Here is a 128,412-nt window from a genome sequence, read left to right as displayed (position 1 = left end):
CCGGACCTGATGGGATATTTCCGGCGTTACTACAGAAAGAGGCAGACTATCTGGCGCCTCGTCTGGCCAAAATTTTCAAAGCGAGCCTAGGACTTGCATATACTCCGAAAGCCTGATAGGAGTCAAGGGTAATAATTATACCCAAGCTCGACAAGGCATATTATGCGACACCTAATGCCTACAGACCAATAAAAATTACTTCCTTTCTACTCAAAACCATGGAACGTATTGTGGACTCCATGATAAATAGTAGGACATCCAGCGACTGCTCAAATACAAACAGCATGGCTATGTCAAGGGAAGGTCGGTGGAGACTTCATTGCAAGAGGTTGTGCATAAAATAGAAGAATCCTTCGATGCCAAAACGTACACCCTGGCGGTATGCATTGACATCGAGGGGGCTTTTAACAATGTGCTGATCCAATACTTAGACCAGTACCGGGTGGACCCGGTCCTTAGAGTCTGGATAAACCATATGCTAAGGAACAGGTGGATAAATTGTGTGTCCAGTGGCATAAATATAAGGGAGAAAGTGGGAAGAGGGCACGCCACAAGGGGGCATTTTATCTCCACTCCTATAGGTGACCACCATTATTGACCTATTACGGATGCTGACTGAGGAGGAATTTGAACCCGTCTGCTCGGCAGACGATGTTATAATACTCCTAGAAGGTAAGGATCCGAACGAGCTATGCAGAAGGGCCGAAAGGGTCTTGCATATGGCATATGACTGGGCTAGACCCAGAGATGTTAACCCAGAAAAGACTGAAATATGCCTTTTCACGAGGAAGACGAAGGTGGGCGAATTTAACGCACCACGTTTCCTCAATGAGACGATTTCTATATCTGACAAGGTCAAATACTTAGGTGTGATCTTGGACAGGAAACTGAATCGGAAGTGTCACATTCAGGAGTGTACTGAGAAGTCTCACAGATGTTGGGCAGTATGTAGACGAAATCGGACCTGATTCCGAGGATAGTCCACTGGCCCTACAGGAGCTTGACTAGACCAACACTTACTTACGCCTAAGTAGTTTGGTGGACTGCTATGGAGAAAAAGAGCAACATAGGGACAATACAACAGGTTCAGAGAACATGTTGTCTTGCCATATGCGGAGTGATGAGAACCACGCCCACTAGGGCACTGAAGACTATTCTAGATATCCGACCCATTGACATACAGATTAAGTGTGAGGCAGCCACTGCGGCCATGAGACTTAAGGCAATGGGAGAATAGATTGAGGACGGGAGCAGCTCATACCATTGCGTTATAATCGAGGCGACGATAGGAAACCTGGAAGGAAGTGGAGAGTTTTCCGATCGGATACCTGAGATGAACCTTGAAGTCGAGTGGGACGCAATGCTGCCATCGGCACAGTCTTGGATTGACGGAACCCTAATATTGCCATCTGGAAGATCATGTTACACGGATGGATCAAAGCTAGAGGACAGAGTGGGCCTGGGGGTTTACATTGAAAACCCAGGGTCTGGCATCTGTTTTAAACTGCCTGACCATAATACAGTCCTGCAGGCGGAGATCCGGGCGATCACGGAATGCGTGAAATGGTGTGGTGCTAACGCGAGGACGTCGAGTCTGAACATCTTTAACGAAAGTGAAATGGCCATAAGGGCAATAGTAACCAAGACGGTAATGTCACGAACAGTCTTGCAGTGAAAGAAGGAGATTAACGCCTTCTCTGAGGATGGCACAATCGGCATCGTTTTGGTGCCAGAAAGGGCAGACGATTTGGCGGTGAAGACCAGAGAATTGCCGTCAATAAACTTGGTTAACCCGAAGCCTTTCGGGTCGACGCAGTCCGAGTTAGAGGAGTGGGCGACAAATACGCATGCAACATTGTGGAACAGCGAAACAGTCGGTGGGACGGCGAAAATCCCATGAGGGGATCCATATCGTGAGAAGATGAGGCTATTACTGAAAGGAAGTAAGAAAGAGGTCAGTATAGCTATTGGTATCATAACGGGACAAATAGGAATACGAGCTCACTTATGTACAATCGGTGCGGCAAGTGATGGCATGTGCAGGGCATGCGGGAAAGATGATGAGATGTTGGAGCATTTCCTTTGTCATTGCCCGGCTTTCGCGTCCAACAGATACCGGTACTTAGGTGGAGACACAATATCAGACATGAACCAACTTAGGGGAGTGCCATTGAAAATAATTAAGGATTTTGTAAGTAGCATGGAAAAATTCTTCCTGCCAAATTTCGAGAGAATCGGTTAACAAATGACCATTTGATTGCATTATTTCTGCAAATCGGACAAACATATATATGGGAGCTATATCCAAATCTGAACCGATTTCAAGCAAACTTCTCAGATATTGTTGTAGTCGTCGAGGAAGACGTTGTACAAAATTTTGGGAAGATTGGTTAATAAATACGCTTGCAATGGCTCTAGGTGTGAAAAACGGGCTATATATATATATATGAGAGCTATATCTAAATCGGAACCGATTTCCGTGAAATTCACTAACAATGTCGAGAGTCATAAAAAAATCCTTCCTGCCAAATTTTGAGAGAATCGCTTAACAAATGACGATTTTATTGCATTATTTCTGCAAATCGGACGAACATATATATGGAAGCTATATCCGAATCTAAACCGTTTTCAAGCGAACTTCTCAGATATTGTTGTAGTTGTCGAGGAAGACGTTGTACAAAATTTTGGGAAGATTGGTCAATAAATGTGCTTGCAATGCCTCTAGTAGTGAAAATCGGGCTATATATATATATGAGAGCTATATCTAAATCTGAACCGATTTCCATGAAATTCACCAATAATGTCGAGAGTCATAAGAAAATCCCTCCTGCAAAAATTCGAGAGAATCGGTTAACAAATGGCCTTTTTATTGCATTATTACTGCAAATCGGGCGAACATATATATGGGAGCTATATCCAAATCTGATCCGATTTTTTTCAATTTCAATAGGCTTCGTCTATAGGCCGAAAAACATGCAACATCCTGCAGTAGTGGATTGTTGTTGGGAGCTACCTTTAGGTACTTGACCCTGCATTTTTATCTGTTTTGTGTTTTACTTCCTACACCATAGGACGGAGGTTTACTTATTTAGTCATTCCATTCGTTAAAACTCTAAATATTGATTTTTGACCCTTTAAGTTATTTACTTGCTTGATCGTCATGAGATTTTAAGTTAATTGAGTAATTTTAAGTCCGTCTCCAAGTGCCCAGATAGATGCGATGAATGCCATGATCGATCAAAAGCCATTAAAACTGTGTGATTTATGTGTGACTCAAATACCGTCTTTTAATGAGGATGTTAAGAAGCTAGCGCTTCTCAAACTTTTGGCAAACTTTCGTTTTGTTTGCGTGGGAATGTGCTATTATTTAACTGGCGACTATTGCCTCTTCGGTAGAATGGACGTTAATTTCCCAATACAATGCCGGTATAAAATGAGACATATTGAAGAGCGGAGTACGAACTAGATAGAATAATTTGACCTCAAGTGTCTGGGGGAGAGTCCCACTCTCAAAAACCGCCCAAAATGTAAATGTTTTTCTATTGGGGCAATATGGATATGAAATGAAGAGTTATTGAAAGTAGAATACGAAATGTATATAAAAATTTGGGGTCAATTCAAAGCGGTGCTGTCCCCCATTCCAAAAAACACCACCCCCAAACGGACATGAAGGCCCATCTGGACAGTATGGGATTCAAACATATGGAATTTGAGAGTAGAATACGACACTTATATACAAAGTTGGAATTTATTCCCAGGTTGGTCGCCCCAAAATTACGAAATTGACTTCAACAATTAGATTTTTCAATTTCCAAATTTCGGATGGGTACTTGGTGGGCTTACTTGCTCCTAATCAACAGTTGCTTGTACGTCCTCAAATTGCTGAGGTAGTCGTTTCGGCGTAAGACAAGATCATCAGCATTGGAACTTCTGGCTCTTTGGAATCGCTTCCTCAGACGCCTGACGTTCTGCCGCATTGTTTCCCGCTCACGGGTCCACCACTTGACCTTATTTGGTTTCGCCTTTCGACGTTTGCCAAGGAGCGCATCATTCACCGCGCTCATCCACTCGTCTACCTTAGCAATTTAGTCATCTACGGTCAGTGCCCTAAAGTCATCTAAAGACAATGCTGATGCAGTCTCCCTTAAACTTTCCACATACAAGTCCCAGTTCACGTCTCGATCTTTCCAGCACCTGGATCGTTCAGTCGTAACCCGAGTCTGTCGATCCCTGGAAGTCACCATAATCTCAATCGGATTATGGTCACTTGAGCCCCATTCGTCACAAGTCCTCCACCTAAACTGGTAAGCAGTAAATGCCGCCCCATTTGCAGCCATAAAGTCAATGTCACTACCGCCTGAAGGCTCATCAAAGGTATACTTCTCGCTCGGTATGTTCAACACACCGACGTCATCCAAAGTCAACCATTCGCTGAGCAACTGCCCACGATGGCGATTCTCATGACCAAGCAAGTGCTGGGTCATTTTCGAGAACCACATCGGGGAGGTTGCGTTGGCGTCTAAACTTAGAATGAGCGGATTTCTACTCGCGAGTAGTAGCACCGTATTCATATATCCAAGATATGGCTCCAAGTCGGCGCTAAACCTACAATAGATGCTAGCCAAGAACATCTTACCACACCGCCCTTCTGCGCAAATGCAGACTCCCCACTGGCTATAGCTAATCACCGTACAGTCGATGTCGCTGTCATCTACAAATGTCACCCCGCTGTCAGTAAAGACTCGCATCCCCCCACTACATACGGTTCCTTTACCAGCGCAACCGAACAACCAGTGACGCGCATGACATGACCTAACTCCTGCGTCACCGTTCTAAACCACTGGCAATTAAATTAAAAAAATTTAATCCCCATGACGATCCTTAATACCTTGCGTTCGCCATAGCCTCCAAACCAGCATAAATCGGACAGACTGCGGAGATCATCATGCGATCCGCCGGCAACCTCTTAAATGCACAATTCCTACAATGTACGGGGTTCGGAAAGACCGAAGCCACATGTCCGCCCAATCCACAACGGCGACAAACATCACCCTGGACGCGGCAATCCCTCACTCTGTGGTCGAAACCCATGCACCGATGGCATGCGAAGACCACATTCTGCATCCGAGCGGTGAAGCGGAACCACTTCACGTACACCCCTCCTCGCACAACTTATCTGTCACCCTCGGAGTGCACTCCAAGTTGGCATTGCTTGGCACTCCGGCTTCCAAGGCGCGGAAGCCAGAAGCACATACCGACGATAAACCTCCTCACTCATCGGCACCTTCAAGTTGAGGCAGTACAACTCTGTCATGATCAGCCATCATCAGCAGTTATGGCAGCATGCACTCCTCTCACAACCACCTTTGGGCCCAGCTTCTCGCCGACCTCCACCTCCAACCCCACCTCCGCGAACTTGCCGTTCGCCCTAATGCGGTCACTCTCAGCCACCGACGGGGTGCGGATAACCGCCCCACCACCGAGTTGGTCGGACTCCGTGAACCCTCACACCACGTGTGGGGCCCATCTACTCTATCACCTTCTTAACAACCTCCGCGGAAGTTATCACCGCTTTCCCCTTGCCCTTCACCACTACTGACCACGTCTCCACCGGCTTCGCAACCGGCACAGACGGGACGGCAGTGAGAGCGACAGCGGGGGTAACAAACGTGCAGTGCGTGCGTTGACAGCGGGGGGCAACAGGCACCAACTGTGACACAGCCGGACGCCCACCCACGCCATCTACACCCACCAACGCGCCGCGACCAGCCATCGCCTCGTACGCCGACAACCTTCCCTTAATCGCCTCATTCTCCAGCATCAGCGGCATGAGGAGCTCCTCATACTGCCCAGCGTACTGGATCACCCTCTTCGCCATACTCCCACTCACCTCAGCCTCATACACCGTACCCATCAAGGCATCCGTTCACCTCCTTCATCTCCCCTACCGTGACCCCCCGCCCCCCCCCCCCCAACGGTGCCATCACCCGCCTACGAGACCTACTTTCCCGCTACTCTGCCTTCCTCGGAGTCAATGCCCCCCCCCCACCATTACTGGCAGCACCACCACACGATCAGCACCGCCATCAACCACTGCTGCTTTGGCACTACCACCAGCGCCATCAACCAAACCAGCTGACTTCAAATCAGCTGTCGTCTTCCGACTGCCAGATGGCAATTCACCACCTGCCACCACCTTCCCCCGCTTGCCAACCGCCACACCAGGCGAACCTTGTTTCAGGCGCTTCCCATCTTCACCACCACTCCCACTGGACAACAAATCCACCGACTCCTTCCTCATCATTCCATCCCGTCCAGCACGGGCCACCGACGAATCTGTACTAATGCCACCATCCGACGTCCCTCCACCGCCTACACTCCCCCCCTCCCCATCTTCCCCTTCGTCCTCTTAACCATCACTTCACAAATTCTATCCAGACTTCAAACAACTCCTCCGTCTAAGCTGTCTCAAATTGGTCAAAGCAATCGCGGGCCCTGTTTTAGCTAGTCACTAATCAAGATTGATTTTTCTCATAACCATTTAATTGGCAATAATTGACTCCGCCCTGTGAGATAAATAGGCCTTGTAATTTTCGCGCATCCAATTTATTGGTAACTGGTATCACAGCTCATTGAGTGGCCACAACTGTTATGGTCATAAATAGCCATATCAAAGTATATTTTTTGGATTGTGAAAATTTCTATGGAAATATTTTTCCCAAACTAAATGCTTTTCAAATGAATGAATGCCAATATTAAAACAGAAAAAAGGAAAAAATAAAAACTCAAACTCACATAAAGCCAAAGAAGACTTACTAACAGCAACGGCTCGGGCAACAGCAGCAATATGCAGCCAATGGCAACAGCAACAACATTAGGGGCAGCAACTTTAAACGTATGAAAACACTTTCACCACCAATGATGGTCATATGAAACTCCTCGCAAACAAACCAAGCCTGAAAAGAAAACCAAAATGCATTTAAGTAGCCCGACCGACCAACCGACCGACTCAATGTCGTTTGGTCGGTCATAGTTGTGATAAAATTTCTATTAATAAAAATTGTAATGAATCCATATATACATCGACCAACCCGCCAACCATTCATCTAACCAACATCGCTTCTATGGCAAGCCAAACAGCTCACAGCCACACTCACCGTGAGCATGGAACGGGGGCAAATGCAGCAATGAGGCACCGTTCCACCATCATACCCATTATACATCAGAAGTCTATGGCAAAATTAACTTTTCATTTTCATTATTTCATTATACCCTACACTACTACTGTGGCACGGGGTATAATTATTTCATGCATTTGTTTGTAACGCTTAGAAGCAGAAGAGTTAGGCTTATTGTTAAATGTGCCGATTGGCTTAGAAGCACTTCTTGATTCGATTTAGCTATGTTCATTCGTCTATCTATTTAATCACAAATTCTTGAGACCAAGGTACAGTTCGAATTTGTTATCCGATTGTCGCATTTCATCCATATGTGGTATAATGGCTATAGCTATCACAGTTGTTCTCCTATCCTTATCAAATCTTTCCCAAATCTCTTGATAAGGTCAAGTATGGCGGAATGTTTGTAATAGCGCAGACTATAGTTGCCAGACGCTATGATATTCCGCCAAATGAGGAGTCGGATGGGCTGGATGGGCTAGACATCGAACAGGCCTACTCACCAAACTTCTAAATATAGCAGAGGGGATGACCAGTCGAACAAATGTTCCATTCAATGTCCCATCATGAGTGCAAAATTTCATCAAATCTCTCATCAGATGTGTCATACTATGTAACGTAGCAACAATTTTTGCTCCAATCATAACAAAATTTTAAATGCTCTGATATTAGAAGGTAGACTCGGGGATGTGCGGTATTATAAAGTCGGCTTCCTCCGACTTTTGTCTATTTTAATAAGTCTCCTAGCTACTATGAGTTGCAGGTGTTTCTTGCAGTGCGTGAAATTTCTTCTAACGCTTTTTTTAATTTTCTATAATGCGTTGCACAAGGCCACTTTCTCAGTCGCCTGTGCAAGCAAGAATAGCAATATTTTATTAATAATCAAAAGTCTTTTATATGAAATCGAGGCAAAGAATCTGCACATACATACATATTTTTGATTTGTTTAACTGCTACTTATGCGGAAAGTGGAGCAGAAAATAATTAATTTAATAATTTCATCCTTGTGTCTCTAAAGAATTCAGATTTGTGAGAGTCCTATCCACACAACATTTTAAATTTTTCGATAGAGTCATGAATAAAGGCCAATTTCCCTCTAGGACGAATAGTTTACGAGATACAGTCATTTTAAAGTATTCTAAGTCAAGCTTCAATTTTTAAAGGATTTGCGATGACATTTTGGATTTTTCGATGGAGTCACGAATTAAGGCCCATTTCCCTCTAGGTCGCATAGTTTAGGAGATACAGCCATTTTAAAGTTTTCTATGTGAAATCTTGATTTTTGACGGATTGGCGACGAAATTTTAAATTTTTCGATGGAGTCACGAATTAAGGCCCATTTCGCATAGCTTAGGAAATACTGCCATTTTAAAGTTTTTTCAGTGAAATTTCGAATTTTGATGGATTTTCCATGAAATTCTGAATTTTTTGATGGGGTCACGAATTAAGGCCCATTTCCCTCTAAGACGCGTAGTTTAGGAGATACAGCCATTTTAATGTTTTCTAAGTGAAATTTCGATTTTTGACGTATTTGCGATAAAATTTTGAATTTTTCGATGAAGTCACGAATTAAGGCCCATTCCCTTCTAGGACGGATAGTTTAGGAGATACAGCCATTTAAAGTTTTCTAAGTGATATTTCGTTTTTTGATAGATTTTCGATGAGATTTTTAATTTTTCGATGGCGTCACGAATTAATGCCCATTTCCCTCTAGGGCGCATAGTTTAGGAGATCCAACCATTTTAAATTTTTTTTAAATTAAATTTAGATTTTTGATGGATTTTCGATGAAATTTTGAATTTTTCGATTGAGTCAAATATCAAAGCTCATTTCCCTCTAGGACGCATAGTTCTAGAGAGACTTACAGCCATTTTTAAGTTTTCTAAATTTTGATTTTTGACGGATTTTCGATGAGCCATTCGAGCTCATCATTTCCAGTCATTTTAAAGTTTTCTAGGACGCATAGTTTTAAAGATACAGCCATTTTAAAATTTTTAAGTAAAATTTTGATTTTTGATGGATTTTCTATGAAATTTTGAATTTTGCGATGGAGTCACGAATTAAGGCCCATTTTCCTTTAGGACACATAGTTTAATAGATACAGCAATTTTAAAGTTTTAAAAGCGAAATTTCGATTTTTGATGGATTTTCGATGAAATTTTGAATTTTTCGATAGAGTCACGAATTAAGGCCCATTTTCCTTTACGACACATAGTTTAATAGATACAGCAATTTTAAAGTTTTAAAAGCGAAATTTCGATTTTTGATGGATTTTCGATGAAATTTTGAATTTTTCGATGGAGTCACGAATTAAGGCCATTTCCCTTTAGGACGCATAGTTTAGGAGATACAGTAATTTTAAAGTTTTCTTAGTGAAATTTCGATTTTTGATGTATTTTCGATGAGATTTTGAATTTTTGCGATTGAGTCATGAATTAAGGCCCATTTGCCTTTAGGAAGCATAGTTTAGGAGATACAGCCGTTTTAAAGTTTTTTTAAGTGAAAATTAGATTTTTGATGGATTTTCTATGACATTTTGAATTTAGTTTAGGAGATACAGCCATTTTAATGTTTTCTAAGTGAAATTTCGATTTTTAACGGTTTTTCGATGAAATTTTAAATTTTCGATGGAGTGGCGAATTAACGCCCATTTCCCTCTAGGACGCATAGTTAAGGAGATAAAGCCTTTATAAAGTTTTCTAAGTGAAATTTCGATTTTTGATGGATTCTCAATGAAATTTTGAATTTTTCGATGGAGTCACGTCTTAAGGCCAATTTCCCTCTAGGGCGCATAGTTAAAGAGATACAGCCATTTCAAAATTTTCTAAGTGAAATTTCGATTTTTGATGGATTTTCCATGAAATTTTGAATTACAATGGAGTCACGAATTAAGGCCCATTTTCTTCTAGGGCGCAAAGTTTAGGAGATACTGCCATTTTAAAAGTTTTTTAAGTGAAATTTCGAATTTTTGATGGATATTCGATGAAATTTTGAATGTTTTCGTTGAAGTCACGAATTAAGATCCATTTCCCTCTAGGACGCATTAAGGAGATATAGCCATTTTAAAGCTTTCTTAGTAAAATTTTGATTTTTGATGGATTTGCGATGAATTTTTTAATTTTTCGATGGAGTCACGAATTAACGCCATTATCCCTCTAGGACGCACAGTTAAGGAGATATAGCCATTTTAAAGCTTTCTAAGCAAAATTTCGATTTTTGATGGATTTGCGATGAATTTTTAATTTTTCGATGGAGTCACGAATTAAGGCCCATTTCCCTCTAGGAGATACAGCCATTCTAAAGTTTTCTGAATAAAATTTCGATTTTGACGGATTTTCGAGGAAATTTAAAATTTTCGATGGAGTCACGAATTAAGGCCCATTTGCCTCTAGGACGCATGGTTTATGAGATACAGCCATTTTAAAGTTTTCTAAGTAAAATTTCGATTTTTGACGGATTTTCGATGAAATTGGGAATTTTTCGATGGAATCACGAATTAAGGACCAATTCCCTCTAGGATGCATAGTTAAGGAGATACAGCCATTTTAATGTTTTTTAAGTGAAATTTCGATTTTGATGGATTTTCGATGAAATTTTGAATTTTTGCAAGAGTCTTGAATTAAAGCCCATTTCCCTCTAGGACGCATAGTTAAGGAGATACAGCCATTTCATAATTTTCTAGGTGAAATTTCGATTTTTGATGGATTTTCGAGGAAATTTAAAATTTTTCGATGGAGTCACGAATTAAGGCCCATTTCCCTCTAGGACGCATAGTTAAGGAGATATAGCCATTTTAAAGTTTGTTAAGTGAAATTTTGATTTTTGATGGATTTTCGATGAAATTTAAAATTTTTCGATGGAGTCACGAATTAAGGCCCATTTGCCTCTAGGACGCATGGTTTATGAGATACAGCCATTTTAAAGTTTTCTAAGTAAAATTTCGATTTTTGACGGATTTTCGATGAAATTGGGAATTTTTCGATGGAATCACGAATTAAGGACCAATTCCCTCTAGGATGCATAGTTAAGGAGATACAGCCATTTTAATGTTTTTTAAGTGAAATTTCGATTTTGATGGATTTTCGATGAAATTTTGAATTTTTGCAAGAGTCTTGAATTAAAGCCCATTTCCCTCTAGGACGCATAGTTAAGGAGATACAGCCATTTCATAATTTTCTAGGTGAAATTTCGATTTTTGATGGATTTTCGAGGAAATTTAAAATTTTTCGATGGAGTCACGAATTAAGGCCCATTTCCCTCTAGGACGCATAGTTAAGGAGATATAGCCATTTTAAAGTTTGTTAAGTGAAATTTCGATTTTTGATGGATTTTCGATGAAATTTTGAATTTTTCGATGGAGTTATAAATTAAGACTCTTCTCCTCCAGGACGCATAGTTTGGAAGATACAGGCATTTTAAAGTTTTTTAAGGCCCATTTCCCTCTAGGACGCATAGTTTAGGAGATACAGCCTTTTAAAGGTTTCTAAGTGAAATTTTGATTTTTGATGGATTTTCGATGAAATTTTAAATTTTTCGATGGAGTCACGAATTAAGGCCATTTCCCTCTAGGACGCATAGTTTAGGAGATACAGCCTTTTAAAGGTTTCTAAGTGAAATTTTGATTTTTGATGTATTTTCGATGAAATTTTGAATTTTTCGATTGAGTCACGAATTAAGGCCCTTTTTGCAGTTTTATAGTTTTCTAAGTGAAGTTTAGACTTTTGATCAATCGATCTCCTCAAAACTTTGCACCTGTATTTCCGTTCCACTTTCGAATTCTCTCAGAGCGATAATTTGGTTGCGACCTTCAGCTATACTCTTACCAATTTAAAAACATCAAAAGAACTTAAAGCTTAAATTTTCTTTCTTTATCGGAATTCACATTGCAGATTCCACATCTTCGAACATGTTTCCTCTCGAATGAACATGAATTTTTTCAACACATTTTTGTTAGACCATTGTCCATGATAACTCATATCAAACTGACGACAGACGACTATGCATGCATTCACAAGTTTGGGACCACCCAACATTCCTTTTTTTAGATGCTTTGTGTGCATACTTTTTTGTATGCCATTGCAAACGTGCTAAAAACTACCGGCCAAAAAACAGGGTTACTGTCATTGCATTCAAAATGCTGCACTAAGGTAAATGTCGATTTGTCTGTTTTTCATGGGTTTTTGCTGACACTAAATATTTTATGATCTTTAAAAGTTGCTGCGGTTTTGCAGATGAAAAACTAAAAACCTGCTTGCAGGAGGATTCGTTTCAATGACGTTGGTTGCCATAGAGACAATGCGCGCGACATGAATGAGCACTTGAGTGTGGGGGGCACAGCCAATGTCATGAACAAGATGTCGTTCACTTGGAAAAGTTGATAATTTAAGGTGAATTATGGATGTAAGTACATAAAAGTTAAGTGCATAGTTTAGTCCATGCATTTGACATCCATAAAGGGAAAGTACATTCTACGCAGTGAACCATTTAATTCGAGGAGAAAGAGAGTGACAACAAGTTTTCTTTATATTCTTTTCACACTTTTGGTAGGTAGTATCGAGGACGTTCACCTGTTCCTCCAAAACTGAGCTCCTAGCGCAAAAACTAGTAAAAACATGCTTAAATCTACCATTCTGAACCTAGGATACCCACCACCATGAATTCTGCCTTAAATGTGTATATATTGCACGTAAATCAGTTTATATCTCCATTAGCTTAAAGAAATCAAATCTTAGAATTATTGACCTTCTACCGTCTCAAGAATTTAAAGTTTGCTTCACATATTTAATTTCAGTCAAATTCTACCTCTAAGGTGTTGGAGTTCGAATCAGTTATGCAGAAAGGCCGAAAGGGTTGAGATGGTATACGACTGTGATAGACCTAGGCGTCTTAATGTTACCCCGTGGAAACTGAAATTTGTCTGTTTAAGAGGAAGACGGAGGTGAGTCCATTCGACGCACCACATTTCCTCAACAAAACGATTTTGATATCTGACAAGGTCAAATACTTAGGAGTAATCTTGGACAAGAAACTGAACTGGAATTGTCACATTCGGGAAGGCTCACAGATGTTGGGCATTTTGTAGACGGGCCTTATGCTCGAAATAGGGCCAGAATCCGGGGATAATTCCCTGGCTCTACTGGAGCTTGATAAGACCAATACTTACTTACGCCTCAGTAGTTTGTCGGACTGCAATGGAGATGAAGTGCAACATAAGGACCATACAACAGGTTCAGTGAACATGTCGTCCACTGGAATGTGCCCACTGGAACACTAGAGACTTTTCTAAATATGCGATTATAGACAGATTAAGTGTGAGGTAGCGGCAGGTTCTATCTGGCGTTGGCAGAATGGATAGAGGGTAGAGGATAGGATCAGGTCAAACTGTCGTGGTATAATAGCTACGACGATTGCAAAACTGTATGGAGTGGAAAAGGTTTTGGATCAGATAACTGAGACGACATTTGAGGTTGAGTGTGAGGCACTGCTGCCATCGCTACAGTCTTGGATTGACGGAAGTCTGGTATTGCTATCTGGAAGTTCATACTACACGGATGGATTGAAGCTAGAAGACAGAGTGGACCTGGGAGTCTACATTGAGATTCCAGGGAACGATATCGTTTTAGGCTGCCTGACCATAATACGGTTCTGCATTCGGAGATCCGGGCGATCACGGAAGGCGTGAGGTGGTATGGTGTGAACGTCTATACGGACAGTAAATTGGCCATCAGGTCTTGAAATGGAAGATATAGATTAAGGATTTCTCTGAGGATGGCACGATTCGCATTGTTTGGGTTCAAGGACAAAACAGAGAAAGCGTGAATGAAAGAGCAGACGATTTGGCAGTGATGGTTAAAGGACTGCCGTCAATAAACATGGTTAATCCGAAGCCTTTTGGGGAGACGCAGTCTGAGTTTAGGACTACGAACAGACATGTAACACTGTGGAACAGTAAGGCTGTCGACAGGACAGCGCAAATTTCATAGAGAGATCCTGATCATGAGAAGATGAGGCTATAACTGCAAGGAAGTAATTTGAGGACAGTATAGCTTTTGGTATCATAAGGGGTACATAGGATTACGAGCGAACTTGCATAGGTGCATAGGTGCGGCAAATGATAGCATGTGTAAGGAAAGTGGGGATGATGCTGAGATGTTGGATTATTTCCTATGACATTGCCCGGCTTTCGCTGCAAACAGACTCCAGCGCTTAGTTGGGTAAACAATAGCAGACTTTTAGCGATTTAGAGCGAGGTATAGAGAAACATTTTTATACCCACCACCGAAGGATGGGAGTATATTCATTTTGTCATTCCGTTTGCAACACATCGAAATATCCATTTCCGACCCTATAAAGTATATATATTCTTGATCAGAGTAAAAATCTAAGACGATCTAGAAATGTCCGTCCGTCTGTCTGTTCAAATCACGCTACAGTCTTCAAAAATAGAGATATTGAGCTGAAATTTTGCACAGAGTATTTTTTGTCCATAAGCAGGCTAAGTTCGAAGATGGGCTATAACGGACTATATCTTAATATAGCCCCCATATAGCCCGATCCGCCGATTTAGGGTCTAGGGCCCATAAAAGCCACATTTATTATCCGATTTTGCTGAAATTTGGGACAGTGAGTTGTGTTAGGCCCTTCGACATCCTTCCTTCGAATTTGGCCCAGATCGGTCGAGATTTGGATATAGCTGCCATATAGACCGATCCTCCGATTTAGGGTCTAAGGCCCATAAAAGGCGCAATTATTATTTGATTTTACTGAAATTTAAGACAGTGAATCGATTTTGCTGAAATTTAAGACAGTGAGTTATGTTGGGCCCCTCGACATTCTTCGTCTTTTTGGTCCAGATCGGTCCAGATTTGGATATAGCTGCCATATAGACCGATCCTCCGATTTAGGGTTTTAGGCGCATGAAAGGCACATTTATTATCCGATGTCGCCGACATTTGGGACAGTGAGTTATGTTTGGCCCTTCGACATCCTTCGTCATTTTGGCTCAGATCGGTCCAGATTTGAATATAGCTGTCATATAGTCCGATTCTCCGATTTAGGGTCTTAGGCACATGAAAGGCACATTTATTGTCCGATGTCGCCGAAATTTGGGACATTGAGTAAGGTTTAACCCCTTGACATAGTTCTGCAGTATAGCACAGATCGGTCAAGATTTGGATATAGCTGCCATATAGACCGATATCTCGATTTAAAGTCTTGGACCCAAAAAAGACGCATTAATAATCCGATTTAACTGGAATTTGACACATTGACTTATATAAGGCTCTTCGACATCTATGTTGTATATGGTTCAGATCGGTTTTTTTTTAGATATAGCTACTAAAAAGACCAATATTTTCTTATACAATGACTTGTACTTATTAGTATTTGGTCCAAATCGGATCATATGGGACATAAGGTAGAGATTTTGATGAAAGGTGGTTTACATGTATACCCGAGGTGGTGGGTATCCAAAGTTCGGCCCGATCAAACTAAACGCCTTTTTACTTGTTTTTTTTTCAAGGTTTTCATTTGAGAGAGCACAACGAGCCGATTACTGGCTTTGATGTATATCCACAGTGGCATGTGGCTGATTTTTATACGCACCCTCCTTTTATCCTAACCTAGCCTAGGTTTAGGTTAAAATGGTAATCTACCATCAGACTCACATAGACGTTTGCGTCCATTGTGATACCAGAGGAACAGATGAAGTTAGATACCTTCTAGTTCCTACCGTTGAACCATCCAGATACCTTTGAAAAGCCCAAAAACTTGCGAATGTTCACATTCGCTAAATCACACAGGTTCTCAAAGATATGAGAACCTAAGTGCAACTCCTTCTCACCGCCATGGCGGGACACATACACAACTCATGTTTTATAGTCTCTTCTTTCTCGACGTCCTCACAGCTTCTGCAATAGTTGGGAACCTTCAGCCTATCAGCATGTTTTCCGATCAGACAGTGACCCATCATGACGGACGCAATGACTGAGAAGTCTGTTCTAGCCAGTGTCAGCAAAGTCTAGATAAGGCCACATAATTTTAGAATGCTCACGGGCCCGTATCAGCTACATGAAAAAACTGAAACTTTTGAGATATCTTTGCGACAAAGAAATCTGTTTTATTGGGGCAGTACGGATTTTATAGAAACAATGTAACATTTCTCTCCGCTGTTGAATGTTAGTCACGAATTTGCAACTTTTTGATATAAAAGACACTTCGTTTATAACTTTTAGGTACTGTGGTAAAGCATTGCTCTTTTATGGGAAATCTTAAAAAATCGTTTAAGCAAAATGTGCTTTGTAGCACATTGCTTTGTTTACTTCTTGCCTCTTCTTCATTTGACAGAGAGTGTGGTTATGGTTTTTTCATTAAACTATGTTCAGTCAACCAGTAGTCAGAGTTTAGAGGAAATGATGTAAATGTGGCAGTTTTTCAAGATGCAATTAAGGTAAGATAATAAATGCCACAAAAAATTCCTAAAACACGTAAAAGGATGCCAAGTCCGGCCTTGTCTTGAGAACCCACCACAATGGATTCTGCAAAAAGTTGTCACAAAATGAACTTAGATGAAGGACATAGGAGACGTACCAAATGTCTACCAACCCAGGCAAAAATTAAAGCTTCTAGGCGCCGTAGAATGGTAATCGGGAGATGGGGTGTTATGTTTTTCAACCGCTTTGGAAGAAATAACAAAACACTTCGTGCAACATTTCAGTCAATTCGAATATCAATTGCGATTTCTAGGGAGTCAAATGTCAACGCTTATATGGGAATTTTATGAGGTTACACACCGATTTGTACCTGCTCGATCTTTGGAAATTTTAACAGAGCACTAGCAATGTCCTAATCTCAACCTATATTTGCCCATTTGCTATCTGTAGAAAATTTAAAGCGGTTATCTTCATTCGTTCAAGCGCTTTCATGATTTCGATAGACGGTCAGACGGATGGACGGATGGAAGTGCGCACATGGCTAGACCCACTCTTTACTTTATGCGGTATAATAAAAATCGTGAAACGGTGAGTTCCTTTACCCTCTAAAATGCCTTTTTGAAAATTGAGCTTCTTTAAACATTTTTAAGTTGCTGATAAATACATTCAAGGCCAGACCAATTGATTTTTATACCCTCCACCATAGGATGGGGGGTATACTAATTTCGTCATTCTGTTTGTAACTTTGAAATTTTATGACGATCTAGCCATGTCCGTCCGTCTGTCCGTCCGTCCGTCTGTCTGTCGAAAGCACGCTAACTTCCGAAGGAGTAAAGCTAGCCGCTTGAAATTTTGCACAAATACTTCTTATTAGTGTAGGTCGGTTGGTATTGTAAATGGGTTATATCGGTCCATGTTTTGATATAGCTGCCATATAAACCGATCTTGGGTCTTGACTTCTTGAGCCTCTAGAGTGCGCAATTCTTATCCGATTGGAATGAAATTTTGCACGACGTGTTCTGTTATGATATCCAACAACTGTGCCAAGTATGGTTCAAATCGGTCCATAACCTGATATAGCTGCCATATAAACCGATCTTGGGTCTTGACTTCTTGAGCCTCTAGAGTGCGCAATTCTTATCCGATTGGAATGAAATTTTGCACGTGGTATTTTGTCATGATATCCAACAACTGTGCCAAGTATGGTTGCAATCGGTTCATAACCTGATATAGCTGTCATATAAACAGATCTTGGGACTTTACTTCTTGAGCTTCTAGAGGGCGCAATTCCTATCCGATTTGGCTGAAATTTTGCAAGACGTTTTTTATTGTTACTTTCAACAACTATGTCAAATAAGGTTCAAATCGGTTCATAACCTGATATAGCTGCCATATAAACCCATCTGAGATCTTGACTTCTTGAGCCTCTAGAGATCGCAATTATTATCCGATTTGACTGAAATTTTGTACGACGGATTCTCTCATGACCATCAACATACGTGTTTATTAAGGTCTGAATCGGCCTATAGCCCGATACAGCTCCCATATAAATCGATCTCTCTATTTTACTTCTTGAGCCCCCAAAGGGCGCAATTCTTATGCAAATTGGCTGACATTTTGCACAGGTCTCCAACATATAATTTAATTGTGGTCCAAACCGGACCATATCTTGATATCGCTCTAATAGCAGAGCAAATCTTTTCTTATATCCTTTTTTTGCCTAAAAAGAGATGCCGGGAAGAGAACTCGACAAATGCGATCCATGGTGGAGGGTATATAAGATTCGGCCCGGCCGAACTAAGCACGCTTATACTTGTTTTTATTGTATTGGCTATCTCAATTCAAAATAAGCCACTTTTTCCTTTCATTTGAGTGGTATGTAGTCCTGGTGGGCCTATTCAGATTGCTGTTTCTATTGGGGGACTGGGTTGGTCCCCCCTACACTTAGACCCAAATCAAAATATCTGATGATATCTCTACTGTCAAAGATAATTTATTCGAGTTCCTTATTGTCGCGATATACATGTCCTGCTGAGTGGCTCAAACTACCCATTTCGGGCAAAGATGATTTCAAAATCAAAATTTTTTAGTAAATTTGCCGTGGAGGCAAATGTGTGGTGCGAAAATTTGTTGCATGTGTTTATGGAACATAATAAGTAAAAAACGAGGAAAGCGTTTTGCAAAATTTTGGCAAGATTGGTCAAACAATGCGCTTGCAGTGACTTTTGGGATGAAAATATGGCGATATACATAAATGACAGCTATATCTAAATCTGGGCAGATTTCACCAGTAATATCTAAAGTGCAAAATTTCGAGAGAATCGTATAAAAAATGAGGACTTTCTTGCAATATATCTCACAATCGGACGAGTATATGTGTGGGAGCTATACCTAAATCTGAACCGATTTCGAGCAAACTCCTCAGATACTATGGCAGTCGTCGAGGAAAGCGTTTTGCAAAATTTTGGCAAGATGGGTCAATAAATGCGATTGATGTGACTGTAGAAGTTAAAATCGGGCGATATACATATATGACAACTATATCTAAATCTGGGCCGATTTCCATGAAATTCACCTTTCAAGAGTCAAGAGGAAATCCTTCCTGCCAAATTTCGAGAGAATCGGTAAACAAATGACCATTTGATTGCATTATTACTGAAAATCGGATGAACATATATATGGGAGCTATATTCAAATCTGAACCGATTTTTTCCATTTTCAATAAGCTTCGTCTCTAGACCGAAAAACATGCCTGTACCAAATTTGAAGACGATCGGATGAAAACTGCGACCTGTACATTGCACACAAATTAGCATGGACAGACAGACGGACGGACGGACAGACAGACAAACAGATGGAAAAGCTTAATTGAATCAGAAAGTGATTTTGAGACGATCGGTATACTTATCAATGGGTCTATCTCTTTTCCTTCTGGGTGTTACAAACAAGGGTAAAAAATTATATTGCCTAATTTACTTCAAGACCAACCTACATAATTTGCAAAAATTTCAAGCATAAGGCCAGTCTACTGAACTCCGTTCAAGTGAATATCTTTATTCGTTCAAGCGCTATCGTGACTTCGGCAGACGGATGGGCGGACGGACATAGGTAGATCGACTCAGAATGTAAAAAGGATCAAGAATATAAATATTTAATGGGGTGGCAGATCGATATTTCGATGTGTTGCTAACGGAATGACTAAATTAGTATACCATCCATCCTATGGTGGTGGCTATACAGAATGAAGTACTCTGTTTGTACTGGGGGGCAAAACTCTACCAGCTGTGAAAATTTCATGAAAATCGATTCAGACAACGTACAAAAATAAGCAAAAAGGCATATAGTTAGGCCGGGCTGAACTACGGATACCCACCACCTCGGGTATATATGTAAATCCAATTTCGTCACAATCCGGTGAAAAATGTATAACTTAAGCACCCCAAATCGGCACGGATATTGAGTGGTCTAATATATATGTCACTTTTCAATTTAGTAGAACAAAATATTGGTCTCTTTGGCAGATATATCCAATTATAAACCGATCTGAACCATATTAAGGTCGGATATCGTGAGGCTCAGAAAAACACACTGTTTCAAATTTCAGCGAAATCTGGTAAAAAATAAAGCTTTTACGCCCTTCAGACCCTCTAGCGGGAGATCGGTCTATATGGCAGCTATATCTTAATATAGTCCGATCTGCACCATTTTTGGATCGGATGTTGGGAGGTCCTAACCTACTCACTGTTTCAAATTTCTGAGAAATCGGATAATAAATAAAGTTTTTATGGGCTTCAGACGCCTTATCTGCAGATCGGTCTATATAGCAGCTATATCTAAATATAGTCCGATCTGAACCATATTTAGGTCAGATGTTGGGAGGTCTTAACCTACTCACTGTTTCAAATTTTAGCGAAATCGGTTAAAAAAATAAAGCTTTTATGGGATCCAGACCCTTTATCGGCAGATCGGTCTATATGATAACTGTGTCTAAATATAGTCCGATCTGTACCATATGTAGGTCGGATGTAGGGAGTCTTAAAACTGCATACCAAATTTCAGCGAAATCGGATAATAAATAAAGCTTTTATGGGCGTAAGACCCTTTGTCGGGAGATAGGTCTATATGATAGCTGTGTCTAACTAGTCCGATCTGTACCATATTTTGGCTGAACGTTGTGAGGCTTAAAACTGCGCCCTATTCCAAATTTCAGCGAAATCGGATAAAAAAATAAAACTTTTATGGCCTTCAGACCCTCTATCGAGAGATCGGTCTATATGGCAGCTATATCTAGCTATAACCTACTGTTTTACATTTTAGCGAAATCGGTTAATAAATAAAGCTTTTATGGTCTTCAGACCTTTTATCGGCAGATCGGTCTATATGGTAGTTATATCTAAATATAGTCCGATCTGAACCATACTTGGGTCAGTTGGCGGGACGCCTAAAACTACTTACTGTTTCAAATTTCAGCAAAATCGGATGAAACATAAAGTTTTAATGGGCATTAGACCCTTTATCAGAAAATCGGTCTATATAGCAGCTATATCCAAATATGGTCCGATTTGGGCCGTTCAAGAACTTAACCTGTGCCAAATTTCAGCTCAATATCTCAATTTTGAAGGCTCTAGAGTGATAACAACAGACGGACGGACGGATAGACGGACAGACACCGTTAAATCGTCTAAGAAATTTAGGACGATCCGAAATATATATACTTTGTAGGGTCGGAAATTGCTATTTCCATGTGTTGCAAAAGGAATGACTAAATTAATATACCCCCTATCGTACGATGGTGGGTATAAAAAAGCAACAATTTAATTTATATACCTTCCACCATAGGATGGGGGTATACTTGAATAAAACGAGTTTAATCCCGGAGTACTTTTTTGATACTCATTTATTTCTTCAAAATCTCATCCTTATATATAAACTTAAAACTAACTACAAACTAAATATCCTAAGAAAGGCAGGCAAATCTAAAAATAATCACTTTGGGAAAATAAGATCATAAACAAAGACGATAAACATCCTATGCAGATACTAAATAAATTTGTCCAGCTGCAAGCCATATGCTTGCCATTCAGACCGCTGTGTTTTCTGATAATCCCTAACTATTTCCTTATCTACGCACATTAAAAACTATCTTCCACTTATCCCTGTGCGATGCGTTGGCTAGGTAAAAATATAAACTCTTATCACATTTATGCCGGCCCTTAAAACTATCCTTTAAAATAAACAAAAAATGGAAAGTATCTTATCTATTCGTTCTCAAGGCTAAAACATTTCCATGACACACATCAACTAATATCCCATGTTTAGAAATCTAAACATTCTGCGGGCGGCCAAAAATAATTATGAAATAGCTCTACTTATAAACTGTAAAAATTCAGCAAAATGGACTGTAATTCAAATATATATGTTAAAATCTAAACATCCCGAGGACGAACAACAACTATGTTACTTTCTCTTGTTAAATACTTATAGATTACATAACTTAAAAATAATATTATTAAAATAGAGGTAGAGATTAGTGAAATATGACCACTGATGTGATGCCATGATAGCTCCTTAAGGTGGATCGGATTCGCCTTCATCATTTTAATTTCTTCCTCCAATCCTTGAATCGTTGACGAATGATCGATTTTATTGTAGTTTAGCTCGTCCACCATCGCTATGTCCTTCACCTCTCTCAAGATATATGATGTGGAATTATAGGACATCTCAGTTTTTGCTTCTTGTGACGCAGTTAATACGGTTCGTCCAATCCTAGCAGTACACCCAGGCTGGAGAGTGATGATACCTAGGCCTGGTAATTCAAATACTCCTTTAGTGCGCTCAGCACATAGAATATGGGCCGAAACTTGATCTTTAGTTTTAAACAACCATGATCCTCTTGTCTTCAGCTCAATCCAAAAATTCCTGTTCTGAGTCTTCAAAAACTGGCAGCCATATTTACTTGTTGGCTTAAGCGCTGCTAGCTCACATGAATGATCGTTGGCGTCTTCCCAGGCCCAGTTGCCTCTGCAAAGAAATTCATCTTCACCAGTTAGCTGACATTGGTTCATCGATGACTGCGACAGTAGATGATAAGCATCCATTTCATAGTTGTAGGCCAGGAACTGCTGTCTTAAAGCTGCTACCATTGCGGTTCCGTTTCTCACCATCGGCAGTGGTACGACGCGGAATATTTCTGCTGATGATTTTTCTACCAAGGGAATCTGCACGTCAATCACTAATTTTTCTTCCACCAGCAGACCATGCGCCGTCATCACCTTGTATATTGCCTGCAAAACATCGTCCTTCTCACCAGGCAACCTTAGTCCTTTAGGTAGCTGATCCTTTATTTTCATCACCTCTGCCTGCAACTGGTTTGGCCGTACTAAATTTGGATTTACTTTTCCATGGTTGATGTCAATTAATAAGCCAATTACCCTGGCTTGAATATGTTCCACTTCAGTAAACAAGCTGCTAAGTTGATCGGCTACCGCGTAGAAGTCCATCGCCTTTTTGAAGAGGGAATAGTCAGTGTTCAGCATCTGACTTATGTTTTGCACCTTCTCATTCAGCTCTTTAAACTGTCCATTTATTTCATCCGTGGTCTTTTTCAGCACATTAAGCGTTGCTTCCACTACAGACGTTTGCTTCTCAGCCAAATATTTCAAGTTGTGCTGATTTTCAAGTACATTTTTCATATTTGCTTCCATACTCTCTCTGTCGTCCGCATCCATTACTCCGAAAAGAATGTGGAAAAGAGACCCAACAAACTCTAAAGGAGCCCTTTTATTTCGTTGGCGTTTTTTGTGTGAGAGTAACAAGTGGTTCTCATCTATAGTGTTCAGTCTGTTCGTCATAATATCCATCTGCGTGTCGCACTGCTGCTCGAACGATCTCAGCCGAACACATAATGATTTACACGCTTCTAGACCCTTATCCAGATGATTCACCGTGACAAAATACCCGTGCAGATCGAAATATGTCATAAGGTTCCATGACGATGTTACTCGGTTGATTCTGCCAATAAATAAATGATTGTGTCATTTCCCAATTCTTTTATCGCACCGCCGGTAATTGAGGTTGACATCGATTGAACACTTGCCATCATTGCCATGATCATCCATAACATCATTGCTACGTTTATTTTTCTTCTTTGAGGTAATTTGCAAATATATGTCTGCGACACTTCAATGTCGGCTTCCTTTTCACCACCATTAGCTAATATCTCCAGCGGGCATAACTTGTGTATGGGCCGTTTTAACAACCCCTTTTGTTTAGCGACCTTTACTGTAGCGACTCGAACCTTTCCATCTTTGCCTTTATGTACTTCCGCAATACTTCCCAAAGGCCACCTTCCAGGAGCAGTATTTTCATCCTTCACTATCACCATCTGTCCAACCTTGATATTTGGTACTGGAGTTTTCCATTTTACTCTCTGCTGAAGACTACTCAGATAGTCATTGCGCCACTGTTTCCAGAAATCATCCCGCATTCTTTGAATTATTTTCCACCTGTCTAAAGATCCCAGTTTATTCTCCACGCCTCTTTCTGGAATACTTAGCAATGGTCTTCCGACTACAAAATGTCCTGGCGTTAAAATCTCGCAGTTATCCTCACTGAGTGGACACAAGGGACGAGAGTTGAGAACAGCTTCTATCTGCGACAAAAACGTTGCCATTTCCTCATACGTTAATTTCGTTTCACCAACAACCCGTCTCAAATGGTGCTTCACAGACTTCACGGCAGCCTCCCACAATCCTCCGAAGTGAGGAGCTCCGGGCGGAATAAAGTGCCACTGTATTCGCTCAGATGCTAATATATGAGCCACGTCTGAATTTTGCTGCACCGCTTTGACGAACTCTTTATCCAGATGTCTTGCCGCTCCCACGAAATTAGTGCCATTGTCCGAATATATATGGCTACTTTTTCCTCTTCTACTGAAGAATCGCCGTAGCGCAGCCAAAAACGCTTCTGTTGTTAGATCGCTGACTGCCTCCAAATGTAATGCTTTGGTTGCCATACAAACAAATACAGCTATGTATCCTTTGTAAGCTCGCTGTCCTCTTCCTTTAGACACCTTCATTTGAATAGGACCTGCATAATCAATTCCTGTGTGATCAAATGGATGAGACACACAAACTCTGCTTTCTGGTAGGTTACCCATTAATTGAGCCGCAGTTTCTCGCCTATAACGCAAACATTTGACGCATGACCGAACTGCTCTCTTGATGGCATTTTTGGCACCAATCACCCAATATCTGCTGCGTAGTTCATTTTCCATGAGTTTCGCACCTCCATGTAGCGTTTCTGTATGGATGCCATCAATTATTCGATCCACCAGACAACCTTTCCCCAATAGAATTGGATGCTTTCTGTTGAAGCTTAAACCAGAATTCTCCAGCCTGCCTCCAACTCTCAACACTCCAGCTGCATCAATGAACGGTGTTAGTCCACATATCTTGCTTCTCGTCGGTACTTCGCTGCCATTCCTTAGACACGAAATCTCTAACGAAAATTGGTTTGCCTGCACGCTCGTAATTATTAATTGCTCTGCCTCGTTTATTTCTTCCGCAGTTAATTCATTTTTTCCTGGTTTACGCTGAGCACGTTCAATAAATCTTCGCACATATGCTATAATTCTTATGAGTTTTTTGTAGCTAGAAATCCTCGTAATTAACTGCATGATGACATCGTCTTCCTGTTTATTTTCCTTTAGAACTCCAACAAAGGGTTGAACCGTCGATATGGGCCAATTGTTTTTCTCCAGCAGCCAATGTGGACCACTCCACCATAACTCATCTCCTTTTAGCAGCTCTGGCTTCATCCCTCTTGATGCAGCATCCGCTGGATTCTCCTTGGATCGCACATGACCCCATACGGCACCAGGAACAGACTTCTTAATTTCCTCTACTCTAACCCGAACAAATTTGTCTTTAATATTTTCAGCCTTTGCGATCCATGCTAGAGCAATAGTTGAATCGCTCCATAAATATTTCTGTTGTTTTTGGACTATTAACTTTTCCACATTAAGCATCAATTTAGCCAACAGATGCGCTGCACACAATTCAAGTTTTGGCAGTGTTTTCCTATTTTTTACTGGGTTTACCTTAGATTTTGCTGCTACCAACGTAACTTTGTTTGCGGCCCGGATGTATATGACAGCTGCGTACGCCTTTTCCGAAGCATCAGCAAAACCATGCAGTTCTATTTCCATTAGTGATGAGGTAGACAACCAACGCGGTATTCGGATTTCTGCTAAGTCGGGCAATTTCCTCATGATGACATCCCATTCCTTTATCATCTCAGAGCTTAACTGGTCGTCCCATGCCATATCCATTACCCATAGTCGCTGAATGAATAGCTTGGCTAGAATGGTTACAGGAGCCAGCCAACCCAAAGGATCATATATCTTGGCCAGTGTGGAAAGCGCCTTCCGCTTAGTCAACTTGTTATCTTCAATGATCTGAAAATAGAAAGCAAAATTATCTGTATGGGGATCCCATTGAACACCCAACGTTTTCATTGTTTCGCCTTCCTCAATCCTAATGACTTGATTTTCGCCAACATTTGGTATTGCCTCCAATATGTCATTTTCATTAGACATCCATTTACGCAGCTTGAAACCAAACTTATCCAATTGTTGGCTGATGTCATGATGAATTCCAATGCATTCCTGTACTGAATCAGCACCTGTCATCAAATCATCCATGTAAAAATCATTTTCTATGATGGCTTGAATCTTTGGATTCCGTTCGCTGCACTCTTTTCCAATTTCAATTAGAGCTCGTTTTGCCAGAAATGGAGCACATGCTGTTCCGTAGGTAACAGTCGTTAGCGCAAACTCCTCAATTGGCATATGTTTATTCTCGCGCCACAATATGCATTGGTATGACTGATCTTTATCTGCTACTAACACTTGTCGATACATTTTCTCCACATCCGCTACCAAGACAAATCTCCATAATCGCCATTTCAATAGAATTTGAAATATATCTTGTTGTAGTTTTGGACCAATTTCAAGTACGTCGTTTAAGCTTTTACCATTCGATGTCTTGGCTGAAGCATCAAATACCACCCGAACTTTTGTTGTAAGATGGCTTTCTCTTATCACCGCTTGATGTGGTAAATAGTACTTTCCACTATTTCTTCTTGAGACCTTTTTCATATGCCCCATCTCCAAATACTCCTTCATAAAAGCACAATATTGTTTCTGTAACTTTTCATCCTTTTCCAATCTTTTTTCAAGATTTAAAAAACGTGCTAACGCCATTTTCCTTGATGCGCCCAACTCGATATCCTCCTTAAACGGCAATCTCACCACCAATCTCTTATCCTCATTTATTGTTGTTGTTGTTGTAAAGAGCTGCTCGCATCGATCTTCCTTGACGTCGTCATCTTCACATACTTCCTCCATCTCCCAAAATCTTTCCAGCTCTTTCGTAACCGTCATCACGGCATTTCCAGATTCATGTCCGCAAACGCAACCACAGATTATGAGACCAAGTGACGTCTCTTGTCCAGACAAAGAGCCAATTTTGACTACCCCTTCTTGAATGATTTCATGATATAAATCTGCACCAATTAATAAGTCAATTCTATCGGACTTATAGAACAGCGGATCAGCCAAACAGTAATTTCGCCAGCTCTCCACACTGACGTTCAAATTTCTATCAGGTTGCGCTGAAGATAATGTTGACAACACCATAGCATTTATAACATGAACCGCATCGCTCTCAAACCGTGGTTTGATTTCAATTTGCATGATGGCTTTTGATCTGCCGACTGTCGTGTTACCCAGACCCACTAAATCTGTAACTAACTTCTTTCTGGGTAACCTCAGTATTTGGGCTGCCTCTTCCGATATTGAAGTGCGTTGAGAACCTTGATCGATTAAGGCTCTCATTAAAATTTGCTCACCACTTGCAGCCTTTACTCGTATTTGTGCTGTTGCCAACAGAGTGACAGCATTGCCTTCCATAGTTAATTGAGCTTTGGAGTTTGATCTCTGAGTTTCCTGCGTTTTGTTTCCTTCGACGTGAAGCATAGTAATATGTTTTCCGCCGCACTTGTCGCACCTGGTGTTAAATTTGAAGCATTTCTTTTCCGACGGGTGACTCAAACAAATTTTGCACATTTTCATTTTTTGTGCCCACGCACCTTTTTCAGCTGGTTGCAGTTTCAAAAATTTGTAGCACTCTTTTAACCCATGTCCTGATGCTTGACAAAATGCGCACGATCGTTGAGTTGTTTGGTATGACTGTGTTGTTTTTGCTCTTTGATGCGTGTTTCCTTTTTTGCTGTATACCGCTTCCAAAGCCAAGTATTGCTGCTCCAGAAAAGACAGGACATCCTCTAGCCTTTGGACTTCTTTTGATTTCTGGACCCATTGCTCATATTTCAGCAATCCTTCCTTATCTAGCTTTCTAATAAGGATCCGAGCAATGAATGGATCTGCCTCGTCTACCTTCATTCCCATAGCTTTCAATGCATGTAATGATTCCGTAGCCGTATCCAATAGCTGCTTTATACTGTTGCTATACTGAATATTTATTATGCCGTGGTCGATGATCTTGTCAAACAATGTGCAGAATAACAGCCGCCGGTTATCGTATCTCTGCTCCAGTATCTTCCATGCCGCACTGTAGTTCTCCCCTGTCACTTGAAGATGTTGTATTAAGCGAGCAGCATCACCTTTCACCACACTTTTAAGTCGATAAAATTTTTCGACTTCCGATAGCCTTCTGTCCTCCTCTACTAACTTTGTAAATATTTCTTTGAAGGAATTCCAATCGTTGATATACCCACTGAATATGGGCACTTTTAACTCTTCCAATCTAATTAAACTTGTTGATCCTGTATTTTGCATTGTTTCCACACGTTCTTCAATTTCCACACAGACATCCACGTATCTTTCCCTGATACAGTCCCAAGCTTCAATCATGTCTAAATCATCTTCGTCATCATCATCAATAATTATTTCCACTATTGATTCCAGTTGTCCATACTCTGATTGCAACGCCAGCCATTGCATATTTAAATAACTTTTATTCGCAGTTGGCAATCTGCTTTCTATTACTTCCAGCTTTCTTGTAATAGTTCTATACTTCAATTCAAATTTTCTTCTTAGCTTCGACACAGGCTTTTCTTGCTCTCTGCTAATTGCCTGATCTCTCGGCTGGGTGTTACTCTCATTTGCCGTTTGTTCGCTAGGTGCCAATGCAGCTGCACCTTGCGTTACCATTAATTTTTTCTCCGCACTGCCTTGCGTTATCTCTGCGTCCTGATTAGCTGCCACTTTGGCTGAGGCTCCTTTTTCTTGCTGCTCAAACCCTTGCACAATTTTATCCATTTTGCTAATTGCTTCTTCTACTCGTCTTTGCAGCTCCTGGACCTCTTCTTCATGCCCACTGGACGACTTTCCGATATCCTTGTTTAACTTGTTGTAGCCTACAATGATTTCCTGCAGCCACTTTCTATTTTTCTTGACAACTGGCAGTAACATTTCCTCCACATCGAGGTCAACTGCTTTTACTGCCAACAAATGTTCAAGGTTTTTCAATTTCTCCAACAGAGAATCCGATTGACTCCTTGTGAACATTTTTCTTTCAATTTTAAATCACTTACACTGATTCGATACGTGTATTAAATCTTTGTTTATTCTTTACTACTTTGCAAGAATCACCAACTTTTACTTTAAACACACTTAACCGTACCGAAGGTTCGAAGGACCAAATGAATAAAACGAGTTTAATCCCGGAGTACTTTTTTGATACTCATTTATTTCTTCAAAATCTCATCCTTATATATAAACTTAAAACTAACTACAAACTAAATATCCTAAGAAAGGCAGGCAAATCTAAAAATAATCACTTTGGGAAAATAAGATCATAAACAAAGACGATAAACATCCTATGCAGATACTAAATAAATTTGTCCAGCTGCAAGCCATATGCTTGCCATTCAGACCGCTGTGTTTTCTGATAATCCCTAACTATTTCCTTATCTACGCACATTAAAAACTATCTTCCACTTATCCCTGTGCGATGCGTTGGCTAGGTAAAAATATAAACTCTTATCACATTTATGCCGGCCCTTAAAACTATCCTTTAAAATAAACAAAAAATGGAAAGTATCTTATCTATTCGTTCTCAAGGCTAAAACATTTCCATGACACACATCAACTAATATCCCATGTTTAGAAATCTAAACAATACTTATTTCGTCATTCTGTATGTAACTCCTCGAAATATTCGTCTAAGACCCCATAAAGTACATGTATTCTTTATCGTCATGACATTTTATGTCGAACTAGCCATATCCGTCCGTCTGTCTGTCGAAAGCACGCTAACTTTCGAAGGAGTAAAGCTAGCCGCTTGAAATTTTGCGCAAATATTGGGTTGCCCAAAAAGTAATTGCGGATTTTTCATATAGTCGGCGTTGACAAATTTTTTCACAGCTTGTGACTCTGTAATTGCATTCTTTCTTCTGTCAATTATCAGCTGTTACTTTTAGCTTGCTTTAGAAAAAAAAGTGTAAAAAAAGTATATTTGATTAAAGTTCATTCTAAGTTTTATTAAAAATGCATTTACTTTCTTTAAAAAATCCGCAATTACTTTTTGGGCAACCCAATACTTCTTATTGGTGTATGGAGGCCACCGTAGCGCAGAGGTTAGCATGTACGCCTGTGACGCTGAACGCCTGGGTTCGAAACCTGGCGAGACCATCAGAAAAAATTTTCGGCGGTGGTTTTCCCCTCCTAATGCTGGCAACATTTGAGAGGTACTATGACATGTAAAGCTTCTCTCCAAAGAGGTATCGCACTGTGGCACGCCGTTCGGACTCGGCTATAGAAAGGAGGCCTCTTATCATAGAGCTTAAACTTGAATCGGACTGCACTCATTGTTATGTTAGTGGAATGTTTATGGGCAAAATATGCAATTTTACTTCTTATGTAGGTCGGTTGGGATTTTAAATGGACTATATCGGTCCACATTTTGATATAGCTGCCATATAAACCGATCTTGGACCTTGACTTCTTGAGCCGCTGGAGGGCACAATTCTTATCCGATTTGGCTGAAATTAAGCTTGAGGTGTTTCATTATAACTTCCAAAAACTGTGCTGAGTATGGTTCAAATCGGTGCATAACCTGATATTGCTGCCATATAAACCGATCTAAGGTTTTGAATTCTTGAGCCTCTATAGGGAGCAATTCCTATTCGATTTGGCTGAAATATTACATGACGTGTTTTGTTATGACTTTCAACAACTGTGCTAAGAATAGTTCAAATCGGTCCATAACCTGATATAGCTGCCATATTAACCGATCTTGGGTCTTGACTTCTTGAGTCTCTAGAGGATGCAATTCTTATCCCATTGAAATGAAATGTCGCACGACGTGTTTTGTTATGATATCCAACAACTGTATCATGTATGGTTCAAATCGGCCAATAACCTTAAATAGCTGCCATATAAACCGATCTTGAATCTTGACTTCTTGAGTCACTAGAAGGCGCAATTCTTATCTGATTTGAATGAAATTTTGCAGTATTTTATTATGACTTTCAACAACTGTGCCAAATAAAGTTCAAATCGGTTCATAACCTGATATAGCTACCATATAAACCGATCTGGGAACTTGACTTCTTGAGCTTCTAGAGGGCGCAATTATTATCCGATTTAGCTGAACTTTTGTACAACGGCTTCTCTCATGACCTTCAACATACGTGTCGAAAATGAAATGAATCGGTTTACATCCTAATGCTGCTTCCCTATAAACCGATCTCCCTAGTTTCCTTCTTTAGCCCCTAAAGTGCGTAATTCTTAGTTGATTTGGCTGAAATTTTACACAATGACTTTTACTATGGTCTCCAATGTTCAGTTCAATTATGGTCCGATATGAACCATAACATGATATTGTTCCAATAACATCGGAGGGCACCGTAGCGCAGAGGTTAGCATGTCCGCCTTTGACGCTGAACGCCTGGGTTCGAATCCTGGCAAGACCATCAGAACAAATTTTCAGCGGTGGTTTTCCCCTCCTAATGCTGGCAACATTTGTGAGGTACTATGCCATGTAAAACTTCTCTTCAAAGAGGTGTCGCACTGCGGCACGCCGTTCGGACTCGGCTATAAAAAGGAGGCCCCTTATCATTGAGCTTAAACTTGAATCGGACTGCACTCATTGATATGTGAGATGTTTGCCCATGTTCCTTGGTGGAATGTTCATGGGCAAAATTTGCAATTTGCAACATAGCAATTCTTTTCATTTGTCATTTTTTTGCATAAGAAGAGATGCCGGGAAAAGAACTCGACAAATGCGATCCATGGTGGAGGGTATATAAGATTCGGTCCGACCGAACTTAGTACGCGTTTAATTGTTTTTTATAAGAAGATAGATTTTACTTATGAGTTTTAAAGCCAGTTGAAATTCCCAACAACATATTTATCACTTGACATTTTGTGGGTAGTCAAACTTTGATTTGGTGAAACATTCTAGCACGAATTTTTCATTAAGGATATTGCAATTTTATCTTCAACGAAGTCATTACGAATTTCACAAAACAAATTTGTTTATCGAAAATTTCGTTTATGGTTAATGAATTATTTGTCGGTGTGTTGTCGGAAAATAAAACACATTGATTTAACATTCTTTGTAGAATTTTATTTGCCTTTATCTTCTTAAAAATTTAATGAACAAAACAAATTATGCAAACCTAAGAAGTATATGTTTAAGAAATTAAATGCAGAAATTCACTATTTTCATTTGTGTTTAAAAATTAATAATTGCAGCTATTGTCAGATGTTAAAAGGAAGCTAAAACTAAGGAACAGAGTCAAAGATGAAAGAGGAAAGTAAGAAAGAAGAAAAAAGAAGAATGAAGGATACTTGAAATATGAAGGTTTGGTTAGTGTTAGTTAAGTAAGCTAGCATTTCAATAGACGGTCGAAACATTAAACCCCCAATATCTGATAAATAGTTAGTACTGTATAAATACCATAGATGTATAGAAATAAGTTCAACTCGGTACATTGTAATGTGTTGAATTTCTTAATAGCATTCCTATCACCAACGTATGTAGTTACCATTTGTACAGAACTAAGGTTGGCAAACTAATAAAGGAAGATATTTGGTAGTTTATGTTTTCTATTGCCCTATTCCTTTGGTTTAATACAACATGACAGAGAAGAAGAAAAGAAACATAGACATATTGATAGTGATAGTTTTCGTTTAGTTTGGTTTAATTCATTTGAAATCAATTCAAGAGTTTATTATATTTTACATAGAGCTTTTTCATAGAGAGAAGAATTGGCCACAAGTTTTAAGCATTAAGATATAAACTATTTGTAATAAGAAAAAGTATGAACTAGATAGCTAGTGAGCAGCATTTATTCCAGAGGATAAAAGAGGTATTCTGTGAGTGAACATAGTCATAGATAGTTAAAATAGATAAAAAATTAATTGTTTGTGTGTTTTGTGTGTCTGACATAAATAATGCTATTAAACTATTGTCTTTGAATTGTAGTTCATTTGTTTTTGGTAGAAACTTAAAAACTATTGATGATGATACCATACAACAAGCAATAAATAGGTAGAGGTTTTCTTTCTTGCTCTTCTTTTGTCTTCATAACAATTGATGAATTCCTCTAAAAACAGTTTCCCTTTTTGTTAGGGAATTTCTGTTCCGAGAAATAAAACATGGCTTGATTTCCTATAATTTTCTTTAACATAACATTTGAAATAAATAATTTAATAAATTAAAAATAAATACAAAAAACTCTTTAAATAAATAAATTAAATAAATCAGGATGTATTGCACTCCCAGAGGCTCTTATGTGTCATAATAAAAAAGAAAACAAAAAATAAATAAATAAATCAAAAATACTTAAGAAAATACCAATAGAGATATTTTCCATGGATGTCTTTGTCTTCGTTCGTTTGTTCTTTTTTTTCCAAGTTTTCTTCGACATTAACTTTTCTGGATGCCATTATGCTATGTATTGTTGCTATTTATCCCCAGACCCCCTTAACTTATTTCTTGTAGGCATTATAGGCGAGATTTTGAGCATCACGTAACGCACGTCCATAACTATGCTCATCATAGTGAGGATGTGCCACCACTTCGTAGTTATCCTTCTTCTCCAAGAGTTTCTTCAAACCAATGATGGAGGATAAGATGAGGGCAATCTTACCAATGACCAAAGCCTTGAAGGATAATAAGGCCAAGAAACCAATGGCCAAGGGCAATAGGGCGGCCATTTTCAGTTTGAAAAGCAATAACAAGGGCATCAAATACTTCTTCTTTTCTTTCTTCTTGCCACGCGCTGTAAATAGAAAAAAAAATAAATTTTTGATATAGTTAGAACTTTTCCATAGAAATATCTAAATTGATGGGATTGAATCAGAGTCAAAGCATTCAATGTATTTGATTAAATAGTTTCTTCGGAGCCACTATGTCCACTTCGATAGAATTGCAATATGTTGTTGAAAAGGTTAATCATTTTAAAATGACATCATAAAAGGCTATGGGTCAAGGTAATTCGTAACATGTGTGTCGCAAGGAGTGGATAAATAGTGATTGTATTTTTTCAATAAGTATATATATGGCCTAGTAATATATCACTCATATACCAAGAAATTTTTAAAATTTCTCTTTCTATGAAATTGAAAACATTATTATGATCTTTTCAATGGAAAATATTTTAAAACTTGTTATACCTCCAATAGGATAAGGGATTTAATTCATTTATTCATTCCGTTTGCAACACATCTGCCTCAAGAATCTTGTATTACTCTCCACCATGGATCGCATTTGTCAAGTTCGTTGGCCGATATCTTTTTATACACAAACAAAGGATAACGGATAAGAATTGCTATGTTATTGGAGCTATACCAAGTTATAAATCGATTGAGGCCATACTTGGTTCGCTTGTTGAAGATTAATGTGGTAGTCATTGTTGCAGAATTTTAGCCAAATCAGCTAATAATTGCGCCCTCTAGAGGCTCAAGAAGTATAATCGGGAAATCGGCTTATAATTGCGCCCTCTAGAGGCCCGAGAAGTATAATTGGGAGATCGGCTAATAATTGAGCCGTCTAGAGGCGCAAGAAGTATAATCGGGAGATCGGTGTATATGGGAGCTATATCAGGATATTAACCGATTTAGACCATGCTTGGCACAGTTGTTGAAAGTCATAACAAAAAACTTAATGCAAAATTTCAGCCAAATTAGGTTAATAATTGCGCCCTCTAACGTCTCAAGGAGTCAAGATTCGAGATTGGTTTATATGAGAATTATATCAGGTTTTGAACCATTTTGGACCATACTTGGAACAGTTATTGGAGGATATGACAAAACAATTCATGCTAAATTACAGCCAACTCGGGTAATAATTGCGTCCTTTATCAGCTTAAGAAGGGATGTCAAGAGATCGAGAATTTATGAAGTTTGTTGGGTGTCAGATCAATATTTCGATGTGTTACTAACCCAATGCCGAAGTTAGTATACCCCCCATGCTATGGTGGAGATAATGAAAATGAAAGTGTTGCACGTTGTTTGTTCCATATAGACCCAAAAACGGTTGATCCGATTTTCATGACATTTTTATGGATGGTAGGGTTCTGGCCCCCAGTAAATATAGGGTACTTAATTTTTTGACATCATTAACTCAATTTTCAAAAATGCAAGATCTTGAGGATGGATGCATTGATCTAATCGAAATTTTGTATACCCTTTATTGGGTACCCAAAAACACTAAATTGGTATATAACTTTGAGGTTAAACAAGAAAGAGCGTGCTAAGTTCGGTCGGGCCGAATCTTATATACCCTCCACCATGGATCGCATTTGTCGAGGTCTATGCGCGGTATCTCTTTTTAGGCAAACAAAGAATATTGAATAAAAACTGTTATGCTATTAGGGCTATATCAAGTTATAGTCTGATTCGGACCATAACTGAATGCTGAACATTATAGAAGTCATTATGTAATATTTCAGTTTATTCCGATAAGAATTGCGCCTTGTAGGGGCTCAAGAAGCAAAATCTGGAGATCGGTTTATATGGAAACTGTATCAAGCTATTAATCGATTCAGATTAGACACGTATGTTGTACAAAATTTCTGTCAAATCGGATGAGAATTGCGCCCTCTATAGGCTCAAAAAGTCAAGATCCCACATCCGTTTATATGGCAGCTATACCAGGTTATGAACCGATTTGCGCCATACTTAGCATACTTATAGGAAGACATAACACCTCGTGCAAAATTTCAGTCAAATCGGATGAGAATTTCTCGCTCTATTGGCTCATGAAGTCAAGATCCAAGATCGTTTTATATGACAGCTATACCAGATTATGAACCGATTTCAATCAAACTTATCACAGTTATTGGAAGTTATAACAAAACACCTCATGCGAATTTAAGTCAAATTTAATAAGAATTGCGCCCTCTAGAGGCTCAAGAAGTCAAGACCCAAGATCGGTTTATGTGGTAGCTTTATCAAAACATGGACCGATTTGGCTTACAATCCCAACCGACCTACGGTAATAAAAAGTATTTGTGCAAAATTTCAAACGGGTAGCTTTACTTTTTCGAAAGTTGGCGTGCTTTCGACAGACAGACGAAAAGACGGACGGACGGACTTGGCTAGATCGATTTAAAATGACATGACGATCAAGAATATATATACGTTATGGGGTCTCCGATGCATATTTCGAGGTGCTGCAAACAGAATGACGAAATTAGTATACCTACATCCTATGGTGAATGGTATAAAAAACGTGGGGGGTGCCCCTCCCAACAGCAACTCAAACGGACATGTTTACCGATTGGCACAATATGGGTATCAAATGAAAGGTATTTAAGAGTAGATTACGAACTATATATACAATTTTATCCCAAGTATTGGGAGGTCGCCCAAACTACCAAAAATAGCCCCTAACAGATATGTAGGCCGATCACCGGAGCAAAATGGGACTCAAACAAAAGGGATTTAAGAGTAGAGCACAAAACTTATATAAAAGCTTGGAGTCAATTCCCAGGGTGGTCACTCACCCCAATATTATGCCCAAAGTTAATGGTCTCTGAAACGGTCGGAAATTCCAACTTTAGCCACACAACGGTAACACTGATCCACACTGCACTGAACATCGGGAATCGAGTATAACATTGTGTCGTTCTCAGTGTGACTGTGATGCACAAACAAGCCATCCCTTGAATTCGGCTTAGTATTGAACAGAAGGTAGACTTTTGGAGCGCTATCCACCAGACTGGAACACAATAAAGCACTACTGTAGTTCTTTCAGGAATAGTGGATATGTCTCAAAACTGCAGTATACAGTTTACAGACAGTGCAAGACAAGCTGTATTTCCAAAATTTTGTATTTGAAGTTCAACTTCCTACCACCAAAAAGGGCACGTGTTAAGCATTTTTAGTAAATGAAGCATTCTCAAGGAAACAGATGCCACCGTGGGTACCTGGATGTCTTGCTAACAAGAACAACACTACTTCTGATGGCTATAGGCCTAGACCACTCTCGGCCGCCTACTTTGCTGTTGTATACATAGCTTTTCCTTAACCGCATGCAACGTCATCAGCATATGCTACCACTTGCACAGTTTTGTCTTCCAGAGACTTTAACACATATTTCCTTGAAGTGTCACACTGCTGACCTTTGTGTCGTAATGGTATATACGACATGTCAGTCTATCGTTGACAGCATGCAATTGAACCGGTGATACATTATCAGGACCTAGCGATTAAACGTGGTTTCACGACGAACGTGAAACCTCTTCTGACACATCTTGGTTCGGGCTCTTGGAGTTTGTCTAATGTAAATCGCTGTACCAAGTTTCGACGAAATCAGCTTGTAAATGGGCCTCTTATGTCCCAAAGTTCTTCAATCGGGAGAATGGACTTTGGGACAGCTATATCTTAATATTGTTCGAGCTGGACCATACTCGACACAGATGTTATGGGGTCTTAAACAACTCAATATTCTATATTTTCGTGATATCGGTTAATAAACTCACCCTTTATGGGCTTATGACCTATAGTTAGGAAATCGAAAATATGCACCTATCTGTACCATAATCAGCACAGCTGGCGAGAGGTCCAACTCAAATCTTTGTTTCAAATTTTAGGAAAATCAAGCTAGGATCTAGAATCCAAAAATGGCTGTGTGATTTAGGAAGTGCTTGCGGTACATTCAAATACCAGATTCTTACTCCTCCCTCAAATAACGTCAATTTATGATCCATATTGTTGTGATATGTCTAAATGCCAATTCGTTGGCTTTTACGGGTAGAACTCCAATCACTTGGGAAAAAACATTTAGGTCTGATCCATCTCCTTCACCCAAATTGCTTTTGTCTAAGTTCCATACTGTCCCGTTTGGTTGTTATTCACAATCGAAAGGATTTTGAGGCCAAGTGCACTCAGAGAAATTTGGAAGTAAAAGCAGCTAAAATGTTTGCTGTAACAAAACTTTGTTTTGTGTTCTTCAAATGTAACAAATTTTGATTTCATATCAGCTTACAGAGTTTGCTGATATCAACAATTTGTTTTCTGGGTTTGGCCTCCAGAATCATAGACAAAATCCTCCCATTATACCCACAACATAGGATGGCATACAGTGAGTGTTACACCTCTCAATATTGATCAGCAATTCTATAAAGTCTTGTCATTTTCTAAATTGATCTTGCCATGTCCGTCCGTCGCAATCTCAAAAGCTTTGAACAAATGAACCTCCTCGCTTGAAGTTTTGCGCAAAATTTTCACATTGAAGTAGAACATTGGGGATTGTAAATTGGCCATAACGATTCAGATTAAGGTATACCCTCCATATATATCGGTTGTTCGATCTAACTTCTTGAGCACCTAGAAGTCTCATACTTTATCCAATTTGATTGAAATTAGGCAAGTTAGGCAGGTCCAACAGTCACACCAAATGCCACTTAAATAGGTGCAGAAGTAGGTATATCCCCTATATAAACCAATTTTTTGATTGGACTTCTTGAGCCGCTAGAACCATCAATACAGAGCACTAACATAATACGAATATGATAAAAAGTTGGCAAATTGACTTTTGCCCCCCACCGACCTCCAATCAGTTTTTGTACGTCGTTTACAGAACGAGACGAACGCCATCCATAATGTTTGGCATATAAGATTCGATTCGGCCGCAGATAACGCATTAACAAACCACTGGCATTTCTTTACACCTCTCACTCAATGCCCAAAGCCACACACTGCAAATTGTTTGCATTAACACCGCAATTATTTATTAAAGAAATCGCTTTTATTACTCATTCCACATTTTTGAGTTGAGTGTTAATTAAAAATACAAACGTGCTTGCATGTCGACTACTTTTTCTTTCTAGCGTATTTGCACTTACAATTATGGATATCTAACTGCTAAAGTGATTCCGGTTTAAATCGACCCACTTAGATGGATTGAAGACATCCAACACCACCATTGCCACCATCATCACTTTATAGAAAATCAATACTATTTAGAAATCCAAATTTAGTGTTATTTTCCAAATACCAGTAATGGCTGCAAATATTCATAATTGAGTGAAATTAACGGCATTGACGGTTAGTTATAATCATTGGAAATTTTGTGCAAATAACAGTTTTCATTTAAGGAGGTTTGGGGTTGTCTCTACTTTTATATGATAGTGTTTCGAAGAAATGCATCATGGTGTGAAATGCTTTCAGTAGGTAATTACAATAATTGACCCAAAATGGCGCAATTACTTTAAACTGCCAAGAATTTGGAAATGTTTATTAATTTGAAAAATGGTGTTGCATGGAGGGAAATGCAAATATTTTATAAGGTTTGAGGAAAATATTTGTAACATTATGGATATTGGATTAAATATATGGTTATTGGAAAGCTTCTTGATGCAGAATAATTGCATATGGCATGTCAATAAAAATTATAATTTTTTATTGTGAATTGCTGCAGAACATGTGTATAGATGCGCTGAAATTTTGTCATTGGAGAAAATTGAAAAGGAATGTTATTTTAAGAGATAATGTCATTGCAATTCCGGTCGACACGGGATAACTGTGAGCACCACACAGGCGGGCACTTTGCTCACACCACACAGGCTGGCACCTTGACCTTCGACTTGTGTGGTGTTCGTTATCACAGGAAGCTTAGCCGTAAGCTACCGGAGTCATCCACAGGATGAAGATGAAGCTTTGACTTTATATGGCCGCGGGCAGGCCGCTATTTCGTGAGAAGATTCTCAGTGTGGGGGAAGGTAACACTGAGTCTCACTTAAATACTTAGCGCCTATGGTACTTAGAATGACAAGGCGAGTTATTGTTGCTATTATATAACCAATGGTCAACATCAGCGTCTGTTCCCTGGTTAAGGGCGGCTTGAAGCGGCCAACCGATCTTATAGCAAGCGGCTCGAGACATCGAGGGACACATATGCCATCCCACATAATAATCTGAGAAGCGAAAAAATATTAACAATTTAGTTCGCATTAAGTTCGGCCGAGCAGAACTTTGGATAACCAATACCTCGGGTAAACTACCTTTCATCATAGTTCGGTAAAAAATACATAATTTCAGCACCCACATCAGCTACATCGAAATATGGTCCGATTTGGACCAAATTCGGCATGGACATTGAGTGGTTTAATAAATACAAGTCACTGTTCAATGGTAGAACAAAATATTGGTCTTTTTGGCAGCTATATCCAAATAAAGACCGATCTGAACCGAAAAGCCTAACATAATTCACTGTGTGAAATTTCAGCAAAATCGGATAATAAATGCGCCTTTTATAGCGCCAAGTCTTTAAAAGTGATCCAAACCTAAGACGATCTGGGCCAAATAGCAGAAAAATATCGAAGGGCCTAACATAATTCACTGTTCCAAATTTCGGAGAAATCGGACTAAAATGGGTCTTTTATGGGTCAAGGTTCTTAAATCGAAAAATAGGTCTATATGTCAGCTGTATCCAAATCTGGACCGATCCAGGCCAAATTGAAGAAAGATGTCGAGTGGCTTAACACAACTCACTATTCCAAATTTGAAAGAAATGGGACAGTAAATGCGGCTTTTATGGGTCCAAGACCTAAAATCGACAGATCTTTCTCTATGGCAGCTATATCCAAATCTGAACCGATCAGGGCTAAATTGAAGAAGAATGTTCAAGGGTCCAACACAACTCACTGTTCCAAATTTTGGAGAAGTCGGACAATAAATGCGAATTTTATGGGTCTAAGATCTTAAATCGAGAGATCGGTCTATATGGCAGCTATATCCAAATCTAAGCCGATCTTAGCCAAATTGCAGAAAAATATCGAAGGGCCTAACATAATTCACTGTTCTAAATCTTGAAAATAAATAAAATCGGACACGAAATGTGCCTTTTATTGGCCCAAGTTCTTAAATCGAGAGATCGGTCTATATGGCAGCTAGATCCAAATCTGGACCGATCCAGGTCAAATTACAAAAGGATGTCGAAGGGCTTAACGCAACTCACTGTCCCAAATTTAAGTGAAATCGGATTATAAATGCACCATTTATGGCCCAAAACATTAAATCGAGATATCAGTGTATATGGCAGCTGTATCCAAATCTGAACCAATCAGGGCCAAATTGAAGAAGGATGTCGAGTGGTCTAACAAAACTCATTTTTCCAAAGTTCGGCGACATCGGACTATAAATGCGCCTTTTATGGGCCCAAAATTTTAAATCGAGAGATCGGTCTATATGGCAGCTACATCCAAATCTGGAACAAACTGAAGAAGGTTGCCGGGTGGCCCAACACTCACTCACTGTCCCAAATTTCAGCAAAATCGGATGATAAATGTGGCTTTTATAGGCAAAGATATAGTCCATCTTCGGGCAAGATATATTCCATCTTCGAACTTAACCTGCCTATGGACAAAAAAAGAATCTGCGCAAAGTTTCGGCTCAATATATCTATTTTTAAGACTGTAGAGTGATTTCAACGGACGGACATGACTAGATGGTCTTAGATTTTTACGACGACCAAGAATATATATACTTTATAGGGTCGGAATAGGACATTTCGAGGTGTTGCAAACGGAATGACAAAATGAATATACCCCCATCCTTCGGTGGTGGTTATAAAAACGGATGTTTAGAAACCCCTCAAACGAAAAACAGACCATGATCTGAAGATCTCCATCTAGTATATCCGGACTCTTTGTAGAGAAGGTGCACTATACGCACTGCCGGATGTATTGGAAAAGAATGAGATCGCCTTAAAAGAAGTCCGATGGATCGTGAAAGGTGTCACAGCAACACCAAACGGTGATGAATTATACTATAGCTGCTATGACACGAGGTATGCGTTTAGCTGTGGATTTGTGGTTAGTTGGAGACTGAAACACTTTGTCTCTAGGTTGATGAGAGGCTATCCACAATCCTTCATCAACATCAGCTTGACTTGTGCACATGCCCCGACGGAAAACAGGGACGAGCAAATGCAAATTTTTTGCCCATGAACATTCCATTTAAGAACAAGGGCAAACTTCTCACATATCAATGGGGGTTGTCCAATTAAAGTTAAGGCTTAATGATAAGGGGTCTCATTTTTATAGCCGAGTCCGAACTGCGTGCCGCAGTGCGACACCTCATTGTGGAGAAGATTTTACATGACGCCCATACCAAATGGTGCAGTACCTCACAAATATCACCAGTATTACTTGACAACCACCGCTGAGTATTTTTTCTTATGTTCTCGCAGGATTCAAACCCAGGTGTTCAGCCTCATAGGCGGACACGCTAACCTCTGTGTTACGATGGCAGGACGAGCAGACTAAAAACATTGTCTACCAGCACTTAGAGAGGGTATACAACCGCTCATGACATTTAAATCGTTCTGGGAGAATTGAATTCGAAGATAATGAAGGAAAATATCTTTGCCTCAACGAGATAACTTCCGATAAACGATTGATGCAAAAATGCAACACCAAATTTCAAGATAAAAAAATTCACAATGGCTGTCTCTAGATCAAGAAGTAAGGCACTAAATTGAAAACATATTAATAGATGGAAGGAATTCAACCAGCGAGTTAGATGTACGATCGATCCGAGGAGCGAACATAAATTCGGCTCGTTACCTTGTTGCAGCATAGATTCACATCCATTTGAGTGTGTCGAGAAAAGTACTATCTGACACTGCACCGAAGCTAGAGATTGAAAAGATCAAACACAACAGATGGTAGCGCCATATTCTATTTGATTGACCCATTCTTTGTCCCGATGACATAACGAAGCAGTGGTAAACTATTGCCCACTTCATGGAAAATGCCTCGAAAGCAGTACATGGGTAGAAGAAGCGTAGAAGCCTCCCCAAAGAAACCAATCAGTAGCAACGTTGCATATAAAGGAGTGGTATCAGGAGCAAAGAAGAGAGGAGACACGTCTCTTCCGCAAGAAGAAGATGGAAATGGAATGATGTGACTGTGAACGAAGCGTTTTAAAGCAGTCAGAATGATTTTTACCAAATAATCAAACATCAAACCGAAGGCTTTGGTGCAAGCGCACCCCCCATAAACAAGGAAATCTGGTAACTAATACAGATAGTGTGCTGAGGATATGGAAAAAACATTTCACTCAGCAGCAAGTGTTCGACGATGGCGGCGAAGAGGATATCACAGAAACAATCCCTGATGATGGCATACAGGGTGGCTGATGAAAGCCGCTACCAAAAAAAAATGTAATAACTTTTTTTCTATTTAATAATAATAATTTAATAATTAATTTAATTAATTAATTAATTAATTTAATTAATAATAATTTAATAATTAATTTAATAATTTAATTTAACATGAATAAAAGAAAAATGTATTCCATACACCGAAAAAAAAATGTAGCAATATTCATCATTGTAGCAATATTCATCAGCCACCCTATAGTATGTTTTCTTCCTAGTCAGAATGAGGTACAACTAGCTGTGACCCGACTGAAGAATAGCAAGGCAGCAGGATCAGATGGGTTGCACGCTGAACTATGTAAGACCGGAGGCGACTCGATGATCAGGCGAATGCATATGCTAGTCTGCGCGATCTGGCTAGAAAAATCTATACCCAATGATTAGAACCTCAGCATACTATGTCCCGTATAGAAGAAAGGAGACAAGACGGAATTTGGCAATTACAGTGGAGTAAGTCTCCTCCCCATCGCATACAAGATACTCTCAAGCTTACTGTATAAAATATTAAAATCTAAAACCAATAAGATAATTGGGCCCTATCAATGCGGCTTAAGATCTGGTAAATCCACCATAGACCAGATACTCGCAATGCTCCAAATCATGGAAAAGTCCCGAGAAGGTCATGTCAACAGTTACCATCTCTTTGTTAAACACAAAGCCGTTTTCGACAGCCCTATAAAACGTATTTCCAGCCGTGTCCGAGTTTGGTATCTCTGAAAAAGACTCTGCAGGATGACACTTGCTGATACGCGTTCCTCAGTAAGAATAAGAAAGAATCTCTCCGAACCATTTAATACCAAACGAGGTTTCAGACAAGGAGGCAGCCTATCGTGCGATCTCTTTAATATCCTGCTGGAGAAGATTATGCGAGATGCAGATGTGAATAGATATGGCACACTAATCATAAGAGAACTCATGCTACACGCCTATGCCGACGACATAGATATCATAGCTCGGTCACTGGAAGTAATAACTGCAGCGTTTGAAAGAATCGCAAGAGAATCTGGCAGTAAACGGAGATAAGACGAAATGGATGATTTCAACTCCCAAAAAGCCTTGCAGATAAAGAAGTGGAGAAAGTTGGGAACCACAACTTTGAGATAGTCAGTAACTTTATCTACCTCGGAACCACCGTAACCGAAACGAATGACACCAGTTTTGAGATTAAGCGAAGAATAATACTGGCAAACAGATGCTACTTTGGTTTAAGTAAGCAGTTTAGAAACAAGGCCACCTCTCGTCGGACGAAGATTACACTATGCAAGACACTGATACTACCCGTGCTGTAATATGGTTCTGAAGCATGAAAGCAGATGAGGCAGTGCTTGGAGTATTTGAGAGAAAGATTCTTCGTAAAATATATGGACCAGTTTGCGTTAATGGAGAATGTAGGCGACGCATGAACCACGAGCGGTATGAGCTGTAAGACGATGATAGCATAGTTACACGCATCAAAATACAACGGCTACGTTGGCTAGGTCATGTTGTCAGAATGGATGAAGAAGCTCCAGCAAAGAAGTCTTTTGAAGGCAAACACGGTGGTACAGATGGAATGATGGATGGAAAGATCAAGTGGGAGACACCTCGAAACATGGTGTCATAGATTTTAGAATGAGCGCAGAAGATCAAGACGTTTGGAACGCTTTCTACGTTCGGCTATTGGAACAAATATTCTGTCATAGCTAATTGAAGTAAAGTAAAGTATTCAGCAGAAAAGAATTTTGAAAGTCGGAATTTTAGGGGCCTGCAAAGAAGCGCCCGGATCACCTAGAGCACTGTAATACCCGAAATTTAACCTTTTCAAATTTCAAGAGTCATGTCTATCCTTTTTTAAATGGCATATTTTTAACAAGTTTTTTTTTCGATTTTCTCCCACTGTGTAAGATCTTGTACACCTGAGCAGAAAATTTAGAAAATTGGGAAATAAAACTTTGGGATAAACAGCAACTTTATCAACCTCGGAACCGCCGTAACCGAAACGAATGACTCCAGTTTTGAAATAAAGCGAAGAATATTGTTGGAAAACAAATGGTACTTTAGTTTAAACAGACAGTTTAGAAACAAGACCACCTCTTGACAAACGAATTCCACTTTAGAAAACACTGATACTACCCGTGTTGTAATATGGTTGCGAGGCATGGATACTTGTGAAAATTAATTGCTTGGAGTGTTTAAGAGAAAAATTCTTCGTAAAATTGATGTAGCAGTTTGCATTGATGGAGAATATCGTCTTCGTATGACGAACTGTATGCGTTGTGTGACGACCGTCGCGACTGTAGTACACGCAAACCGGAACGTCCTAAACTTAGATGGAAACTTCAGGTGGTAAAGACTTCTCGAACCTTAGTGTCAAAGTGTGGAGAAGGAGCGCAGAAGATCGAAGCGCTTCGAAATTTATTCTCAGTTTGGCTAATGGGTCAAATGTTCTTTCATGGCCAATTAAAACAAAAATTTCATTGCTATTAGATTTTAAGGAAAATTGCATGATATTTATATTTTAAGAGAAAATTTTACCTCAAATCCCACTGAAATGTTTTCCCTAGAGGAAAGAATAATTTCGTCTTTAGAGAAAATTTTACCCAACTAAATATTCCATATTTTATTGATATGGATTGTTGGGGAAGTACAAAAAAGTTCCGTTGTGATTTTTCGAGCTCTTAACTTATACGTCTTCGATTTAATTTTGTTTGAAATAGTCCACATTTTAGGCGAATTAGTTTGAATACATTTTTAGCGGAAGCCATTATTGTGAGTTGTTAGTGTGCGGTTTAGCCATCCGCAAAAGGATGGGCGTGTACTAACTTCGTCATTTCTTTTGTTATACCTCAAAATAATAGTTCCATGTTTTTCCATGCATTTTTATGTCGATCGAGCTTTTTCCATCCGTTTATCTGTCGACATTACGCAAACTTTCTAGTAAAGCTTGTCGCTCGAAATTATGCACAAATGCCCCTATACAAGGGGCAAATCGGTCCATGTTACGATATAGCTCTCATGTTAACCGATCTTTTGATTTGATTTCTTGAGCCTCTAGAAAGTGGTCCAAATTGATAAGAAACTCCCATTCTTACTTCAGAAATCTTCTGATTTGACTTGTTTATAGTAAAGTTTTGGTGTATGCTGATTTTCCTTTTCTTATCTTTTAAAGAACTTGTAAAATGCGTCTCAAGTTGGTGGGTACAAAAGTTTCGTCATCAACGAATTTAGCACGCTTTAACGTAGCTATTTTGCTTTATTACCCCGTTGCAGACTATTGAGGATTGTTTTTTTTTTCATTTCCTTCTTTATCAAAACATCTCGATTATACGTGCTTTCTTTACTATTGCCAACGTTACGCTTCAAATGCTTTTTTTTTTTTTTTTTGATTTTTACAAATTGGCAGCTTATTTTGTTACAAGTAACACGTGTAAAAAATTGTAACATATTACATGATTGGTTGCTTGGATACTGCCAAGGCGCAGACCTATGTTAATATGTTTGATTTTGAGGTGTCTAATTTAAACTTTAACATATGAATTCAGAATTCTTATGCATATGTACGTAATAAATTTTTTTTTCATTTAAAATATATATTAGGTATGACCATAAAGTAGCCGTCTGTGTATGTTAATGTGAAAGCCATCGTAGCGCAGAAGTTGGAATGTCTGCCTATGACGCTGAATGCCTGGTTTCGAATCCTGGCGAGAACATCAGAAAAAATGTTTAGCGGTGGTTATTCCCTCCTAATGCTGGCAACATTTGTGAGGTACTATGTCACGTAAAAACTTCTCTCCAAAGAGGAGTCGCATTGCGGAAAGCCGTTTGGACTCGGCTATAAAAAGGAGGCCCCTTATCATTGAGCTAAAAACTTGAATCGGACTGCACTCATTACTATGTGAGAAGTTTGCCCCTGTTCCTTAATGGAACGTTCATGGGCAAATTTGCATAATGTTGGCATAAATAGTATGCGTGTTTAACACAACAAGTGGATGGTCAAGTGCATAGCCAAAAAGGAAAATAGGTAAGACACTGTTTACAATTCTCTCACAGTGGTTCGGAAATGAAAATTTCTAAAAATCCTTTTGTAACTTTGAAACAAGGAAAACATTTTTTTTTTCTAATTACGGAGGATTTTGGTCGGATTTTGGTTCCAGGAGCTGACGTAAAGACTGCAAAATGTTGTCTTTTAAAATTTTTTATTAAAATGTATCTTAAATTTCATTGAAATTTTATACTTAGAAAAAAATTTATTTGGTTTGGTAAAAACAAAAAAGTAACCTCTAAAAAGAAAATTTTAACAAAACACTTAATTGTTTTCCATACCACTCCCCTAAGTTGGTTTAAGTCTGGTATTGTTACCCCACCTAAGTACCGGTGTCATTTAACAGCGAAAGCCAGGCAATGACAAAGAAAATGCTGCAACGTCTCATCATCCTCCCACCGATTTTGCATAAGTGCACTCGTAGTCCTATGTGTCCCGTTATGATACCCAAAGCTATACTGACCTCCTTCTCACTTTCCTTCAGTAAAAGCCTTGTCCTCTCACGATCCGGATCATCCCAAGGGATTTTTGACGTCCTACCGACTGTTTTGCTGCTCCACAGTGTTACATGCGCATTCAGCGCCTACGCCCTTAACTAGGGCTTCGTCGACCAAAAGGCTTCGGGTTAACCAAGTTTATTGACCACAGTTCTCTGGCCTTCACCGGCAAATAGTCTGCCCTTTTATTCTCCCTTTCTCAGTTATGGTCCGGCACCAAAACGATGCCATTCTCCGAGAAGGTGTTAATCTCCTTCGTGACCTTATCGTCTTGGTTGCCATTGCCCTTATGGCCATTTTACTGTCCGTAAAGATATGAGACTCGACGTCCTCGCATAAGCACCACACCACCTCACGCATTTCGTGATCGCTCGGATCTTCGGTTCTCAATGTAGACCCCCAGGGCCACTCTGTTCTCTAGCTTTGATGTAAAATGATCTAGATGTCAAGACTAGTGTGCCAATAATAATGTCAATAATACGAGTGTGCCGCTTTTAGCAGTGCCTTGCACTCGACCTCAATTGTCGTCTCAGGTATCCGATCGGAAACCTCTTCCTATCCTTCCAGGTTTCCTATAGTCGCCTCGATTATACGGTGATGGTATGAGCTGCTCCCATCCTCAATCCATTCTCCCATCGCCTTAAGTTTCATAGCCCCAGTGGCTGCCTCACACTTAATCTCTATGTCAATGGGTCGGATATCTAAAATAGTCTCCAGTGCCCTAGTGGGGGTGGTCCTCATCGCTCCGCCTATGCCAAGACACCATGTTCTCTGAACCTGTTGTATGGTCCTTTTATTGCACTTTTTCACCAAAGCAGTCCACCAAACTACTGAGGCGTAAGTAAGCATTGGTCTAATCACACTCATGTAGAGCCAGTGGACTATTCTCGGATTATGGACACCTTTCGAGTCTAACGTCCGTCTACATAATGCCCAACATCTGTGAGCCTTCTCAGTACGCTCCTGTATGTGACACCTCCACTTAAGTTTCCTATCCAAGATCTCACCTAAGTACTTGACCTTGTCAGATATCGAAATCGTTGTATTGAGGAAACATGGTGCGTCAAATTGGTCCGCCTTCGTCTTCCTTGTGAACAGGCATATTTCAGTCTTCTCTGAGTTAACATTGAGACACCTGGGTCTAGCCCAGTCATATGCCATATGCAAGAATTTTTTGGTCCTTCTGCTGGCTGGTTTGGATCCTTACCCCTTAGAAGTATTATAACAACGTCTGCATAGCAGACGGGTTCAAATCCCTCCTCAGTCAGCATCCGTAATAGGTTATATATGGTGGTCACCCATAGGAGTGGTGATAAAATGCCCTCCTGTGGCCAGCCCTGTACCACTTTGTCGCTTATTTTATGTCATGGGACCCGCAATTTATCCTCAATATACCTGTTCCTTAGCACATGGTTTATTCAGTCTCTAAGGACCCGGTTCATCCGGTACTGATGGTACTGATCTAAGGATTGGATCAATCAAACCGCCAAAGTGCACGTCTTGGCATCGAAGGATTCTTCTATTTCATGCACAACCTCGTGCAGGACAGTCTCCACCGACCTTACCTTGACATGGACATGCTGTTTGTATCTGAGCAGTTCGCTGGATTTCCTTGTCCAGTACGTTTCATGGTTTTGAGTAGAAAGGAAGTAAGGTTTATGGGTCTGTAGGCTTTTGGTGTCGCATAACTTGCCTTGCTGGGCATGATTATAAATACCACCCTAGCCTCCCGCTAGGCTTACGGAGTATATGCAAGTCTTAGGCACGCTTTGAAAATATTGGCTAAATAGGGGCACCAGATAGTCCGTCTCCTTCTGTAGTAACGCCGAAAATATTCCACCAGGTCCGGGTGACTTACATACTTTGAAGCTCCTCAAGGCTTCATTGATCATAAATTCCATTATGATAAGCCTACGTTCAACCTCATTATTCCAGGATTCCGGTGTCTCCCTTCTTTTCCCGTGGAAAATGGGATTTCATCAAAAGCTTCAACATGTCCTTCGTTGAATCTGCTCTCACTTCCATGTCATCTTCTAACGTTTCAGTTTGGACATGAATATTTGAGATAAACTTTTTCAGCTTGGCGGCGTGATTAATGCTATCGACCTGTTCGCAGAAAATCTTCCAGGTGGCACGTTCTGCCGCTCTGGTAATCTTATTGTATTCTTTGAGCCATATGTAGTACACATCCCAATAAACTTTTTTGCGACGAGCTCTGTTATAAAGTCTGCGGATCTCTTTACAAATGTTGCGCATCTCCCCGGTCATCCAGGGTTTTTCTTGGGCTGATTTTATTTCTCAACTTTCTTCGAAAGACAGTGCAGTCGTATACCTGTTGACATTGTCGTCAATGTCTTCTATGTTTGGACAACCTAAGTTATCTTGTCCAATTCTCCTTCTGAGAAGACTTCAGAATTTTGTCCAGTTGTTTTTCAATTTATTCCGGAAGCTTATCGGATTTGGCGCTGGCCGCGCAATTCAAAACCTAATGCAGCGATGGTCTGAGAAAGAATGCTCTATGGAAACTTCCCATCCCGAACCTCATCGATTAGAATTTCCGAACATATTGTCACATCGAAAACCTCCTCCCTAATCCTATTAACAAAGGTAGCGGTGTTACCAATATTAAGTGTTATTAGGTCGTTAGTATTCAAGAATTCTGCCAGGGCTTGGCCCCGCTTTTTAATGTTGGCACCACCCCACGAGGAGGAGGCCACCGTAGCGCAGAGGTTAGCATGTACGCCTATGACGCTGAACGCCTGGTTTCGAATCCTGGCGAGACCGTCAAAAAATTTTTCGGTGGTGGTTTTCCCCTCCTAATGCTGGCAACATTTGTGAGGTACTATGCCATGTTAAACTTCTCTCCAAAGAGGTGTCGCACTACGGCGCGCCGTTCAGACTCGGCTATAAAATGGAGGCCCCTTATCTTTGAGCTTAAACTTGAATCGGACTGCACTCGTTGATATGTGAGAAGTTTGCCCCTGTTCCCTAGTGGAATATTCATGGCCAAAATTAGCATTTTTACTACCCCACGAAATGTGGTGAAGTTTCGCATCGCACCCTTTTAGTACCTCATTTCCTGTCTGTTTTGCTTTCCTCACCAACAGTTACAGCTTCGACGTAGGTGGCGGTGTTGGAAAGTCAGAAGGCAGATAAAGTGGTACCAGATGTGCTCCACTGTCTCTTCACTGTTGCAGCCGACGTTGACAACTCTGGGGAAAATATTTGGTTGCCCAAAAAGTAATTGCGGATTTTTTAAAAAGAAAGTAAATGCATTTTTAATAAAAATTAGAATGAACTTTAATCAAATATACTTTGTTTACACTTTTTTTCTAAAGCAAGCTAAAAGTAACAGCTGATAACTGACAGAAGAAAGAAAGCAATTACAGAGTCACAAGCTGTGAAAAAATTTGTCAACGCCGACTATATGAAAAATCCGCAATTACTTTTTGGGCAACCCAATACATAATTTTAATTTTTATGACAAATAACGCGGGTCCTCGGCCGAGTACCAGTGTCAGCATAGTATACTTGGTAGTAGATATGGTTCAGTCCAGACATTTTGTTCCGGGTCGTCCATGGCTCCTGAATTAAGGCAATATGAACCTTGCCCTTGCTGATTTTCTCCATCAGAGCGTTAGTAGCTGTCTCGCTCAGATGGAGTTTTATCTGGATGACCTTAATCATTGGTCCTCCATTACCTCTTGGGAGTGGGTAATCGTCTAATCGTCTGCTTCCTTTTCTTGAGGCTGCATTAAGTTACCCGTCACTGCACTGCCTGATGATCCAATATTAGGATCTTTGTTTCTCCTAGTCTTCCATATCTTGAGAAAGTCGGTAATAGTTCCATCATCGGGTACCTGTTAGTTAGAATTTATTGAGTCTACCGTCCCTGCACTGCCTAATGCTCAAATATTAGGAATTGCGCTCTTTACTAGTTTTCCAAATCTCGAGTAAATGTGCTTCTTGGGAGTAAGTTATGGTCTCATCGTCTGCCCCCTTTTTATTTAATTTACGGATGGCATTGCAACGCCATGGTTTATAGCACAACTCAAGTTGCATTTCAGCAATATTTTCCAATCTCAAGTTTTATTGCTGCTCTCAAACTTTCATAATTTGTCATTCCTTTAAGAATTGGCCGACAACATTGTGTTTCTCCTAACAAATGAATTGTAGCAACAAGCAAAAAAAATCTTTAGCAATAAATAACAATTATTTACACGATAAAGTGTCACTTGTTGGGGCCTTGGGCTATTTAACATTGGGCTACGACGGTCTGCTATTGACAAAATCCTGCACTTGTGCTCAATGTGTTGTAAGTGACACATAGTGAATAGGACGATAGAAAAAAAAAAACACAAAAACTTTCTCTCGCAGGATCTGTCACGTTGTGCTTACAACAACAATTTCTATTTGTTATGTCACAAATATTTGTTTTGCCTCTAATCTATGACTTTTGTGTGAAATGATTGATGAATGCTGACTTTCTGTATGCTGTTTCAGCTTTCCCTCACCCAGCTGGTCACTCGACGAAGTCGGCTTTTGTGCCATTTAGCAAGTTTCTCATTCGCCACCAGTTGAGAGAAAAGCATACCAAACAAAAGCCATGATTGCCATTAAAAGTTTTCAATTTCTTTGCTAACAAGAAACATGTCTGCCTTTTGAAGTTTGCTTGTAGGGAAACTTGTAGCAGGAGGCCTTAATGAAAAAACACCCACTGAAACCAAAAGCGGGGGGTGGGGGTTTTGGCATTTTCTTAAGACGCAAAAATGACCAAAGTTTCTTCCTAAGTTCCTTTCAAGTGCCAATAAGTGATTGAGAAAAGAGAGAGATTGAAAATACTTTGAAAGCAAGCCTCTGTCAGCAAAGGACGTCGGATTAGTCCTTGAACATAAAGATAGCCTTTTAAGTGAAAATAAATCAATTTGCTTTGATATCTAATACAGCAACAGTTTAAATTTGTGTATCGTTCGAAAGAAAACTGTTGCTTATCCAACTTTTATATTTTTTAAGGAAAAGTTTTTGTTTCAAATTAGTTAAAACAAATAAAAGTGTGCTAAATTCGGACAGGCCGAATCTTATATTCGCCCCGCCATGGATAGCATTTATGATTTTTTTTGTCCGGTATCTCTTTATAGCCATAACAAAGGATAATTTATTAGAATTGCTATGCTATTGGAGCTATATCAGGTTATGGATCTATTTGGGCCATACTTGGTTTGGATATTGGTAGAAGTTATCGTGCATTGTAGCCCCATAGGGGCCCACGAAGTAAAATCGGGAAATCTGTTTATATGGAAGCTATATGAAATTATGGACCGATTCAGACCATATTTGACACGTAGGTTGAACGTCATTGAAAAAGTCAAGTCATCAGTCAAATCCGATAAAAGTTGCGCCCTCTAGAGGTTTAAGTAGGGTAATTCAAAAAAATTGCAAATTGCAAATTTTGCCTATGAACTTTCCACTAAGGAACAGGGGCAAACTTCTCACATATTAATGAGTGCAGTCCGATTCAAGTTTAAGCTCATTGACAAGGGGCCTCCTTTTTATAGCCGAGTCGGAACGGCGTGCCGCAGTGCGACACCACTTTGGGGAGAAGTTTTACATGGCGTAGTACCTCACAAATGTTGCCAGCATTAGGAGGGGAAAACCACCGCTAAAAATTTTTTCTGATGGTCTCGCTAGGATTCGAACCCAGGCGTTCAGCGTCATAGGCGGACATGCTAACCTCTGCGCTACCTTTTTTGTATAGTTCAAAAAAGGTTTTGAATCGAATCAGACCATACTTAGTGCATATATAGAATGTCATAGAAAACGTTATCGTACAAAATTTCAGCCCAATTGCGCCCTCTAGAGGCTCAAGAAATCAAATCGGGAGGTCGGTTTATATGGGAGCTATATCAGGCCATACTTGGCACGTATTGTGGAGGTCATAAAAAAAAGTCATTGTGTTAAATTCAGCAAAATTGTGTATAGAAATGTTCTCTAGGCTCGAGGCTCGAGAAGTATGTCCCGGAAATTGGTTCTTATGGGTGCTATATCATGTTTTAGATCGATTCGGACCTTACTTGGCCCATCTGTTGAATGTCGTAGAAAACATAATTGTTTCAAATTTTAACCAAATCGGATAATAATTGCGCACACCTGAGGTTCAAGTATCAAATCGAAATATCGGTTTATATGGCAGCTATTTGAAAAGATTGACCAATTTGGCCCATTAACAAATCCAACCCACCTGCACTAATAAGAAGTATTTGTGCAAAATTTCAACCCATTAGCTTTATTCCTTCGAAAGTTATCGTGGTTGTGGCAGACAGACGTACAGACAGAAGGACGGATGGACGGACATGTATAAATAGACTTAGGATGTCAAGACGATCAAGAATGTATTTACTTTGTTGGGTCTCAGATCTTTATTTCGATGTGTTACAAACGGAATGCCGAAGTTAGTATACCTCCATCCTATGGTGATTTAATATAAAAAGTTCAGACTTTCACCAAAGAGTACATATCTTTCTAGTCTTTTTTTGAATAGTGTTCTTAGCCATGTATGACTGTCTGTTGAATTCACAGTCGAGTTTTTAATAAAAGTGTGCAAAGTCGTTTTCGTGTCTCTTTATCATCATCAGGGCCTGGCGACTTAAAGAAATGACTTCGAGAACTTAACCTACGTAAGCAAAAAGACGTATTTTCGCCAAATTTCAGCTCAATATCTTAATTTTTGAAGGCTGTAGAGTGACAGACGGATACACGGACATCGTTAAATTGTCTTAGAATTTTACGACAATCCGAAATATATATACTTTGTAGGGACGGAAATGGATATTTCGATGTGTTGCAAATGGAATGACTATGGGTTTATATTTTTTACTCCATATTTCCCCCAAATCCATGCAAAGATTTTTTGCATTTAAATATATTTGCAGCCTCCACAGCAATTTTACAAAAAAAATGCCGGTTTTTGAATAATTTTTGCCCGAAATAGGTATGTTTGTAAAACAAAAATCGGGCAGTATTTATTTTTGGTTTTTTAAGCACATTTTTGTCTGAAAAAAAGGAATTATGAAGTTGTCTCTATTGCTTTTTTTTCTTTGAATTTTTCAATTTGGAAATCGGACCACAAACGAAAATTTGGCAGCCTCAACAATTTTTCGAAATACCAAGGTGACCAAATTTAGGGGCCTAGCAAAAGGACTACCTAGCGCCTTCATATTTTGCACACAATCTCGCTAACTCCGCTAACCATTCTAAAAAGAGATATTTCTACCCGTGCTCACACAGCGTATTTTTTCGGTTCTATCCCACTGTGTGACGTTTAATTGTGCCGGGAAATGTTATAAAATTACAATGAAAATTATACTTCTTCAATAAAGGATACTTCTATGATAAAAATATCCCAAACGTTTTATATTTTTGGTAAACTTTCCCTTAGCATCAGCCGTGCCTGGTCCCAGTATGGATCTTTCAATAGGATTTTTGCTCTCTTTGTGGCTGCTGTTGCTGTTTGTCAAAACGTGCCACATGTGCGTTCCTCAGATTGGATTGCCACTTGTTCCGCGTTCTTCAAGTTTCTCTTTGGCAAACTTTTGGACTTCAGTGCCAGGATAACTGCTCATTCATCTCCCCTTACCCCACCAAATTATGCAGATTTTTCCATATGTAAGCGATAATCTGCACCTTTCTTTTCAGCAAAGTTTTTGACTTTGCTGCCCTGGTTTCGTCGTTCCAACCACAATCGCAAGTCTTGTATTTGCACTATACCATCACGATCGCTGGAATCATCGCCTGAGCTCCAGCATTTACCTGGCCATACTCATTCTCTCCCCTAATTTTGACCATGAGTGTGACAACCGCTAGCAGTGGGCTTTCCAGGGTTCCTTCTATCTACTCCTTCGTCCTTGGTATTTGCGTTTCACACGACATCATAGACACAAAAAAATAAAACATTTGGAATATTTTTGGGACAAACAAATCTATTCTATTGGGAAAGTAATATTTTTATAAGAACTGTGCATCATTTCCCTCCACCGTTTAACATTGGTCGTGAGTTGCCACATTTTGATGTTAAAGTCATTTCGGTTATGGTAAAACTTTTATGAACTTCGTCTGTGATAATGTATGGATCTTTTACGCAGAATGCAAGAATTTTTTTGAGCCAAAAATGTTTCGTTTACAGCAAAAGACGATTTCTTACATGAAAAGATGGTTCTTTTGGTTTTTTTATGTCTTCCATTTCGCAGAGCGTGTAGCTAAGAAAATCTCATTTGAGGATTTTTTTTCATTGCATAAAGCTCAGCCGGCCAACAGACAGTATAGGGAGGTTCGCGAACCTAAGCGGACGAAAATTCGGAAAGTGAGTTTTCATCCGCTTAGGTGAGAAAAATGTTCGTACTTTATCTGAGAAAAATGCTCGTATTTACAATACCACAAACATAAACACCTCACACCAAACGGCGCCAGGCTAGAGACAAGAAAATTTCTGAAACGCATAAAGTGTTTGACAATATTCTACGCCATAAAGTAATATCCAGCCTTTTACTCTTCATAAATTATTGGATTTTTTTTCGTAAACAGAGACCCAGCGTTTTTCATTAAAGAAGTTAACTTGCATAAAAATTTGTTTAAGGCCAATGAATTATTTTCTTTTGCATGTAGTTCCTTCCAGATTGCACCTGCACCTATGTTCAATCCATTTCCATTCTGTCCTAATTTTCTAAGGAGCCAGTACTGCTTCATATTTCCTCTACATAACACTGTACCTGATGTTCAAAATCATATCTAGCTCCCTAGTTAGCGTGGCTAATATAGACCTACTTATGCAGGGACAACATGTCTGTTGGCCCTGTTGTAATTTTTGTAACCTCCACTAGAGGATATATTGATATGCGACCTTATAAAGTATTTATGCTCTTGACATTCGTAGTCGATTTAGCCATGTCCGTCCATTCGTTTGTCGCACTCACTATTACAGTCGAAAGCTTAACGCTAGCTATTTATGAAATTTTTATATGAAATTTTGCACGTAGTGTTCTGGTAGAACTTCCAACACCCGCGCCGAGTGCAATGCATAACCTAATATATACACCCTATAAGCCTATCTTCCGATATGCCATCTTAAGTCCCTGAAGGTTGCGATTGTTATGTGATTTTGCAAAAATTTTGCTGGGAGTGTTTTGTTAGGACTTTAAACATCCATGGTATGTATTGTCCAATACATACTTATTCCCCAATATGCTTTTTTGGGGCCAATAGAACTATACCTGGCTTGTACGTAAAGTACAACTTCGAACCTCAACTAATTCATTTTGTGTAAATTTTTAGCAGAATCTATGGCGGTGGGTTCCCATGATGCGGCATGACAGAATTTAGCAAGGTTTTCCTTGTTTTGTTCATTTCCTCTCCCCATACTAACCAGGCGAATGTCGGGATCAGCCTGATCAGAGGAGCATCATGGGATTAAATCGCCATTTCGAGCATAAGGGTCTTTTGCATAGTGAGCAACATCTATAGGACTTCTTTAGGCGCTGTGGTACTTCCAATTCAGTTGCATGTCCCAATCAACCCCTGGTAAAAAAAACCGTATCCGATACAAGGATCGTTCTTTCTAGGAAACATAGGTCCTCGTATTGATCTACCGTCGTCTCCTTACACTCACAGAAAAATGACGCTACTTTGCAAATACCGCCTGGTTTTATTTTATAATACCATTTGGTATCAATTCAATACCAGGCAAAGGAGGCTATTAAGGATTGACGTCGCCACTTTTGTATACTTGTCTTCAACATTGCACGCCATTATGAAATATTTTTTATGGTTGGGTTAGGTTGAAGAGAGGGTGTATGTATTCATCCGCTCCATGTCTCTATGGACATACACATAAGCCAGTAATCGGCTTGTTGTGCACTTGTTAAACCAATAAATAAAATGTTTTAATACAGTTCGAAATAGTCAAAAGTGTTGAAAATGGAAATTGTGAAGATTCTAAGGACATTCTACATCAAAAATATGATAGTCTCTTGTGTGAAATACGATGCTGTGTTGTGTATTCATATGAAAACCACTTCTGGGAATTAATGGATTTGGAATCAATTGCTGAATACAAAGAATTGAGGTTGGTCACAGTGTAACATTACTTTTTGTAATTATTAACATAAATAATCGAAATCAAATAAGATTATAATTATTTTCAATGGGTTTTTGGTTCATTATTAACATATTGGTATTCAATTAATAACATATTGGTATTAAAACCAATACCAGTTCGGTAATAAGGCTATTACCAAACGGTACTAAACATTTTATGTTTCATCCATACCATCCGGTGTTGTTTTTGTACCATACGGTGCTGATTTACTATCAATACCGTGTGATACTAAAATGAAGAGTTTGGTATCAACTTTTCTCAGGGTGTAGTTAACTGGCAAATCTTACTTTTCTCAGAGTGGACTTTGAAACCTCTCGCTCTGTTATAGGTTTTAGCTCAATGGTTTCATGTTCTAAAGACTGAACTGTGATTGGAATAGTTATACTGATTGAAAAGGACTTCTCACATCTCCGCCTTTCAACTTGTTATTTTCTACAATCGCGTTATTACAAACCAAAGAACTAAAATAAATGACTCCCAGCCGATAGATTTCCATTTCAGAACACTTTTCTCGCGCTTTTGAATATCAGTTTACATTACACCATTCTTTACTCTCAGTGTACTCTATATTGCCCTTGAAAATCTTCTCCACTCTCTAATTGATTCTTTTATTATAAATTGCTATGTCACCCAATAAAGCCGCTTCATAGAGTTGGACACTCTCCGTCCAATGTTCAAAACAGTTTTCTATTGACAACTAGACACACTTTTTTCTTAACACCGACAACTGTTTAAGTTTTAATTGAACATAACACTAATTAATGAAATGAAACCAGATGAAAGCGTCTCAATACAGCTTCTTTTCTCTTTCCCCCTTCCACCTTGTGGCTAGCAAGTGGGGAAAACACCATACATATTTGCAAGCAACTGTTTCACCTAAACTTGTTGACTTAGATGAAAGCAAGAAAAATTATTTTATCCGTTACACTGACCTCAAATTGAAAACAGCCAGCCATTCGAAGAGGCTAAACTTGCGCCTCGATGGCTGGCCATACATTGCGCAGATAGCTTTTTGAAATCAGGCTTAAAATGTTGTCATTGTGGGGCTTCATTTCGTAGCGAATGAATGCCTGGCAAGCAGGCACAGATAAACGAGAAGAGCCAGTGGTGAGCAAAGGCTTGGAAAAACCGAAACAGGATTTCAAGAGGCTCTAACCTAGCTGATGAAAACGAAGAAGAAGAAGAAAGCTTTATGCTGCCTGCAACTTTGACATTGTAACGTGTTCAGCGTTTCGCCGTTTTTAACCTACTTTTTGAGGAGACGACCAACGATTGATTTATATTAGAGAGTGAGTTGAGGTTAGTAGGAAATGCGTCTGTCCCAGCCTATGGTCATTGGTGCGTCTTTCCATGCTGTATACAACGCTTGGCCGGTCTTTGCATAGTTCTGTCCGCATGTGGCCATGTATTTCCTCAACTGTTGGGTGATGGCTTCCACTGAAGCAACACAACTCTTTTGCCTCTAGTATGCTTATCAGTTATGCGCATCACGCGGCTGTTTTGGTGTGTGATGCGTCAAACATTGTCATTACCCGGTAGCGCAATTTCATTAAGGTTGGTAAGTAATTTCTTTTATTCCAAGTACATGTTCGTCCAACTTTGTGGGAATATAGTTGGTTTTTCTTGGGTTTGGTTTTTCATGCTCTCACTCTCTCTCTCTCTCTCTTACTCTCTTTTCTTCGTTCTCTTTTATCTACTTACATTCTTCCAAAGCACGTTGCATATCCTGTATGGAGTCTTTGGGAACCTTGAACTGCAGAGTATGTGTGCCAAAGAAACGTGCAATACGTTCTACCAACAATGAATCGACCTCATTTTCACGCGCTTCATTTTCCTCAGGCAAGGAAATTTCATTTAACGAACGTCCCACGGGTATGTCATCAGTTTTCACCAGAGCAATGCCTTCCGTCAACTTCACATCACCATTCTCCGTATCGAAGTAGTGCAGGGCACGTTCCTATTGAAAGAGAAATTACATGAGGTACTCTGTTAATATTCAGTGAAAGTAATGGATGTAGGTGATATATATTGCATTTTAATTTTTGTGTTTAAATTACTTTCACTAACATAAACTCTTTTTTCCACACTGTCTTAATTGATGGAACTTGATTTTAATATTAAAGAATGAATAGTGAGGCATGTGGTTTATATTAAAACAGCAAAATTTCTTTGCCAAATTTGGGTTACTAAAAATTAATTTTTTGCTTTATTGCTTTAATAACAAATTTATATTTAAATGTCGGCATAAATAAACTTAAAATTAAATATTCCTTAAAAAATGTTATCGAAATTTAATTTACTTCAATAAATATAAAAGAGAAAGTGGCATAGGGCACCGCACGGTGGGTCTTTTTTTCGCCACTCCTTTGGGTGACCACCTTAAATGACCTATTACGGTGATGGTGACTGAGGAGAGATTTGAAACCGATGTTATAATACTTCTAAGGGGTAAGGATCGGAACCAGCTATGCAAACGGTCTTGACTACGTTAAACCCAGGGGTCTCAATGTTAGCCCAAAGAAGTCTGAAATATGCCTGTTCAGGAGGAAGACGAAGGTGGGTCAATTTGACGCACCACGCTTCCTCAATAAAACGATTTCGATATCTGAGATCAAATACATTGATCCAATCCTTAGACCAGTACCGTGTGGATCGGAACATAAGGGAGATAGTGGCACAAGGCACGCCACAGGAGGACATTTTATCGTCACTCATTTGGGTGACCAACATAATGACCTATTACGGATGATGGCTGAGGAGGGATTTGAAGCCGATGTTATAATACTTCTAAGGGGTAAGGATCGGAACCAGATATGCAAAACGGCCTTGACTAGGCTTAACCCAGGGATCTCAATGTTAGCTCAAAGAAGTATGAAATATGCCTGTTCACGAGGAAGACGAAGGTGGGTCAATTTGACGCACCACGCTTCCTCAATAAAACGATTTCGATATCTGAAAAAGTCAAATACATTGATCCAATCCTTAGACCAGTACCGGGTGGGTCGGAACATAAGGGAGATTGTGACACAAGGCAAGCCACAGGAGGACATTTTATAGCCACTCCCTTGGGTGACCACCATAATGACCTATTACGAATGCTGACTGAGGAGGGATTTGAACCCGTCTGCAATGCAGACGATGTTATAATACTTCTTAGGGGTGAGGATCCGAACCAGCTACAGGGAAGGGTCTTGCATATGGCATATGACTGGGCTAGACCCATGGGTATCAATGTTAACCCAGAGAAGTCTGAAATATGCCTGTTCACGATGAAGACGAAGGTGGGCCAATTTAACCCTCCACGTTTCCTCAATAAAACAAAACGAAGTGATCTTGGGTAGGAAACTTAATTGGAAGTGTGACATTGAGGAGCGTTCTAAGAAGACTCACAGTTGTTGGGTACTGTGTAGAAGGGCCATGGATGCGAAATGGGGCCTGGATGACGAAGGTGGGCCAATTTAACCCTCCACGTTTCCCCAATAAAATGAAACAAAGTGATCTTGGATAGGAAACTTAATTGGAAGTGTCACATTCAGGAGCGTACTGAGAAGGCTCATAGTTGTTGGACACTGTGTATAAGGGCCGTAGGTTCGGTTTGGGGCCTGGATCCGAGGATAAGTTAGGTAGGTTAGGTAAGAGTGGCAGTCGCTACTGTGGTATCACAAGCCCATTGTGATACCACAGTAGCGGCAGACCAAGGCTTCTGGCGGGAATCGAACCCACGACCCCTGCACTGGTAATCTAAGCACGCTACCAACTCGGCTACCGGGGCGCCCCAGAATCCTAGGATAGTCCACTGGCTCTACATAAGCGAGATTAGGCCAATACGAGTACTTACTTACGCCTCAGTAGTTTGCTGGACTGCTATGAAGAAAAAATGCAACGTTAGGTCCAAACAACAAGTTCAGAGAACATGTTGTCTTGGCATAGGAGGAGCGATTAGGACCACGCCTACTAGGGGCAGTGGAGACTATTCAAGATATCCCACCCATAGACATATAGATTAAATGTGGCGATGGGAGAATGGATTGAGAATGGGAGCAGCTCATATCATCGCTGTATAATCTAGGCGACGTTAGGAAACCTGGAAGGAAGGGAAGAGGTTTCCGATCGAATACCTGAGACGACACTTGAGGTTGAGTGCGAGGCATCGGCAAAGTCTTGAACTGACGGAACCCTAGTATTGCCGCCTGGAAGATAATGTTACATGGATGGAGCAAAGCTAGAGTACAGAGTGGGCCTGGGGTCTATATTGAGAATCCAAAGACTGAGATCTGTTTGAGACTGCCCGGCCGTAATACGGTCCTGCAGGCGGAGGTCCGGGCGAACACAGAAAGCATGAGGTGGTGCAGTACTAAGGCGAGGACGTCAGGTGTGAACATCTTTATGGACAGTAAAATGGCCATAAGGGCAATAACAACCAGGACGGTAAGGCATGAGCAGTCTTACACTGTTAGGAGATTATCGGCTTCTCTGATGATGGCACAATCCGCATCGTTTGAGTGCCGGGCCATAACGGAGTAAGGGGGAATGAAAGGGCAGACGATTTGGCGGTGAAGGCCAGAGAGCTGACGTCGATAAACTTGATTAACCCGAAGCCTTTCGGGTAGACGTAATCCGATTTTAAGGCGTTGTTGACGAACGCTGTGGGCAACGAAACAGTCGGTAGGACGTCGAAAAGCCAATGGGGTGATACGGATCGTGAGAGGACGACGCTATTACTAAAAGGAAGTAAGAAGGAGGTTAGTATAGCTTTTGGTGTCAAAATCGGTGCGGCAAGTGATAGCATGTGTAGGGCATGTTGGAAAGATGATGAGACATTGGTTTTAATCAAGAATCGCAGAGATTAGCATGTCAACCTATGACGCTGAACGCCTGGGTACGAATCCTGGCGAGAACACCAGAAAATAAATTTTTCGCGGTGGTTATCCTCTCCTAATGCTGGCTTCATTTGTGAGGTACTATACCATGGAAAAACTTTTCTCCAAAGAGGTGTTGCACTGCGGCACGCATTTTTCCAATTAAAGGTGTAGAGGATCCGTAGAGGATCATCCAAGGCCTACAGGCTGCAAATGCAAATTTTCCCATGGACATTCCATTGCGGAACAGGGGCAAACTTCTCACATATCAATGAGTGCTTTGCTATTCAAGTTTAAGCTTAATGATAAGGGACCCCAATTTTATAGCCGAGTCCGAACAGCGTACCGTAGAGCGACACCTCTTTGAGGAGAAGTTTTAACATGGTGTAGTATCTCACAAATGTAGCCAGCATTTTTGAGTTTTTATACCCACCACCATAGGGTGGGGGTATATTAATCCAGTCATTCCGTTTGAAACATCTCGAAATTTTGATCTAGAACCCTATGAAGTATGTAAATTCTTGATCGTCTCGACATCCTGAGTCGTCCGTCTGTCGAAATCACGATAGCGGTCGAACGCGTAAAGCTACCCGCTTTAAAAATTGCAAATGGGCTATATCGATTCAGATTGAGATATAGCTCCCATATAAACCGATCTCTCGATTTGATTCCTTGAGCCACTCGAAGCCGCAATTTTTATCCGATTTGGCTGAAATTTTGCCCATAATGTTCTAGTATAACTTCCAACAACTGGGCTAATTAGGGTTTAAATCGGTCTATAATCTGATGTGGCTTCCATATAAACCGATCTCACGATTTGACTTCTTGAGCCACTGGAAGTCGAAATTATTGTCCGATTTGGCTGAAATTTTACACTGTTTACCACTGTGCCACTTACGGTCCAAATCGGTCCATAACCAAATATAGTTCGCAAATTTTAGCAAAAATCATGGTGGTGGGTTTTCAAGATTCGGCACGGCCGAAACTAGCACTTTTACTTCTTTGAGTTAGCAACGGTCTAAATTGATCTATAACGGCCCGGCCGAAATTAGCACGCTTTTACATCAGGTTCAGTTTCTGGTGTTTTAAGGTACGTACTTTCAGAATCTTCAAGAAAATTTGAATTATCTCCCCTAGTTTTGGAGATATTGAGATGTAAGTTTGTTCCATACCTAGCATATATAAAAACAAGTAAAACGGATTATGTCCACCTCTGGTATATATGTAAACCATCTTTCGTCATAACCCTTCGACTTTTTGGTCTTTTGGCAGCTATATGCAAATTTTGACCGATTTGAACCATAAAGGACACGGGTGTGGAAGATCCTAACATAAGTCACTGTGTCAAATTTCAGCCCTTTTTATGGGGCCTAGACCTTAAATCCAGAAATCGGCCTATATGGCAGCATATCCAAATCTGGACCGATCAGGGCCATTTTCAAGAACTACAGCTCACTGTCTTAAATTTCAGCTAAATCGGACAAAAAATGAGCCAAACACCTTAAATCGAGAGAACAGACTATATGGCAGATATATCCAAATCAGGACCGATCTAGGCCAAATGGAAGAAAAATTTTGGTGGGCCTAACACAACTCACTGTCTCAAATTTCAGCAAAATCGGATAATAAATGTGGCTTTTATGAGCCTAAGAGCTTAAATCGGCAAATCGGTCTATATGGGGGCTATAGGGTGGGGTGGAAACACTTGGTCCCACAATGGGATATTAGATACGTTTTCTACTCTTAATTTTCATTTATTTGAGTCCCATATTGTCGCGATTGATCAGTATATATATATTTAGTGGGTTTTGGGTGTGGGGCAGGGGCTTCGAGATCTGGCGTTTCTAAAATAATTGGTAAAGGAGAGAGTCCTCCCCCGCCCCCTCCCTTGATATATAAAAAAATAAATACAATATTTTCACCATCCTGCAATACATTTGAAATTTTCAAGAAAATCGGTTCAGCCCTTTTTGAGTCTAAACACAAATTAATTATTATACCATCCACCATAAAATGGGGATTTACTAATTTCGTCACTCTGTTTCTAACACCTCGAAATATTCATCTACGACCCCTTAAAGTATATATATTCTTGATCGTCATGACATTCCAAGTCGATCTAGCGATGTCCGTCTGTCCGCCAGTCCGTCAGAATAAAGCTAATCGCTTTAAATTTTAACATACTCTTCTTATTGGTGTAGGTAGGTTGGGTTCGTAAATGGGCCGTATCGGTCCATGTTTTGATATAACTGCCAAATAAAACGATCTGGGATCTTGACTTCTGGAGCCTCTAAAGGGCGCAATTCCTATCCGGTTTGGATGATATTTTGCATGAGGTGTTTTGTTATTATTTTCAACAACTGTGCTAAGTATGGTTAAAATCGGTCCATAACCTGATATAGCTGCCATATAAACCGACCTTGAATCTTGACTTCTTGAGCCACTAGAGGGCGCAATTTCTATCCGATTAGGTGCATAACGTGTTTTGTTATGATTTCCCATAACTGTACTAAGTATTGTTGAAATTGGTCTATAACCTGATGTAGCTGTCAGATAAACCGAACTGGGGTTTTGACTTCTTGAGCCTCTGCAGGGCGCAACTCCTATCTGATTTGAAATTTAGCTTCACGTGTTTCGTTACGACAACAACTGTGCTAAGTATGGTTCAAAGCGGTCTATGTTTTGATATAGCTGCCAAATAAACCGATCTTGAATCTTAGCTTCTTGAGCCAATACAGAGCGCAATTCTTATCCAATTTGACTAAGATTTTGCATGACGTGTTTTGTTATGACTTTCAATAACTGTGCCGAATATGGTGCAAATCGGTCCATAACCTGATACCGCTGCCATATAAACCGATCTGGGATGTTGACTTCTTGAGCCTCCAGAGGGCGCCATGTCCATGAAGTGGAACTTACTGTACAAAATTTCAGCATAATATAATAATTGCGCCCGCCCTCGACTGTCGCACATCTCTTAACGAGATGGCTGAACAGTTCAAAATGCACCTATTCTGGGAGCCGGGCCACAGAGATATCCCAGGGAATTGTAAAGCAGACGATCTTGCGAGACTAGAAACATTCCAGGGATGCTGAAATCTGTGGGTATGCCTCTAGTGACATGTAAGCTAAGTTTTCAAGACCAGGCCCGAAGGGCAACAAATGATAGATGGTCACAAAGAGGGGGCTGTGAGAATTTCAAAACTATGTGGCCTCATCTAGACTTGAAGTGGTCTACTGCTTTGCTATCAGTGGCTAGAACAGACGTCTCAGTCATTGTTTTCGTCATGACAGGTCACAGTCTAATCGGAAAACATGCTGCCAGACTGAAGGTTGCCAGCAACGACTTTTGCAGAAGCTGTGAGGACATCGAGAAAGAAGAGACTATGGAACACTTTCTGTGTGTGTGTACCGCACTTGCAGTTAGAAGGAGTTCCACTTTAGGTTCTAATTTTTTGAGAAACTGTCTGATTTAGCGGATGTGAACATTCTCAAGTTATTGGGCTTTTTAAAGCAATCTGGATGATTCAACGGTAGGAACAAGAAGGCAAATTCCTTCTTCTGTTCCTGTGGTATCACAATGGACGAAAACGTCTATGTGAGTCTGATGGCAGACTGCCGCTTCAACCTAGCCTAACCTAGAATAAATCACCAGATTTGTCTTAGTCCGCATTCTTTAGAAGCCATTCATTCATAAGATTAGATTAAGCTAGAGTGGCAGTCTATTTTCGAAACTGACTCACTTTGGCCATTATAATCTTTTGTGATACCATTGTCAAGACAGACCAGGTCTGTGGTGGAAATCGAACGAACGATCCCCACACTGGTATTCCGAACACGCTTCCAACTCAGCTACCGGGGCGACCTAAATTCATATGAGCTAATCTAATTTGTGTTAATTCTAACAGGAGGCCACCATAGCGCAGAGATAAGCATGTCCGCCTATATTGTGGAACGCCTGGGTTCGAATCCTGGCGAGACCATCAGAAAAAAATTTTCAACGGTGGTTTTCCCCTCCTAATGCTGGCAACATTTGTGAGGTACTATGCCATGTAAAACTTCTCTCCAAAGAGGCGTCGCACTGAGGCACGCCGTTCGGATTCGGGTATAAAAAGGAGGCCCCTTATCATTGAGCTTAAAACTTGAATCGGACTGCACTCATTGATATATGAGAAGTTTGCCCCTGTTCCTTAGTGGAATGTTCATGGGCAAAATTTGCATTTTGTTAATTCTAACAAGAATTCATCATTAACAGCATTTTTCGCATTGGTTCATCCTCGTTTATTAAAAAAATCACTCAAGCTGCCAACATTACATAACATAGTTGCATTCTAGAAAGCTACAAAATGAAAACTAAATACCACTTATTCCTCACATTGGCATGTTTTTGTTGCATATCCTTTCAAAATTTTTTTATTTTGTAATTTTTTGTTTACATTTCTCCACAATTCATGTTGACAAAATTAAAATTTATTAATATTAATAGCCGACAGATGCCATTATTATCTTGATATAGTGAATGATAACGCTGGTCATTTGACAATTTGCCTGCAGGTATTAAACGATGGCTAAAAAGCGGATTACATTTTTTTCGCATTGAAGTTCGCCAGCATATGGGTTGTATTTTTTTGCGCATTGTTTTTTGTTTTTGTCATTTAAAATGCACATAACATTACAGCTTAGTCCAGATTAAAGTTTTATTTGAATTGTATACTCTTTTTATTAAAAAATATGTATTTTCCACTTATAAAACAATAAAAAACGGTCTTTGCGCAGTAGTATAAAATAATTCAACAGGAATTATTTTAATGCTTAACACAAAGTTAAATATCTAGCTTTTATAATCACTGGCATTACTATTTAAACAAAAAAAAAATAATAATTGACACTGTTTTAATTAAAGTTTGCTTTAATGGTTGTCTTTTTTTTCGACAATTGTTTAAATTTTCCTTTCGTCGGGCCTGCTTACCTTGAGACACAACACAACTGATCGATCGCCACAATCTTTGACCATTTTTAGGGCACTGGTCAATAGACCATCGGCCTCTGAGGCTGAGTGGGTGGCAGCAGCAGATGTTGCCACTAGGGCAAATAAACACATAAACTTCAACATGGTTTTTTGATTTTTGTTTGTTTTTGTTTTTTTGGTTTTTGTTTTGTCTCCCAAACTGCTTGAAAAATAATCCACAAAATATCCTTTGGTTCCGGCAGTCACAATTTGATTTGAGATTTTCTTTTCTTTTTTATTTGAATTTAATCTTCTCAATAATAATCCACTCACAGCGATCGATTGATCGGTCAGAAGGCAACCGGTAAACTGTGGCTAGAAGACGTTCGTTGATCGAGTTTTATTCCCGACATACAACTCAAGTCATACGCACTCTACAAAAACAAAACGAATGAAGCAACCACACAACAAGAAGGCCCACAATACAGCCAGCCAGCGACAACAGCAACCACTGAAGCAACAGAAAAAACAGAGTCAACAACTTGCCTGGCCTGCCCTGGCTTGTAAGCAACTATTTCTGGCTAGCCAGCAGCAAATATTAGTCGTTTGTCACACATTGTGTGTATGATGATGTGCTCATCTGTTTGTCCGTTTTGTTTGCCGCTTTGAATGTTGCTGACTGACATTTATGTTGGTTGTCGAGAAAGCCATAGATACCACTCGTATTTGCACCGACTGCGGCTATAAGCCAGAGCACAAGAAGTATATATTACCTTGGCATTGTCGCTACCATGACAGAGAGTGAGGGAATTTGTTACCAGTTTCAAAGCTGTTGCCGCCAAACAGTAGTTACAAGTGAATAATTTTATTACCCTCCACTTTAACGGAGAGGCACGAAGTTTGTCATTCCGTTTGTTACATCCCAAAATACTGATCTGTCATGGTGTTAAATATCTTTTATATAACAAGTAAAAGCGCTCTAAGTCCGGCCGGGCCGAATTTTATGCACACACTCTCCACCATGGATCGCATTTGTCAAGTACTTCGCCCGATATCGCTTTATAGGAAAAGAAAGGATAATGAATAAGAATTGCTAAGCTATTGGAGCGATACCAACTTGTGAACCGATTGGAGTCATATTTGGTTTGGCTGTTGGAGAATAAAGTGGAAGACATTGTGTAAAATTTCAACTAAATTGGATAATAATTACGCCCTGAAGAGGCTCAAGAACTCTTGGGTTGCCCAATAAGTAATTTTTCATATAGTCGGCGTTGACAAAGTTTTTCACAGCTTGTGACTCTGTAATTGCATTCTTTCTTCTGTCAGTCATCAGCTGTTACTTTTAACTTGCTTTAGAAAAAAAGTGTAAAAAAAGTATATTTGATTAAAGTTCATTCTAAGTTTTATTAAAAATGCATTTACTTTCTTTTAAAAAATCCGCAATTACTTTTTGGGCAACCCAATATAATCGGGAGAACTGTTTATTTAGGAGCAACATCAGATTATGAACGGGTTTAGACCATATTTGGCATAGTTATAGAAAGTCATAATAAAACACTTCATGCAAAATTTTTTAATAATTACGCCCTCTGGCGGCTTAAAAAGTCAGGATCCGAGATCGCTATATATGGCAGCTACATCAGGTTATAAACCATTTTAGACCATACACAGCACAAATGTTGGAAGTTATAAAAAAAAACACTTCACGCAAAATTTCAACCAAATCGGATAATAAATGCGGCTCTAGCGGCTGAAGAAGTCAAGGTCCGAGATCGGTTTATATGGAAGCTATATCACTACAGAGACCGATATAGCCCATTTACAATCCCAACTGACCTTTACTTGTAGGAAATACTCGTGCAAAGTTTTAAGCTCCTAGCTTTACTTCTTCGATAGTTTGAGCACTTTCGACAGACGACCGGACAGGGCTAAATCTTAAATGTCAAGACGTGAATATATATGCTTTGTTGCGTCTCAGATCAATATTTTAGATGTATTACAAACGTAATGACGAAATTTGTATACCCTCCATCTTATGGTGGAGGGTATAAAAATTAAAGTGATGCGCTTTGGTTGTTTTTATTTTTTCGAATAGACTGCAAAGCAGCTGAACCGATTTTTATGAATTTAACCCCCCGGTGAAAATAGGGTACTTTATTTTGTGTTATCCACAAAGGGGGCGGATTTTGATGATTTGATTTTAAACAAGTAAAAGCGTTTTAAGTTTGGCCGTGCTGAATCTTGGGAACCCACCACCATGGATTCTGCTAACAATTTAGACAAAATAAATTTAGTTGAAGGGCATCATTTTATTCTACATACCTAACTTCTGTCAAACTAGCAAAAACAAAAGCTTCTAGGAACCGAACAAAGATGATCGAGAGATCGGTTTATATAGGAGCTATATCAGGTTATAGGCTAATTTGGACCGTATTTGGTACAGTTGTTGAAAGTCGTAACAGAACACCGCATGCAAAATGTCAGACAGATCGGAAAAAAATTGCGGCTTGTAAGGACTCAAGATGTCAAATCGGGAGATCAGTTTATGTGGGAGCTATATCATGTTATAGAACATCGCATACAAAAATGCAGCTAAATCAGGCAACAATTGCGACTTCCAGGGGCTCAAGAAGCTAAATCGTGAGGTCCGTTTATATGGGAGCTATATCGAAATCTGAACTGATATGGCCTGTTTATAATCCCAAATAACCTACGTCAATATTAAGTATCTGCAAAATTTCAAGCGTCTTGCTTTACGCGTTCGACCGCTAACGTGATTTCGACGGAGGACGGAGGGACATGGATAGATCGACTCAGAGCCTAGAGACGATCAGGAATATATATACTTTATGAGGTCTCGGATGAATATTTCGAGGTGTTACCAACGGAACGACTAGATTGATATACTAATCTTTTCTATGGTGGTGGGTGTAAGAAGACTAAATGATGACTATCTAATAGGTAGTCATATAGTCATTTACTGACAACTACCACATGATAATCAATTCTTAGGCGTTAAGCCACTCCAAGCCAGTAGCACTACACTTAAATTAGCGCCATCTATTGGCTGTTTACAATTGGACCAACTAAATAGAGAAGCCAACACGAACAGAGAGAGGCAGTGTAGTCAACATTTACCATATAGCATTTATCTTTGTTATGACAATCTAATTTGTTCATAAACAAATAAAAACAAGTAAAGCGTGCTAAGTTCGGCTGGGACGAATCTTATATACCCTCCACAATTGATCGCATTTGTCGAGTTGTATGCCGAGTATCTCTTTTGAGGCAAACAAAGAATATTGAATAAGAACTGTTATCCTATTGGAGTTATATCAAGTTATAGTCCGATTCGGACCATAAATGAATGCTGAACATTGCAGAAGTCATTGTGAAATATTTCAGTTCATTCGGATGAGAATTGCGCCCTGTAGGTGCACAAGAAACAAAATCGGGAGATCGGTTTTTATGGGAGCGGTATCTATTGATCGATTCAGACCATATTCAGACCATATCAATACCCCAGATCGGTTTATATGGCAGCTATATGAGGTTATGTACCGATTTGCGCCATACTTAGCCCAGTTATTGGAAGTCATAACAAAACACCCCATGCAAATCGGATGAGAATTGCGCGCTCTATTGGATCAAGAAGTCATGATTCAAGATCGGTTTATATCACAGCTATAACAGATTATGAACCTATTTGAATCATACTTAACGCAAAACGCTACGTGCAAAATTTCAATCAAATCGGACGAGAATTGCGCCCTCTAGAGGCTCAAGACGTCAACATCCGAGATCCGTTTATAAGGCAGCTATATCCAAACATGAACAGATTTGAACCATACTTAGCACAGTTGTTGGAAGTGATACCAAAACACCGCGTTCACAATTTCAGTCAAATCGGACGAGAATTGCGCCCTCTAGAGGCTCAAGAAGTCAAAACCCAAGATCTTAATATATGGGGTCTCAGACGCATATTTTGAGGTGTTTAAAACCTATGGTTAAGGGTATAATAATTTCTTTAGAATAAAGAATTTTTGGAGAAAAATTTGAATAATTAAAATGTTGTCCAAATTTTAGAGAAAATATAGGAAACTCATTTTTCGCGTGGTGTTAATGAAGTCGCGGAGGAGCCGGCCGGGCTAAGCTAGTCTGGCATAAAAATTTGAGACAATGAGTTTGGAGACCGCGCCACTCACTAAATACTCCTCAATAGGTCATGTAGGTCGTAAGAACTTTATGAAAGATCTGTAACAGTAAAGTAGGATTCATATATTTATAAAGGGTGATTTTTTTGAGGTTAGGATTTTCATGCATTAGTATTTGACAGATCACGTGGGATTTCAGACATGGTGTCAAAGAGAAAGATGCTCAGTATGCTTTGACATTTCATCATGAATAGACTTACTAACGAGCAACGCTTGCAAAACATTGAATTTTATTACCAAAATCAGTGTTCGGTTCGAAATGTGTTCAAATTTTGACAAATTTTGTTCAGCGATGAGGCTCATTTCTGGTTGAATGGCTACGTAAATAAGCAAAATTGCCGCATTTGGAGTGAAGAGCAACCAGAAGCCGTTCAAGAACTGCCCATGCATCCCGAAAAATGCACTGTTTGGTGTGGTTTGTACGCTGGTGGAATCATTGGACCGTATTTTTTCAAAGATGCTGTTGGACGCAACGTTACGGTGAATGAACACATTTCAAACCGAACACTGATTTTGGTAATAAAATTCAATGATTTGCAAGCGTTGCTCGTTAGTAAGTCTATTCATGATGAAATGTCAAAACATACTGAGCATCTTTCTCTTTGACACCATGTCTGAAATCCCACGTGATCTGTCAAATACTAATGCATGAAAATCCTAACCTCAAAAAAATCACCCTTTACAAGGATTCAAGTATCGAGGAACATGGACAAACAGATAGACGGACACAATTAAATCGAATCAGAAAGTGATTCTGAGTCGATTGGTATACCTTTCAATGGGTCTAGTTCGCTTCTTTCCATCTGGGTGTTACAAACAAATACTCAAAGTTATAATACTCAAACCACAGTAGTGGTTTGAGTACAAAAAAAAGGACATGCAGGCCGTTTGGGACACAATAGGACACCAATGAAATGTCTTTGATAGCAGAGTACAGAGTCCGTCCACATGGGTCCATGAACAGTTATAGGGCATATAAAAATCAATTCACTGATTTGATTTTTAGAGACCCTAGAGCCACAATTTTTTCGCTGGCCTGAATTTGCTATGCGCATACATTCCAACATTGACATAGCATATTTATCGAAATCTCATCATCTTTTCCACATGCCTTTCACAAGCTAGCGCTTGTCAAACCTATTCTGTCTAAGTGCGCTTGGGGTCCTATGTGTCCCATAATGATACCGAAAGCCATAATGACCTAGTCGCGTCTTCTCACGATTCTTATCCCTCCATAGGATTTTCGTCGTCCTTTCGACCGTTTTTTTTTACAGAGCTATATGCGCTCTCGTCGCCAACGGTCTTAACTCGGATTACGTCACCTTCGGAGTACACCCCAAAACCGCACAAAATCGTCCTGTCTGGAACCATCCATGCAGAAGTCTATGTACTTTCTATTACCAAGGTAATACCAATTTACTGTTTCGAATAAAGTGGGACAGCAAAATTTGCAAATTTGTGGGCAAATTTGCAAATTTTGCAAATTTCATTATGGAATAGAAGAAAACTTCTATTCAAGGATAAGGGGCCTCCTTTTTTATAGCCGACTCCAAGGGGCTTGCCGCACCACCTAATTGGTGAGATGTATGTGGGACAGCACTTTTTACTGCTTACACTGAAAAAAAAGTTGGCCCAAAATTTAAGATTTTTCCTTATTCGTAGGATTTTAGCAATGAAGACGAGCCAAAGAACCAAAACTTTAAAATAAAGATGTTATCTTTAAATTAAATTTACACACGGATATGAATGTCCATTTCATATTTTGTTTGAAGAAAAAATTATCATCTTTAAATTAAATAAGTTGATCATTGGCTCGAATCCTTAAAATTAGAAAAAACTATTTTCAGTGCAGCCAAAGAGAAACCTCCCTTAACCTCAGGCCAACGGTCGAAGCCATATATCTGGCCACAATATACAGAAGCATTAACAGAATTATCAATTCAGTGCAGTAGATGGCGTTGTCCTCAGTGCAGCTGTGATCCACAGATAAGCCATACCTAAGACCATAGAAGGACAGCATACACATACTCATAATTGTTGCCACTCAAAAAAATTATTTCCTACTAAAATTTAGGAAAAATCTCACCAAACTCGACCAAAACTTACCCAATGTTCTAAAAACCAAAAATGCGGTATATTTTTTATAGCCATTTGCAGAAGATCAAATTATAAATTTCCAAAATCACAAAGCAGTAGATATACTATATCGTCGTTATATTCTAGACAATCTAGACATTTCCGTCTGTCTGTTTGCTGGAATCACTCTTCAGTCTAAAGTTCATAGATGGCCTATATATTGATATAACACTGATCTCCCGATAAGAAATCTTGACTTTATAAAAGTCGAGTTTTTGCCCCGATTTCAAGGAGCAATCGTGCTGAATTTGGATAATGCTATCCCCCGATTTCAGGGGTTGAGCCCATAAATAAGCTTTACTACCCATTTTCGACGTTTCAGGGAGTTACATGGACCCCTCAACATTTGAGTATGGAACTGGCTATATATGTAAGTAGATGCCATATTTCCCTGTTTTTCGACAGAAGGAATGCAAACAAGTAAAAGCATGCTAAGTTCGAGCGAGCCGAATCTTAGGAACCCACCACCATGGATTCTGCTAAATATTTATGCAAAATAAACTTAGTTGAAGGACATAAAATAATTGTACATACCAAAATTCTATCAAACTAGCAAAAATTTTAACTTCTAGGAACCGAACAAAGATGATCGAGGGACCGGTTTACATGGGAGCTATATCAGGTTGTAGACTTATTTAAACCGTACTTAGCACAGTCGTCGGAAGTCTTAACAGAACACTCTATGCAAAATTTCAGCTAAATCGGACAAAATTTTAGCCAAATCGGACAAAAATTGCGGCTTTCAGGGGCTCAAGAAGTCAAATCGTGAGATCAGTTTATATGGGAGCTTTATCCAAATCTGAACCTATATAGCCCATTTGCTATCCCCAACGACCTATATCAATATTCAGTATCTGTACAAAATATCAAGCGGCTAGCTTTATACGTTCGACCGCTATCGTGATTTAGACAGACGGACATGGCTGGATCGACTCAGAACGTCGAGACTATCAATAATATATATATTGGGTTGCCCAAAAAGTAATTGCGGATTTTTTTAAAAGAAAGTTAATGCATTTTTAGTAAAACTTAGAATGAACTTTAATCAAATATACTTTTTTTACACTTTTTTCGAAAGCAAGCTAAAGTAACAGCTGATAACTGACAGAAGAAAGAATGCAATTACAGAGTCACAAGCTGTGAAAAAATTTGTCAACGCCGACTATATGAAAAATCCGCAATTACTTTTTGGGCAACCCAATACTTTATGGGGTCTTAGAAAAATATTTCGAGGTGTTACAAATGCAATGAATAGATTAGTATGCCCCCATTCTATGGTGGTGTGTATAAAAAATCGCATTTGTTACTGAGTATTTCGAAGAGATTCCTCAACACTAATACCAGTTACAATCAATTGCAATCTTAATTTCAATTTTCAATCCCATGGCAGCCGGTTGTACGTACCGGATTGATCCGATGACATCCTTCATTGGCAAGGGATGCCGCCTCAGTGTACAAAACACTGCCAGCACAACAACAATCAATTTCAGATCTTACGGTCTTTTTCTTGAAATTTGAAGCAGTTAGACTCCTTGTAACAGTAATTTGCCCATCACATCCATGGTTTTATTCTGCACTATTGCACGAATACACAGAAACGACAAGAAGTGAAATAAATAACTTGGCATTTTATGGAAAAACCTACCTAAACTTGAGGTCGGCCTACTCACCTACCAAGAGAATAAAAACTTACCAATTTTGGTAGGAACCCACCAAAGCGGCAACACTGATCCTCGCATTAACGAATTAAAGCAAACGGTCATTGTAAAAAACTTCGTATGGCTTCGTTCGGCTGACGCTATTTCAAAGCTATTTCATTGAGTCGATATTTGATGATACTCACATAAACACAGTTTGGTCTTTTCAACCATCAAAATTCACAGGTATTTGGCGATTTTAGTAAATGGAAAATTCTCCCCTGCCTAGGAAGCAGGTGCCACCATAGGTAACTTGTGTCGCCTGTTGAAAAGAAAATTTTTCGTCTTAGACGGATTAATGCCTAGACCATTTTCGGTCGCCCACTTTGCCATCGAACATAGACCTTCCTGAGGTATGTCTCTAAGAGTCCCTCTATTGACTTATCTGTGTAGATTTAAAGATGCCAAGCTTGCCGTAATAAGACATTTATGAACCAAATTGATTTTCATGGTTTATGGATTTGGAATCATTTTGTTGTGGTAGGTTTCTTACCCCCTCTGCATCACTGTACTTTATTTGCCTTCTTCAGCACAATGTTTCTTGTTACTGTGACGCTATCTATGGTGACATTTGTTGGTGCAACAACATTTTTTCATTGACTTTATTCAAAAACCAAAGCAACATATGGCATCATTGTCATTCACAGAGAGTACGAACAAAAGTATAGAAACACTTTCCTTCCAGCTTGAGTCGGAGTAATCGAGTCATTTGTGTGTTAAAAACTCAGGTTAAGAATTTAAATAAGTTGCAATTCCAATGCGGCTCCGTTATGGTGAGCATACGGAAGGCATATTGTTGTTGTTGTTGTTGTTGCTGCTGCTATTGGGTGCTAAGTGGGTATTTGTCGGCCGGAGAAAGACGCTTTCGGACATTTACTCGTATTTGTGTACAATTTTATTGACTTTAAATCATTTGAGAAACTGTTATTGCTATTGAACTTTATCCAATTACTCTTTCTTTCTTTATTGCCTTTTCACACAATTTCCAATATGTTTGTCTGTGTGTGTGTGTGTTTGCTCTCTTTTGAATTTCTCTGGTTTTGCATGCGTAGAAAATATTGATATGATATCGAGCAATCACTTTTGCATAAGGCATATAGTGCTATATAATGGATATTGGGGTGGGGTGAGTAAAGCGGCCCAAACATGCAGCCGTAAGACCGTTGTCACAGTTTGTATTTTAGAATGCCGTGAAGGTTATTTGTTTACCGAATTTGAGGAACACGAATAGATTTTAGGCAAAGAGATTGATCCAAATAGAGAGTGATTGCAACTGCAAATTTGCCCATGAACATTCCACTAAGGAACAGGGGCAAACTTCTCACAAATCAATGAGTGCTGTCCGATTCAAGTTTTGAGCTCAATGATAAGGGACCTCCATTTTATAGCCGAGTCCGAATGGCGTGTCGCAGAGCGACACCTCTTTTTGGAAAAGTTTTTACATGGCTGCCATACCAAATGGTACAGTACCACCCAAATGACGCCAGCATTAGGAGGGAATAACCACCGCTGAAAATTTTCATGATGTTCTTGCCAGGATTCGAACTCAGGCTTTCAGCGTAATAGACGGACATGCTAACCTCTTCACTACGGTGGTGTAGGGAGTGATTACGATATATATATGAAGACATCATATAAACCAGTCCTCTAATAGTATATGTATTCTTCAGAGAACATGTTGTCTCGGCATAGGTGGAGTGATGAGGGCCACGCCCACTCGGGCACTGGAGACTATTCTATATCCGACCCATTGACATACAGATTAAGTGTGAGGCAGCCACTGCGGCAATGAGACTTAAGTTGATGGAAGAATTGATTGAGGATGGGAACAGCTCATACCATCGCTGTATAATCGAGGCGACGATAGGAAACCTGGAAGGAAGGGAAGAGGTTTCCGATCGGATACCTGAGATGAATCTTGAAGTCTAGTGCGAGGCACTGAACTGCCATCGGCACGGTCTTGGATTGACGGAATCCTTGTGTTGCCAACTGGAAGATCATGTTACACGGATGGATCAAAGCTAGAGGACAGAGTGGGCCTGGGGGTCTACATTGGGAACCCAGGGACTGAGATCTGTTTTCGACCGCCTGACCATAATACAGTCCTGCAGGCGGAGATCCGGCCGATCACGGAATGCGTGAAGTGGTGTAGTGCTAACGCGAGGACGTCCAATGTGAACATCTTTACGGACAGTAAAATAGAAAGAATAGGCAATAACAACCAGTAAGGTAAGGTTGAGAACAGTCTTGGGTTGTAAGAAGGAGATTAACACCTTTTCTGAGAATGGCACAATCCTCATCGTTTGGGTGGCAGACCATAACGAAGTATGTGGGGAATGAAAGGGCAGACGATTTAGCAATGAAGGCCAGAGGACTGCCATAACGCCTTTTCTGAGAATGGCACAATCCTCATCGTTTGGGTGGCGGACCATAACGAAGTAAGGGGGAATGAAAGGGCAGACGATTTGGCAGTGAAGGCCAGAGGACTGCCGTCAATAAACTTCGTTAACCCGAAGCCTTTCGTGTCGACGCAGTCCGGGTAAAGGGAGTGGGCGACGAATGCTCATGCAACACTGTAGAACAGCCAAACGGTCGGAAAAATGGCGAAAATACTATGGAGGGGGATCCAGGTCGTGAGAAGGCGAGGCTATTACTGAAAGGAAGTAAGAAGGAGGTCAGTATAGCTATTGGTATCATAACTGGACACATAGGACTACGAGCTCACTTATGTAAAATCGGTGAAGCAAGTGATGGCATAAGTAGAGCATGCAAGAGAAAATGATGAGAAGTTGGAGCATTTCCTTTGTCATTGCCCGGCTATCGCGTCTTACAGATACCGGCTTTTAGGTGGGGACACAATATCAGACACCAGCCATCTTAGGGGAGTGATATTGAAAACAATTAAGGACATTGTAAGAAGCACGAAATTCCTTACTTAAAATTTCTTTGAGAGGTACTTCAAAGTTTTAAGAGCGCACAGCGAACGCATTACTGGCTTAGGTGTATGTCCATATTAATATTAATATCTGCACCCTCTTTTCAACCGAATCTAACCTAACCATGTGTATTCTTGACCGCCATGATCTGATGGCCTTGTCTTTACGTCTGTCAAAAGCACGTAAACTTCAATTCTTATCCGGTTTGGCGGAAACCGTGCACAACGGCTGCTGTTAGAACTTTCAGCAGATCTGCTATGTTGGGCTGCTAAAGGTCGCGATTCTTATTCGATGTTGCTGAAATGGCTTACACAATGGCTTTGTTATAAGCTTATACAGCTCCGACAAGAATAGTGCAATTAAGTATGTTAAGTGCTATATTGGGTTGCCCAAAAAGTAATTGCGGATTTTTTTAAAAGAAAGTAAATGCATTTTTAATAAAACTTAAAATGAACTTTAATCAAATATACTTTTTTTACACTTTTTTTCTAAAGCAAGCTAAAAGTAGCAGCTGATAACTGACAGATGAAAGAATGCAATTACAGAGTCACAAGCTGTGAAAAAATTTGTCAACGCCGACTATATGAAAAATCCGCAATTACTTTTTGGGCAACCCAATAGTTCTCATATAGCCTTGCATTTGACCTCTGAAGTCGTCTAGAGGGAAATATCCCATTCAGCCCCATTTTTGCTGACCACTTGTATCATGATTTTGAACTTTTAGAAAACCAATCTGCATAGAACACGAAGGATGTGGTCAACTGTGTGTGTGTATATTTTTTTTCAATCCGCTGGGACCGCTCTCGTTCACCGCACCGCTGGGACCGCTCTCGTTCACCTAAAAATATTGAACGAGTTTTTATTTTTCTTCTCCTGCAGAAGCCAATCTACCTTCCCTTGTGTACCTTAAACTACTAAAGATACTGCAAATCGTTATTATCATACTACAATAATACAAATCCGCTTATTTGTCCATCTATATTCGTTTGTGAATCATTGAAAATTACTGTAAAACGGGTAAATAAAAATATAGTTGCTAATGGAAAGAAATGGGAAAACTGATTAAATGAAATGCTTCCAATCTTTATTGATAGAAGCGTTTTCACTTTCAATAAAGTGATGTTAATTGATATATACATATGTATGTTACATAGATTCAATTAGTTTAACTGAAAGGAAGAAATGCGAATCCATCAAGCCTTGGAATTTGTCAACAATATATTAAACATACAAAAAAACTATTATTTGTGGCCTCAAATTCACAATATAATTTCAGAGCACACAGAAAAGACTTACTTTTTAGTTTAGATGCTATGGCTTATTTTTTGACATGCTGCTTGCAATGTTCGACCTAAGATGTCATTATCACTAGCATAAAAGAGTAGCACGCTTTTTTATATACAATTTTTATTTTTCTTACCTAATTTTCTTTTAGAATGTTAAAGAGATCATCCTATATCCTTATCTGAAACGTTGTATAAGTGGCTCAGAGCGGTGTATTACTATATTTTATATATAAAAATCAATTTGTGTTTGTTTGTAGGTTTGTGTGTTCCATATAGACTCAGAAACGGCTAAACCGATTTTCTTGAAATTTTCGTTGATGGTGCATAATGATACCGTGGTGAAACTACATTTTTTGATATCTGATGGGGGAGCGGACCCTCCCCCTTACCCTAATTTTCAGAAACGCCAGATCTCGAAAATGGGTGGTGCGATTTATGCCAAATTTTGTGTGCTCTCTTATAGTAACTTGCAAACAAAAATTTGGTATCCAAATTTCGGATGGGGTACCTAGGATGCCCCACCCCAAAACCTACCAAATATATATATATACGCCAATCACGACAATATGGAACTCAAATGAAAGGCATTTAAGTTTAGAAAACATATCTGATATCCAATTGTCGGACCAAGTGTTTGGGGGACAACCCCAACCCCCAAAACACCCCTAAATCGGACATATTTACCGACCATGGCAATGTGCGACTCAAATGAAAGGTATAAAATAAAAATCTGATATCCAAATTTGGGACAAAGTTTCTGGGGGTTCACCCCTTCCCCAAAACACCCCCCAAACAGGACTTATTTACTGATGGCATATGGCAATATGGAGCTTAAATAAAAGGTACTTGAGTGTAGAACACGAATCTGATATCCAAATGTGGGACCAAGTGTTTGAGGGCCGCCCATACCCGAGAACATCCCCCAAAGAAGACAAATTTACGACCAAAGCAATATGGGACTCAAATGAAAGGTCTTTGGAAGTAAAGCACGAATCCGATATCAATGTTTGGGAAAAGTGTCTGTGTGGCCACCCCACCCCCACAACACCACCCAAATAGGAAGTATTTGCTGACCATTGCAATATGAGACTCAAATGAAAGGTATTTTAGCCAAATCACTCAGTGGCCGCCCCATCTCTCAAAACACCCCCCAAACCGGTCATGTTTGCCGACTATGGAAAAATGGAGCTCAAATTAAGGGTATTTGGGAGTAGATTATGAATCTGACATCAACATTCGGGACCAACTGCCTAGGGGATGTCCCACCACCATAACAACCCCCAAGTAGGACGTATTGGCGCACCAAGACAATTTGGGTCTTCAAGACTGCGAAGCTCGATATTCATAGTTTTTAGGGCCCCTACCCCAACCCGGACATATTTGCTGGATTTTTCAATAAGGGGTTTAAGTGAATGGTATATGAGATTTGAAAATGAATGTGATATCCAATTTAAGGCCAATGGCAATATGGGGTTCAAATATATCAGAATAGAGCACCTTGCTGATATATTTTCAGGGCTTAGTGATTGGGGGACAACCCCATTTCCTAAAACACACCCACATCGGGCATATTCACTGACCATGTCAATGTGGGGCTTGAATGAGAGGTATTGGGGGGCGGAGCAAGAATTGATACCCACTTTCGGGACCAATTTTCTGGGGGTCTACTCCTTTCCCATAATACCCCACAAACAGCTATTTTTTACTGACCATCGCAATATGGGGCTTAAATAATGGTATTTGGGAGTAGAATACGAATTTGATATCCAAATATAGGGCTAGTATTTAGCGCATCACCCCTTCCCCAAAACACCCCCAAAAGGGTAAAAAATCGATGCGGCAAATGATAGCATGTGTAGGGCATGTAGGGAAGATGATGAGACGTTGAAGCATTTCCTTTGTCATCGCCCGGCTTTCGCGTCTAACAAATACCGGATCTACGCAACTCTTTATTTCAAAATTCAGCGAAATCGGATAAAAACTTAGCCATTTGTGGGTGAGGGACCGCAAATCGGGAGATTGGAGTATATGTCAGCGACATCAGGTGATCGGTCTATGGGGGCTATGTCAAGATATTGTCCCATGTGGACTATATTCGATTTAGATGTGGATGGTACTAAAACCACTTATTGTGCCAAATTTTAGCACAATTGGCTTATAAATGCGTCTTTGATCCCAAGATCTTGAATAGGGAAATCGGTATACAACTAAATTCCAAAGAACATTCCGTTAAGAAACAGGGCATTATTTTCTCATAGCAATGATTGTAGTCCGAATAAAGTTTACGTTCAATGAAATGGAGCTTCCTTTTTATGCCGAATCCCAATGGCGCGCTGCATAGCGACACCACTTAGAGAAGTTTTAAAATGGCAGGTTACCTCACAAATATAACCAGCATTAGTAAGGGGATAGTCACCGCTAAAATTTTTCTGATGTTCACGACGGGATTTAAACCAAGGCGTTCAGAGTCATAGGTGGACATGCTAACCTCTGCGCCTCGGTATATATGGCAGCTAAATTCAAATGTTAACCGATCGATTAACAAAACTCTTTGTGACGAATTTCAACAAAATCGTGAAATAGATGCGGCTTTTAAATTCCTAATAACAATTGTCTGGAGATTGGTCTTTCTGGGGGCTATATCAAGATATTGTCCGATGTCGTATCTTCTTAGCTTAACCTTAATGGGGGTATATTCATTTTGTCATTCCGTTTGCAACACATCGAAACATCCATTTCCGACCCTATAAAGTATATATATTCTTGATCACCTAAAAAATCTAAGATGATCTAGCCGTGTCCGTCCGTCTGTCTGTTGAAATCATACCACAGTCTTTAAACATAGATATATTGAGCTGAAACTTTACACTGATTCTTTTTTGTTCATAAGCAGGTTAAGTTCGAAAATGGGCTATATTAGACTATATCTTGATATAGCCCCCATATAGACCGATCTGCCGATTTAGGATCCTAGGCGCATAAAAGCCACATTTATTATACGATTTTGCTGAAATTTGGGACAATGAGTTTTATAGAGCCAGTCGACATTCCTCTTCAATTTGGCTCAGATCGGTTTAGATTTGGATATAGCTACCATATAGACCGATCTCTCGATTTAAGGTTTTGGGCCTATAAGAGGCGCATTTATAGTGCGATTTCGCCAACATTTGGGACAGCGAGTTGTGTTAGGCCCCTTGACATACTTCTTCAATTTGGTTCAGATCGGTCCAGATTTGGATATAGCTGCCATATCGACCGATCTCTCGATTTAATGTTTAAGACCCATAAAAGGCGCAATTATTGTGCGATTACGCCGAAATTTTGAATAGTGAGTTATGTTAGGCCTTTCGACGTCCCTTTTCAATTTGGCCCAGATCGGCTCGGATTTGGATAAATCTGCCATATAGACCGATCTCTCGATTTAACGTCTATGACACATAATAGACGCATTTATTGTCCGATTTCGCCAAAATTTGGGACCGTGAGTTGCGTAAGGCCCTTCGACCTCCCTCTTCAATTTGGCCCAAATCGGCTCAGACTTGAATATAGCTGCCATATAGACCGATCTCTCGATTTATAGTTTTGGGTCCATAAGAGGCTCATTTATTGTCCGATTTTGCCAAAATTTGGGACAGTGAGTTGTGTTACGCTCCTTGACATCCATCTTCAATTTGGTTCAGATTGGCTTTGAATATAGCTGCCATATAGACCGATCTCTCGATTTAATATTAAAGACCCATAAAAGACGCATTTATTAACCGATTTCGCCGAAATTTCGAATAGTGAGTTGTGGTAGGCCTTTTGATTTGGCCCAGATCGGCTCAGACTTGGATATAGCTGCCATATAGACCTATCTCACGGTTTAACGTCTTGGGCACATAAAAGACGGATTTCGCCGAAATTTCGCGTAGTGAGTTTCGTCATACCTTTTCAATTTTGCTCGGATCGGTCCAGATATAGCTTCCATATAGACCGATCTCTCGATTTAAGGTTTTGAACCCATAAAAGGCGCATTTATTGTCCGATATCGCCGAAATTTGGGATAGTGAGTTGTGTTAGGCCCTTCGACCTCCCTCTTCAATTTGGCCTAGATCGGCTCAGACTTGGATATAGCTGCCATATAGACCGATCTCTTGATTTAAAGTCTTGGCTCCATAAAAGGCACATTTATAATTCGATTTCGCTGAAATTTGACACAGTGACTTATATTAGGTTTTTGACATCCGTGTCGTATATGGTTCATATCTGTCTATATTTGAATATGGCTACCAAAAAGACCAATATTTTGTTCTACAAAATTGAAGAATGACTTGAATGACAATGAATATCCGTGTCGAATTTCGATATAGCTGCTATGGGGGCATAAACTATGCATTTTTCACTGGATTATGACTAAAGGTGTTTTTTATACCCTCCACCATAGGATATTCTGTTTGTAACTCCTCGAAATATTCGTCTGAGACCCCATAAAGTACATATTCTTGATCGTCGTGACATTTTATGCCGATCTAGCCATGTCCGTCCGTCTTTCCGTCTGTCTGTCAAAAGAACGCTAACTTTCGAAGGAGTAAAACTATCCGCTTGAAAATTTCACAAATACTTCTTATTAGTGTAGGTCGGTTGGGATTGTAAATGGACTATATCGGTGCATGTTTTGATATAGCTGCCCTATAAACTGATCTTGGGTCTTGACTTCTTGAGCCTTTAGAGGGCGCAATTCTTATCCGATTGGTATGCAATTTTGCACTACGTGTTTTGTTATGCACTACGTATTAAATGGTCTTTGAGATGTTCGGTTTTAGTAGCAATGGAATCATCTATGTTGTCATATCCTGTACAACTGTGGTGCTGAAGGGTAACACATAACTGAACCTACCCTTTATGATAAGTCCAACGGAATCAAATAACTGAAAAACCTATCGCTAGGAGGCCACCGTAGCGCAGAGGTTAGCATATCCGCCTATGATGCTGATCGGCTGGGTTCGAATCCTGGCGAAACCATAAGAAAAAATATTCAGCGGTTTGTTTTCCCCTCCTAATGCTGGCAACATTTCTGAGGTACTACGCCATGTAAAACTTCTCTCCAAAGAGGAGTCGCGCTGCGACGTTCGGACTCGGCTATAAAAAGGAGGCCCCTTATTATTGAGTTTAAACTTGAATCGGACTGCACTCATTGATATGTAAGAAGTTTGCCTCTGTTCCTTGGTGGAATGTTCATGGGCAAAATTTGCAATTTTAGAAGCCCACACTAAGGAGTCCAAGTTGATAAAAGTCCCAGTGGATACGTATTTGTTAAAGTAAAACTTCATGCTTAAATTTAAAATTTACTGATTTCAAGTTTTTATTTTCCTTGTGACACATATAGCCCACATCGCTTACATGAGTTTTTAAGCATGAACTCTTAACTTAGATGCATAAATAATAGATAGTGGGGTTCTTGCTTCTATATGAAAGTGTTTAAATTTTTAAACTATAAATGTTTAGGTCCTTGTTCATAAATATTTTGTTTTACATCACTAATAATATCCTTTTTAACATATGCATATTTTATTCGTTGAAAATGCCAGTTTTTGATGAGGGTGCTGTCTAGCTAACCAAAACAGACAACTCGGAGCAGTTATTGAGGACATGTCATAAAAAAATATTGATGTAGCACTCGCATCGTAACTATGAAGCCTTTTAACAAAACGATGATGAAAATGACAGCCACTAACTAGGAGACATGTTTGTATAATGGTCGGTTGGTTGGTTGGTTTGGTTTGGTTTGGTTGGTGGCCTTCTGTAATGTTGATGTTGTACGGCTATCAATCAATTGTGGCATTCGATCATATCTCTTGTAGGTATGTATGTGCCAAAAGATATGCTGGTTATTTTATGAAATACGTATTTTCTACACCATCAACCGTCATACATCGACCATGTTATAGTCCGCCCCTGGGGTTGGGAGGGTATCAGCCAGCTCTGCGACAGCGTATGGGAGTAGTCCGTCATTTAGATATTTTATGCCATTTTACCGCTAATGCTGTCACAAAGTAATAATGAAACCGTAAAAGCGTAAAAAGAGAAATGGCAACGATGCCAACGATAGACGCGTAAATAGTTGACGCACCTGATTAGGTATTGCAGGCACGTGATGATGATGAATGTACTCATCCGCTCTGAGTTGGGTTCAGTTTTGAAACTTTAAATAGTTTTCTTGCAATATGTTTTGGAACAAAAGTTGTGGTAAACATTTCTTAAATTTTGAATGGAAAATTTGTGGTGTAATTTTGGACTATTTTATGACAATGGCTTACATTTAAGATGTTTGAAATGTGTAATTATGAGTAAATGTTTTTCAATGTACGTTACATATATTTATTTTACACTTATTTACAATATTTAATGTACAATGAATATTACCTCATTTTTTGAGTGAAAATGTTTTCTATTGGTTTAAATGAAGAACATGTGTGAACTTAATCAAATTTCAGAATTCATTAATATTTGGTCAATATGAACACATTATGCCTTAAACATTGCTCTGAGTTGTGGTAAAAAATGAATTGCATTTAATTAAGCCCAATCCCGTACAATGGTTTTCTTCAGCGTATCCATATTGATATATTTTCATAACCACCACATAGGATAAGGGGGAGGACATTTGGTATCAATTAGGCGAAGGAGGCATTAAGAATTGGCGGGTTTACATTTGTATTCTTGTCATCGCCGCAGGTTTAGTTTTTTTTTCTATCAACCAACACGCGGGGGATGTCACCTATGAATGAAGTTCATTGCGCGGGCGAAAGGAAATTAGGAATTGGAGGGGGAAAAAGGATGTAGTGTTTATTGACATTTGTCTTAAATCTGTGGATGTCATAGTGGGTGGGAAAAATATTAGCTGGAAGTCGATTCCACATACGAACGGCTCGGGCGAAATAAGAATTCTCTGTATAATGAATTGTGCGGTCCGCTGGCCAGTTAACTACAAACGGGTGTGAGTTCCTGGAATGTCTAGTATCCCCGACAAACATCCTTACATCAGGAATAAGAAGACGAATATTAGACGAAAACACACCATGGAAGTATCGATGGAACAGCGCTAAACAAGCCACATTGCGACGACGTTCAATGGGGGGCAATAGAGTTGGATACCCTACTGTCCCCATCGCTCTTCTCTGTACACGGACCAGTAGCTCCAGGGATGATTTTGAAGCTCCAGCCCATACATGTGAGTTTTACTCCATTATCGGCCTTATGAAAGTGGTGTAGATGTTAAGATGATCATATGGAGTGAAGTAATTCTTACACCGTTTAGGGAGGCCTAAACACTTGAATGCTTCTTTCGACACTTCAAATAAATGTTTAGTCCAATGGACATTACTTTGTATTTTCATGCCCAGAACATCAAGAGCTTCTGATTGCTCAACCTCTATACTGTTAATAGGCAAAGATGATTGTGATGGGTCAGCGAATCGTTTGTGTGACAACAAACAGCACTGAGTCTTCCATGTATTAAGATCTACTCGATTCGTTCGACCCCACTCAGAAATGGCCAGCAAATCCTGGTAGAGTGTACCATCCATAACCCTCCTCTTGGCCTCAATCTCTCGAAGACTCTGCCTATGGTCGAATGAGTGCGAATGACAGAGATATAGTTCTTATGGCACTTAAATGAGCACTTTTGGTATCAAAATTTCTCCGGGTGTAGCTGCCATCAGGAACGTGGCCAGGATTTTTTTTTTTGGTTGAGGGGGGGCATACTTTAACTAAAAATCATAATATGGACATAATAATCTGGGGGGGTTCGGGCCCCATAGCACATCCCGAAGGGTGGTGTGCAACCAACATTTTTTTAAATAGAAAAAATTTCCAAAATTCTTCTCTCACCGTGAGATTGGTAAAGATACCTACATTTTTTATATTGAAATCAGCGCACAGTGGTGCGCGGATGTCATATCATATGTTTTGAACCGAGAAAGATAACGTAATGATTTAAAGTGCATATCATAGATAAGTGTTGTTATAGGTGCTAATTTATGGCTAATAATCCAAATTTGTGGAAAAATGGTAACTAAGTGAAGTACTTTTTTTTTTGTGTGAAGCGTGTGACTTAAAATAGAAAAGGACAATCTGCTAGTGTAGTAGATAATCTAATAGTCGATTAGTGTAGTGTTGCTCTCTAACCTCTCGAGAAAAATAGACGATTTTGACACGGGAGCGGAGCGGTTTCCAATCTCAAAATCATCCCTGTAATAGTAATATAGCTACTTTTTTATACGTTTATACAAGATCTAATTCCCTTGCTCATTTTTAAAAACTGATTAGATAACAATTTTTTCTTACTTTTTATAGTAATATAGCTGTTTTTCATAAGTTAATACTTACTTTACTTTAATAAGCTATGACAGAATATTTGTTCACTAGCCGAACGTAAAATAGCGTTCCTAGCGCCTCGGTCTTCTACGCTCATTTTTAAATCTCCGACAAGGTGTCTCCCGCCACTTGATCTTTCCATCGAGCTATTGGTCTTCCCGGTTTGCGTGTACCACCGTGTTTGCCATCAAAAGACTTCTTTGCTGGAGCTTCTTCATCCATTCTGACAACATGACTTAGCCAACGCAGCCGATGTATTTTGATGCGTGTAACTATGCTATCATCGTCATACAGCTCATACAGCTCGTGGTTCATACGTCGCCTATATTCTCCATTAACGCAAACTGGTCCATATATTTTACGATGAATCTTTCTCTCAAATACTCCAAGCACTGCCTCATCTGCTTTCACAAGTACCCATGCTTCAGAACCATATAACAGCACGGGTAGTATCAGTGTCTTGTAAAGTGTAGTCTTCGTCTGTCGAGAGGTGGCCTTGTTTCTAAACTGCTTACTTAGTCCAAAGTAGCATCTGTTTGCCAGTATTATTCTTTGCTTTATCTCAAAACTGGTGTCATTTGTTTCGGTTACGGCGGTGCCGAGATTGATAAAGTTACTGACTATCTCAATGTCGTGGTTCCCAACTTTCTCCATGTTCTTTATCTGCTTGGTTGTCCAAGGCTTTTTGGGAGTGGAAACCATCTATTTCGTCTTATCTCCATTTACTGCCAGACCCATTTTCACTGACTCTCTTTCGATTCTCTCAAAGGCTGCAGTTACTACTTCCGGTAACCGACCTATGATATCGATATCGTCGGCATAGGCGAGTAGCATGTGCTCTCTTGTGATTAGTTTGCCATATCTATTCACATCTGCTTCTCGTATAATCTTCTCCAGCAAGATATTAAAGAGATCACACGATAGGCTGTCTCCTTGTCTGAAACCTCGTTTGGTATTAAATGGTTCGGAGAGATTCTTTCCTATTCTTACTGAGGAACGCGTATCAGCAAGTGTCATCCTGCAGAGTCTTATTAATTTTGTAGGGATACCAAACTCAGACATGGCTTGAAATACCTTTCACGTAAAGGAGTATCGAAGGCGGCTTTGTAGTCAACAAATAGATGGTAGGTGTTGATTTGTCCTTCTCGGGTCTTTTCCAGGATTTGGCGCGGTGTGAATATCTGGTCTTGAGTGGATTTACCAGGTCTAAAGCCGCATTGATAGGGTCCAATTATCTCATTGACTTTAGGTTTTAATCTCTCACACAGTACGCTCGAGAGTATCTTATATGCGATGGGGAGGAGACTTATTCCTCTGTAGTTGGCACATTCCGTCTTGTCTCCTTTTTTGTGTACGGGACATAGTATGCTGAGGTTCCAATCATCGGGTATGCGTTCTTCTAGCCAGATTGCGCAGAAAAGCTGATGCATACGCCTTATCAGCGTGTCGCCTCCGGTCTTAAATAGTTCAGCGGGTAACCCGTCGGCTCCTGCTGCCTTGTTGTTCTTTAGACGGGTCACTGCTACTTGCACCTCATTCTGACTAGGAGAATGTTGAAGAATTTGGCTTTTATGCGGATTGTGGCTAGTCTCTCATCCACCGGAGTAAAGCTGAAGACAAGATGTTTCAGACTCCGACTAACCACAAATCCACAGCCAAATTCATGACTCGTGTTATGGCATCTATAGTATAGTTCGTCACCGTTTGTGTTTGCAGTGACGCCATTCCCAGTCCATCGCACTTCCTGTAATGCGGTAATATCTGCCTAGTACTTCTCTAATACATCCGCCAGCGCGTATACTGCACCTTCTCTATAAAGAGTGCGGAGATTCCAGGTGCAGATCCGCAAATCATGGTCCTTTTTTCGTTTGCGTGGGTCGTCAACGTTGGGGGGGTCCGTTTTTACTATTCCTTTGTTTCTTATAGTAGTTCTCAGTTTTCCGGGGGTAGGTTACTGGCCCAGCGCCCCAACTGCATGGGTTTTGTGGGATTGCACACGTATCCCTCGTTGTGGCGAGCCGCTTGCTCCAAGCCGCCCCTAACATCCGGCTGGGGGTGAAGGCGCAATAACTCGCCTTGTCATCTCGAGTATCATTGGCACTCAGTATTAAATTAAGAGCCAGTGCCACCTGACTCCTCACTGAGACTCTCCTCTCGAAAATCGCTGACTGCCCACGGCCGCATTAGCAGCTACTCCGCATAAAACGGAGCTTTCCACCATCCGCTACCTGTGGACGCGCCCGGTAGCTTTCAGCTAAGCTTCCCGCGATAACGATGGGCGCCACACAAGTCGGAGCTCAGAGTTCCAGCATGTGTGGTGCTCACAGTCATCCCGTATCGGCCGGGTTTCATAAGTTAATACAAGATTTAATTTCTATGCTGGTTTTTAAATATCGTGATTTTATTAGAAATTTCTACTTTTTATTCCAAAAACCGAATATTTTAATGATTTTTTCAAGTGGCTTATGGTAATTATAGTTCTTTTAAATTCAATTCGATTGTGATATAGTGAAGCGTACAATATTTGCGGAAATTTAAAATCACGTATCGATGCATTTATGCCTAATAATGCAATCGCGCTACAAGAAGCCGTCTTTAACAATATAATTTTGAAGAATTTTTTTTGCTTTCAAATATAGATTTCATCAATTAAATTTACCTTACATTATTTTTATTTGCTTGCTCCAATTCCAGAATCTGATATGCCAAGTATTTGAATATTATTATTATTTATTATTCTATTTTTATATCTTCACCAAAACCATTATTTTCTTTCAAAGTCTTTGTCGTGATTGCCATTTGAAACAGCTTTTGTTTTCATCTCCATTGTCCCCACTTTCCTATGGCTATCAAATCCTATTACCTAAAATTTTTTACTTCCTGTGTTTTTCTCTGGAACAATTGCAAATTTAAATTGTATTTCAATCCACATGTCATACGACCATGGGGATACATTCGCACGTTTCTTAATTTACCATGGTCACAACTTATTTAAGTCGAATTGGGCGTAGAATTTCTTTTAAAGTGTGTAGAGGGAGTAAATGAAATTAAGTTGGAATTACAAAAGACGTATATTAGGGTGGGTCAACTTTTGGTGGTTGTAAAAATCCAGAAGGAATGGAAATATACCCACTGATTACTACAATATAAGGATTAACTCAGAATCTTTTTATACCCTCCACCATAGGATAGGGGTATACTAAGTTCGTCATTCTGTTTGTAACTCCTCGAAATATTCGTCTAAGACCCCTTAAGTATATATATTCTTAATAGATATGACATTTTAAGTTGATCTAGCTATATCCGTCCGTCTGTCTGACGAAATCACGCTAACTTTCGAACGAATAAAGCTAGCCGCTTGAAATTTTGCACAAATATTTCTTGTTAGTGTAGGTCGGTTGGGATTGTAAATGGGCTATATCGGTCCACGTTTTGATATAGCTGCCATATAAACCGATCTGGGATATTGACTTTTTGAGCCGCTAGCGGGCACAATTCTTATCCGATAACGGTGCTGAGTATGGTTTAAATCTGTCTATATAGCTGTCATATAAACCTGTCCTGATATAGCTGTCATATAAACCTATCTGGGGTCTTGACTTCTTGAGCGTCTAGAGTGCGCAATTCCTATCCGATTTGACTGAAATTTAGCACGAGGTGTTTTGTTATGACTTTCAACAACTGCGCTAAGAAAAGTTAAAATCGGCACATACCCTGATATAGCTGCCATATAAACCGATCTGGGGTCTTGACTTCTTGAGCCACTGGCGGGTCCAATTCCTATCCGATTTGGCTGAAATTTTGCATGACGTGTTTTGTTAGGACTTCCAACAACTGTGCTAAATATGGCTTAAATCGGACCATAACCTGATATACCTGTCATATAAACCGATCTGGGGTCTTGACTTCTTGAGCCACTGGATTTGGCTGATATTTTGCATGACGTGTTTTGTTAGGACTTCCAACAACTATGCTAAATATGGTTTAAATCGGTCCATAATCTGATATAGCTGTCATATAAACCGATCTGGGGTCTTGACATCTTGAGCCACTGGAGGGTCCAATTCTTTTCCGATTTGGCTGAAATTTAGCACGATGTGTTTTGTTAGGACCCCCAACAACTATGCTAACTATGGCTTAAATCGGTCCATAACCTGATATAGCTGTCATATAAACCGATCTGTGGTCTTGACTTCTTGAGCCACTAGAGGGCGCAATTATTATCCGATTTAGCTAAAATTTTGCATGGTGTGCTTTGTTACGACTTTCAACAACTGAGCTAAAATTAGTTCAAATCGGTTCATAAACTGATATAGCTGCCATATAAACCGATATATCAGCTATATAAGGTTATGACCTTTACCTTTAACATACGTGTCGAATATGGTATGAATCGGTATATAGCCTAATACAGCTCTGCTATAAACCGATCTCCCCATTTTATTTCTTCAGCCCCTAAAGTGCGCAATTCTTAGTAGATTTGGCTGAAATTTTACACAATGACTGCTAATATGGTCTCCAATATTGAGTTCAATTATGGACCGAAATGAACCATAACTTGATATTGTTTCAATAACATAGCAATTTTTTTCGTTTATCCTTTGTTTGTATACAAATAGATACCGTGGAAAGAGCTCGACAAATACGATCAATGGTGGAGGGTATATAAGATTCGACCCGGCCGAACTTAGCACGCTTTTACTTGTTCTAATTCGATTTAGCTATGCCCGTCAGTCTGTTTGTCCATGTTAATATTCGTACCACGAACAGATCATAATTTTCAGCCGATCGTCTTCAAAATTGGCACAGATATTTGTTATGACAAAACCTATTGAAATTGATGCAAGTAAAAATGCATAAAGTTCGGCCGGGCTGAACTTTGGATGCCCACCACCTCGGGTATATATGTAAACCACCTTTTGTCGTAACCCGGTGAAAAATGCATTATTTATGCACCCATAGCAGCTATATTCAAATATGGTCCGATTTCGACCAAATGTGGCAGGGACGTTGAGTGGTCTAATAAATACAAGTCATTGTGGTAGCCACATTTTCATGTGGAGGTGGCGATCCTTGTCAAGCTCCTGTATGTGAACAAGCTCGTTCCGGATCAAAAGACCGATTTCCGCGGGAAAAAGGTGGCCATTGGTTATTTAAAGGCCCCAATGACTCGCCTTGTCATATGGAGCATCATAGACACTTAGAATTTGTGCAAGAGCCGGTACCGCCCGTCCTCTCACTAAGACTCTCCGCACGATACCACTGATTGTCAGCGACTGCAATTGCAGCTACACCGTACGGAGCATTCCACCGGTGACATGCTCAATATTGATTTTTTTGGCAGCTATATCCCAATATAGACCGATCTGAACCGTAAAGGACACTCATGTCGAAAAGCCTAACATAAGTCACTGTGTCAAATTTCTGCGAAATCGGATAATAAATGTGCCTTGTATAGAGCCAAGACCTTAAATCGTGAAATTGGTCTATATACAGCTATATCCAAATCTGGACCGACCTGGGCCATCTTTAAAAACGACATCGAGTGGTTCAACACAACTCACTGTCTAAAATTTTAGCCAAATCGGACAAATATAGCGGCTTGTAAGGGCTTAAGAAATCAATCAATCAGCTATATCAGGTTATAGACCGATTTAGACCGTACTAGGCACAGTTGTTTGAAGTCATAACAAAACATTACGTGCTCAATTTCAGCCAAATCGGTCAAAAAATGCTGCTTCCAGGGGCTCAAAAAGTCAAATCAGGAGATCGGTTTATATAGGAGCTATATCTGAACCAATATGGCCCATTTACAATCCCCAATGACCTACACCGATCTGTGCAAAAGTTCTAGCGGCTAGCTTTACGCGTTCGACCACTATTGTGATTTTGGCAGACGTACAGACGGACATGGCTAAATCGATCCAGAGCGTAGAGACGATCAAGTATACATATACTTTATGGGGTCTTAGACGAATATTTCGAGGGGTTACAAACGGAAGGACTAGATTAGTACACCCACATCCTATGGTGGTTCAAATGTCTGCGAAATCTGACAATAAATGCTCCTCTTATTGGCCCAAGACCTTAAATCGGGAGATCTGTCTTTATGGCAGCTATATCCAAATCTGGACCGATCTGTGCCAAACTGAAGAAGATGTCGAGTGGCCTAACACAACGCACTGTCTCAAATTTCAGCAAAATTGGATAATAAATGTGGCCTTTTATGAACCTAAGACCTTAAATCGACAGATCGGTCTATATGGGGGCTATATCAAGATATAGTCCGATTTAGCATATGTTCGAACTTAACTTTCCTTTTGGACAAAAAGAGAATCGATGCAAAGTTTCAGCTCAATATCGCCAGTCTTAAGACTGTAGAGTGATTTCAACAGACAGACGGACGTGGCTAGACCGTCTTAGATTTTTTCGACGATTAAGAATATATATACTTTATAGAGCCGGAAATTGATATTTTGATGTGTTGCCAGCAGAATGACAAAATTTATCTGCCCCCATCCTTCGATGGGTGTAAAAAATCGGTTATGTTCGGTTTGGACTAATAATACGTTCTGCAGGGAGTTGATAACTGCCTGGCTGTATGAGAAGCTATTTATGCAAATCGTCGTTATGACATTATATCTAAGCCCTTCCACCACTTCTGCAAGGATCTATGCTTGATACACACTACAGCGGTCGATATGACCAGTCCTTGTTTTTCATAGTACACCCCTTAGTTCACCTGGTCGTTTTGTTTGGAACCATCCGTATATAAGTTTATGGAACTTCTATTACCAGTGATATTGAAATTCCAATCGTTTCTATCAGGAATAGCATTGGAGTACTTTTCATCAATAGGCGGCTCAGGACATGCGTAATCTACACTGCCTCGTACTTCGGTCATTGTATCAAGGATAATGCAGTGTCCATTGGCACCGCATTACCAAAGAGAAAGCTCCCTTAGCCTCAAAGTAGTGGTGGCAGCAATTTGTTCGCCACTATGTTCAGAGGCACTAGGTGTTTTATTAAATTCAGTACAACAGATGGCGTAGTTCTCAGTGCGGCTGTGATCTGGCTGAGTATTGAACAGTAGCTGGACTTTTGAAGTGTCGTCCACCAAAACACACCACCATATAGCAACTCTGCACATGATAGCTGTGAGCACCACACAGACTGGAACATTGAGGTCCGATCTGTGTGGTGTTTATTGCTGTCATGAGAAGCTTAGCTGCGAGCTACCGGGCTACCTCCACATGCAATGTGGCTAGAACAACAACGTATAGTCTGACAACTGTTGTAGATACCCAGTGAATGACACGCAGTTTAAGCCCCTAACTTTTGTCAATGGCTCTCTTGCAAACTTAATTTTTAATTTTAAATTCGATTTCCTGTCCAGCAAAATATCCAGATATCTTGCGCTATCAGTAAGTAAAATATTCTCTCCTCCCAAGGAGACAGGTGCCATTGTAGGTAACTTATATCTCCTGTTGAAAAGAACTAGCTTGCACGGATTTACGCCTAGACAACTTTCAGTAGCCCACTTCGCTATCGCACGTACAGCTGCTTGAAGTATATCTCTAAGAGTGCTGGGAACCTTTCCCTTAACCGCTGCAACCACGTCATCAGCATACGCGACCACTTTTTTGTTCCAGAGACAATTATTCATTGTTAATGACCATACCGCCGTAGCGCAAAGGTTAGAATTTCCTCCTGGCGAGACCATCAGAAAAAAATGTTCAGCGGTGGCTTTCCCCTCCTAATGCTGGCAACGTTTGTGAGGTACTATTCATTGAGCTTAAACTTGATTCGGACTGCACTCATTGATATGTGAGAAGTTTGCCTCTGTTCCTTAGTGAAATGTTCATGAGCAAAATTTGCAATTTGCAATGACCATATTCCACAGTAGAGGTGACGCATCTTTTTAGATCTACGGCCATCCGTATCGAGTCTTTCAGTAAGTAAGTTATAAATAAATATTGTAACGGTATTATTGATGTCTAGAAACTCCAATCACTCCATGATTGCCGCCAGTTTTAAATTTTTGAAAGGTAGAAATGGTACCAAAATATATTCCTTGACAGCGAGAGAACCCTCGATATAGGCGACTAGGTCATGAAAGTCTGTTTCAGTCGACTTGCCCTTATCATATGCAAGCTGTTGCCGAGACACGTGGTCTCCAGCGATCTTTGCCCGAAGATATACAATATTTCTATAAACCTCTCTAGAATCTTCAGCATACATGATAACAGACTAATGCTTATTTAAATGTTTGTTTTTTTATACCCACAACCACAGGATGGGGTATATAATTTAGTCATTCCGTTTGTAATACCTCGATATATAGATATAGGACCCCAAACAGTATATATATTATTGATCGTCTCCACGTTCTAAGTCGAACTTGCCACTACCGTCTGTCGAAATAATGATAGCGTTCGAACGCATAAAGCTAGCCGCTTGAATTTGTGCACATATATTGGGTTGCCCAAAAAGTAATTGCGGATTTTTCATATAGTGGGCGTTGAAAAATTTTTTCACAGCTTGAGACTCTGTAATTGCATTCTTTCTTCTGTCCGTTATCTGCTGTTACTTTTAGCTTGCTTTAGAAAAAAAGTGTAAAAAAGTATATTTGATTAAAGTTCATTCTAGGTTTTATTAAAAATGCATTTACTTTCTTTTAAAAAATCCGCAATTACTTTTTGGGCAACCCAATACTTAATATTAATGTAGGTCGTTGGAGATTGCAAATGGGCCATATCGGTTCAGATTTGGATATAGCTCTCCAGATTTTTTGTTTTTTTCACGTAATCAACACGTAGGGGATGTCCCCTATATATGCAGTGCATTGCGTTGGCAATTAGGAAAGTTAAGGGTTGGAGGGTTCCCCCCTCCAGTAGTGTTTATTGATATTAGTCTCAAATTTCTGAACGTCAATGTCTGTGGGAAAGACATTGGCTGGTGGGAAAGACATTTCGGTGGGAAATACATTGGCCGGAAGTCGAATCCACATACGAATGGTTCGGGCGAATAATAAATTTTCTCGGTAACGCATGGTTCGGTCGACTGGCCAATCAATTACAAACGGGTGTGAGTTCCTGGCAAGTCTTATAGTCCTGGTGAACATCCTAACGTCAGGAAAAAGAAGACGAATATCCCTGGAACACACGCTATGAAAATAACGATAGAGCAATACAACGCTACCCACATTCCGACGATGTTCAATGGAAACAATAGAGGAAATTGGATACCCTACTGTCCCCAATCAACACCATCGCTTTCCGTTGAACACGGTCAAGTAGCTCCAAGGATGATTTTAGAGCTCCTGCCCATATATGAGAGTTATATTCCATCCTCGGCCTGATGTAAGTAGTATAGATATTGAGAAGATCAGAAGAGGTGAAATATTTCTTGCACCGCTTAAGAAAGCCCAAACACTTGAATGCTTCTTTCGACACTTCGAATACGTGTTTTGACCAACGGACATCGCATTGTATCTTTATGCCCAGAACATCAAGAGCATCTGCCTGCTCAATATCTATACCATCAAGAGATATCGACGATTGCATTGGGTCAGTGAATCGCTTGTGAGACAAGAAACAGCACTACGTCTTCTGTGCGTTGAAGTCTATTCTGTTCATTCTACCCCACTTGGAAATGACCAACAAATCCTGGAAGAGCGTCTCATCCATAATGCGCCTCCTGTCCACAATCTCTTGAGGACTGGGCGTGTGGTCGAATGCATATGAATGACACAAACTACTGTCAACAGCACATCCATAATGCGCCTCTTGTCCACAATCTCTTGAGGACTGGGCGTGTGGTCGAATGCATATGAATGACACAAACTACTGTCAACGGCACATGATTAGACTGAAGTCTGACCCAATAGATCATCAATAAAAATAAGAAAAAGGGAAGGGAAAAAGGAGAGAGAGAGCCTGTGGTCAATGTATACTCATCTGATGAGAACCCGTCTATAACAACTCGTTTAGTGCGATCTCTGAGAAAGCTCGATATAAATCGAACGAAGTTATTACCGACTTCAAAAGCGACAAGCTTTGATAAAAGTGCACCGTGCCAGACCCTATCATATGCCTAGGAGATATCCAGAGCCACGACCTTTCTCTCACCAAACTGGTGGATAGAGCGACTTCATCGTTCTGTTCCATTAGATTTCCCGTAGAGCGATTTTTGCAGAACCCATACTGTCTGTCGCTAAGAAGGCCATTGGACTCTCAGTATGTGACAAGATGATGGTTAAACATACTCTCCATAACCTTGGAGAGCGCGGAGCATATCGCTATTGACCGGTAATTCGCAGGGTTGTTCCCCCCACCTTTCTTGGGGACGGGCTAAACGTTCGCAACCTTCAAACGCGCTGGGAAAACACCCGCACTGTAAGCAAGGTTGAAAAGGTTGCGTAGTGAACGAGCTAGCGTCGAAGAACACTTACAAAGGACAAGTGTTGATATACCGTCCGGCCCGGGAGATTTATTAACGTCGAGATCCGCAAGGACCCTTTTAACTCCCGATTTGACTTCTTGAGCCTCTGGAAACCTCAATTATTATCCGATTTCGCTGATGCGGTGTTCTGTTGTGACTTCCAATAGCTGTGCTAAGTACGGTTTAAATCGGTCAAGAGCCTGATATAGCTCCCATATAAACCGTTCTCCCGATTAAACTTCTTGAGCTCCTGGAAGCCCCAATTTTATGACCCTTAACAACTGTACCAAGTACGGTCCAAATCGGTCTATAACTAGATATAGCTCCCATATATTCGCAGAATCCATGATGGTGGGTTTCCGAGATTCGGAGCGGCCGAACTTAGCACGCTTTTACTTTTTTTATATAAAACTAGCTGACCCGGGCTCACTCCGCTGCGCTTTCTTTTACATTATATGGAACAAAAGTTTCCTTGGAATGTTTATTTTCGACAATTAAAGAGCATTTAGTGAAATACCATTCCACGAAAATATTATATCGCTTGACTAACAGTTTAACAATAAAAGTGCCTTTATCTGAATCCCACATGAACTTTATTGGTCTACGAATTTAAGTTTGGATGTAAGGTGTACTCCGTTCTTAAAATACTTCCTTTCAGCCCGGTATTCTTATGATATCTGATTTAGTGGTGTTTTCGGGGGAGAGGTGGTCCCCCAGATACTTGGCCCTGAAAAAATATCAGCATCGTGCCCTTCTCTCAAATATTATTTATTTAAACCCCATATTGCCATTGGCTTAAGAGGAGTTTACAGGATGAGGCGTACCCCAAACACATGGCCCCAAAATAGGTAATCAAATTCGTTTTCTAATCTCAAATGCCGTTCATTTGAGCCATGGTCGAAAAATTTTTTTCCCTTTGGGGGTGTTTTGGGAAAGCGGTGATGTCCTAGATACATAGTCCTACATTTGGGTATCAAATTCGTATTCTACTCCCAAACACCTTTATTTGAGCCCAATATTATGATTGTCACTAAAAATGTTGTGGGGTATTTTGGGAAAGGAGTAGACCCCCCAAAATATTGGTCCCGAAAATGGGTATCAATTCTTTTTCTACCCCCAATAACTTTCATTTAAGCTCCACATTTATATGGTCGGTAAATATGCCCAATTTTTTGGTGTTTTGGGGATTGGAGTGGTCCCTCAAACACTAAGCCCGGAAAATATATCAGCAACGTGCTCTATTCTCATATATCTATATATCATTTATTGTAACCCCATATTGTCATTGGTCTCAAAATTGGATATCAAATTTGTTTTCTAATCTCATTTAAAGTCCTTATTGCAAAAGTCAGCAAATATGTCCGGTTTGGGGTATTGGCCCTAAAAACTATAAATATTTAGTTCCACTCTCTTTACGACCCCAATTGTCTTGGTGAGCAAATACGTTCTATTTGGGGGTTGTTATGGTGGTGGAACGTCCGCTAGACAGTTGGTCCCTAATGTTGATATCAGATACGTGGTCTACTCCCACAAACCTTTAATTTGAGCCCCATATTTCCATATTTGGCAAACATGACCGGCTTGGAGGGTGTTTTGGGTGATGGGCGGCCACTCAGTGAGTTGGCCTTGAAAATATATATCGGATTCGTGTTCCACTTAAAAACTCCTCTTATTTGAGCCTCATATTGCAATAATCAGAAAATATTTACTATTTGGGTGGTGTTGTGGGGGTGGGGTGGCCCCATAGACTTTTTTCCCGAATATTGATATCAAATTCTTGCTTTACTCCCAAATAGCTTTTATTTGAGCCCCATATTGCTGTGGTCGTAAATTTGTACGCTTTGGGAGATGTTTTTGGTGAGAGGTGGCCCTCCAAGCACTTGGTGCCACATTTGGATATCAGATTCTAATTCTACACTCAAATACCTTTTAATTAAGCCCCATATTCCCATGCTCCTGTTTGGGGGGTGTTTTTGGGGAAGGGGTCCATCCCCCAGAAACGTGGTCCCACATTTAGATATCAGATTCGTATTCTACTCGCAAATACCTTTCATTTGAGTCCCATATTGCCATGATCGGTGTATGTCCGATGTAGGGGTGTTTTGGGGGGTTAGGTGGTCTTGTGGGGGTGGGGCGGCCCCATAAACAGTTTTCCCGAATATTGACATCAGATTCCTGCTTTACTCCCAACGACCTTTCATTTGAGCCCCATGTGGCTATGGTCGTAAATTTGTACGTTTTGGGAGATGTTTTTGGTGATAGGCGGCCCCCCAAACACCCATATCTGGATATCAGATTCGTATTCTACACTCAAATACCTTTTAATTAAGCCCCATATTCCCATGGTCAGTATACAAGTCCTGTTTGCGGGGTGTTTTGGGGAAGGGGTCCATCCCCCAGAAACGTGGTCCCACATTTGCATATCAGATTCGTATTGTACTCGCATATACCTTTCATTTGATTCCCATATTGCCATCGCCTGTAAATATGTCCGATTTAGGGGTGTTTTGGGGCTTGGGGTGGTCCCTAACACTTGGTCTGACAATTGGATATCAGATACGTTTTCTTATCCTAAATATCTTTCATTTGATTCCCATATTGTCGTGATTGGTCTAAATATATGTTTGGTAGGTTTTAGGGTGGGGCAGCCCCCCTAGGTACCCCATCCGAAATTTGGATACCAAATTTTTAGGTTTAGGGTACTATATGAGGGCACACAAAATTTCGCTTAAATCGCAGCACCCATCTCCGAGATTTGGCGTTTCTGAAATTGAGGGTAAAGGGGAGGGTCCGCCCCCCCTTGAGATATCAAAAAATTTACTCTATTTTCACCACGGGATCATTATGCACCATTTGTGAAAATTTCAAGAAAATCGGTTCAGCCGTTTCTGAGTCTATAAGGAACACACAAACATACAAACAAACCTACAAACAAACACAAATTGATTTTTATATATAAGATTCTACTTTTAATTGCTGATTTAATCTTTAAACTTTTCAACACAAACTTTTCACTTTGTTTCATAATGTTTTCCATGTTTTATATTTTGTTTCAGAATAAAACTACTATTTGAAGAAAAACAATGTCTACGGAGAAGGAGAGAAGTTTATACACACAAGTAAGTACTCGAACATACAAATGATATTGCATCTTGAATTGAAAAATTCCTTTGTACACTCGCATTCATATTTTCATAAATCAGTTGAACTGGTCTTAATCTTTGTTTTCTGAGCAAACTTATATGTTGACATGCATAAAGTCCTGTTAGTTCCTTTGCCAATTGCCCTGCTTTTTAATGTTCACTGTTACAACAGCATATTTTATATGATGTTGTTACATGTCATGATTTGAACCTTGAGCAATATATGATTTGTACATTTCCTTTATTAACATTCACATTTCTTAGTATAGCCATTCGCTTGTACAATATGTCCGCTTATATGAACATTCTGTGCTAAAGGGAATAACAGATAGCTGGAGCTTCTTCATACATTCTGACAACATGACCTAGCCAACGCAACTTCTTTGCTGGAGCTTCTTCATTCATTCTGACAACATGACCTAGCCAACGCAGACGTTGTCCATATATATATGACAGCTATATACAAATCTGGGCCGATTTCTATGAAATTCACCAGATATCAAAAGTCATAAGAAAATCCTTCCTGCAAAATTTTGAGAGAATCGGTTAAAAAATGGGGACATTCTTGCAATATTTCTCAAAATCGGACGAACATATATATGGGAGCTATACCAAAATCTGAACCGATTTCAAACAAACTTTTCAGATGCTGTGGCAGTCGTTGAGGAAAATTTTGACAAAATGGGTCAATAAATGCGCTTTCTGTGACTCTAGGAGTGAAAATCAGGCGATATATATATGAGAGCCACATCGAAATCCGAACCGATATCCGATGAAAATCACTAGTAATGTCGAGAGACATTAGAAAATCCTTCCCGCTAAATTTCGAGAGAATCGGATAACAAATGACAATTTTATTGCAGTATTACTGCAAATCAGACGAACATATATATGGGAGCTATATCCAAATCTGAACGGATTTTAATAAAGTTCACCTGTAATGTCGGGAGTCATAAGAAAATCCTTTCTGCCAAATTTCGAAAAAATCGGTTAACAAATGACCATTGTATTGCAATATTACTGCAAATCGGACGAACATATATATGGGAACTATATCCAAATCTGAACCGATTTTTTCCAATTTCAATAGGCTTCGTCTCTAGGCCGAAAAACACTCCCATACCAAATTTGAAGACGATCGGATAAAAAATGGTGACCTGTGGTTTGTACACCAATTAACATGGACAAATTAACATAACAAAGACGGACAGACAGGCAGACGGACAGTCAGACAGACCGACAGACAGACGGGCAAAGCTAAATCGAATCAGAAAGTGATTCTGAGTCGATCGGTATACTTATCAATGGATCTATCTCTCTTCCTTTTGGGTGTTACAAACCAATTCACTAAGAGTATCTTGTATGCGATGGTTGTCACTCTGTAGTTGGCACATTCTGTCTTGTCTCCTTTCTTGTGTACGGAACATAGTATGCTGAGGTTCCAATCATTGGGCATGCTTTCTTCTAGCCAGATTGCGCAGATAAGCTGATGCATACGCCTTATCAGCGTGTCGCCTCCGGTCTTAAATAGTTCAACGGGGTAACCAATCGGCTCCTTCTGTCTTGTTGTTCTTCAGTCGGGTCACTGCTACCTGGACCTCATTCTGACTAGGAGGTAAACATTCTATATCATTATCAGGGATTGGTTCTACGGTATCCTTTTTCGTTGTCAACGTCGGACACTAGCTGTTTGGTAAAATGTTCTTTCCATATCCTCATCATGATATTTGTGTCAGTTACCAGATTTCCTTCTTGGTCTCTGCAGGAGAATGTGCCTGCACCAAAGCCATCGGTTTGATGTTTAATTCTTTGGTAGAATTTCCAGACTTCATTCTGACTTTTGTACCGTCTCAATTCGCTTACACTCACGTCTTTCTATTTCCTTTTTCTTTCTGCGTAATAAACGTTTCTCCTTCCTCCCGATACCTCTCTCCTTTCACCCGATACCTCTCCTTGCTACTGATTGCAGGGTTGCTCTATATGCCGCATTCTTGGCTCCAGTAGCATCTCGACACTCTTGGTCATTCCATGGGTTTCTTGGAGGAGACTTCCGGCACCCAAGTACGGACTTCGCGGCATATTTCGTGAAGGTAAACACTCCATACCATCATTAGGGATTGGTTCTGCGGTATCAACTTCGCCGCCAACGTCGGACGCCACCAGTTGGGTAAAATCTTCTTTCCATATCCTCAGCATGATATCTGGTGTTTCTGTCAAACTTTATGCCTCGTGTTATGGCCGCTATAGTATAGTTCGTCACCGTTTGGTGTTGTAGTGACGCCATTCCCAGAACATCGCACTCCCCGTAAGGCGGTAGTATCTGCTTTGTACTTCTCTAATACATACGCCAGCGAGTATACTGCACCTTCTCTACAGAGAGTGCGAACATTCCAGGTGCACATCCACAAATCATGGTCCTTTTTTCATTTGCGTGGGTCTTCAACGTTGGGGGTCGCACCTAACAAGCCTTACATAGCTCACTGTATCAAATTTCAGCGAAATCGGGTGTTAAATGCACCTTTTAAGAACCCAAGATCTACAATCGGGAGATCGGCATAAATGGCAGCTATATCAACATGTAAACCGATCAGAACCATATAAGACACGGATGTCGAGAAGCCTAATATAGCTCTTTGTGTCAAATTTCAGCGAAGTCGGATGATAAATGGACCTTTTATGGGACTAAGACATTAGATGGGGAGATCGGTATATATGACATCTATGTCAAAATTTGGCTCGACCTCAACCATATAGAGCTTGGATGCCGAAAAACCTAACATAGGTCATTGTACGATAATTTAGCGAAATCGGATAACAAATGCGCCTTTTATGGGTCCAAGACTTTCATCGGGAGATCATTATAGATAGATCGAGGCGATATTGGACACGGATATCGAAGAGTCTAACACAGCTCATTGTGCCATATTTCAGTAACATCGGGTAATCAATAAGCATTTATGGGCCCAAGACCTTTAATCGGGAGGTCGGTATATATATCATCTATAACTTGACCATAACCTGTACGAATGTCGAGGAACCTTACGCAACACATTGTACCAAGTTTCTGCGACATCAGTTCATAAATATGGCTTTAATGGGTCCAAGACCTTATATAGCCAGATCGTTCTATATGGGTGCTATATCAAGTTATAGTCCGATATAGCCCATATTCGAAGTTAACATGCCTATAGACAAAAAAAAAATGTTGCAAAATTTCATCTAATTATTTCCATTTTTAAACCTTGTAGCGTGTTTGAACAGACAGATGGACAGACGTCTTAGATTTTTACGACGATCAGGATCATGTGTTGCAAACTAAATATACACCCATCCTTCGGTCATGGATATAAAAACCGCCGAAAGCTGTCAATTATAAATTTACTAGCTGACCCGGGCCCGCTCCACTGCGAATTCTTTTACTTTATATGGAACAAAAGTTTCCTTGGAATAGTTATTTTTGACAATTAAAGATTTTTTAGTTAAATACCATGCTACGAAAATAGTATATCGCTTGACTAACAGTTTAACAATATTGGTCTACGAATTTAAGTTTGGATATAAGGTGTACTCCCAGATACTTGGCCCTGAAAAAATATCAGCATCGTGCTCTTCTCTCAAATACCATTTATTTAAACCCCATATTGCCATTGGCTTAAGAGGAGTTTACAGGATGAGGCGTCCTCCAAATACATGGCCCGAAAATAGGTTATCATTTGGATATCAAATTCGTATTCTACTCCCAAATACCTTTAGTTGAGCCCCATATTGCGATGGTCACTAAAAAATTGCTGTGTGTTGGCTATTTTAGGAAAGGGGTAGACCCCCAGAAAATTGGTTCCGAAAATGGGTATCAATTCTTACTCTACCCCCCAATACTTTTCATTAAGCCCCACATTGTCATGGTCGGTAAATATGCCCGATTTAGAGGTGTTTTGGGGATTGGGATGGTCGCCCAAACACTAAGCCCGGAAAATATATCAGCAACGTGCTCTATTCTCATATATCTATATATCATTTATTTAAACCCCATATTGCCATTGGCCTCAAAATTGGATATCAAATTCGGTTTCAAATCTCATTTAAACTCCTTATTGCAAAAGACAGCAAATATGTCCGGTTTGGGGTATTGGCCCTAAAAACTATGAATATCGAGCTCCACTCTCTTTACGTCCCAAATTGTCTTGGTGAGCAAATACGTCCTATTTGGTGGGACGTCCCCTAGACAGTTGGTCCCTTATGTTGATAACAGATACGTGGTCTACTCGCACATACCTTTAATTTGAGCCCCATATTTCCATAGTCGGCAAACATTACCGGCTTTGGGGGTGTTTTGGGGGATGGGCGGCCACTCAGTGAGTTGGCCTTGAAAGTATATATCGGATTCGTGTTCCACTTTAAAAACCCTCTTATTTGAGTCTCATATTGCAAAAGTCAGCAAATACTTCCTATTTGGGTGGTGTTGTGGGGGTGGTGTGGCCCCATTGACACTTTTCCCAAATATTGATATCAGATTCGTGCTTTGCTCCCAAAGACCTTTCATTTGAGCCCCATATGGCTATGGTCGTAAATTTGTCCCCTTTGGGGGAGGTTTTTGGGAGAGGCTGCCCCACAAAACTTGGTCCCATATTTGGATATCAGATTCTAATTCTACACTCAAATACCTTTTATTTAAGACCCATATTCCTATGGTCACTAAATAAGTCCAGTTGGGGGGGTGTTTTGGGGAAGGGGTCCACCCCCCCCCCAGAAACGTGATCCCACATTTGGATATCATATTCGTATTCTACTCGCAAATACCTTTCATTTGATTCCCATATTGCCATGGTCGGTATATATCCGATTTAGGGGTGTTTTGGCGCTTGGTCTGACAATTGGATATCAGATACGTTTTCTTATCCTAAATTCCTTTCATTTGAGTCCCTATGTCGTGATTGGTCTAAATATATGTTTGGTAGGTTTTAGGGTGGGGCAGCCCTCCTAAGTACCCCATCCGAAATTTGTATACTAAATTTTTATTTTGAGGGTACTATATGAGAGCGCTCAAAATTTCGCTTCAATCGCACCACCCATCTCCGAGATCTGGCGTTTCTGAGAATTAGGGTAAGGGGGAGGGTCCGCCCCCCCTTCAGATATCAAAAAATTTAGTACCCTATTTTCACCACGGGAACATTATGCACCATCTGTGAAAATTTCAAGAAAATCGGTTCAACCGTTTCTGAGTCTATAAGGAACACACAAACATACAAACAAACACAGAATGATTTTTATATATAAGATGTGGAAATCTCAAATGTTCCCACAGCAACAATTAAAAACGTGTTAAGTTCGGCCGGATCAAATCTTGGGAACCCACCACCATGGATTCTGCTAAAAATGTACACAAACTGAACTTATGTGAAGGCCATTAATATACTTGACGTACCATATTTCTGCCAAACCAGGCAAAAATTTAGACTTTTAGAAGTAATTGAAGGCTAATCAGAAGATGGAGTTATATGAGATTTTGACAATACTAAATAACCATGGATGTTAGAAGTCATAACAAAACACTATGTGTAAAATTTCAGCCAACAGTTGCTACTTCTTGAGGATCAAGAACTCAAATCGGGAGTTCGGTTTATACGGTTAGGTTATACACCCATTTGTACCATATTTGGCACGACCGCTGGAAATCATAACAGAACACCATGTGCAAAATCAGTCCAATCAGATAATAAGAAGTATGTGGGCAACCTTCAAACGGATTCTTTATTCGATTGGCCGCTACCGTGATTTCCACAGACAGTTGGACAAGGGGACGGACGGACGGACATGGCTAGATCGACTTAGAAGATCAAGAATATATACACTTTATAAGGTCCCAGATCAATATGTGTTGCCTATGGTGGTGGGTATAATAATCTTTTGATTACCTCATAAGTTAAATATTTTATTATTTTGACAGCTTGGAAAGCCACATCTAAATTCTCTCTTAATACAGCTCATAATTTTCTATTAATTCAATCACATGTGTATGGCACATAAATCTCTCTTCCCCCATTACTTGCATCCATCAGCAGTAGCAAGTCCGTGCGGTAAGAAAACTTAAAAAAAAAACACATTTAAAATTTTTCTTCACTCCTCGATAATGGTAAAGGCAATTATTTAGTTATGCATTTAGGAATTTGGCAATTTCACTTTAAATGCCTTGTCGCCATCGTCGTTGTCATCATCATCTTCAAGCAAATCAATTAACACGTGTTACTTTCGTTTGCTACTGTCAATAAACCAAAAAAAGCAAATTAAATGACAACTGTTTACGAACGAAAAGATCTCTAAAGTTCATATGCCACACTTTGCATGCCATCAAGTGAGGATTCTTTATAGCCATTTGCGATGAACAAAAAAAAAACGTACGCATTTATTTGCACTTTTATTTTCGCATTTCATAATCTTCGACATTATGTTTATGCGGTATAATGAAAGTGGCTAAATACATCATTGTATACAGCCAGTATGGAGTGTAGATGCGTGATTTTATCGCCTCTGTGCTTATTCATCTTTATTACATGATCATTAAATGTAAAATGCATGACTACCGGCGAACCCATAAATTTATGTTGGACAAGTGTTTATAACGCCATAACATCCAAAAAATGCTTTTAATCCCAAAAATGCTACGATATTCATTCAAAAGCAATATTTGTGAACAATTATGGTTTGCCACAAATGTGTAAGAAATTGAAGGGATATTATAAAATGCCTATTAGAAAAAGGAACATTAAAGAGGCACAGTGGTATGTGATTGATAATGTAGCGGAAATTTGATTTTTATAGAAAAACTAGCTGAACCGGGCCCGCTTTGCGGCGCCTTATTGTACTTTATATGGACAAAACTGCAAATGCAAATTTTGCCCATGAGCATTCCACTAAGGAACAGGGGCGAACTTCTCACATATCAATGAGTGCAGTCCGATTCAATTTTAAGCTCAATGATAAGGGGCCTCCTTTTTATAGCCGAGTCCGAACGGCGTGCCGCAGTGCGACACCTCATTGGAGAGAAGTTTTACATGGCATAGTACCTCACAAATGTTGCCAGCATTAGGAGGAGAAAACCACCGCTGAACATTTTTTTGATGGTCTCGCCAGGATTCGAACCCAGGCGTTCAGCGTCATAGGGGGACATTCTAACCTTTGCGCTACTGTGGCCTCCACACAAAACTATCCTTTGCAATTTTTTTTTCGACAATTAAAGAGCTTTTAGTAAAAACAAGTAAAAAGGCATTAAGTTTGGTCGGGCCGAACTTTGGATACCCACCACCTCGGGTATATATGTAAACGCCCTTTCGTCACAATCCGATGAAAATTGGATAACTTACACACCCAAATTCGGCACGGACTTTGAGTGGTTCAATATATATGTCACTATTCAATTTTGTAGAACAAAATATTGGTCTCTTTGGCAGCTATATGCAAATATAAATCGATGTGAACCATAATAAGGTCGAATATCGTGAGGCTCAGAAAAATTCACAGTTTCAAATTTCAGCAAAATCTGGTAATAACTAAGGCTTTTATGGCCTTCAGACCCTTTATCGGCAGATCGGTCTATAAGACAACTATATCTAAATATAGTTCGTTCTTAACCATATTTAGGTGGGATGTTGGAACGTCTTAACCTACTCACTGTTTCAAATTTCAGCGAAATCGGGTAATAAATAAAGCTTTTATGGACTTCAGTCTACTTATCGGCAGATCGGTCTATATGACAGCTATATCTAAATATAGTCCGATCTGAACCACATTTAGGTCGGATGTTGGGAGGTCTTAAACTACTCACTGTTTCAAATTTCAGCGAAATCGGGTAATACATAAAGCTTTTATTGGCTTCAGACCCCTTATCGGCAGATCGGTCTATATGACAACTGTGTCTAAATATAGTCCGATCTGTACCATATTTGGGTCGGATGTTGGAAGGCTTAAAACTGCGCACTCTTTCAAATTTCAGCGAAATAAGTGAAGCTTTTATGGCCTTCAGACCCTCTATCGGGAGATCGGTCTATATGGCAGCTATATCTAACAATAGTCCGATCCGAACCATATTTAGGTCCAATGTCGAAAGGCTTAAATAAATTCACTGTTTAAAATTTCAGCGAAATCGAATAATATGAAAAGCTTTTATTGGCTTTAGACCCCTTATTGGCAGATCGTTCTATTTATATGACAGCTATATCTAAATATGGTCCGATCTGAACCATATTTAGGTCGAGTATCAGGAGGCTAAAAATAACTGACTGTTTCAAATTTTAGCGAAATCGGATAAAAAGCAAAGGTTTTATGGCCTTCAGACCCTTTATCGGGATATCGGTCTATATGGGAGCTATATCTAACTATAGTCCGATCAGAACCGTATTTGGGTCAGTTGTCGGGAAGCCTTAAACTACTCACTGTTTCAAATTTCAGCACAATCGGGTAAAAATAAAGCTTTATGGTCTTCAGATCCTTTATTGGGAGATCGGTCTATATGGCAGCTATATCTAAATATAGTCCGATCTGAACCATATTTAGGTCGGATGTTGGAAAATCTTAACCTACTTACTGTTTAAAATTTCAGCGAAATCGGGTAATAAGTAAAGCTTCAGGTACCCTTTATCAGGTTTTCAGACCCTTTATCGGGAGATCTGTCTATATGGTAGCTATATCTTAATATAGTCCTATCTGAACCGTATTTGGGTCAGTTGTCAAATTGCAAATTTTGCCCATGAACATTCCACTAAGGAACAGGGGCAAACTTCTCACGTATCAATGAGTGCAGTCCGATTCAAGTTAAAGCTCAATGACAAGGGGCCTTCTTTTTATAGCCGAGTACGAACGGCGTGCCGCAGTGCGACACCTCTTTGGAGAGAAATCTTACATATCATAGTACCTCACAAATGTTGCCAGCATTAGGAGGGGAAAACCACCGCTGAAAATTTTTTCTGGTGGTTTCGCCAGGTTTCGAACCAAGGCGTTTAGCGTCATAGGCGGACATGCTAACCACTGCGCTACGGTGGCCTTCTAACCACTGGCCTGCTAACCACTGGGTCAGTTGTCGGGAAGCCTTCAACTACTCACTGTTTGAAATTTCAGCAAAATCGTATGAAAAATTAAGTTGTTATGGGCATTAGACCCCTTATCGGAAAATCGGTCTATATAGCAGCTATATCCAAACATGGTCCGATTTGCCCCGTTCAAGAACTTAACCAGCGTGCATCAAAAAGATGTATCTGTGCCAAATTTCAGCTCAATATCTCAATTTCTGAAGGCTTTAGAGTGATTACAACACACGGACGGACAGTCGGAGAGACGGACAGACACACGGACATCGTTAAATCGTCTTAGAATTTTCCGACGATCCGAAATATATATACTTTGTAGGGTCGGAAATTGATATTTCGATGTATTGCAAACGGAATGACTATATGAATATACCCCCTATTCTACGATGGTCGGTATAAAAAGTATATGTATTTCGCTTGACTAACAATATAAATGCCTTTATCTGCATCCCATATTATCTTTATTGGCCTACGAGTTCGCGCAAAGGGCTAAGGGTCATTTAAGATGTACTCCAATGTTAGATGTACTCCATGTTAGATGTACTCTAATCTTAAGAAACTTTATTTGAGCCCAATATTCCCATGGGGATTTTGGAAGTGGGAAGGCCCCCTGGGTGATGTTATGTGGGTTTAGGGGTTGGTGTGGACGCAGTGTGGACTCCCGAAAGTGGGTATGAATTTCGTGCTCTACTCCCAAATATCTCCCATTTGAGCCCCATATTTCCCTGATCGTTAAATATGCATGTCCGATTTAGGAGTGTTTTCGGGGGTGAGGTGGTCTACCAGTAACTTAGCCGTGAAAAAAATATCTGCATCGTGCTCTACTCTCAAATACTATTTATTTAAACCCCATATTGCCATTGGTTTAGGGGTAGTTCATGGTATGAACGTCCCCCAAACACATGGCCCCAAAATTGGTTATCAAATTCGTTTCCAATCTCAAATACGTTTCATATATTGCTATTGTCGGTAAATTTGTACTACACATAGTCACACATTTGGATATCAGATTCGTATTCTACTTCCAAATACATTTAATTGAGCCCCATATTTCGATGGACATATATAATTGCTATTTGTGGGGTGTTTTGGGGAAGTGGTAGACCCCCAGTAAAGTGAGATCAATTTCGTCGTCTCCTCCCTTACACCTTTTATTTGACATAGCCGGCAAATATGTACGATTTAGAGGTGTTTTGGGGTGTGACGTGGTCCTCCAAACACCAAGCCCTGAAAATATAGCAGCATCTTGCTCTACTCTGAAATATCATATATTTGAACCCCATATTGCCATTGGCCTCAAAAATGGATATCAAATTCGTTTCCTTATCTCAAATACCTTTCATTTAACCCCCTTATTGAAATAGTCAGCAAATATGTTTGCCATGGTGAGCAAATACTTCCTATTTGGGGTTGTTATGGGGGTGAGACATCCCCTAGACAGATGGCCCCGAATGGTGATATTAGATTCGTGGTCCACTCCTAAATACTTTTCATTTGTTGTTTGCATAGTTTGGGGAGTGTTTTGGGGGATGGGGCGGCCATTTAGTGACTTTCTGTAAAAATATTGCAATGGTCAACAAATACTTCCTATTTGGGAGGTGTTATGGCGGTGGGGTAGTTCCATAGACCCTTTTCCCGAATATTGATATCAGATTCGTAATTTACTCCCAAAGACCTTTCATTTGGGCCCCATATTGCTATGGTCGTAAGTTTGCCCTCTTTGGGGGTGTTATTGGAGAGGGGCGGCCCCCCCACAACTAGGTCCCACATTTGGATATCAGATTCGTATTCAACACCCAAATACCTTTTATTTGAGCCCCATATTGCCATGGTCAGTAAATAAGTCCTGTTTGGGGAGTGTTTTGGGGTGTGGGGGTGTGACAGTTTGTCCCGAATGTTGATATCGGGTTCGTGGTCTACTCTCAAATACCTTTCATTTGAGCCTCATATTCTCACAGTCTGCAAACATTTCCGGTTTGGAGGGTGTTTTGGTGGTGGGGTGGCAACTCAGTGACTTGGCCCTGAAAATATATATCAGATTCGTGTTTTACGTCCTTTTTGGGTGGTATTATGGAGGTGGGGTAGCGCCATAAACACTTTTTCCTGAATATTGATATCAGATTCGTGCTTTGCTTCCAAAGACCTTTCATTTGAGCCCCATATTGCTATGGTCGTAAATTTGTCTTCTTTGGGGGTGTTCTTGGAGAGGGGTGGTCCCCCAAAACTTGGTCCCACATTTGGATATGAGATTCATATTCAACACCTTAATATATTTTATTTGAGTCCCATATTGCCATGGTCAGTAAATTAGTTCTGCTTGGGGAGTGTTTTGGGTTTGTTTTGTGTTTTGTGACAGCTTGTCCCGAATGTTGATATCAGATTCGTGGTCTACTCTAAAATACCTTTCATTTGAGCCCCATATTCTCACAGTCTGCAAAACATTTCCGGTTTGGAGGGTGTTTTGGGGATGGGGTGGCAACTCAGTGACTTGCCCTGAATATATATATATCAGATTTTTGTTTTACTCTACAAGACCTCTTATTTGAGCCCCACATTGCAATGGTCAGCAAATACGTCCTTTTTGGGTGGTATTATGGAGGTGGGGTAGCGCCATAGACACTTTTCCCTAATATTCGTGCTTTACTCCCAAAGACCTTTCATTTGAGCCCCATATTAACATGGTCGTAAATTTGTCCTCTTTGTCCTCTTTGGGAGTGTTCTTGGAGAGGGGTGGCCCCCCAAAACTTGGTCCCACATTTGGATATCAGATTCGTAGTCCACACCCAAATACCTTTTATTTCACCCCCTTATTGGCATGGTCAGTAAATAAGTCCTCTTTGAAGGGTGTTTTGGGGAGGAGGTGGACCCCCAGAAACTTGGTCACATATATGGATGTCAGATTCGTATTTTACTCGCAAATAACTTTTATATGAACCCCATTTTGCCATAGTCAGTAAATAAGTCCTGTTTCAGGGGTGTTGACCAAAACTTGGTCACACATTTGGATATCTGTTTCACTATTCTACTCGCAAATACCTTTCATTTGAGTCCGATATAGCACAAAAAAAAATGCACAATTTAGGGGTGTTTTTGGGGGTGGGTCCGAAAATTGGTTATCAGATATGTTTTCTAATTTTAAATACCTTTCATTTGATTCCCATATTGTCGTGATTGGTTTATATATAAATTTGGCGGGTTTTGGTGGTGGGGCGTCCCCCCTAGGTTCCCCATCCGGAATTTGGATATAAAGTTTTTGTTTTTGCTTTACTATATGAGTTCACACAAAATTTCGCTTAAATCGCACTACCCATCTCCGAGATCTGGCGTTTCTGAAAATTAGGGTAAGGGGGAAGGTCCGCCCCCCTTTAGATATCAAAACATTTAGTACCCTATTTGAAAGATTTTTAACATTCTACACAATCCAGCCAATTCAATGTCAATGGAGATATCAACATTTTCAAACATTTGTTTTTTGTTTATTCAGATATTCACTTAAAACTAATTAAATAAATAAAATTAAAATTTACTTAAAACTAGACACACACATTTTTTTGTCTACAACTAAACAAGTAAGTTATTCCACTAGATTTTTTTTTTTTTAATTTTCAGTTTTGCTTCCAATTTCTTTTTTTAAGAATTTACGAAATGACTTCTTTTTGGTATAATATGACTCTTTTTTGGTTTATTGCTTTTCAATTGGTATTTACAGTGTCTTTTTCGACTCCTTATTAGGCTTCCAGGCAGAATAGGCTAAATCAAAGTCACGACCCCAACCCGAATGACCTCCCGATGAGACTACAACTTCATGTGAAGATTCTTTGCCACCACCACTTAACAGTTTCTTAATGCCAATTATCGAAGCTAAAACTAAAGCCAATTTGGATACTATTAAAGCTTTACCGGCGAGCATGGCCAAAGCACCATAGGCAATGGGCACAAAGGTGCCACCCAAGAGTAGCGGAATCATAATGTAGGCTCCACCACCTTTTTTGTCCTTCTTTTTGCGACTTTCAACGGAGTTGCCCAAAATCGAGTCATCCGGTCGAACATCGGGGAATCTTATCTGTAACAAAAAGAGGAAGTGAGAAGGGTTATTACTTATTTAAATTTTATTTAAGGAGTTATATTAACTTTGGTTCTTTTGTACCTACACCACGAAATACTTATGTCTAAGACTACCTTAGCTTACGTTTGGTTTAAGTGGCATTCTGCCATCAGACTCATTTAGACGTTTTCGTTCATTGTGATACCACAGGAACAGAAGAAGGGAAATGCCTACCGTTGAAAACCATCCAGATCGCTTTAAAAAGCCCAACAACTTGTGAATGTTCATATCCGCTAAATCAGACAAGTTCTCAAAGAAATAAGAACCTAAAATGGAACTCCTAGCCAGTGCGGGACACACATACAGAAGGGGTTCTATAGTCTTTTCTTCTTCGATGTCCTCACAGCTTCTGCAATAGTCGTTGCTGGCAACCTTCAGTCTGTCAGCATGTCATGACGGACACAATGACTGAGACGTCTGTTCTAACCAGTGACAGCAAAGCGGTAGACCTCTGCTAGTCTAGATTAGGCCACATAGTTTTGGAATACGCACAGCCCCCACTTTGTGACCATCTATCATTCGTTGTCATTCGGTCCTGGGCCTGAAAACTTAGCTACGTAACTTCTGTTACCAGGGATATCGTAGTTCCAATCGGTTCCATCATGAGTAGTGGTAGAGTACTTTTTATCAAAAAGCGGCGCAGGTAGGATTGGGACACCGGATATTGTATCAAGGATGACACAGTGTCCGTAGCCGCCACATGACCAAAGGGAAAGCTCCCTTAACCTCACGGAAGTGGTCGCAGCAATTTGTCTAGCCACTAATGTGCAGATTCATTAGATGTAGCATTAAATTCAGTGCATAAGATGGTGTCGTCCGCAGTGCGGCTGTGATGCACAAACAAGCCTTCATTTGTTTCCGGTTAAGAATTGAGCACTAGGTGGACTTTTGAAGCGCCGTCCACCAGACCATAACACCATATAGCATTATAAACCTGACAACTGCTGTATATACCCAATGCATGACACGCCATCTAAACCGCCAACTTTTGCCAATGGCTCTCTTGCAGTTGTATAGGGCAACAGTTGAGTTGCTTGCCCTTTCCAAAATGTTGGATTTGAATATCAATTTCCTGTCCAGCAAAACACCCAGGTATTTTGCGATTTCTATAAATGGAACTTTTACAGAAAGTATAAGTATTCTTAATCGTCAGCAGCTTTCTAACTTTCAAAATTGTATCGCTAGCCCTTCGAAAATTTGCACAAATCCTTAGTATTTACATACATCGGTTGGAATTGCAAAGAAGCCAAATCGGTCCGTCTGTTGCTGAAACTTTGGATGAGTATTGCTTGCTATAAGTGCCCAAGAAGTCAAGTCGAGAGTTAGGCATATGTAGGAGCTACATCAGGTTATAGACTGATGCCGTATCTGGTTTAGGTGTTGGATGTTATGTCAGAAATCTTCGTGTAATATTCCAGTCAAATCGGAAAGGTATTGCGGCCTCAAGGGGATCAAAGTATATAATGGGGAATAAGTCGTTAACCACTTCTATTGTCATCTTTTTGGTCAGCTTGATCCCTGCCTTATCGCTTGTCTTAAGAGATCTTCCGCCGCTCCATTGTGAGGTGCCAGCGATTGTAAGGACGACTTCTCGTAATACCGTGTGATAAGTTAATGTTACTCATACAGCTGCTTTTCTTTGCGCCGATAGTATGGGTTGCCCAAAAAGTAATTGCGGATTTTTTAAAAGAAAGTAAATGCATTTTTAATAAAACTTAGAATGAACTTTAATCAAATATACTTTTTTTACACTTTTTTTCTAAAGCAAGCTAAAAGTAACAGCTGATAACAGCTATGAAAAAATTTGAAAAATCCGCAATTACTTTTTGGGCAACCCAATATTTTCTTTGGTCCTGTTTGCATCTTTAGGGTCCTTCTCTTGCTTTATAGAGGTCCACCTATATTGACTATTATCCTGCGATGTCGTATGATTATTTCTGCTGCTTTCATCGTACGGCCTTGACAAATTGACCACATTGGTTCATAAAAGTGAAGCGACACACAGATGTTACGAGATCAACCACAAATGTTCATAAATCTACAACAGTGTCTGTTAATGAAACATCCAACGTTTACATTCTGGCAACGTGTAGTGCAAAGGTTTTTTTTTTAAAGATTGCAAAAAGTTGTATATGGTGCAGAGAATTAAACCTGTGTTCCAAACAGCTAACCACATTGCACCACAGCCGCCTATGTACAAACAATGTTGTAAGAGTCATTTGAACTTAAGATTAGAATACATACAAATTTTGTAGGGATGATGTTCCCAACGATCTGTGCGTGAAACAACAACCGGCATTCACGAAATCGACCCCGTTTCTCGACAATATTTTCAACAATGCCTGTGCATGAATTGTGAACGTCTTTTTTTATCAGTGTACTCTATTTATTTGGTAGACATTAACTTAGAATCCAAACTCATCTTAAATTTATTTTTTATTAATCCGTCATATGTCCCTAATTGTTTTTCATACCACGCCCCTAAGTTGGTTCATGTCTGGCATTGAGTCCTCACCTAAGTGCCGATGTCTGTTAGCCGCGAAAGCCGATCACTTCCCAACAATCTATCACTTGCCGCATCGATATTGCATAAATGAGTCCTAAGTATTCCGTTATGGTACCGAAAGCTGCACTGACCTCCTTTCAGTAATAGCCTCGTCTTCTCACGATCCGGGTTTCTTTATAGGATTTTCGTCGTCCTCAGACGTTTCGCCGTCTGGTATTGAGTCCTCACCTAAGTGCCGGTGTCTGTTAGCCGCGAAACCGGGCAATGACATTGGAAATGCTTCAACTTCCCAACAACTATCCCTTACATCATCGATTTTGCATAAGTGAGTCCTAAGTGTCCCGTTATGATACCGAAAGCTCTACTGACCTCCTTTCAGTAATAGCTTCATCTTCTCACTATCTGTATGTCTATGGTTCGAATATCTAGAATAGTCTCCAGTGCCTTAGTGGGCGTGGTCCTTGTCGCTTCACCGATGCCAAGACATCATGTTCTCTGAACGTGTTGCATTATCCTTACGTTTCATTTTTTCTCCGTTGCAGTCTACAAAAATACTGAAGGGAAAGTAAGTATTGATCTAATCACGCCACGCTGTAGAGCCAGTGGATTATCCTCCGATTTAGGCCCCATTTCGATCCTACAGCCCGATTGCATAGTGCCCAGCATATGAGAGCCTTCTCGGCACGCTCCTGAACGTGACACTTCCAATTCAGTTTCCTGTCTAAGACCTTGTCAGATATCGAAATCGTCTTATTGAGGAAACGTGGTGTGTTAATTCGACCACCTTCGTCTTCCTCGTGAACAGGCATATTTCAGTCTTCTCTGGGTTAACATTGAGTTAACATTGTGTGTACCACCGTGTTTGCCTTCAAAAGACTTCATTGCTGGAGCTTCTTCATCCATTCTGACAACATGACCTAGCCAACGTATCCGTTGTATTTTGATGCGTGTAACTATACTATCGTCGTCATACAGCTCATACAGCTCGTGGTTCATACGTCGCCTATATTCTCCGTTAACGCAAACTGGTCCATATATTTTACGAAGAATCTTTCTCCCAAATACTCCAAGCACTGCCTCATCTGCTTTCACAAGTACCCATGCTTCAGAACCATATTACAGCACGGGTAGTATCAGTGTCTTGTAAAGTGTAGTCTTCGTCTGTCGAGAGGTGGCCTTGTTTCTAAACTGCTTACTTAGTCCAAAGTACCATCTGTTTGCCAGTATTATTCTTCGCTGAATCTCAAAACTGGTGTCATTCGTTTCGGTTACGGCGGTGCCGAGGTAGATAAAGTTACTGACTATCTCAAAGTTGTGGTTCCCAACTTTCTCCATGTTCTTTATCTGGTCGGTTGTTTAAGGCTTTTTGGGAGTTGAAACCATCCATTTCGTCTTATCTCCATTTACTGCCGGACCCATTTTCACTGACTCTCTTTCGATTCTCTCAAAGGCTGCAGTTACTACTTCCGGTAACCGACCTATGATATCGATATCGTCGGCATAGGCGAGTAGCATGTGCTCTCTTGTGATTAGTTTGCCATATCTATTCACATCTGCTTCTCGTATAATCTTCTCCAGCAAGATATTAAAGAGATCACACGATAGGCTGTCTCCTTGTCTGAAACCTCGTTTGGTATTAAATGGTTCGGAGAGATTCTTTCCTATTCTTACTGAGGAACGCGTATCAAGTGCCATCCTGCAGAGTCTTATTAATTTTGCAGGGATACCAAACTCAGACATGGCTTGAAATACATTTGAACGTAAAGGGGTCTCGAAGGCGGCTTTGTAGTCAACAAAGAGATGGTAGGTGTTGATTTGTCCTTCTCGGGTCTTTTCCAGCATTTGTCGCAGTGTGAATATCTGGTCTAGGGTGGATTAGACCATTGATAGATCCCAATTATCTCATTGACTTTAGGTTTTAATCTTTCACACAGTACGCTCGAGAGTATCTTGTATGCGATGGGACTTATTCCTCTGTAGTTGGCACATTCCGTCTTGTCTCCTTTCTTGTGTACGGGACATAGTATGCTGAGGTTCCAATCATCGGGTATGCATTCTTCTAGCCAGATTGCGCTGATAAGCTGATGCATACGCCTTATCAGCGTGTCGCCTCCGGTCTTAAATAGTTCAGCGGGTAACCCGTCGGCTCCTGCTGCCTTGTTGTTCTTTAGTCGGGTTACTGCTACTTGGACCTCATTCTGACTAGGAGGTAAACATTCTATACCATCATCACGGATTGGTTCTGCGGTATCCTCTTCGCCGCCAACATCAGACACTAGCAGTTAGGTAAAATGTTCTTTCCATATCCTCAGCATGTTGTCTGTGTCAGATTTCCTTCTTTGTATCTGCAGGAGGATGTGCATGCACCAAAGCCATCGGTTTGGTGTTTAATTCTTTGGTAGAATTTCTGGACTTCATTCTGACATCTCAATTCGCTCACACTCACGTCTTTCCATTTCCTTTCTCTTTCTGTGGGATAGACGTTTCTCCTCTCTCCTTTTCTCCCGATACCTCTCCTTCATCTGGCGCGTTGCTACTGATTGCAGGGTAGCTCTATATGCCTCATTCTTGGCTTCAGTAGCATCTCCACACTCTTGGTCGTACCATGGGTTTTTTGGAGGAGGCTTCCGGTACCCGAGTACGGATTTCGCGGCATTTTCCATGGAGTGGGCAATAGTTTGTCACTGCGCCTTTATATCATCGGAACAAGGAGTGCTTTCTTCAAGCAGTTGGGTCAGTCGAGTGGAGTATGCCGCTGCCATCTGTTGTGTTTGCAGCTTTTCAGTGCAGTGTCAGATCGTACTTTCCTCGCCATGTTCAAACGGGTGCGAACTTTTGCTACAACAAGGTAATGATCCAAATCTATATTCGCTTCACCTATCGGTCGTACGTCTAACACGCTGGATGAATGCCTTCCATCTATCATAACGTGATCAATTTTGTTCCTCTTGTTTTGATCGGGTGACAGCCACGTGGCTTTGTGAATATTTTATATTGAAATCTGGTGCTGACTAACTACCATGATTTTTGCCGCGGCGAAATCAATCGGCCTCAACGATGACTAGACGTTATCTCGTGGATGATAAACTTTCCGACTGTTGGACCAAAATGTCTTCCTTCCCTATTTTCGCATTAAAATCTCCCAGAACGATTTTAATGGCGACATCGGACAATAAATGCGTCTTTAATGGGTCCAAAACCATAAATCGAGAGATCGGTCTATATGGCAGCTATATTCAAATCTGGTTCATATTGCAGAAAGATGTCGAGGGGCCTTACTTAACTCACTGTCCTAAATTTCGGCGATATCGGAAAATAAATGCATCAATTATGCTGGACCGATCTGAACCAAATTGAAGAAGGATGTCCAAGGGCCTAACGCAACTCACTGTCCCAAAGTTTAGCAAAATCGGACAATAAATGCGTCTTTTATGGGCCCAAATCTTTAATCGAGAGATCGGTCTATATGTCAGCCATATCCAAATCTGGACCGATATGAGCCAAATTAAAGAAGGATGTCGAGTAGCCTAACACAACTCACTGTCCCAAATATCATCAAAATCGGATAATAAATGTGGCTTTGGTGGGCCTAAGATCCCAAATCGTCGGATCGGTCTATATGGGGCTATATAAAGATATAGTCCGATATAGACCATCTTCGAACTTTGCCTGTTTATGGACAAGAAAAGGACCTGTGCAAAGTTTCAGCTCAATATCTCTATTTTTAAAGACTGCAGCGTGATTTCAAAAGACAGACGGACGGACGGACATGGCTAGATCGTCTTAGAATTTTACGTCGATCCGATTTATAAATATATACTTTGTAAGGTCATAAATGGATATTTCGATGTGTTGCAAACGGATGACAAAATAAATATGCCCCCCTCCTTCGGCGGTGGGTATAAAATATGGAAAAAGGCAATTTTCGGTCAAAAATGGGAATAACATAACATAGATGCGTTTTTTAGTGAATTTTTTATATTTGTATTGACTCTAGTAGGAGATATGGGGAGTACAATATTGCCATTTTAACAAAAAACCCTTTGAAAACCCTTCGAGTCTGTAAGTCCCAGCTTTATAATACATTTTTCATTCACAAATGGCAGACTTATTTCCACAAATTTTTCCACATCCCACTGCTCGTTGTCGGACACGAATGCCTTTTTGTAGCATGAATTCGCCATTCAAGGCTCATATTTGGAGACTGCTTATTGTCTCAGCTGACCTGAATATCCGCCCGCTGACCCCGTTAATAGCCGGAGTTCGACCCTACTGTGCGGGGTCTTAGACCAACACTAAGGTATTACAAACGAAGTTAATATATTTATTCCCACCCACCTATCTTTTGGCGGAGGGTTGTCAAAACCAAACTTTCATTATCCTTGGCCTATATATGTATCTCTCACTCACCTGCAATGTATGACGCTGTAAAAATCCTGCAATATTTTTCACAATCATATTCGTTAGAACTTGTTCCTTGGCTTCCAGTGCACGCGGCAAATTCGCCTCCAGTTCAGCTTCGCTCAGCAATGGCTTCATGGGCTCCGCCGTATCATCGGCCTTAACAAATTTAATGCCTTCCATAATTTTTAAGGTTTTCGCAGAACGTTGGACTTTTTCCAGACCAGTCAGCAGTTTCACTTTGAGGCACACGGAGAGATTTTCAGCCGCACATTGCTGATACAGCCGATAACCATTGAAAGATCTTTCCAGATATTTGCCGAGTTCGATGTACTGCTCGTCGTTTGCGGCAGCCGTTGTGTTGAACTTTGGGGCTCTTCAGCAACACTGTTTGCATGCTGATATGTATGGGAGGCGGCCGATGATGAACTGGAAGCGCTGCGAGCCGCCGAGGTTTGAAACCAACAGAAAATTATTGTTATCACTGCCACATGCCACACGTATTTCAACATATTGCACTTTTAGTTTCACTTAGTTTAAAATGTTCAGCAAAGAATCGGATGATCCTTATAGGATCAAAATAGATATACAGGTGCGCTATCCTGCAATGTCAAAATGTTGCTGAAGAATCGACTTATCTTTGTTTAGTGAACACTATGAAACATTTGTTGATGTCAAGTTTTTCTTTGAACTGATCCGATATTTTGGTTGTACGTGTTTTTTATACCACCTTTAACAAAATCATGGAGTTTTTCTTTTCAATTTCATGCTGTTTTTCTTCTCCGAAGCTGGCGTAGTTGGCGTTTAGGTTTTTGTTTTTCCGAAAGAATTAAATTGGCAGATCCAATTCATTCCATTGCATGTATATATGGTGCTTTGCTGCAATTATCTCTAATATGCTTTGATTACAACAAAAGAAAACTACAAAGAACAGCAAACCCATCGTTGGAAAGCATGCGATTTTCTTTTTCGTACAAATGCATGTTGAGCTAAATGTTTTAAAAAACTAAAAGTCAAATTAAACTATTATAAGTTTTGTCTTAGGCATCATCACATTAAATAATACAGAGAAAGAAAAAATTGAGATTTTCGGTAATGACAGTCTAATTTTTTAAAGGAGATAAAAAAAGAAAGAGCTGAAACAACGTAACGAAACGAATAAGACATCAACGGCTTACAGAAGGATAATTGGCAAAATGAATCGAACATCACTCATTGATACGTTATGTTAAGTTTTGGGAGTTTGGTGCATTCAGCGATCGTTATTAGAATTTTCTGGCGAACATTTTTGTACGATATTTTCATATGCTATTGGGTTGCCCAAAAAGTAATTGCGGATTTTTCATATAGTCGGCATTGACAAATTTTTTCACAGCTTGTAACTCTGTAATTGCATTCTTTCTTCTGTCAGTTATCAGCTGTTACTTTTAGCTTGCTTTAGAAAAAAGTATATTTGATAAAAGTTCATTCTAAGTTTTATTAAAAATTCATTTACTTTCTTTTAAAAATCCGCAATTACTTTTTGGGCAACCCATAGAATCCCATTTTAAAGGATTTTTTAACCCTCTTTCCTTGAAGGGGCCGAAAAAAAGGCCTGGGTTGAGAACAGACCCAGGAAAGACGGAGCTGGTCCTCTTAACTCGGATATAAAAAAAATACCCAGCAGTAGACAATAGTCTTTGGACGGGATCTCCTGCAGATGTCGAAGGAAGCAAAATAACTGGGCCTAATCATCGATTCGAAACTGCCGTGGAAAGGAAATGTATAGGAAAGAAGCCGAAGCAAGGGGATGTACGGTAGAAAGTAAGGGTTTGCCCCGAACATGATTTTCTGGATATACATGGCCAATGAGAGATCAGTGCTGATATAAGGCGCACTGGTGGTGGTGGAAGGTTGTGGTGAAGAGGATTCGCAATGGCGAGTTTCAGATGGTACAAAGACTGAACTTCAGCATAATCACGGAAGCGTTTAGGCCCACACCGCAGGCAGGTATGGATGCGATGCTGAATTTGCAGTATATTGAAATCTGTATTCGGAACTGTGCCGCAAAGGTAGCTGTGAGAATTTGGCAGACTGAAGGAGGGCGAATACGGCCACGATTTCATTGTGTATACAATGGATGCGGTGGGTAGACTGAGGAGATCTCAGACTACCTGTACTAAGACCGAGAAAGGATCCTCGGGATTTGATTTCCAGTAAGGAACGAGTAAATGTCAGAAGATTTGTTTGCAAAGGATGAGATCTCGATCTTCACAGACTCCAGTATGGAGACAATCACGGGATTGGGAGTGTATTCGGGGACAATGAGTGTAGTCGGGGAAAACTGACGAACGAAAGTACGGTCTTTTAGGTATGTGCCATTACGAAAGCCGCAAATGAAATCCTGGAATAGTAATAACGTCTTCAAAATTCAGGATTTATATGGACAGTATGGTAGTCCACAGGGCCCTGGGTTCGTAGATAGAAAGATGGAAGTGTGTGGAGTAATGTGGTGGAATAGAATAGTAAACTTCAAATTCCCGGACACGATGGTGTTCCGGGAAATGAGACAACGGATAAACTTGCCAGAAAAGCTCCTCCACAGGGAGCGAAACAGTCGCGGGTCTTGCGTACATCCCCTATGTCGAACTACTGAAAATAGTAAAGGGAGTGACCAGTGCAGATGCGGCGGCGAGTTGGGAATCTGTACACAGATCTTGAACACCGAGGACTTTTTGGCCTACTATCGGCCGGAATATTACGAAGGAACTGGTAGCCTTTGGTAAGAGCTATGGTTTATGTGATATAACGGGGCACTGTGCGGTATGCCATAACGTAGGGGCCTCGCATAATAATTCCTACTGAAGCTGTCTGGATGAGAATGAGAAGAAATCGATCAAGCACTGGCCCTATTAGTGTGCGGGTCAACAGGTACACAGGCAACGGATAAACATACCAGAAAGGCTCCTCCACAGGGAGCGAATTAGTCGCCGGTCTTGCATACATCCCATATGTCGAACTACTGAAAATAGTAAAGTGAGTGACCAGTGCAAATGCTGTGTCGAAGTGGAAATCTGTACACAACTGTTAAACACCGAGGACATTTTTGGCCTACTATCGGCCGGAATATTACGAAGGAACTGGTAGCCTTTGGTAAGAGCTATGGTTTATGTGATATAACGGGGCACTGTGCGATATGCCATAACGTGGGAGCCTCGCATAATAATTCCTACTGAAGCTGTCTGGATGAGAATGAGAAGAAATCGATCAAGCACTTGCCCTATTCATGTGCGGGTCAACAGGGACACAGACTTTCCCACAGGTATGTGGATAAGAAAGGATGGTTTCGACGGGAGACGCCATGAAATCCTACACACATATGGATAGACGAGCTTATTGTCACTCGCCAGGTAGATTCACAGGTAGCAGAGAGTTATCGGGAGAAAAGAAGAAATGTTTATTCCGCAGAAAGAACATGTACAAGCATGCTAGGTCGGCCGGGCCGAATCTTATACATCCTCCACCATGGAACGCAAGGACCGATATGGCCCATTTACAATTCCAACCGACCTACACTAATAAAAAGTATATGTGCAAAATATCAAGCGTCTAGCTTTACTCCTTCGAAAGTTAGCGTGCTTTCGACATACAGACGAACGGACGGACATGGCTAGATCGACATAAAATCTTACGACGATCAAGAAGACCTTTCATTTGGGTCTCATATTGTCATGATCGCCCAATATGCTCATTTTAGAAGATTTTGGGGTTGGGCGGCCCCGCAGTAACTTGGACTCAGTTTTTAATATAAAATTCGTACTCTACTCCTGAATACCTTTTATTTGAGTCCCATATTCTCCGATCGGTCTACTTTTATTTTTGGGTGGTACTTTTGGGGTAATGGGAGAGTCCGCCCCTCCCGATGTCGAAAAATTATATAGCCTATTGGTCCTTCCAGACCACCCCTCACAATCTGTGAACATTTAAAGAAAATAGCTTCAGCTGTTTTTGAGTTGATACGGAACAAACAAAATTACATATCCACAATGACCATCCAAACAAACAAACACAAATTTATTTTTATACCCTCCACCATAGGATGGGGTATACTAATTTCGTCCTTCTGTTTGCAACACCTCGAAATATTCATCTAAAACCCCAAAAAGTATATATATTCTTGATCGTCATGGCATTTTAAGTCGATCTAGCCATGTCCGTCCGTCTGTCTGTCGAAAACACGCTAACTTTCGAAGGAGTAAAGCTGGCCGCTTGACATTCTGCACAAATACTTTTTATTAGTGTAGGTCGGTTGGGATTGTAAATGGGCTATATCGGTCCACATTTTGATATAGCTGGCATATAAACCGATCTGGCATCTTGACTTCTTGAGCCACTGGAGTTCGCAATTCTTTTCCGATTTTGGCTGAAATTTTGGATGAAGTTGTTTTTTATGTCTTCTAACAAGTATACTAAGTATGGTTCAAATCGGTATATAACCTGATATTGCTACCATATAAACCAATCTTGACTTCTTGAGCTTCTAGAGCAATTGTTATCCGATTTGGCTAAAATTTTGCACGAGGGGTTTTGTTGTCACATTTAACAGCTGTGCTAAGTATGGTTTAAATCGGCCTATAACCTGATATAGTTCCCATATAAACCGATCTGGGATCTTGAATTCTTGAGCCACTAGAGGGCGCAATTATTTTCCGATTTGGCCGAAATTTTGTATGAAGTATTTTGATACGACTTCCAACAAGTGTACTAAGTATGGTTCAAATCGGTATATAACCTGTTATTGCTACCATATAAACCAATCTTGGGTCTTGACTTCTTGAGCTTCTAGAGGGCGCAATTGTTATCCGATTTTGCTGAAATTTTGCACATAGTGTTTTAGTATCACTTTTAACAAATGTGCTAAGTATGATTTTAATCGGTTCATAATGTGGTATAGCTGCCATATAAACCGATCTTGGGTCTTGACTTTTGAGCTTCTAGAGGGCACAATTCTTATCCGATTTTGCTAAAATTTTGCACGAGGTGTTTTGTTGGGACTTTTAGCAGCCGTGCTAAGTATGGTTCAAATCGGTCCATAACCTTATATAGCTGCCATATAAACCGATCTTGGATCTTGACTTCTTGGAGCACTAGATGGCACAATTCTCATCCGATTTGGCTGAAATTTTCCGTGAAGTGGTTTTTTATGATTTCCAATAAGTGTATTAAGTATGGGTCAAATCGGTATATAACCTGATATAGCTGCCATATAAATCGATCTGGCATCTTTACGTCTTAAGCCTCCAGAGGGCGCCATTTATATCCAATTTGGCTGAAATTTCGTAAAACGGCTTCTCCTATGAACTTCCCCATTCGTATCAAGTATGGTTTAAATCTATCTATAGCCTGACACAGCTCCCATATAAACCGATCTCCCGATATTACTTCTTGAGCCCCTTTAGGGTACAATTTTTCTCCGATTTGGCTGAAATTTGCCACAATGACATCTACTATGGTCCAAATAGTACCATAACTTGATATAGCTACAATAGCATTACCAATCTTATCCATTATTCTCAGTTTGGCTAAAAGGAGATACGCGGGCAAAGAAGACGACAAATGCGATCCATGGTGGAGGGTATATAAGATTCGCCCCGGCCGAACTTAGCACGCTCTTACTTGTTATATATAGAGTTAGATAAATAATTATTCAGTCTCGAATTATAATTAAATGAAATCTCATTATATTGGGTTGGCCAAAAAGTAATTGCGGATTTTTTAAAAGAAAGTAAATGCATTTTTAATAAAACTTAGAATGAACTTTAATCAAATATACCTTTTTACACTTTTTTTCTAAATCAAACTAAAAGTAACAGCTGATAACTGACAGAAGAAAGAAAGCAATTACAGAGTCACAAGCTGTGAAAAAATTTGTCATCGCCGACTATATGAAAAATCCGCAATTACTTTTTGGGCAAACCAATATATTGCACTATAAGGCCCTAAACATTTCTCAGTGTATTTATTATATTTCTTCAAAACATTTTTCAAGATTTGAAATCACTGGCACACTCCAAAACATTGGAGAAAAAGATTAAATGGAAAACACCAACCAACAAATTTTTTTCGCATCAAGAAAAACAGCCTTCTCATTTTGGGGGTAAATTTCTATAGAGATGTGTTTATGACTATCCACTCGATAATTATGCACTTTTTCTTTACTTGTTCCATGCCGTTGCACTTTCATGTCTGCTGCCAATGCAACCTGCAAAAGAGAATCAAACTTCAATTCAAAACCAAATGAAAATGATCGCGATCGCGATCGCTTATGGCTTGCGTGATTTTGAGAAA

General features: G+C 40.0%; 3 protein-coding genes across 3 annotated transcripts; all 3 read right to left on the bottom strand.

The window, feature by feature from the left end:
* Positions 1-6,815: 6,815 nt before the first annotated feature.
* On the bottom strand, positions 6,816-23,337 carry LOC131994681 (uncharacterized). Its single transcript, XM_059361487.1, has 2 exons — positions 22,198-23,337; positions 6,816-6,956 (listed from the first exon to the last, which is right to left on the bottom strand). Exons 1-2 carry the CDS (start codon positions 23,335-23,337, stop codon positions 6,816-6,818), a joined length of 1,281 nt encoding a protein of 426 aa, XP_059217470.1.
* Positions 23,338-33,084: 9,747 nt separating this feature from the next.
* Positions 33,085-68,158, bottom strand: LOC106082251 (uncharacterized). The gene is made up of 3 exons (XM_013244642.2): positions 67,808-68,158; positions 59,681-59,936; positions 33,085-33,925 (listed from the first exon to the last, which is right to left on the bottom strand). The coding sequence occupies exons 1-3, from the start codon at positions 67,949-67,951 to the stop codon at positions 33,633-33,635; spliced, it is 693 nt and encodes a 230-aa protein (XP_013100096.1). The 5' UTR covers positions 67,952-68,158; the 3' UTR covers positions 33,085-33,632.
* A 46,618-nt stretch (positions 68,159-114,776) lies between these two features.
* Positions 114,777-122,597, bottom strand: LOC106082244 (uncharacterized). Its single transcript, XM_013244635.2, is given in 3 exon segments — positions 114,777-115,136; positions 122,095-122,378; positions 122,381-122,597. Coding segments are annotated over 3 exon segments (861 nt in total).
* Positions 122,598-128,412: the final 5,815 nt, after the last annotated feature.

This window comes from Stomoxys calcitrans, chromosome 2 (genome assembly GCF_963082655.1).
Source record: "Stomoxys calcitrans chromosome 2, idStoCalc2.1, whole genome shotgun sequence".
Taxonomy (NCBI): Eukaryota; Metazoa; Arthropoda; class Insecta; order Diptera; family Muscidae; genus Stomoxys; species Stomoxys calcitrans.
The sequence above is the reverse complement of the archived record's forward strand: the minus strand, read 5'-3'. Positions and strand labels throughout refer to the sequence as shown.

What these genes read in the sequence shown, in the direction of transcription:
- LOC131994681 (XM_059361487.1), bottom strand. Translation starts at nt 23,337, where the DNA reads ATGGATGCGGACGACAGAGAGAGTATGGAAGCAAATATGAAAAATGTA. An exon ending in AAGAAATTAAAATGATGAAG is followed by an intron (nt 6,957 to 22,197) that starts GCGAATCCGATC and finishes TTTTCTTTTCAG; the next exon opens with GCTTGGTTTGTTTGCGAGGA.
- LOC106082251 (XM_013244642.2), bottom strand. Translation starts at nt 67,951, where the DNA reads ATGTTGAAGTTTATGTGTTTATTTGCCCTAGTGGCAACATCTGCTGCT. An exon ending in CAGTTGTGTTGTGTCTCAAG is followed by an intron (nt 59,937 to 67,807) that starts GTAAGCAGGCCC and finishes CTCTTTCAATAG; the next exon opens with GAACGTGCCCTGCACTACTT. An exon ending in GCAACGTGCTTTGGAAGAAT is followed by an intron (nt 33,926 to 59,680) that starts GTAAGTAGATAA and finishes TTCTATTTACAG; the next exon opens with CGCGTGGCAAGAAGAAAGAA.